At 42.2% G+C, this 110,877-nt stretch overlaps 2 protein-coding genes and 1 long non-coding RNA gene across 6 annotated transcripts in view; 2 read left to right on the top strand and 1 right to left on the bottom strand.

The window, feature by feature from the left end:
• Positions 1 to 7,273, bottom strand: part of sv2ba (synaptic vesicle glycoprotein 2Ba) — a 12,272-nt gene extending 4,999 nt beyond the window's left edge. The window contains exons 1-5 of the mRNA XM_076156003.1: positions 6,796 to 7,273; positions 3,158 to 3,338; positions 1,347 to 1,498; positions 671 to 804; positions 94 to 183 (exon numbers count right to left, since the gene is read on the bottom strand). Of these exons, the coding sequence (XP_076012118.1) occupies positions 94 to 183; positions 671 to 804; positions 1,347 to 1,498; positions 3,158 to 3,338; positions 6,796 to 7,273 (1,035 nt within the window). The remainder of the gene's footprint in view (positions 1 to 93; positions 184 to 670; positions 805 to 1,346; positions 1,499 to 3,157; positions 3,339 to 6,795) is intronic.
• Positions 7,274 to 19,895: 12,622 nt separating this feature from the next.
• akap13 (A-kinase anchoring protein 13) lies at positions 19,896 to 105,659 on the top strand. 4 transcript variants are annotated; one of them, XM_076155495.1, is made up of 39 exons: positions 24,327 to 24,456; positions 33,868 to 33,911; positions 38,869 to 39,022; positions 42,236 to 42,407; positions 43,054 to 43,217; positions 46,434 to 46,617; positions 48,079 to 48,262; positions 48,516 to 50,751; positions 52,249 to 52,334; positions 62,283 to 62,337; positions 69,489 to 69,634; positions 72,894 to 73,005; positions 73,099 to 73,273; positions 77,674 to 77,872; positions 78,269 to 78,371; positions 80,407 to 80,449; positions 80,748 to 80,856; positions 83,792 to 83,960; positions 85,564 to 85,631; positions 85,726 to 85,792; positions 86,388 to 86,538; positions 86,742 to 86,854; positions 87,107 to 87,253; positions 87,915 to 88,171; positions 88,368 to 88,493; positions 89,037 to 89,154; positions 89,354 to 89,602; positions 89,892 to 89,968; positions 91,020 to 91,201; positions 92,153 to 92,235; positions 92,354 to 92,542; positions 94,416 to 94,562; positions 95,634 to 95,707; positions 98,124 to 98,168; positions 99,261 to 99,311; positions 99,724 to 99,996; positions 100,714 to 100,893; positions 101,502 to 101,790; positions 102,818 to 105,659. In XM_076155495.1, the coding sequence occupies exons 2-39, from the start codon at positions 33,879 to 33,881 to the stop codon at positions 102,865 to 102,867; spliced, it is 7,260 nt and encodes a 2,419-aa protein (XP_076011610.1). In that variant the 5' UTR covers positions 24,327 to 24,456; positions 33,868 to 33,878; the 3' UTR covers positions 102,868 to 105,659. The 4 variants fall into 4 exon arrangements, with proteins under 4 accessions (XP_076011608.1, XP_076011610.1, XP_076011609.1 ...); XM_076155493.1 differs by lacking the exon at positions 24,327 to 24,456 and adding an exon at positions 19,896 to 20,116 and having other exon boundaries at positions 72,894 to 73,273; XM_076155494.1 differs by having other exon boundaries at positions 72,894 to 73,273; positions 77,674 to 77,851.
• On the top strand, positions 80,867 to 82,712 carry LOC143004533 (uncharacterized). The gene is made up of 2 exons (XR_012963973.1): positions 80,867 to 81,535; positions 81,634 to 82,712. It is a non-coding gene; the product is annotated as an uncharacterized LOC143004533 (long non-coding RNA).
• Positions 105,660 to 110,877: the final 5,218 nt, after the last annotated feature.

The following is a 110,877-nucleotide window of genomic DNA, read 5'->3' as shown; positions in this document are numbered from 1 at the left end:
GTCTGACACAGAACTCTAGTTATACGTTTCCATTCTGTTATGACTTTCTATCTGCTTTCTATACACTGAATAAACATATCAACACAAACTTACAGTGAAGACTCTCTCTGGCTCTCCTTTAGCCTTCCAGTTGGTATCATGAACCTGTCGCAGGACCATCCAGGCCTCATCGTGTCTGCCACTCTGAAACACACACACACACACTAACAGTAATCAGCGTCTTTTCTATATAATTTGTGAAATTCATTCAGTTTAGCGGTGATGAGAGACCGTCTTAATCATGGGTTTTACTCTCACAGTGCCAATTACACAGCCAGAGAAAGATACAGAAAATAAGAACGACAATCTCATATGGTCTTATCAGACAGGGGCCTGGTGAACTGTGTGTGACTATTTTGGGGTTGTGTGACATGAAAATACTGGTGTATCCCTGCTGTAACATACAAACACAATACCACATGTGGTTAAAGGTTTGACAACATCCTGGATGAGAAACACAAGTGGGCGGTGTTCTAGTGACGCCTTAGCAGCCCCTCGATATCTAACACAGCGGTGGGATGTTGCTGTGCTGCCTCATGACTCAACATTTTAGACAATTACAGCTTGATGCTCAACACAGTACACTGATAAGGACGCAAGATGTTTTGAGTTTTGTGAGTCTCCTTCTGACCTCCAGGAGGAAACGTGGGCTCTCCGGCATGAAGACCACTCCGACAAGGGCAGCCAGAGCCGGGAAGATACACACCAGGATGAAAAGTCTCCAGCTGTGGATCTGTAACTCTGTGCCGATGGCAAAGCCCCAGCCTGGAATGCGCAAAGCACACAAAACAAGTTAATATTTTAAATAACCTGTATTTCTAATGCATCTCTCAATCCCCTAATTAATGTGAGCTGTTTTTCCCGCATAACGCATTTCATTTAGTGCACCAACTTTGCTGCTCTTGAATGTGTCATTTGCACAGGCAGGGCCACGTGTTGAACCTCCTTAAAATTAGTTTTGAATCCTTAGAGTGCCGGGTTGTTTGCTTGGGTTTATTTTCCATGTAAATTATTCATATTTAAGATGTTAACTGCTGTGATAGTGTCTCAGTGTGAGTCATTTTAGCAAGCACAGAAAAGAGGAAAAATGCCAATCTAGTCATATCCTGCTGTTCATGTAGACTGAGAAGAAAAGACCTGCATGTTGAATAAGAAAATGTTCCTGCAGGGTGCCATTTAAACAAAAGCTTTGGAGTTCAACACCTGTGAAACACGGAGATTCTGTTTGTGCACACGAATGTTTTCATCCCTTTGCTTATTAACTTATGTTGCGTATTTAGCCTGTGTAAGCAGTGTGTGTGTGTTACCATAGTGAGGGATGATTCCCCAGGCGGTGAAGGAGGCGTACAGGCCTCCCAGCATCCAGAACATGCAGAGCCAGCTCAGATGTTCTCCACGTTTGTCTATCTGCAGGAACTCGGTGTAGTAGGTGTAAACTATCGGGATTGCCCCCCCGATCCTGGAGGAGAAGGACGGAGCGTCAATCACTAATACACATTTTAAAATGTTTCCTCCTTCAAAGAAGTTTCTGCTGTTCATCGTATGTGTACAGCGTAGGAGCTGTGACCTTTGACCTTTGACTTCTTTTAGTTGGTTGTGATATTAGTGATTTGGGAATCTAAGGCTGTAATTCTATTGATGCCACTTTACTGTAGTGTAGGTTGCAGCAAAGTGTTGTTCAAAGTTTGTCAAATATATATACATACTATTAACTGCCAGAAAATTTACCATGCCTGTTTTCTGGGTGATCTTTAATGATCTTAAGATGTCTAACAGGATGATCAGACAGGGTAAATGTGGTGAGGAAGCAGTTAAAAGGTGGAGATGATGATTTAGAATTTATTCATCTCATCTCTTTTATGTTCATCTCACGAGACTGAAAGTTCTAAAGCTGCAGCTGGCTGATGGGAAAGTTTTTGTCAGCTCTGCTGTTGGTCAGGGGGAAAGAACACCATTAGCACAGCATCACTGTTTCAAAGTTAATGCTCTGCCTATTAGTCAGTATTAAAGTTCTGAGACTGTCTAATGAAGAAATAGGAAAAGAAAAATAACATTCGGTAAATAAAACTATTAAAATAATTGGATTGGAAATGGATTTTGAGCAACTGTACTGATTTTCTCTTTCAGAATAATGATTTCTAACATGCACTCAAAGTCACAGCTGAGGGGAAAACTGTATACTTTTCACACCAAGGATATGTGCAAAGAGTATATCACCAACATAATGCTCAGGAAATATCACCTCAATACGCTCTGCCAGCAACTGAATCGAATTGAATTGAACTGTATTATCTTTTTGATATGATGCATAAATGTCCAAACTGTTCCGCGAGGTGTGAACTGGAGCACGCTTGCTTTCTTGTGTTTTGTGAAGATAATGATAATGAGCACTATTCATCTGCAGATGTTAGTATTTATGACTAACATGGGGCTCATTATCGCTGGTAATCAACAACAGCTGAATGTTTTATTTTGGCGACCTTGGATATTTCAGTTCTGCAAAAATCATAAATATTTTATGTCTGGGTGCGTTCAGTGCTCATCTTAGCCCCGAGTCATTATCAGATTACAGAAATACACAATAAAAGCTTTGCTGCAAGGTTCTGCCAAGGCAAAGTCCACCATCGGAGAAAATCAAACGACACACAACACTCAGTATTCATTGACTTCCAATATAACAAAACTGTAAATCGATTCCCTTAAATAAGAGATATATGTTTCTGTTTTGAACAATGCCTGACTCTGTGTGTTGATATGATGCAAATGCCAACAAGAACAGTAGGTGTCTTGAAATCCTTCTTCATGCATGTATTCAACAAATGTCCTGGAGACAGACAGGCTGGATCAAAGGAGACAGCATGTGCAGCTCCTCAAGTTTCTATTTAGGGGTAAATGCTTATTGATTTGTTTGTCTATGAGGTTATAAGTCAATGGAAACTGGATAATGGGGCCATAATGTGTTCATTTTTTGTGAGTAATAGTTTCAGGGTGTCACCTCTCTGATCTGTTTGTGCACACTAGATAAATAAACGATTCAATACACCAGGCTCCAGTTTGGCAGATGGGATCGTCATGTGACCGAGCAGAGACTGTAAAAGGAAATGGAAACACATCTCACCCAAAGCCGGAGCAGAACCTGAAGAAGAGGAAGAAGCCGTAGCCCTGCGCGAAGCAGGACAGGAAGGAAAAGACCACGTCGATGGCCAAGACGTAGATCAGACACTTCCTCCTCCCCATCTTATCACACAGACCCCCCCACACCAACGCGCCCACCATCATGGACACATACACCAGCAGACCTGCAAAACACACACACACACACCCTGAACACATGCAGAGGAGAAACGAGAGCAACAACGCTACTTTCCACAAGGGGGCTCCCTTTACCCTTCTCTGAACCAGGCACAATCTAATTTTGTCGTCATGCTGGGATCTAAAATTCTTTTAAATTTAGATCCCGATTTTTTTTCTAAGGCACATGAAAAAAAAGCACATCTTGTGTAATAACTGCAAAGAGAAAAAGGTCATAGTAATTATGAGGCATTTAAAGTACTTCACATTCATCATGCTCACCTCATTCTGCACAAGGCATTTGTTCAGTTTTTCATTGCCTTGTTCGCTTACAATTAAACAACATTCTTTCAATATTGTTCAGTGTATTTGCAGTCAAGTGGACATGTTTTCATAACTGAGTTATGTCAGATGTCAGATGATTCACAAGACCAGTGATGTATGGTAAATAAGGCACTTTGTTCCTGTTTTCTTGTCACTTCACTTCTTGTCACTTTCCTTGTTGTTGAACAATTCATGTATTCTGGTTTTACCCACATGCTCCTGGGGACAGAAGTCTATCCCAGCATGCATTAGGCAGCAGGCAGTGAAACTCCTATTAACACCTAAGGGGAGTTTAGAGTCTCGAGTCTGTCATTTGGCGTTGCTGTGAGGCTCCAAGGAAATAACACTGATACTAAACTACATTTGAGGAGTTGCCAGCTCTCCTTTGCTCTCAGTACTGGGACTCAAACCTAGAACCTATTTTACTGTGGTCTTCCTCTCTACGGTGTTGACTGAAGAAATGGCCAGCAGTTCTGGCTGGTCTACAGGGGTTCATACCTCCTTCCTGCTTTGTTTTTACTACACACAGCCCTAATTACAGCGGGACTAAGCAGCTTAGCAGCACGTGTAGCCATAGTGTGCACCTTCCCCCGTGGATTACTTCACTGTCCACATGCTCCAGCACTCCACACGCCACAAGCTGAATCGCCTGACCCATTCAACCAGCCAGTCATCCAGGCACCAGGAGACAACGCGTCAAGGCTGCTTCTGCTGGATACAGTAAATTTATGCCTCGAGAAATGTACATGCATCTGACTGCAGAAGAGTGTGTAGCAGAGTCGAGACAACAAGTCCCTGCTGAATCTCTGAAAGGGGGGAGAGAATTTATTTATGTCTTGCATTTTTAAATGGCACAGACTTTAGGGCCTTAACACTGCATTACCATTCAGGTACTCCACACCAAATGCTACTAAAAATCACAGCAAGCTTAGTCTGGAGGAACACTTAACCTTTGTAGATAATTAAAATACATCCCTCAGAGACTCGTTTATATGAGATATGAGTTAATATGAGAAATTACCATATAAGCAGAATTGTTTCTCACTATCAGAGTAGCCAAGTATATTTTAGAGACTGATAGCAATTGGGAGTGGAAGGTTTAAATTCTTCATCTGCAACTTTTATTCTATATGTGACATTTCAGCTTTTCACCACTTTAGACAAATATAAATGTGACCAATCTGGTGGGTAATGCGTTAAAGATGTTGCATTGGCCATCTATATGTGTAGCGTCTTTCTAATGTCCTGTTATGTACGTCTAGATACAGAGTGAAGCAGACTGGTGAGAAGTGAAAATTAATTTTCAATCAAGACGTAATTCTCCCTCTCTCTGCATGTTTTAAAAAGGCATATTACATTGTATTATCTTATTTTAATGTACAGTATTTTGTTGCAAAGCCTTAATGTGCAAATAAACATTGCTTCACTTCTACTCTACTTTGCTGCAACACTACTGTGCACAGTGAACAGAAACCAAACCAGTTTTAGGTACTGTCTCTTTAAGGCGGCTCTGATGGAAAGCCTGCTACGCTCTCATTGGTCTGCTGCATCAGGCCTGACCTGTCAAAGCCCCCCCCCCCCCCCGCACACACACACTATGAAACACAGAGGTAAGGACATTTTACACCCGTAGGTCATCAGTGATCAGTGTGTGGAGCAGGTGTGTAGGTGAAAAACTTTCAGGACAGCTCCAGATCTCGTTATCTTACTGGATGCATTTCTGTAGGCGATCAGTGCATGATCATACTACACACAGATTCGGGGACTTTTCATTGCTGTCCGGGAGGTGAAGTGTTTGACGTGCGTGGAACAGTAACAGCAGTCTGTTTGGGTTGAAAGAGAGCAAATTGGTACCAGGCATAAGCAGCGATGGCCACTGTGGATTAAAACGCTGTGAGCGACGCTTCTTGGCTAGCAATGTACCCCGGCATCATAATTTATGCATGACCTTTTTCGTTGCCATTTCCATTTCTTTGAAGTGTTACATTGGATGTACTTTTCAGTGCATATTTACTAGCTGTGTTTTCCCCTGAAATTTTGTTAAAACCACATGAGGACTGAGATTATACCTACCAAAACTTTCCCATCTGTGCATCCACTGCTCTGTCTCCTATAATCCCCATGTGTTTTGGGATAGATTCTATCATAGGTGAGCGAATCAGCCATTCCCCTTTTTTAACCAAACGCTTGGAAGTCTATCTGCTATCTACACCTAAGGTAAATATCAAACACATTTCTGCTTCTGTGTGTCTTTAGAGCAGGGCATGAGCATGAATCAAATGGGATCATTCTGCAGATCTGCCTCATATCTGCAGAATGATCCCATTTGATTCATGCTCTGCACATCTCGGCAAATGACCGGCGCTCCCTTCCTCCTCTTGCACAAACAGTGATTTAATTTACACCTGGCCCTTCTGCCGCTACCACTGGCTGTCAGAAGCCCGATGCGTATCTGACAGCCTGTGGTAGCAGGTAGGTACACCGGGCGCTGCAGGCCGCTGGGCTCTCTGGCGGCTGCAACATGCTCGGTATTAGCTGGAGAACACAAGCTCAATACAATCACCACCAGGTTCCTCATCAATCTCACGCAATGCTTCCTCCCGGGTGCCTGTTGTTAAAATGAAATGAACGATGTGCAATCTGCCGCACTGCCTGGCTGCATGTGAGGCCTGGAAATAAGGTGTGAAGGTGGAGAGGCACTTTATTTGCAGTTTAGCTTCGTCCATAGAAAAGTAAGGAACCGACAAATTCAAGCTGCTTCAAGCTTTACTTATGATGCAGGGAAAAGGACACTTGTTTGTAAACAATACTTAATATTTGAAGTCTATTTACATATCTGGTGTCTGATTTATTTATTTATTTTTCCATTTTCCAGGAAAGATCTAAGCTTGTTTCCTCTGTCCTGGTGGTTGGCAACAATTTCTGTTTAATGCTGAAGCTATGACTCGACACTAACAGCAAATGTTTGTAAGTAATGGGTTAAATGTAAATGAAAGTTGTTGAACGTTTGGGGAAAAATGTTTGATGGAATCCATGAACTCAATCCGAAACAATCATTTGAAACACCAAAATGTTTTGCGATGGACCCTCATATTATCCCATCACTGACTCCCCCCCTCCCACACACACACACACACTTACCCATCAGCCCCTTGTCAGCGTTGGATATGCACATGTCCTTCTCAGCGCTGGGTAGGACGAAACCCACCACATAGCTGTCCACGCCGTCAGCCATCAGAGTCAGGCCCAGCACAGCGAACAGCATCCACTGAAAGCGTCCGTGGCCGCAGTCCTCCATGATGGTCTCGTACTGCTCCGGCAGGTTCTCCTCTTCCTCTTCCTGCTGGGCAGCTTGCCGGGCTTTCCTCCTGGCCTCCAGCCTCGCCGCCCTCCTCGCCTCCTTGATCTCGTCGGGGTGGGGGACGCCCTGGTACTCCCCCTCGTACATTTGCTCATCCTCGTCCGCTCCCTCGGTGTCGTCGCTCGCAGCATCGTCTCCCTGCGGCGGGTAGTCCGTCTGGTAGGTGTACCCATCCTGACCTCCTCCCTCTTGGGTGGTGGTGTAGTCTCCTCCCACTGTCACTTGCTGGTTCACATTGTTTTGATAGGGGTCATCCATGGTTCCTGTCATCAGAAGAACAGGACTGATTCAGCACCGTACCCCGTGTTCTCTGACAAAGCTCAAGCCCTCAGCATTAATTGCGTAATATCTCACCAGGCTTTCTTGTCAGTGCTGCTGCAGTCTCCTGCACTCCAGGTTTTCACAGGAAACCACAGGTTATCGCTGGCTCTGCCCTCTTAGGTTTTCTCCTACTCGCGGCTCAACAGTCGCTCAGAAAGACTCTTATCCTTATCTTCCCTGATCTGCACAGAGCCGCATGCTGAACCTGTAACACCCAGCAGACACACATCACAACGTTCAGTGTAAAGCAGTGAAGAATGCATCTGTAGTACTGAGGCATTGCCACGCAACAGTCGCCCCTCTCGGGACCACTTGGGACCTGTCAAGTCATGTCCTGTTCATCAGTATAGAACACAATCATCATCACTGTGGTCACAAACCGCTACAAAACTGCCATGTGAGGTCCAATAAATAAAAATGAAAACGTGACCTTTGACCCGTAACCGAGCACAAACACAGGAAAACTGAATAAGACGTATGTGAGACGGATATACTGCACAGTTCTTTGTCCTAAAATACACTACCCAATTCTCTACTTTTTCCCTTGGCTTTGTGGTTTTATCAATTTATTGTTCTATTCTTACTCCCTGCAAAGCCTCTCAAGTTCTAAATAAATCCTCATTATTATTCTAGCCTCAAATGAAAAGTGCTCCAAGGCAGGAAAGCAACGCCGGCTCCCTGTGTCCCCAGTTGGCTGTCTGGTCTCCCACACAAACAGATCATCTCACTGTCTCTGGGCTCAGACGCTGTGATGGTATTTCAATGGTGGCGTCGATCTGCTGTGATAAGGACACGTGGGGATCTTTACTTTGATTGCGCAAACAAAAATAACCTTGATGGAAAACGTCCCCAGTCTGATGTCGTATTGTTGTGAGATACCTGTGATTTGTTTTACTGTCTGCATTTTAACACCTGCTTCCTGTATCGTTAAAATCACAAGATGGTGATGTAAGCGAGACCAAAGAAAACATGCATGAAAGCTTCATCTGTGTCACTATCTCAGCGGCCATTTCAAGGGTCCTGACCACTAGTTTGGGAACCACTTTTGTAGATGATGTCATTTCTGTGGTTCTGCAATTTTAATCACAACTACAGGAGATAATACAACCGCATTGAACTGAAAACCGTTAATAAGCGATTATTTCGGGGAAATTAAACCGAAATGAAGTAAATCCTCCTTACATCATACTCCTAGTTAGAGATTCTGAATTATTTGTAGTCCTCTAATAGTGTGAAATTAAATTTCCTTTGTTCTATTTGTCAATTCAGTGAAGTAAAAAGTGTAAAATTGTGTTGAATTAAATCTGTGGAAGTAATTGAATCAACTCTAATTGTTGGAAGAATTCTGCCTGCAGTTCAACCAGATGGATATTTCTAAGCATTACAAGGTTCTGGTTTGAATTTGTGATGAAGAGCCCTGTGATATAATCCAGATTAAAAATGCCTCAGATTATTGCTTCATCATGACTGTTGGAGAGGGATGGCAGTGATAGACGATGGAGTCTGGCGTTGAAGTGTTGAAAGTGCTGAAATATATTTGATGCTCTTTAATTAAATATGGCACCAGACACAGAGTGCTGACTAAGAGAAAGAGAGCGAGACACACACACACACACACACAGAGAGAGAGAGAGAGAGAGAGAGAGGGAGCAGGAGAGAGAGAGAGAGAGAGAGAGAGAGAGAGAGAGAGAGAGAGAATCATTATCCTGCTGCATCCTTATCACTCACACAGCTGGCACTTACATAACTGTTAACCTGCCTCTCTCTCCCGTCCTTTACCTTACTGATCTCTGTACTGTATGTGTATATGAATGTATTAACGTGACATACATACACACACACACACACACACACACACACACACACACACACACACACACACACACACACACACACACACACATCCCTGCAGTCACACACACACATTAATTCCTATGTCAAATCTACAGTTATATCTGCGCTGTGTTTGAATAGGTCACCGTCTGGCTTCCTCAGAGAGTGGCCCGGCGTTGAAAAGTCAAAGAGTTCCTTAGAATCATGAAAAATCGATGCAGGTCTGAAGTTTAACAGCAAACAGAGAGGTCAGGCTTTCATTTACAAAAAACAATTCCAATTTCATCTTTGACCTTTTGCCATTTGTTCATTTATTATTTTGACTGAGCCTGGCGCAGTCCCAGCCTGACACCTTCACTTCATCAGGAGCTTCTTCTTTCTGCGGAGTGTGAAGCAACAATGCTTTGAATGTTTGTGGACTGAGGTTATTGCTTTGATAAGTGCACATGCGGCGCAAGAGATGCACCAGCAGAGAAGCACTGCGGTCACAGGTTGAAGACTTTTTCATCAAATCCTGATTTTCATGTAATTCAGTCACATGGGAGCTCCCTGGTATATTTACTGTAATGCTGGTCTCACAGCAGCTCCAAGTGCTTTGCTCAAGGGCACCTAATCAGTTTTTTAAGAGTCGGGTGATATATTTTTCATTCATTTTTATTGCCAGGGTCTTAAACCTGCAAAATGTTGGCCCGAAGTCAAGTAAATGTAAGGATGCATGATATCATCCTCCATTGCTGTTTACCTCACATACACTTAAACGCGTTACACCCACACAGAAACTACGCTAACATGTTTTTGCTGGACATATTTTCGAATTATCTACATTATTATTATTTGCAAAACTGGTATTGGAACTCAAATCCCCGAGTTGGTTCCACTATTTTTCATGCTATTTCTGTATTTCTTGGATGTGACACTTTTCTCATCCCTCCGGGGTGACTTCATTACACCTGCACAGTTTGTGTTTCTTTCTTCTCCCTCTGCTTTTACTGCAGCTTTCATCTGTACAAATAAGCTTAACCTGAAATCCAACCCAGTGAGTTGATTTTAAAAAGAAACCCGGAGTGAAACTACAATACTTATTACTGTTTCATCACAACCTGACAAATGTGGTGTCTCATCATATTTGCTTGGGGAAATAATGCAATATTTGCACACCTATACACAGTTTGTGAGGGATGAAAACATTTGTATCTTACCTCACAAGTATATGTGATTGTTAATTGGTGTTTTAACACATTTCAAGAGTGTAATGGTCACAAACAAACTATACACAATCACATAAATGACAGTGTTTTGTGTTTTGTTTGTTTATTCCCAGTGATATGATCAAACTGATGTTAGGTTGAAATAAAAAAACACACAATGAAGTGAAGTGAAAATTGCTCACCTTCATATATATAGAGAGAGATAGAGAGAACAAATTCAATACATTTTGAATTCATTCCTCTAAGTTTGATCTGCCTCTCTACCTGCTTGCCACTCAAGGGTTTTATGTGCAAGGCACCAATTAGGTGTGGGGTTTGATTCTCATGTGTCACTTTGGATAAAACCAAACTGCATTTACAACAAAAGCTGCGTGTAATGAGTCAACAATCAGGACAAAGTAGTGAGTTCATGCTAATCTCAGTTTCTAGGCGACCTGTAGAGGTCAACGGGAGAATCCCTCATAATTTCCGCGGATGACCTGTCTGGCTACCCTGTCAAACATATTTATTGGCTATATGTCTGAGTAGAATATTGTTGTTGGCAGCATTGGTGCAGTAGTTTTTATTCTTGGCCTTGACAAATATATCACTGTTATATATTTCCATGGCAGTACTTTTAAAACACAGACCAGAGCAGATTCCTGATATGAGGGACAACACCGTCCTGCTGCTTACGAGACATTCAAACAAACGTCTTTCACATGTTGACTTATGTCTTTGGTTGACAAAATATGTGTTTTTATGCTGTTGTGTGATAGGTGTGCATATGCAGGATAACATTCTGAATTTTTCACTATAATGTCGACGAAAATTGGATTCTCCATACTCACTGTTTTCTTATGGTTTTTATTCCTGCCTGAAGTTGAATAATGTAAGCATGGAACAAGTTGTGCTTACATTTTTAAACACATGTTAATTGTTACTCATGCCCTCACAGATTTGCCCAACCAAAGCAACTACAACACAACCAGACAGCATACAATTCTAATAAAAGTTATCTTACCAGACTTTGCATGCCCTTAACGAGGAAACAGCTCCTGAACAAAACAAAATTTCACACTAAATTAAGAAAAAAAGCTAGAATCCTGGCAGTGTTTTCAAATGTCCACAGCCTACATGTCAGTTTATGCTGAGGCCGTGTTGCAGCCAAGGCTGAGGGATTAGGAGCCTACCGCACGACCCCCCCACCTCCCCCCCAGCCCATCTCCCTCCCACCGGGCTCATCCCCGCTGGAAACTCCCGGAACTGCCCCAACCCCCCCACCACCACCCACCCCCACTCTAGGACTCAATGGTTCAGTCCATCAGGCTTAAATAGCAACAGGCTCCACTGACATCGAGCGTAAACTGCGGAAGGCGATGCACTACAACAGTTTTTGTGATAATACAGAGGTCAGAGGCCAAGTAGTAGACATTCAGTGTTTTGCACTTCAATGAATTTTGCGGGCTTGTATCCCTGCCGATCAGTGCAGTGGCTGTTTTTACTGATTCACACATCGTCAGAGAGAGTAACCTGTGTAACTGCTCTCATGGCTGAGATGAAAAACTGTGTAAACAAGCCCACAAGTCTCTGAATGCCTCTGGTACTCTTCCTTATTGCTGAAAGTTTTTGCTTCATTAGAACTTGATCCTCTAGTGTCCAGGCTGAAGCAATACGATCATTTTGTGATTTACTCAGCATGCTCATCCCAGCAGAGGTCTGTGATGTAAATTTAGCGAGTGGCTGCCAAACATTACACCAGAACATCCCATAAGCGCAAGGGCTCATTCCTGGAACAGCTGTATGTCCTGTCAAAGTGAGACGCCGAACCGCTACCGTAACTGCTCATCCGTCGCGAATCCATCTGCATAAGCACATCAGCTAAATGGCTTAAACCTACAATGTTCCTCTTTCCCTGAAGCAAGAAGGAAGAGAGGGTGACTTCTTTCTGCGTTTGTGTGTGTGTGTGTGAGGGTGCAGTGGTGATTATGGATGTGTCTGAGTGGCACCTACTGCTGCAGATGGATAATCATAGTTCTCGAGTACCACATATCATTCCTCTAGTTTACATACACAAAATGGACAGGCTGCAAAAGACTGTTATTGTGGGACAGGCACCATAAAAACATTACGTCTTTACCACAGACAAGAGTCAGCCTTAGAGAAGGATTCCAATACAGAGCAATTAAAGTGATACAAGGCTTCTTCTAAAGACCATTAAGTATTAAATGTGTTGATGTCTTACTACACAGCAGGACTATTATCAGTGAGAATCATCAACTTCTTTGGTTCCGTGCGATTCCTCTGCAGAGTATCCGTGTCCTGTGTGAGAGATCAAAGGTCACTGGCTGCCTGAAGCTGATCGACACAAGCGACTTGCACATCCTCGCTGGCATTGCCCCTGCTGACATCGCCAGGGAAGTTGCCAGCTGAGGGGCGATGAGCAGTAAGGCCATCAATAATGATTTCTCATGTCCCACCTTCCAACAACATCTGGGGAAAAAAACAGACTTCAGCTGTGGAAGGGGAGGACCCAGCTCCAAGTGACATGGGAATCCTTCATTCCTGGTGCAGAGGCTACATGGGTGAGCACTCAACCGCCTGAGGAAAATCACAGAATGAACAAAAACAAGTTGGATCAGATGGGGCTTCAAGACTGCTCAACCACCTGTGAATGTGGAGAAAGAAACCACACCATGGAACACTGCTTGGCCTCTGGAGACCTTACAGAGTTCAGCGCCAAGGCCAAAATGTGTATCAAGAAATAGGAAATTGTCCTGTTATTTCTAAATGAATCACTTTGTCACCAGTTATACCTCACAGCCCGTTTAGAAATGGGTATTAGAAAGCTGCACCATGAATTCAGTGTGACAAGACTCAACAATTTTGAGGTGTTGTGCATGGTTATGTATAAAGATGTAGTGTGGGGTTATGAATCCACACATCAGGAATAATAAGGTGGGGATTCAGAGTATAGCACAAAAAGGTAGATTATATAAATCCTGAATAATTTCAATGAGAACCCATAAGGCTACCAATTTACCACCCCCGTCAGGAAACATGGTACAGCCTTCAATGGGACATCATTATGGAGAGTAGATGTCTTGCATACAGGCAAAGCTTCCTAATCCGAAGGCCAGATAATTCGAGTGCAAAGAGGATTAGCTCCACCCCGGTGGAGCCATTGGCTAAATTTAGCCCACATACTCTCTGTCTTCACCAGTCTCCATCTAACCCCTCCTACCAGGCCCGCCTATGACACCCTTCACCCATCCATCTAGTCAACCCAACCCCACCAATCACACACGCATGTCACGATTACGCAACCACATACATCGTCAGACCTCTCCACCCAAATAATCCAGAATCCAGACCGAGCGGTGCTGAGTGAAACCACTGACTGAGGTGATTTGTAGTGGTGCCGTCTAACTGTGATCATGTATGTGTGAATCATCCCGACAGGTAGTTTAAGTGTTTATGCCCAAATGCTTTTCTCCTTCATACGCAGTCTCTTGACCACAGTGGGATTACGGTTGACATTTCCTCTGCTCGGTCAGGAGGGGCGTGGACTGCAGAATCCCTCCAGTGGCCAGGAAGCTGCACAGCAAAGCCATCGCACGCACAAATCCAAGCAAATAACAGTTTCCAGGGGAGGATTCTGTGAAATGTGATGAAACGACTCTCTCTGGTCCTTTTCTACTGCAGAAAAGACCACAATTGCCCAAATGAATATAATATAATATAATAATATAGTCTATTCTTGCCTATGACCTTGACCCCTGAAATCCTCAATCTTAGTTGCCCATAATGTTGACAATCTTGTGAGTACGTTTAAATCCAAAACGGGTTGTGTTTACTTTGGTTGAGGATATAATCTTCTTTCTGTTATTCAAAGCGATCCTCAAAAGAAAATATGCAAAAGTAAGAGTGTGAAATGCAGCATGGCACATTTTCTTGCCTGTGACAGACATCTGCTGAGTTTTGATATTGCTTGGTGTGTGCTGGCAAAAGGCCCTTGGGGTTTTTGTATCTCATCCGGTTTCTTTTCTGTTTCCATTTTAAGTGCCTCATTTTCTGTTTGTGGCTGTAAAATAACTTAAGATAACAAGGTCGAGCAGGCAGAGCAGACAAGGCCCTGCTGATAATGCCACTGCTATATAGTTTGGTGCTATTTCACCTCTGCTGATTGGGCCTTAATGGACAAAACAGACCTCCAGCATCTTAGTGGTCGCAGGAAGTACAAGTACATGGTCTGTGCCTCCGTTCCAGTGATCCAGTGTGATTTCCTGGGTTTGCATCCATGCTGTTGTGTTGTGTATTAGTTTCTTCTAACAATTTAAGTTTGCCTGCTTCCATTTCATTGTAATTACATTTAGCCTCTATTATCTGATCCTAGTTTAAAGTAGGTAAATGTAGGTAATTGAATTTGTAGACTAAATGAGAATATATAGCTTATCATTAATATTTGGAGGTAATGAAACAGGAACTTTGTGTTTTTTCCTCCCGGTCTGGGTAGACAGTGTTATTACTTATGAGACTTATGTATTTAAAACCAGTAGATTGCCTTCTTTACAAGTTAGGCATTTCAGTGAGATGAAGCCTGAGATTATGTGTCAGCAACAACAAACAAAGTCCTCTGTTTATTCCCCTACCCTGCTCCTCCTGATTTACCTTTATGGAGACGCTGTGCCTCGATTCCTCTGTTTCCTCCTAATTAAAGAGGAGAGATCTGAGCGAGTTAATCTGCCGGGCTTTCGTGAATGGAGGCAGGATACAGAGCTGGCTGTGGTGGCGTGTGAGGTGGATGGGTGGGTGGCAACCAAATCAAATCCCTGCCATCTCATTGGAGATTTGTCCGAAGTCACATGACCTGTTCTCCTCTGGCATGCATACATGACTACATGTGTGGACACGCACATATGCATATAATTAAGACCTTCACTAACATGTAAACTATGTAACAGTGTCTATTACAAAGAGGTTGACAAATGCTGATCACTGTGGCTCACTATGAGAAAACTTCTACGGGATTTGATCATATTCCTTTTTGTTACTTTAAATTATTCCCTGTAGTACACATGTCCTCGGTCAGCAATGGGAAAACTGAGAGAGAGAGAGAGAGAGAGAGAGAGAGAGAGAGAGAGAGAGAGAGAGAGAGAGAGAGAGAGAGAGAGAGAGAGAGAGAAAGAGAGGGAGAGAGAGAGAGAGAGAGAGAGAGAGGGGGTGTGTGTGTGTGTGTGTGTGTATGTGAGGGGGTGGGGTGGCTGGTGTGAGAGTGATTTAGATTGTGGTGTGTTCAGACACTACAAGGACAGTAAATCCCCGCTGATGGGATCAACTGGACTTACTGACCTGCACGGCCACAAGCACTGCCTTCTAGTGGATACAACTGGGACTGGCGTTGGCTACAACCTTGGCCACACTGTGCTGCAGAACATTCATTGAAATGCATTGGAGTTCGGTTGAATTTTTCCTCAGAATTTCCACATGGTTTCAACAAGCTAGGGGGTAAAAGTCGGGATGAATCATGGACAGGTGTTAACATGATTAAATGACAACAATGTTGATCTAACAATGCCTCAGTGACTGGTTGTTATCTATGGTACTGTTTTAGTTAATGTTCCAGGATACCTACTTTAGTTGATGGGTGTAGCAAAGCATTTAATTATTTTTATTATTATTTTATTATTGATGTTGGGGTGGATGTGTCTGTGTGTGTGTGTGTCCTGTTTTCTCTTGCTACTTGTCTCATCATTTCAACATACAGAATCTTTGCTGCCTGTGGTTGGTTGCTGTAGATCACACATCCTTGCTTTATTCACTGTTATCTTCTTCTTCTTTGTTCTGTGTCTTATTCTATTTTCTCCCCTTCTGTATGTGTAAAAGAACCTCAAACATTGTCCCGTACCTGGATGCTCATTGTAATGCCAAATGCCTTCTTCAGTAAAAATATTCAAAACAAAAAAGGTTAATCACAATATGCAGTTTTAACAATCCTGGTTGTGCAGTCATGTCATGGTCTCTGGGTTTTGTTGTGAATTTAGCAGAAGGTCACACAGCAAGTGAGCAGGTCATTCTTGGCTGTTATAGGGCTCTTACTTGTGTCTACAGTATATAGTAGCGGGAGGATTTTGAGGTATTTTTCATGTATTTTTTACAAGCTACAGACTGAGAACAAGATAGGTACAATTGATTTTTGTGAAATGTCTCGGGAATTGTTGTCCCTGTTAAGTTGTTCCCATAGAAGTGGCAAAACTTCCGAAGAAGAACCTGACTGTCTCCTAAAATACAATGAATGTGTGCCTCATGCTTGCTGTATCCTATGTTATAAAGTGAGCCAAGATATAACGGGATGCTGCATATGAGTCTCCTAAGTGCGGTGTATTACATATTACATTGCATGATTGGTGGGTGCTGAAGTTTAAACTGTTTCAAAGAGTTTCCTCTTGCTGCTATTTCAAGTCATAAACATACAGTACATTGTAGATTTAATTGGAGAAAAGAAATAAGAACAAGAAACAAAACAAACAAATAAAAAATACCTCACATCCCCGACTGAGAAAATGTAATGAGTGAAAAAAAGAAGCTTTCCACTGAGGCGCTGTATATGCAGCACTCTAAAAGTACTTCAACCAAATGATATGCCTCTTGCTCCCCCCCCCACTCTCTCTTGCCCGCCCCCCTCCTCTAGCAGCTAGTGTGTTTTTTGTCTCTATCCAAGTGTTTACTCTGGCTGGGGGTTCAGTGCTATCTCTTCCAGCCACTTCCATCCAAGTCCTCAAACGTACAAACCCCCCTTTTTAAACAACACAATGGCAGCTATGTAGTTCTTTGTGCCATGCTTGTTTCCCTGTCGCGTCTATGTTCTGGCAGGCTGCAGACCACCGTGCTTTAACATTCCCTCCACGTCCCACCACTCCTCCAGCAGGCTGCAATAATGTGTCTAAGTGCAGCTCAGCATGGCAGTGAATGGAGACTCTTTTCAATACTACCTGACATTTATCTAACCCATGGCTGGTTATAGGCGAAGGAGAGACATAGACATAAAGCCTGACCTCAGACATTTCTGACAGAGCATCTGTTGGCCTCAGTTTCACGTACATTGATTACATATAGCACAGATAGTTCATTTTTAAAGTAATAGTTACAGTAAGTAGCTTTAGTTGCTATGGGATATAATGCAAATAAGCATGTTCCAAATAGAGCCAGAGGGTATGTACCTATATAATAATAAGAATAGCTATTATTATTCTCATCATCATCATCATCATCATCATCATTATGACCGTCATTCTGATTATTATTAGTTTTGTTTTGTTACAATCATTTGTGAGCGTAATAATTAATTTGTATTATTTTTGTAATTCTCTTCGTAGAAATTTCATTTCCTGTCCTTGTTATAAAACTTATCAAATGTTCAGTTTATTCCCCTCCAGGAATCTTTTAGGTTTGAACTTAAATCACTGTTCTCCCTATTGCAGCCTACGTCGCAACATTGCACAATAGAGGTTATTTATTGTTGTTTTGTCTTACTGACATTTATTTGGAAAGCCAGCAGACAGTAGTGTGATTCATCAGTAATGCTTTTGTCACAGTTATGATCCATCATAGTAGACGAGCTGTGCAGAGAGGAGTGAGATGGGCTCAAACTCAGGTTCTACATATCCAGCTGGGAAATGAGCACCCCACTAACACTGAGGGATGTCTAAAATGTCAGTTCGTTCTTATAGGTGAAAAGCCATTAATCTGGAATCCAATTCCAGATTAATGGCTACTCCAGACAGAATAACTTCTTTGCTTGTAAAAAAGTCAGAGTAGTTGGTATGTTTGGGGATGTAGCAGACATTAAGACTCCTGCTCTCTTTCATACGCAGTCCCCCTTTGCCCTGAGGGGGGGATTTGTTTGGTTTGGTTTTGGCCAACTAATGCTGAAGACTTATGCTTCTTTTCAGCTCCACCCTGCTTTACAGTCATGCTACATATTCACAGAAAGATGTGGAAATATATTGTAAATAGCACATCCTTTACAAACACACCGCGTTTTTGTACATTGTATATTGAAAATTCATTTGATAGATGCGGGCCATTGATGTGGTACACTGTAGAAATGTTGTCATCAGTGGAAAGGAATCCTTTCTGAATATAAAGAAACCATTTCAGTGTAATAGACATGAGTTTAGCTGTGAGGCAAGGCTGTACTTTGGCCTTCGTTGTCAATGTTTATAGGTCTGTACAGAGGCGTAGCGGTTAATAAAACAGAACATCCGCTATGACCTTTAACTGTTGACTGTACTGTGCTGTAAATCAAATAGTGCATAGAGAGTTTAGGCGCCATTACGTCAAATCTCCTGATTCTGCATACAGAATGAGTTTTTGGCAGTACAAATCATTGCAAAAATGCCTGTCTACCAGCAGAGGGCAGCTCAAACCACAAACGATTTCTCTTCCAACAGGTAATGATGCAGGTATTTCAGAAGTTTCATGTGCTGTGCCTATTATTCACTAAACGGAGGGTTTGTGCCTAACTGAATGTTGTATTTCTACACTCCCAGTAGCACCCAGTAGTGAATTTAATGGCCTTACTTGTAAAATAAATAAATACAATTAGTTTAAATAGTATTATTGTGGCTTACTAATTATCAAGAAATTCAGTATTCGAATAAGTTGTGGTTCTTAGATGATACAGAGTAGGGAGAGGATGATTTTCTAACTTGCAAATCTTGAACATACAACAAGTAAATTCAAAACTTCTAGGTGTATTTCTCCGGCAGAATTATATCAGTCAGTTGCACCAGCATGGGCAGCTACAGCTTTGACGTGTTGTCTTCAAAATAAAAGCAGGAAAAAGCCCGAACGGAACAGGCATCGGTGTGACACAGTGTGCTTGCCTGTGTGAAAAAGTTCTTAAACCTTTAAGTTAAACACTATCAACATGAAAAAATAACAATATTCACTCATGTGCATAAAGGGTCATTGTAGTCCTTCACACAATTCGATGGAGATGATAGATTTCTTTAATTCTACTGGTACTTTTTTGTGTTGTCAAATTTATGTGTTGCTTGAACTTTTAGCTAGCCACTCACAAACGGGTGGTCTATGCATATAACGATACTATCGAAGATTGGTGTACATGATGCATCAATGCACCAAAAGTAAAATACAACGTCAAAAGGTAAGTTTTACGCATTTCCTTAAATTTGACATGGATTTGTTCTTGTATCGTATCGACTGATTTCGGGCTCAAACTTCCTCATGTGGCGCCTGAAACGTTTGATTGTGGAAAACACTTTGCGGAAGTTGATACAAATCCGGTTAACTTGACTGCCCAACAGCACTTTTGTCTTTATTCATGATACTCAAACTTATTGTTCAGCATATTTTGTGTGAAGAAAATTAGGAACTTCGCTGAAGTTGGCAAAGGAGCGTCCCAACGTGTGAAAAGCCGCATACATTATTCTAAAACGGAAGTATTTAAAGGCCGAACCCAGAGGAAAGCCTGATGCAAATGGGGCTTATAATAGCCCTCCTGCTGGCTCCACCCACTGAGTTGTCCTGGGAAACAGTAACAACTGTAAGAAAAGTGAATTCCTCCTATTTCCAAACGGGATTGAACGGGAAAACCACAGCGACAATCACATATTTTAACCCGTGAACGTTTCAAAACAACATTTCGGCTCAGCTTGCAACAGTGAAAGTCCACTTATTAGGAGGATTATGCGTCCAAAAGCTTCTGCTTCACACTGAGCTCCATCTGCTAAAGGTAAGAGAAGTCATTTACATGCAGTCTGTTACAACTTTAAAGGCTCAACACCGATACACGCAGAGTATGTCGGCTTATTTCTGTGCGCCTGTTAAATATGATATCAAACAGGTGGTTTACGGTCGCCGTAAAGTGGTTCTTAACTTGTTGCCTGGTAGCCATGACATCCTCATTCACAGCCTACACTGCCTGTTTGAGAGCTGATCTGGACAAGTAACACAGCCAGGCCGTGGAAATGTTCCAAGGATACATCGCAGAAACAGTTTAACGTCTTCAATGTTCACACTGTAGGAAATGTAACTGATCACTACGTCACTGAAAACGCACCACAGACGCAGTAGTTCCATATAGGGATATTAAAGTGATTCAGTAAATACCAATGAGTATGATTAAGTCACTATAAAGTCACTGCTGAGCACCACTCCAAATAGGGTTATGACATGAATGGAAAACAAAGTAATCATGAAAAGAATGTAACAGTAATACATTTGTTTACTTAGTCATTCGTTCATTTGTATATAGTCATTGAAAGTTACATTTTTAGAAGTTTATATTGGAATATTTGTTCTTGGCATCACTATTGGTGCCAGTTTTGTATAAGTGATCTAAACATGAGGACATGTAGGTGTTGGGTTTCAATGCTGATATCACTTCCGTCACTATCTCTGCCCTCTGTTTCTAACCCATATGTTTCCTCTACCTCCTTTCTGATGTCATTAGAATGACCTCATCACCCTTTTCACCTCCATAACAATTTGGAAGTGACCTCACTCCATTTCCTAACAGTGGCACTCTGAAAATGTGTCACAGTAATCATTCAAATTATAAATAAGCATTTTAGTTTGTGTGTTCTAGCACTTTGGGTGAAAGAAAAGTGCTTAAGAAATGAGAATTTGTATTATTATTATTTTGATGGCTACCATTGTAGTCGTCATAATGTTGGAAGCCTTTCAAGGAAAAAAGAAGGAAGGAAGACATTTAATCATAGCAAAGTTGAACTATAACTATAGAAATGTAATCAAACATTTGCATACATATTAGAATCCTGCTCTTTGATCTGTCATTTGTTTGCTTTCCACGCCAGTGAGTACATGAGCACAGAGGGAGGCACGCATAAGCCTTAATAAACTGGAAATGGTGGTTACAGAAACAGCAGCAACAACATTAAAGGTGAAGGCGGAGCTCAGCGGATGTGAGAATTTACAACCAATTTCTTTTCTCAGACAATTCAACAGTTTTATTGTAACATCTAAAGTTATGTTATAACTGGGTCTACGTGTTGATATAGGTAACATTTGGATACCTCAGTGTGGCCCTTGCAGCTTAGACTAGACTTATGGGTTTTCACTCAGTATGTTTGCATGCACGCTATACTCCACTTATTGTTCGTAATGCAGTTAGGGTTAGGGTTGACATTGATGAAATCGTGGAATTGTGTTGTTTATCGAACATAGGGAACTTGTTGCTGAATCATCCTATGAGAGAAAGTAGGAGTTTATGCATCGTCAGAATGCTCGCGGCAATTGTAAGCCGATGGAGCGTTTACATGCTTGAGTTACAGGACTGTTACTTGAACTACACCACTGTTGATTCATGCCGATTTTTATCTTGCTTATTACCTTAATCGTAATAGATTCAAATGTACTGTTCTTGTAAACATACTGGCTTTCTTGGGTACATTTAACATTCCGATCATTCCGCTGCAGCTCCAGAGTTCCAAAAAACGAGTTTAACAGTAACTGCCGCTGAAGCTGTGTTTGAGGTCTTCGATCACAACCGATTTAAGCCACCACTTAACACACAGTATACAATCAATACAATTGTCCTCCCAAATGCAGTTTATGTACTAAAGGACCACACAATGCTTCCACTAAATAAAAGCCTATTAATCTTCTCCCTGTGTTGCTCCCAGCTAAGTTTAGGCCCACTTGTGAGACCGTCAAAAATATGTATTTAGCTCTAGTACAAGGGACAAATGAAAGAGAACTTGGCCTCACATTTAGAGCACTGTAAATTACCATGAGGATTCTTTTGGCTCCAAGCTTAACCCATCCAATTTATCATCTTCACAAACCCCCTAATTTAATGACGGTGGAGGATATGTGCGGTGTCAGCCTTGTAATTACCCTGTATTTACTATAGAATGGAAGCATTAGGGAGGAATCTTACAGGTACTGGTTCATGTTGTAGCATTGTCTCATGGATGATTTTCTATGCCTGGGAGGGCCGCTGCTAGATTCCCCAGCGATATTCACAACACAGCCTTGACTTAGCTTTTGTTACGACTGGAGTTGTTGGAATCCCTTCAGAAACCGCAGCCATACTCGCTGTTCCAAAACAGCACACATCAGTACAGGTTATCCAAACGTTGTGTGCCCGGAGCGGCGTTGCTTTTCTACAGGGGCTCATCGACTTTGCTTGTTCATTATTACTGTCTGTAATCCTACTGTGTGGTGCTCCAAATAGAAAAGCAACATCCAACATCTTTCTGCTTAAATGTGCTAAATTTAGTAGAACTGTTTTGCTCACCTGGAATGGGGTGGATAAAGAAACAATCCAGTACACTCAGTAGCCACTTTATTAGATTAGACACACCTGTACAATCCAATATAACAGCGACGGGGCAGAAGATTGGAAATACCTTCAATCCAGTGTAGTCATTTGTAACAGAACCATTAACTATGTCCAGGACGGTTACATGAGAATTGAATCAGCATCTGTCTGACACAAAGTCCACAAAAATGAGCCTCACGAAAGAAGAATGGGCAACAAGGGCATTATATTGGACTGTACAGGTGGTTCCTGAATGTATATCCCCTGGGTCCTGAATATTTGAACTGGCACACGCAGGGCTGATGGTGAAACCAAAAAAAGACCGACCATTTCAATACTTTAACAAAGAGTCTGATATAACAAAGCCTCTGACAAAATTTCGGAATGATGCAAGTGTCTGAAATAGAAATGAACTTTTCTCTAGTTATCCTCCAAGAAGTCCACACAAATCAATCTGGTTTTGGCAAATATTTTTGTATTTGAGTGGATTGTCAGAATGGATGAGGAACATGAAAGCTGAGGTGTTTACTATTGGCTCCCAGGAGATTTCGACTAGTGAGGCAATATGGGATTTTCAGCATGTATCACAGGATAGGACGTCAAAATGTCATCCGGCCTCATCAGCTCTACACACGCTGTATACAAAGGGCACGTAATGTCCTGAACCAAAGTGTATTTGCTTTATCAAAGTACGCTTGCCAGTGAGTTTGTGTTGTGCTTCAGGTACTAAACTCAAAAAAACTAAAGTATGTTACTGTTCTGTGTACCAGGGACGTGTCCGTAAGGGCCAGTGTGCGAAAATGAGCAGATACTGTCTGTCTTTAGAGTTATTAGCCTCCTCCAGACTGTTTTATTGACCTACAGCACGTCCAGGATGATCATTAGGAAGAGCTGGTTGCTGTCGGCGTTGTATTTAATATCTGATATGTGCTTGACAGGCTATTTGAGTACAAAGACTCTGATACAGAATGTGTTGGAATGGGCTCCGCCACAACCATACATTTGAAAATGTTGTTCCACATCAGTATTTATTAGCTGATCTGATGCTTTCTAATCCAACATTTTTGAAGTTGTGGAATGGGAGAAGGCGAGCTACCTTCACCACCTGTCAGCAGTCAGAATCGATGTTCACACAATATTTTTATCTGGCTTTTACTACCCTGTGCAAATTAAATTTCCTTCAGAATGTGCAAGTTTATTCTGATAAATGCGGTTACAGGAATTTTCAACGAAAAATGTAATTATGTCTTTTCATTCACAGTCTGGTATCATACACACCACTGTGACTGAAATTTCTCCCTGACCACAGCAAGAAAAGCTGCATAACCTCCACTTTTTTGCTTGTTTTTGATTAAAATTTAGTTTGGAATTTTAGGTCAGTACAGTTCACCAGACCCTGACTAGAAAAAGGTGTTGAACAAATATTATTCTGGCATTGCAGTCTGACTCATTTGTTTAAAGTCCTCACTATAAGTACACTCATGGGACAGTGTAGTGTTTACACCTGCACTTGATCCACACTGGAAGGTTGAAGCAGGAGACCAGAAAGCAGAGGAGAGAGTAGGTGGAGCCCGACACCTGACCTGTGGCCTCCAGGCTCCTCCTCTCCCCCTATGACATCAGGTCTCTGATCTGCCTACTGTATGTTTGCACAAAGCCATATTTAGCTCTCTTTAATCAGTATGGTGAGAGCTCTCATGCCTGCAACAGAGGATACCTGCACAATATAAACACACCTGCCGACTGATGGACTTAAAATGAATTTCATATCATCTAGGAGACCGTGGGTAAGCTTTCCCTTGATGTCCTAATATATGGCAAACTTGCTGTGTTGTTTGAGGTGGCGGTAACACTAAATGCATTATTGTGTAGGAATATGAACTGGTTAGAATTCCATCGGTTTGGAAGGTCTTGTTCCTTGTTTTTCTCTTCAGTGTTCCCCAGGGCAAAGTCTGACTGTGATGTACTCAGTGTGCCTGGCAACAGCTACTGCAGTGTTCATGCTTTATGCGTTTAACAACACGTGTGATTAAAGGACCTACTGTAAAATGAAGGTCTAATTGGGTTTTTTCCTGTTGGAAATGTCTTGTTTTATCTCTATACACACACACGCGTGTCACTACAGGTTGTTGCAGCCAATTACTGAGAGTGCATTAAACTGAAATACAATTATATTTATTCATATATTTTAATGACAGAAAGTAGCAGAAACCAAGTCTAGGTTTAGTGGCTTACTCTCTCTGTGGTTTCATGTGTAAAAACTAAATGATTAATGTCGTTTTATTGTTTTAGGGCATAGTGAAAATGGAAACAACCAGCCTGCGGTCCTAACAAAATTAAAAAGTTCCTCCAAATCCGCCTTAAGGAAGAAAAAGTCTGTTGCCATGCGTCGTGCTTGAATGCTACTCAGGGAGGGTCTTGACAAGAGATTCAGTGGGATTCGAAATAGCACCACAGCTACCTATGTTCCTCTAAAGTTGGTCTATGTTACAGTTTCCTGTCTACTTATCATTCTAGAATCTAGTCACATGGGTCTTGTTGTGCAGTTAAACTTGTGGTTGGTCGTGAGGGGAAGTGCTAAATGTGAGATTCAGGGACTTTCTGAGGAATCAAGAACAAGCCTTCAGATACACTTATCTATGTTGATTAACTTAACTTAACACTTAAATGCATCATCACAGTTTAAAGCAGTATTTACAATTCAACCAAAGTCTTAAGTCGATTCTTTTTCAAACTGCGAATTAGCATCAGTTAGTGCAAGATGTGGCTTGCATTTTGTGAAATATTAGTTTGCCGTCCATACATTATTTTGTGATGAGTATTTGGGGTTTGTCTGTTGCATGCATGAGGAATCAATGAGGGGGAAGTAAACAGCTGATAACAGGCCATTCAGAATCCAGAAAACACAGTGGTGAGACACTCCTTCCCTCAACTCTCTGCAGCCATTTTAACACACAGACACCTCATTTTACCCTTTTGAGATGATCTGTCTATTACAGCTCTGCAGCCTGCATACAGGGCTTTGGGAAGCAAATACTTCAACTGCACATGTTGCATTATTGCATGTTGACAGTTTCCAATTACAATGGGTTTCCTCAAATAAAGCCAGTGCGCTGTGCAGCCCTTAGGGTAGTTTAGCAGCGTGCATCACTCCCTCAGCGCCAGTGCTTATGTGTTAAAGCAACATGAGTGGTAGTGATTACTGCTGCGGGGGAATATTAATCTGATCAGGCCTGCTGCGAGGCTCAGGTTCATGTTGGTAAGGATTCTCTAGGCTAAACCTCTTACCTTTCCAACAGCCACTTTCTCCATGTCTTTGTTTCTGTCTTTTATTGGCTCTTCAGCTCCTATTTTTCTCTTATCTGTTATTTCACACACAGTGGTTGAATGAGTTTCCTACACAAGGTTGACAGTGGAGTGTTGTACTGATCGTTTTCAGATCTTACACCTTGTGTTTTGCTTCTGTGTTGGGAATAAAGAAGACAATGCTGAAATCCAGACCACTCGCATAGCTTTCACCCCCAAGAGCCTTGTCTGGAATAGAATCTCCCGGTGCAGCTGTACTCAAACTCAGATTTGTCCTTCTTGTTTTGCAATGATGTGTTACACACTTAAATGCATGTAGACCATGAAGTACATCCCTCTAGACTCTAGACTCTATTGCATAGAGGTTTCTATGCAATATTCAATTATGTAACTTATCAGCCCCAGACTATATTGTGTCTATATGATGGAGGCAGAACTCCATGGTTTTCCTTGTGTCGTAACAGAGGGAGGGGACGTCAGACCTGAGGAGGAACACTGATCAAGGCCCAGACCTTGATTACAGGCCAGCCCCCAGTGTGCCTCACAATAAGATAATGCTATCTGGGCCCACAGGTATTTGGTTTCAGTAGAGAGGGTAATAACTGTCACCAAACACTGAGGAGACCTTTCATCCCCCGGCCTCGCTTTGTCAGCCAGCGTTTGTGTGCAGTGTCTGCACAGAGACAGCTTTTGTGTAGCTGGGTGAGGTCGCATCACCACGATGGCCTCATATCTGTCCTAAGACACAATAGCCAGGTTTGATTAAATCAAACAGCCGTGACTATCTAAATGGTAGTCAACGTAGTGTGTCGAAGTTACTGTGGTGGCGTTGTTCGGGGGGGTGACGTAACTTTGACTAATTTAGCTCTTCCCTGCAAGAGCTGCGCTGATAGTGAACCGTAAAAAGAATCGCACGAGGGCACAGAACACAGATGACGTACTTTGCCCCCCTTTTAGGTTTTGTGCTATAGGTGTGTGTACTTGGGCTTTCTGTTGTAGTCGTAGGTCAGTAACTTATGGGTGACCATAGGAGAACGCACAGGAGGTTAAACAAACCTCTAAGTTAAACATCAAACCTCACAAGTACCACAGTGTGCTACACATGGTTTGATTGTGAATGTTGTGGATTCATTTCTTCCATAATTTGAGGTAGTTGGTTGGATTCATTTTCGTCAAGGTGTTTTGACTGATCAAGGATTGCTGTAGTTTGGATAAAGAACTTGTATGTCAATGATTTAATTCTGACATTACCATTTGAAGTTCAGTAGGATTTTCCCTTTTCTCTTTTCAGGTATTTCTGTTTCTTCATTATTTAAGATTTAACACCTCGCCAATGAGCCTTTACTTGGTATGTTGCAGTGCATTTTAGGTATGGAAGTTGCTTATGCCTTTTTGGTTATGCTGAACCTAGTTGTAATTGAATACATTTCCACTCTGGTACTTGTACTTTTACCTTTGTTAAGTATTTCAGTACTTCTCCCACTACAGCGTTTGTATAAGGGCTGAAGAAACCCGCCAAAGAGAGCGAGCACGAGTGACAGAACAAGTTATTTAGGGCAGGTTGTCCTCGTCTAGTTTATGGTTGTTGGGGGCTCCTGCAAAGGTGAGGCCAAAACAAGTCCTGCCTCTCCATGAGATTTAAGTCCCGTCTCTGTTGTCATTATGGAGCTCTAGTGTTGGATGACACCTCAGGTCTATATTCGGCTTCTGTGCCTCTTTACAGGTGTCACGGTGTCCTTGAAAGCAGCTCTATAGGTACAGCCAAGTACTAAAGGTTTCATTGAAGAAGCTGCCTCAGGTAACTGTTGTCCCCATAACACAAATTTACATTGACATTCTTCAGGTTAATTAATGTCCAATGGGAGGTTTGGACTAGAAGAGTTTCAGTTTGAAGCTTTGAAACACTACAACACTGATGCAAAGTTGTTGCATATAACCTACTTAATTTTTCAAGCCTTGAAAAATACATACAGCATACATAATGAGCTTAGGTACTCCAGATCCATGCAGGCTTATCAAACACTGCAAGGTTCTATGGTCTTGTTTTCCGCATTGTTGATCCCAGGACAGTTTCATTCTCCTTTTCAACTACACTTGAGTTGACATTCTGACCAGTACATTTTTTCTTTTGGTCTGTAAAGGACATAGAGTGAATAACTTCAGGCAGGCCTTCTGGTCAGGTATTGGGAAGATGTTAGTAATTAAAAGGAGGAGAAATGTATAACTTCCATGTTCCATGCTGATATGATTTAGGAACTAGTTCTCCACCAACCTACGGTCTGATAATATTCATTTAAATAACGGTCGGTAGAGCATGGTTGTGTTGCGGTTATTTCAAGCAATTTGGGGTTGTGCACAAAATCATAGTTGTCTTGAATAAAACTTAGGAAATGCTCCAATGTTCTACGAGTTTAAGATGAGGAGAGGATTACTGACAGACCAGATCCTGTTGATCGACCGCCTCCATTACCTCTGATGCACTCACTGTTCCTACAACCACTTGATGCACTTAGTGCAATTTACATCAGAACTAATGCCAAAACTTGCAAAAAAGGAGAGAAAAACTAAACAGAAAAAATGTGTTTATGTTTATTTCTACTTCTTTAATCTTTAATGTAGATTTTCCCATTTTGACAGATGTTTTTCTAGCACTGACTGTCAGTGTGTGTGTGCAGTGTGTGTGTGTGGCTTGTGAATCACAGCTTCTCATCTCTCCACTGGACAAAAACACCACAGAGTGAACCTTTCCATCCTGGTTCAGTACAAAGCAAACTCAAAGGGTGACGCTGCTAGTGTTTCAGCTAATGCTCTTATCCAGAGTGCCTAACAGCAAGCAAGCTGAAAGTGATTCAGTGTCTTCATCAGCAAACCATTACATGGCTTTTGATAGGATCAGGGCGGCTGTGGCACATAGTGAACCTATGACATTTCATTATGCACTCATTTACAGATTAATTAAGCATTTAGTCTGCAAAAAATCAGATTATCAGTGCACAAATGGATGCCTTTATATAAGAAGCAAATGTTCTGCTCTTTTCTTGCCAGTGTGTCAGCAATCTTAAACATGCAGTTACCATAGTTGTATCTGCATTAACATTTGTTAAAATATAAAATGTGAGGATTTATATATTTAGTCTGACAGCAGGCTGTATTGAGCATAGGTGTTCTTTTTCCCTAATAGCCCTGATCTAGTTTCTTTCTTAACTGTGTATGCGTTTATGTTGGATGTCACTTATTATATATTATTTCTGCCTCTTACCTTTGCATAATTAAAACAAATAGAAAAAAACAATTGATCATTTCTGACTTAAAAAGTACCCACATGAGCTCCCTGAGGCATTGTTTGTGTTCTTATTAATCCATTACAATAATATCATCATATTACACTATCTGCAATAGATCAGATTAGTATATAGAGTGTTTGGTAGTCATTTATCCAGCCTCCTTGTATCCAGGTTAGTCCCACTGGGAATAAAGATCTCTTTCCCCAAATGAGAGCCGGAGACAAAGTAACACAAAGAATCAGTTTCTTTTGTCTCCGATGACAAAAGCAACTGATTCACAGCGAAAGCGGCAAGAAATGTGTGTTTGATAATGTCTGGTATAGTATCAGCCTGTCTTGTGTGTAGTTGTGTTTGAGAAACCTTGGCTGATGTTCGCAAAGGGTGTCGTAGACAGTCCGATTAATGAGTTGTGAAGTTAATCCTGTTTATTCTTCCATTCAGTCTGTAGTCACATGGCTATTACAACCTGTTTTGATAGCCAGGGGACCTGAGGAAGCCATAACAGGTCCATTCACGACCATGACACTGTGTCACTATTCCTACCCCTGCATTGAGGAGCTTTTGTTTTGTGATTTATTGGTCCATTTGTAATGGCTGTGCACTTGAATGTGGCTGATGTCCTGCTTCTTTGCTGCTTTGCTGCCGCAGAGAAAGAATTTCTGTTTTAACAGCAGTTCAAAGGCAATTTCTGCAGTAATGGGGATTCTAAGGAGCTCAGTTGAAGGCTGGTTCCAGGACCTAGTGTTTTAGATGGAGTTAATGGGTTGTGTAATCTCTTAAAGCAGGTGTCGGGTGGCTGTAGGGGTGAGCTTAGTGGATGTTATTTCTCAAGGTTCTTCTGTTACAGAGCAGGAAAGTGAGTTTGGTTTGGATACAAGGTCTGAGTTGGATTAGATGGATGATAGGCCGGTTGATGTTTGAAGATAAGGGCACGTGTTGGAATGGTCTGACTGGAAAATATTGGTGGAAAGATAAGATGTCCAATATTTTCAGCTGTTTTGTTTTTATGTAATAAAGGATTGTCACTTACATGTAAATTGACCTACAAGCCTGGGGATTACCCTCAGTAACAGAAGGTCTTGTTGCAGTAAATTGCCTGGAACATGTTTACTACTACCAAAATCTTCCAGCCTTTTGTATACAAATGCAGAATGTTCTCTCTCCTGTTATCGTTGTTGTTGTTGCTTGCTTGCTCACACTGAATTGGTCTCAAACTGCAGTAAGAGATAACCTACATATGTGGTCACTTTACTGCCGAAGCCCAAGAGGCGTTATCTGAAGATATAAACCATCACACACCTTATACAAGCAGAAAGATAGCTGATAGCAAACTAGTCATTTGTTTTATAGCGTCTTTTGTTTAACATTATGTGATTTTCTTGTACTAAAAGCATTACACATATTCAGCATTTTCCCCAGATTTGTGCTCTTGGGAAAACAAAAAGGAAAACCTATTTTAGACCACAATGGGAACCTCACAGCTATAGTGAGTCCACTGACAATTGCACAGCCTACGACTTCCTTCTCAGGTGGGAGGAAGTGTATATTTTATGCTGTTTTAAGCTTACTTACCACCTAATCTTTCTGGGTCACACCCAAGAGGGAGTTTTGGAAGGATGTGGCAATACTACAAGGCTTCCCATCAATCACAATCAACCTATGGTGCAATCTTTACTTCCTGTGGCACTGCCTACAAAAACTGAATCAACTTCCTGTATGTGTGACATCTGTTCTTGGTTTGTCCTATTGGAGGAAAGATGGTGACAGAAGCCACATGGGCAGTAACAAGGGGACTAAGCAGTCAGCAATGTTGGAAATAACCTGGGTCAAAGGGCAAAACCGCCTTATATTTGACCTTTTTGTCTCTCAAAGAGCAAATGAAACACAAAACGCCCCCTGTGTAACTACTACAGCCATTAACCATTATGAATGAACTGATAATTTGAATAATAAATCAATTTGAATGAATGAGCAATAAACCACATCTGATTTGTCATTTATGATGTTGATCTCAGGTAGTAAAGCATTTCTTTGATCTGATTCTGATCTGATTTGGAGAAAGTGAATTTGCTCACCCCTTAGAGAAATGGAATGGTAAGTCCAGGGGCAAGCAGTGACGGATCAGCCACAGATTTAAAAAAAAAAAAAAAAAAAAAAGGCTCACTTATCTTGCCTTCACTACCAAAAAGTTGGGGCAACAACATTAAACCAACTTTAAGCGTTAAACAAGTGAGTTATGCTGTAATCCAAAACTGGAAATGAGACTGGCTAGAGATAAAACTTCTCTAATGATGTTGCATTTAGAACACGTCGACCATATGGCTGGTTGAGAGGTTAAGATGTACATTTTTGTATTTCACAAAGTGCCTCTCAGTGAGTTTAAAATGCTCCATAAATTTGCTTCCCCGCTGGTAACTAAGTACCTGAACTATTTTCCAAAATGTCAGTGTGTCTTTTATCATTTAAATGTGCGTGTGAGGAACTGTGTGAATGTGAGGCTGGGTAGAGCTGATAAAGAGTGAGGAGCTCAGCAAATCTTTCCTGGATAAATACAGATTCAAATGTTATCAACATGAGCAATACACCTGTTTCCGACTAACAAATATTTTCTTTTTTGTGAAATTGTGCGAGGTCACTCAGTGGTCAGTAAACTGCTGCGAAAGTGAAATGTCACAGGTTCAATACCTGCTTAACTTAGTGTGCATCAGGTAAACAACAAGGAACGTGCCATTGAGCAAAACATCCACATTAACCACACTGTGTTCCTTGACGTATGTTGGTATTAAACAGAACAAATAATATGTAACATCATCAAAAAGCCGTGAGCCAATTGGGGACGTTGTATGTGTGAAAGTGTTGCTCGTTCAAATCCCTACATGTTGTGAGGAAGCTGGTCTCTGGCCCACTGCACTTAAAGCAAGAGGATTAGACGCCAGAGTATTATTAGAGTCACTGATTATCCCCTTACCTGATCCGCCTAATTCTAACTCCAACCCCATTTATTTTGTAGAAAAGAGGCAAAACGTTTGGATTGGGCCAGAAAAAATAATTTGGCCCCGGCTGTTCTTCAGCATGCTGCAGAGTCCAGCATTGACTCTATTGGTCGTCTCTGCTGAACTCATTAGGTCCTGGCCTTTTGTCGCTGCCTCCCCCGCTGTGAGTTTCATGTGATTAATGCACTGCTGACCACTGAGGGCCAGCAGCAAGGACTTGTTTTAGTGCCAGAGAACAGCAAACAAAAGAAAATTGTCTCTCCAAATAGCTGAGGAGAATGCAGGCCCTCAAAGCTGACCGGTCTATTGACTTATTGATGAATGCAAGCCAGCCAATATCTCTTGAAGAAAGTGAAACAGCAACCTCCTCAAGTCCATAGCTGTAATACTGTTGTTTGGATGTAATAACAGGTCTCCTGCTTCTGACCTCTTGCTTAGATACTGGCTTTGAGGCTCCCAACCTAAACTGTGAGTGGGACTCAAATGTGAACAGTGGACATTCATATGAACCTGTGTGTTGAGGCAAAGTTTTGTCTTTTGGTCTTAGATTTGATAATTTAACTTCACGAAGAACCTATATCTTCAATTATTAGGGACTAGAAATCTATCAATATTTGTGTGTTTTCTATCGCTGCTGACATCTTTGAAAAACAAACCTAGATAAAAACCTGGCAGTTTTGCTTGGATTGTGTGTGAGTGTGTGTGTGTTTGTGTGTTTTTTCATAGTGATGCCCTGTTAACCTTCCACATAGTGTTGGGACAACCGCCAGGATCAAGGCATTGAATGAAAGCTTAGCTGTCACCTTGTCGCCATCAATGTTATGACCCTGCTAGACTCGGTGAACATCCATTTTGTGATAAAAGTGTTGTTGAGTTAAGTTTTCAGCCATGTGGAATCCAGAGTGAAATGTATGCTGAGTTTTACTGCAACTACAACACCTTAGAGGCGCAGACTGTTCACAGGGGAAAAGATGTCAGCGCACTGCCAAAATATAAATGTAGTATCTAAATTTGGTAGTTTTGGTTCCCATTATGAATTCACCTTGGGTATGTGAAACAAATTGTAAGAGATTAATCCCCACGGGACAAAACATGTCTTCCTTTATTTACTTCCTGTATTAAGTCTTTCAGTTTGACACACATTCAGTGTTGAGTTGTCACCTCATGTCAAAAAGCAGTGTGTGTGTGTGTGCATGCCATTTACCGTATATGCTCAGCCTTTGTCATGTGGTTCTCGCCTGACCTCTTCACTTTCGTCACACGTTCAGGTGGATTCTAAATTGTCTAAATTGTGCCATGGTGTCAATGTGTCTCATTTCTAAACCGATGTTTCCTTACTAAGACTGAGCATAAAGACGACATCAAATATCAAATCAAATGTCATGTACACATAGCTCAATGATTGATAATATTAGGGGAATTACTGCTGGTAATTTCCAAAGACATTTACATGCAAGGAAAGGAAGGAACTGGTAACGTGCATATGAGGGCCTTACTTGGTAATATTAAGTCCGGGAGCATAAACGGTTTGAGATATTATCTTGTGTCTTATATCACAGGATCATTTTGATTTGTTGTTAAGCTTATACTCTTTGCTTTGTTGTTCTCCTCACAGTGCCCAGGGACATGAAACTCAACCCACAGCAAGCTCCGTTGTATGTAAGTATCACTTTTCATACTAGATTAACAACATGAGGATGATGATGATGATGATTTCAGTAAGGGAGCATTTCATTTGGTCTACAAAAGTTTTCCATGATCACATTTTCAGTGTTTTCTCCCTCTGTTTGATTGAGATTTAACTGCTGAATGGATTTGTTGTTGGATACATGGGGAATTGTTCCAGTTTATTTATTAAATGGCTTTTCAAGAGAAGTGGTAGAAGTACCTTGTTAAATATGTTTTAGTGTGGTGCTCTTTCCCTTTAAACTGCTGTTCAGGTCAATTACATGTAAACTAGGTCACTGACATTGTTTGCTTGTAAGTTACTGCATTGCAGAGATATTTGTTGTTAACTTACCAGGTGTGTAGGTGTTTGAATTGACCCTTTAGTAACCTTCTGCTGAACACACTGAAACACCTAAAAATAATCTCCTCCTCATAAAGTTATATGTTTAGATGGATGCCTCAGAATGACATTTGTTGTGTGTTTTGGGAATCCGAAAGACACCTTTAGCTTTTATGTTGAGTTCATAACTTCTATTTTTGTGATGCTGAAGTTATAGCACAGGGTTCCATAAGGGTCCATCCAAAGCTCTCTGGACCTGGTACATGAAAGCCAAATATAGTCAGAATTCTGCCACAGTAAAAATTGAAAGTGTAGCCTATGAACTGTCAGTATTTGTTTGTCTTGGCGCGGCAAACGTGGAGCCAGTACTAAATGGTTTTGGGTGAACAGAGATGAGAAAAAACAGCAGTTAGCAACTCACTCAGTCCAGCACTCAGTGAAATTATGTAATTATTCCTAAAAGGACAAATCAATGAGTGAACATGTAATTATAGCAAAAATGTTGGTTGCAGGCTGTTCTTTAACCCATGAACTAAAATGTTTTTGTTATATATTTGATAGGCCGTGTTTGTGTGTGTGTGTGCGTTACCTTGTCTTTAGATATTTGTGAGAGATTGGTATCTGGTGGGTGGGTGGGCTGTCTCAGTCAGTTGCTAGCTGAATATCTCCAGAGGGTGGCACCCTGGTGGCATCTGAACCACCTTACCTGTCTGCTCTGAGTTTAGAGGCGTGACCTCTTTCATCTCAGCAGCTTTACAACCCACTCCCATGAACCAAATGCAGAGCTTCGTGTCATTATGCATAGTCCTCTTCATCGTCAGTATTTATGTCTAAGCAGTGATCCATCCCGTGACCTTAAAGTTTACCTTTGTTGACGATCACTGATTGATTCATCCTGTTGGTTGTGGACTTTGTGTCATGCAAAGAGTGCAGAAGGGTTTTTGTTTTGAGTGGATCCTAACTGAAAATTAGAAAAGCGCATTTTGTAATCTATGTCCTTTATACCGAATGTTTTTAATTCTGTGTTTGTGTGGGAAATATTTCTGTGTGTGTGTTTGTGTAAGGGGGGATGTTTTGTTTTGTGTGTGGTTGCTCTTGTTCCTTATCACTAGCACAAGAAGAGGGCACACAGGAAATCTGATAAGTCAGAGGTGGGGGGTGTGTGTGTGTTTGTGTGTTTGTGTGTGCGTGTGTGTGTGTGTGTCAGGCTAGCTCACACATTAACCAGACAAGACAGTCTTATCTGTGATTCACTCTTCAGTGGAAGCAGGCAGACAGACGGGCCTCATTAGACATGAGATTTTACACACTTATCACATCAGTTCACAGGGGGGGGGAACTCACCTGTGGGGCTTTGCTAACCAGCCTTTTATCACACTTTTAAAAATACACCTTTCAACCAAGCTGCTATCTGGAGACCCTTCGAATGAGGCTACCTGCAGAATAAGTTCGATTTTCTAGGTTGCTAGGCGGGACCAGTAGTAAGGAGGGCAAAGGTCACGACCTCCCTGTTTTTGCAATACTGACGTGACTATGGAACATCTCTTAAGAGGAAGTTGATGAATAATGAAATGAGAGCTAAGGAGGACGTTAGGGTTAGACAGACTTGCAAGAGCATTCAGAGAGGAGAAAGCAAATGGAGGGTGTGTTTTCAAGAAAGATTTATTTCAGTAAATGTCACTATGACTAAGTGCACGCCAGCCACACATTTCTGTGCAAAATGCAAGTATGATTATCAAACAACTATACATCAAAAGAAATATAAGAACCATTAAAGATGGATTTAGAGCAAATTGATGTTAAATATACAATATGTTCTCCTGTGATTAAGCCTTCCATTCAGTCAGTCATTGAAAGCACTATTATTCTGACATGGAGGGAACACAGTCGACATTCATTTATTCCATATTGTAGATCAGATGGAGTCGCCTACCCACTACCTTACATGGATAATAAAAGCAGGACTGCCATACATACATTCTGTAGGTACATGCACATCCCTCTGTAATGCATGTGGTTGTGTGTGTGATATGTAAGAGGGGGTGCAAGAAAAATTTCAATTGCATGTAATTTGCATGTGAATTACATGCAACATGATAAATAATCTTAATCTTAAACATGCATGTAAAGAGAGGGGGTTGAGCTCTTGGCCTCCAGCTGTTCTTTTGATGAAGCTGAGAAGGTGTGTGTTCCCTGTTGAAGCTGCTTGATTAGCAGGTCAATACCACAGCAGGTCACTTTGCTAAGTACTTGCCAGCAGAGATCAGCCATAAGATGGGGAGTCACTTCCATTTGTGCTGTATGCCACATGGCTTCTGAGCTGCTGTTTCAGTTCCCAGTGTGTGAGTGCGTGTGCGTGCGCGTGTGCGTGCGTGTGTGTGTGCGTGTGTGTGTGCGTGTGTGTGTGTGTGTGTGTGTCTGGAACCAAACAAGTGGTCAAACAGTTATTAAAAAATTCTAGTTTGATTTCAAATAATCCATTATCAAGTTCCATTGAGCTTTGTAACCATTGAGACAAAATTTGATGTCATGAGTTTGTACCCTTAGAAATTTGAATTCGATTTCTACTTAATTCATTCTTTGAAATCATTTGTTGCACATACTAGCGGCATGTTTTCTAAAGGTCAGTGTGTGCGGCATGTTATTTTGTTTTCTCCAGCAGAGAGCTCATGGCATAGACACAGAAATGAAAAACTACGCCTACGTTTGTCTCCAAGGAGAGCGACGATGACCTTCCTTCTCTTATAATTGGATGTAGTTAACAGTACCATGAGCTTCAATTGATTACAAGCTGGTGAATGAGAAGTATGGTCCTTCATGTACACACAGCTTTATTCTTTATTGAAGCTCTTATATTCAAATCAGTGTTTTTAGCGATAGTTCTGTATATTAATGTGGAACTAAATGGCTGCTCTGCTCCTTTCAGACATAATGAAGAGCCATTTAGAGGTGTTGTGTCAAAAACAGTATGTTAGTGTTGTGACTCAGATAATTTGCTCTCTCTAGTGGAGAGAAAATCACTTTTCTTTTGCTTTTGTCCATAGTGAGGATGTGGAACTTATTTCACCCTAATAACATTTTATTTTCACATGGAGTGCAAACTCACAAATCCATAGAGATACCATCCATTCAGTAGCACCAAACTCTAATTTCCAATCTGGCCTCATACGAGGAGATGGGATTTTAATGGAGAGAATGTCATGCCTGCTGGCTTCCACCCATCTACAACTCATTTATGCCAGTGCCTCTGCTCTGCTTGTTAAAGCTCAGACTGCTCTAGCATAGCAAACCTTGCATCCTCCATGCTGCATGTAGATGTACCCAGTCCCAGCTCTCAAAAGGTTACTGCAGGCTGTTTCCCTTCCTGCAGGCTCAAGCCTCTGTGGTTGCCTTTGAACACTTTTTATTCCCCCACATTACTCAGCAGCAGTGACTTGCCAAACAGGAACTTGATGAACCCAGGGCTGCTAGTTAGCCCTCCTGCTGTCAATTTGCTAATGTGCCTGCATGGAAACAAGGCCCTCAGGCTAGCACTTCATAAGAGGAGGAGGAAACACCTTTAACCCCGGCTGTTTAGCTCTACTTGACACCAGCCATGTCCTGCTCATATTGAACCAGGCTTCTAAAACGTCTGCAGAGAAAATGAATGTCCCATTATTCCTCCTTGGTGTCAATAGGCTGCAGTCCCCCAGTGGAAGGCAGCTGATGATGAACAATATTCTTTTTCTCCGCTCTTCCTACTCCTCTCTCTGTCCTCAGATGACACGACATCATTCCCCACAATGCTCGGTCACACCACAGCCAAATGTGAATCTGCAGACGGAGCAGGGTTGGGCTGTAACATATACACAGTGGTATTTTCACAACAGAATATTAGCACATTGGCCTAGACACCAAATGTGTGTTATTCCTCTCCCCACAATAGAACAATTGTGAAGCGTGTTAATGAATTGAAGGTCACTTGCTGGGGTGTCTGCACCGGTCAGGAACACGTGGTTGAGGCATCCGCGTTTTCGAAACGAGGACATGGACCTCAGCCATTGTTCCCTGAATAAGGGTTAAATACCTGGATTTCTGGAAAACAGCCAAGAGAGAAGCGCTGCTCTTACTCAGGCTGCCTTCTGATAATACATCCTCCCTAATGCTTTATTACTCCTCTGCTAGCCCTTCTGTAAAATATGCACTTTGCATTTTACAACATTGTTTCAGACCTACCAATCTTCTTTCCAGATATTCTCTTTCCGCTTTCGTTTATTTGTGACCCATTTCACTTCATGCCTGGCATTCGACACAATACGCCTCAGGTGACCACTTCTGATCAGGTTTCACTTCCTTGCTGACATTTGATTGTATCCTTGAGAAACTGGTTAACGGAAAGTTCTGCGCAGCCGTCACAGTTTCGGTCTTAATTGTTACAGGTGTTTGGTACAAGCAGGTCAACAATTTCGGCTTTAGGTTTATATATCTACAGTCATCTACGTTTTTGTACTTTTGCACAAGGTAAATGCGACGAAGTGATACGTTATGTGGGCTTCATTTTGAGCGTGACGTAAGCAAATTAAAGTTTGTGGTCTTTGTGTAACTTTTTCTCTCTGACTCTTTGCTTAGGGGAGGTGTATTATCACAGTGCAGCTCTGTGACGAGGAGCTGACTGAGGATGAGGAGGGCGTGGACTATTTCCTGCTGTTTGCTGGCAGCACACAGCGGCACCTGACCAGCACCCTAAGAAGCAGTCATGACACATTACAGGCTCTGTGTCCTGGTAAGCCACCCCACCCACAATCCCTTCCAGCTCCCCTGTCACTGCTAGTGGACCTGTGGGAAAGCAGCTCCACCTACAGTGCTTAAATGAAGCGAAATCTGTTTTAGATCTGTTCCCTTGTCGACCTATAGTCTTATTCCTTATTATACAGCAATTGCCTTCATCATCATCGTCATCATCATTATAATTGGAAAGCAAAAACGATGTTAGAATCCTTTATACTGGTTAATCTGCATTAATCCAGTAAGTATGATACCCTGGAATTAACTGGACATTAAGCAATGTCTGCCCTCAGAAGCAAATTGAAGTATTTAGGCTGTTTTGTTATTGAAAGATGCTTCCACTGAAGTGAACAGTAGAAAAGGTTTAACATACATGGCAACCAGCAATACATAAATCAAAAACCAGAAGGTACTGTATGTTGAAAATAGCGTGAATAAATATTAGTGAAAACCTTTTTTATCTGTGATTTGTAGGTGACTCCAAGGGAAAGACATCTTCATTCATATTCATTGTTTTTTGAGGGTCTTGTCTGGCAGACAGAAAAGAAGGAGGCAGAAAGTGTTATGTCTGCGATATCTCATTAAGAGCTCGGCTGAATTACAGTCGTCTGCTGAATAGGAGGGGGTGTCACTTCACCCTTCTAACAGATTAGCTCTGCTTCACTGCTCCCTCCATCAGGCCTGACAGAGCTCCAGAGCTCCGAAGGGACCTGGCTTGTGACCGACCACAAAGTCACTGGATTGAGTCCCCAGGTGGCCCAAGAAAGTCAGCGCAGAGATGCAGAATATTTTCTTCCAGTGGATTAAGGTGCCCTTGAGCAAAGCATTTGAGCCTCCATTACTCCAGTGGCGTATTGCAGTATTTAAATCTTACACTCGTTATGAAACGGCATACATCGATGTTGGAATAACAGAGACAAATTATTGTAATGGATTTACTCAAACATGTAAACTATCCAGTGAATTATGAATGAAGTAAGCAATCCTCTGATGCATTGCCTCACCCTGCATACTTTCCCTCATAAGCTAGTTAAACAACAAGTCATGGACTGTTTTTGCAATGCAATGATTGAATCTTATTAATTCTTACCACGCGCATCTTGACTTTTTGCCTTTTTTTACAGATAGAACTAGTTGCATACCATGCATGTAAATGTACTGATTCAAACACACAAACAGACTTTAGGGAAGGACATAAAATAAAGGGCAGACAGGTACCGTTAGACTTCAAGAAAAAGAAATTCTGCGCTTAAGTATCGCACCTAGGTTTAAACACATAGCCGGCGTTAGAATCCTTCTCCACATGCAGAGGGGGGCAGAGACGATTTCTGTCCAGGCAGCGGGGTGACTATGAGTCCTGCATCCAGAGTGTCCGGTTTGGTGAAGTAAATTGATGTAGTGAGGCAGTACGGCCCTTCAACGCCTTGTGAATTAAGAGCAGGGAGTTGTCAATACTGCGTGTTTGTACTGAGAAACAGTACTGAGCCTTAATTAGCTGCTGGTTGTGTTTTGATTTTGACAGGGTCTGCCATTTTATGGTGTTTATAGTCTTGCCTTTTTTGTTATGACACACCTGAAAAGTCATTAACATAAAGCTCCAATTAAATTAAGACTGAGATGCATTTTTAATTAGTTGTTGATTTGAACTATGTAATAGGTGTTAAAGAGAATAACTGCATAAGTTACCTGTATTGCAGCTAATTCTTCTGTTCCTATTATTGTATCTTTGTGATTGAAGCGACCAAAATATTTTGAGGTTGTTTGTACAGGATGATAGTTTGCAATTTTGGATGATGCCTCTGTGTTCTGTACCACTGCAAGAAAGCATTTGCTTGGCTTATTTTTGGGATAAAAGTCATAATAAACTCCAATGTTGCTATTCATTATAGTAACATCAACCATTCATGCTCTTTTATGATATGATTGCTTTAGCAGTTAGTGCAGCTGGACAATTAAGGAGGTATATGTTTAATGTGTGTATTCACAAACCACCCTCGCAGATTTTTTAAAGCCTGAATGTGGATGAAGACCATTGTCGAGGTCACACTTACTCTGTGTTTGCGTATTCAGTCTGTATTTGCAATGAACACCATGAAAAACATCATTAGGACTCTATTAAGTTTTACATCAAAGCACATTTATGCTTTGTGTGTCTGTGTCCTTTGTTTGTGTGCGTGTCCCCATGTGGGCGTGTGTGTGTGTGTCCGCATGAGTGTGCGTTTGTAATCTTGGTTGACAATTTGACCACAGAAAATGTTTTTACATATTGAAAGTGCAATATGGCTACAGAAGCCAAGGGAGGACGTCATCTCATTAATCATAATCATAACTCGAATTATGAAATGGCTTTGTGCCTTGTAACAGTAAATACATACATTATTGTGCCAAGAGGACATTTTATCAAGATTACAAAAACACGTTCTGTTAAAGCTTGAGAGAATAATCATGTCCCCTCTCAGCTTCCATAGAGGGCTAAATTCACTTGCCATTATCTAAAATGATCCATTTTGTGTCCTAACTCTCCTAACTGTTGCTGTTCTGCAGATGAATATTGTAAAACAACACAGTATTCAATGTTTTTCCTCAAGGCAAAGAACACTATCTTTGCACTGATAGGCTGCTAGATAGGTAACCCAGTGTGGCTAGCATGCTGTGTATTTACCGTATCAAACGTGCAGGCGTGTAGCAGCGTACAGTCTGCATCATGTCTCAGCCCCTTTGCCTCTTTTGAATACAACCAGCATGGAAAAACAATGTTGACGGTGTTCTTGAGCAGGGGGCCATCTGCTGCACACAGGCCCTTTTTCTTTGCAGACTTTTTTGACTTGTCATAGCGGCAAAAGCACAGGCGTAACTAATAACATTAATGATGGCACTGTTCCATTTAGGTGTGCCAGAAAGGCCTGGCAGGGAGCCAGCACGAACAATACAAGGACCTGACACCAGCACTTCCTAGTGAACTGCACCCATCATTAATGTTATTAGTTATACCTGTGCTTTTCCTGCTATGACTAATATCACCTGTGTCCATACTGCAAACTGTACAGTATGTCGTAACACCCTCAACGTCATTAAAAACATCACGCAAGTCCTCAGGCCCAGAGTGTGAATAGATTGTACATGTGTGCTATTTCAAAATTTTCATCTCATTTTTTCTCCTTCTTTCTCCCACTCCACTCCCACTCTCCCGTCCCTTGCTGTCTTCTTGCAGCCCATGACTGTTGTGAGGTGGTGTCGGTCACCTTGTGTTCAGTCAGCCGAGGTGTCCCAGAGGCCCCAGAGGACCTAAAGGCCTGCCTAGGTCATGTGGCCCCATTGGCCGAACAACGATTCTGCTTTGTTCAGGATTTGGCTTTTGACATGGCCCAGTTCCTGGTGAGCACCTTGTTAAGTTAATGGCACTTCTAAGCCAGCAGGGAAATGGCCACACAAATGGAAAAGGGGGTTAACATATTTTTACAGTCTAGTACTAAAATGAGCACAAGTGGATTGATGTTGCACTGTTAAGAGCGAGAGAGAGGAAGATTCGAAGAGAGAGAGCTAAATGAAGGGACAGGGACACACTGGCGTGCTACTTATGTGCACCTCTGCTCAGAAACCTGGTTAAATGGAAACAGCAACGTTGGGCTAGTAATTGTAGAACTAAGCCATGCAGTGCTCTTTGACAATGTCTCACAGTCCTTGGTATATAATTAAATACAATCTTTTTTGCCATCCCACACAAATTGGATATTGAATTGAACACAGTTTGCCAGAGGGAAAGATGAGATACACTCTTTATGTTGGCACTAGAATGTAATTCTTCTGGAAACATTTTTTACTTTTTTTGTAAATATTAAATCCCAGAATGAGTTGTTTTTGTCAACATAATGCATCTCAAATGTTAACTTAGTATTGGGAGAGGCCTTTGGATATCCTGTTTAATGTTTAATTCTTATCATTGTGTGTATGCACATAGATCCAGTAGACTGAACATCACTTCCCTCATTCATTTTGTCTTTTTTAATCACCCTGTACCCAGGTGAGCACAGCAGGCCGGGCTGACGGCCTCGACGGGGTGCTGTTGCTAGACGAGTGTCAGATACCTCTGCAAGAGTGTGAACGTCTGGATGAGAGCCTGGCGCTGGCATTGCAACATCTCATACTGCCTCCAGGATGGAGCTTACTGGGAAACCAACTCGACAACAGCACTGGTGAGGCCGGAAGGCACAGACCTACATAATTTTTAATTTAAATAAAAAAAATTGTCTAGCACCATAAAATGCCCCAAGAGGCACACTTGGTTACACTGATGCAAAAACATACTGACAAATAATTCAATGTCACATGCAATAGCTCTGACAATTTCACCATCATGTTAGGAAGTTTCAGAAGTTTTCTACTTTGTAACTCTTGCACCATTAGTATAGTGGATTATATCATTGTAAAATAACTCATACATTTCAATTATTAATCATATCCATTAAGAAGCATCCAGACAGTCAGACAGTTAATGCAACTGATGACATGAAGGCTTAAACTGTGATTATTGTCATGTAATTCCACACAATTAGTTACTTTTTCAAAGTAGATGCAGATCATAAGTTGGGGACTACTCGACCTTGATGGAGGAATGCGAGTGCCCTCTAGTTTGCTGAATGGGATGAACGCAGTAGCATCACCATACTGTACGAACCGTTATCAATCCCTGCTCGTCGTGTGAGCCACAGAGCGGGGCTGAGCTATATGTACATGACCCCTAACTGTACAACATTTGGTATTGTGAGGATTGGATGTCTGTGCAAGCAAACAAACATTTGTATTAAAAAAAATAAAGTGCCAATTTTCTCCACCCATTTACTCTGATGGCTTTAATCAGTTAAAGGCAGCCAAATGAGCTGATCCAGATGATAAACTCAGTGTGGTAATTGCTGCCTGTAAAGCAGCATAAACAAGACTTTTGGGAATAGTTACAGCACTGTGTCCGCTTCTGGCTACTGTTTAGATAATAGCTTGTGCTTTAACTTTGACTTTGAAATTAGACCAAACCAGCAGAGCCAGTAGCATTTCAAACAAGACTGAGAGAAAATAAGCCCGGAAAGTGGGTATTAGATAGTAGTCCAAGTCGTCACTCCTCAAATTGTTTAATTTATTAAACTTTTGTGGCCAGAAAAGAAAACTCATCAAATCCAATCCATTCCTGTAATGACCTGCCCTGCCGATTTAATCAGATTCATTTGCTACTGTTATGGAAAAAGCTCGGCCTTATGCCTGTGTAGTAGTGCACACACACATACACAAACGCACTCTTTGCACTGAAATCAGTTGTCATGTTGTTGATGTGGAAGGCGGCCTCTTGCTGTGGTGACTGATGTGTGCTCTAATAGGCTCTGCTTCACAATATGTCACCACTTCAATACAAGAAGCTTAACGGTGAACTGCAGGGAGGGAAGAGGAGTGCTCTCCATTTATCAGACCTGTCAGATGATGGATCGCAGGAGACTATAGGTGGAGGTGACGGTGGTTTATCTCAGTCATCCTTCACGCTGTGGACGCACAGCAGTCACTGATCTCACCAGGCCGAGCCATTTATTGTCGTCAGGGAAATTTAGTTTACCTGGCCTGCACGTAAGAACAGTGCATGTCATCGACAAAGGTGAACAACAGAAACATTATGTCTTAGTTCCAGTAGAATAATTTAAACAAAATTATGAACGGGCGTTATTGCATTGCATAAATACCTGCACAGTGAGGGGAAAACCAGCAGATTTCACAGTAGCTTGCGCCTACTGCAAGAGTGAGTATCTAGCATTGACCTCTGTATCACATTAACATATTTTATCTTGGTGATTCAATTTGCCATATTGATGCAACTTGCCCTTCTAGCCACCCTGCAAAAAATGTACATTTTTTTGTGATGCGAGCCAGTTCCCAGGAACCGCCATCAAACCCAGCAGTAAATCCTCCCCTGACACTATTTGGCATCTCACATTCCAGCCTGGCCCAGCTCGGCCAAGTGGAGCATTAAATTTGACCAATTAGTTTGAGGTTTGTCAGGCCGGGATGATTCAGAATAAGCCACAGTGGTGTGAAACCTTTCTGCAGCAGACTTGTGCATAACTGTAAATATGGCTCAGGGAGTTTCATAATAACAAAATTTAAAATAAAGTTTTTGTTCTGAGTTATAATTTGTTTTTCTTTTCAGTCCTTTCCAAATGATTTCTTCTGAGGTCTTTGGATTCTGATTAAAGCTTCGGCAGACATCATTTGAATGTAGATACGGTCTTAGAAGAGATCCCAGAGGGGCTGCAATGGTGTGGAGCATCTAATCTCCTGCTAACTGAAACACTGTCAAATTTCTCATCTTGCCCAAAATGTAAATTTAGAACAATTTGTGTGCAAGACATTGGCAGGAATTGTCCCTACAATAACTAGCAAATGGAACTAAAGAGTGAAATGTAAAAGAGCCGTGAGCTTGTGTTCAGTCCAGTGAAAGCCAGAATCACCAAAATTACAGCTTTGCTTTTTCTCACCCTTTTACTTTTTTGAATCAAAGAATGTTGTAGACCATCGAGTGATGTTCGATGTTTCTTTTTGCGTTTTTACACAGCGTCATGGAACATCTTGATGGGGTTAAGTGTGTTTTTTGTATCCAACAGTTCCCTGTCACTTGTCACTCTGAAACCAGTTTGGCACCTTTTCTCATGACGCCTTTCTGTCTCTTTTGCCTGTGGACCAGAAAGTAAAAGTCCTCTTTCTTTAACCCAGATATTAAGAGAAACAGAAATGTCCTTAGAATGTTATCATTTAATGTAGACTGAGATTTAATTACACAGATTGAAATTAATTAATTAATTAATTAATTTGAGTCTGTCATTGATGTCGAAGGGAGCTGCTCTAACAACCTGTGGCTTTCAAAGAAAGATGGAGGTGCTTGTGTGTGAATGTGTGTATCCATTAATTATTTATTTTAGGGTATGTAAGGGGGTGGTTTCAGTGTTTGATGGTGTCGTTAGGAGTTAGACTGATATATGGGTGGACCACAGACTTAATAACAGGGTCATTTGAAATTTGTCACCTGTGATGAAATGATGTAGTTTTTGGCCCTTTGCATTATTGTATTTTGGAAAGTGGAAGTATCGGCTTGCATTTTGGGATACGATTGTGTGAACTCGCAGACAGACTGTGGTTTCATTAGTCTGTTAAGGTGTAAAGGTCTGACGTATCCCCGCTCATTGTGGATCCTCTGCTGGCTTAATTAGCTTCCATTGTGAAGTTGCCAAGCTGCAGCGAGTGATGGTATGTTGGCCCCTGAACCAGAATCTGGCTGCCCACACTGCTGCACCATTCCCTCTTAAGTTTCTGTCTTTGTTTCTTTCTATCCTTCATTGCGGATGTCTTCACTTTCTCGCCCTCCATCTCTCCAACAGATCCAGATCCTCAGGAGACTTTGCTGCATTTCTCAGCACGCCGAGGGCTCATGCGTGTCACTCGATTTCTGCTGCTGCAGCCCCGAGCGAGAGAAGCCCTGCGATTGGCCAACAAAGAAGGCCACACCCCTTCCGCCGTTGCCGCTTTACGAGGACACCAGCACCTCTGCCAGCTGCTCATACAGTAAGTGTTACTCTTGAGTTGACAGTTGTTGTTTTTTTGTAAAACTCACACATTAATAAGTGAATTGATGTTAAAAAAAGATCATGACAATGAAGCTGGAGAAATGAGAATAAAAGATAATAAAACATGATAATGTAGTATTATGCTTATTTTCAGCTACGTCACACAGTTTAACATTGAGAGTAGCTCTGTGTTTGGGTGAACATTGCTCTTTTGCTTTTACAAATAGTCTCAAGACAGTACAAGAGAGGACAGAGCGGTTCAACCAGGTCTTTTATGGCTAAGTTGTTTGTCTGTTGTCTTCATGGAACAATAGAAGGGTCCAAAGTACATCACCACCAAAACCGCACTGCAGCCGAGCTTAGCACTTTTGGCTGTGGTCAGATAGTTGAGGGCAAATTGAAAAGTTGTGGGCTGCTAGTATTGTTCCACTGAAATCAGGAGAGCAGGGAAACTATTCCACAGCACAAAGGCTTCGGTTTGAGTACTATGTTTACAGCGGTGCTTCTATCTATGTGATAAGTCTGTGTGTCAGTGCTTTAAGTGTCAAGGCAAGGGAATTATGTGTAGGTCCCACAGATGTGAGGTATAATCCTAAAAGTGGCTTCTTTCAGAGTGAAAAGTGAGGTCAAATTCTTCTCATCCTTTTATAGTTGAACATTAAACTGAGAGGGAAAAAAATCTGCTTTGCAGTAAATGGAGTGAGACATGACTTTAAGTGGAAATGGACTTCTTTTATGTCTTAAGCACTACTTATCTGCTGCAAGATAGTTTTCACTTATCTCGGAATGAAGATGCTACAAGCTTAAAGACAACCTACCTTTTTAGAAAGCTCATGTTGTTGCAAGGCATGAAGTGAAGTTGCCTTTAAAACAGCTTGTTATGTGATGGTAATTGCATCTTGAAAAAGTGAAATCACTCACAGCTTAGCGGGTGACCTCAGCCACCGGGCCTCCGAGCTACAGCACTCCACCCAGGGTTACGCAAGCAGATCTGCCTGACTGGGAGGTATCTCCCCTTTACACCGCTGCTATCTTTATAAGCAAAACACTGCACATACTTTTACCTTCATTACTTACAGCCAAGGCAGGAGAGGTTTCCCGGGAAAGTTATCGACGTGGAACAGTTTGTAAGTGTTTATTGGGAACATTTTACTCACAGCTTCACAACAGCATGATTAGAACAAAATGCTACTTCATGGATTGCTCGATTGCTGACCAAACTGTTCAAATAGACCAACCTAATAGCCGGGGCATTCAGTGAATTGTTTGGGGTAATTCCCCACCCCATGGAGATGATGAAAACAACTCTCTTGAACATGAATTGTCGGAGAAAAAAATGGTGGGGATGTTGATGGGGTGACATCATTGTTAGAACCCTCTCTCGAAAGCAGTTTTATATTATGCTAGCCAATCACAGCTGTGAGTCTATGGAGTGATCTAAGTGTTTATTTTGTGGCAGGGCTGAGGTGGATACAGAGACGGACACCGTCCACCGCCTCTCCACAGACACCAGAGTAGTTTGCCACCGTCCCAGGCTGGACACACATACTTTGACTCTGTGCATCAACCCTGGCTGTGACCCCCCGACCCTCCAGAAAAGCGTGGAGCAGCTGAAACACTTGATATTTCATCTGAATGCCAAGGTGAGTCATGGCACCCTGCCCCTTCAGCATGCTATCTCTGCCACATCCAGGAGCACTGGAGCTGCTGAACATTGTTGGATTGTTTGTCTTTTCACTGCCCTCATTTCTCTAACCTTCAAGCTTAGTTTGTATAACCGGTGGAACACCTTATGCAATCACTGAGGTGCCGATTGATAAGAACTAGTGAGCAGCTAAATTGGTTTCGCTGAGTGAAGTACTAACATTTATCTCGTTCCTTCTCTCGATCCTGTAGGGAGTTTCTGTCCTGGAGCTGAAGTTTGAGTCTCTGCACACAGCTGCTGAATGTTGTGAGCGTGTCGAAACAGAGACAACGCGTCCAGAGCAACTGCAGCCGCCTAGTTTAGTATCGGAGTGCCTGGATAAAACTACGCAAGGGAGCCGGATAGAAAACTACCCAGCGGAGGACGGCAGCTGTAGTGTGGATGGTGGATATGGGGAGGCAGACGGAGGCTGGAGTTTGTCTCTGAGTACGCAGAACTCAGAGCTGTGCCCCCAGGAGCATGGCCTCAGCTCACCAGAGGGTAGGGTGTGTCTCTGTCCAAACACTGGGAGAAATTACTGCCAAACGGAAGAGGAGGGTAAGGAACAGCCTTTTGTCGCCACCCAGATTTTGACTGTGTGTGACAGGAGTGAAGAATCGCAGAGTAAGTTGGGAAAAGGGAGCCGCTCCGTGGGAATTCCACCTCCAGCAGCCTGTGGTAAACATGTCGAGGAAACTGATAGAGAAGAGGCTGTAAACCTGGAAGGACAAGAGGCCACAGAGGAAAAGGACAGATCCAAGGAGGAAGCAGGGGACAGCACTGGCAGGGGGAGGGAGGAAGAGAAGGAGGACGACTCAGTGTCCGGAGATACGACGGTGCTCATTGGAGACACAGCAGTTTCTGTTATGGGCCAGACTCAGTCGTCAGAGAGCTCGGAGGTATCAGACTCCATGTGCTCCCAGGAAGAGGAACATGTACAGGGGGAAGAGATGGAACACAACAAGGAGCTCTGGGATTTAAAGGAGGAGAAACCAGGGAATGAAGAGTTAACAGACCTTACATCAACCCCAGTGGACCTCCCCAACCCATCGCTGATAGACTGTGGTGACGTAATGCAGGAGGCAGTGTATGAATCTGCTGTTCCATGTCTCTTGATAGAGGGCCTCCATGAGGGGGAACCTCCACCAGACATAAACAGCCTGGAACAAAACCAGGAAACAGCTGGTAGGGATTATTCTACAGAGCAGCAGTGGGGCTTGGCTGATCATAGAAGTAATTTGGCTACAGAAACTGGATGCCATTCTGGGCAATATAGTGGAACAGCTAGCGGTAAAGTGCTTGATATCTTAGTGTCGACAGGTATAGATGAACCTCCTACAGTACCTGGATCCAGTTTACCTGTGAATGAACCTGGCATCCTTGAAGAAACGTCTGTTTCAAATACAGCTGATTTTCACACTGCCAGAGACTCCATGGACACTCCATGTACCGATCCAGACATTTGTCAGCCTTCACCTGAAGACCAAACCTCAAGGAATAGACATGCTAGTCTGGATTCATGGGCAGCCTCTCATAGCCCCTCCAGTGATGAAGATGACAGTTTCCGTTCAGTTGAAAGCTCCACAACAGAGATCTTCGACTCGACCCAGGAAGATGACAAACAACCGATGGAGAAAGAGGACTTAAATCAAAGCAAAATAGTGGAACAGGCTCCAGTGGAATTCGAGGCAGAAGAACAAAATGACATGAATCCTGATGGAGACAATGGACATTCTAAAAGCACAGATTCAGGGCTCCACTTGGAGCATGGCACTGACAGTGCAATGACAGTGACAGACTGCGGGCAGCCTGGCACTGAGCCTGGAACACAACTGCTACCCTGCCTCCATACAATGGAGCCATTGAGTCATGAAAGGACAGTACAGGAACTCTCCCGTGAACTTTCCAAAGAGGATCTGTCGTTAGGCCCAGCATACGGGGAACCTCCAGCAGTGAAGATCAGCGAAAGTCGGTGTGAAAGTGTTGAGGCCACCGGCACTGACCTGATTGTGGAGCATTCAGTGTCAGAGGTCACCGCTAGTGTCTCAGTAGAGAGCAAAGTAACTGTCCAAGCTGAGGAGGATGCTCAGCCCGAAGAGACCAGCAACGAATCGACAACAGAGGAGACTGTGGGGGTGGATGTGCATTTGGTGCAAGTGCAAGACGGTGAGGAGATGGCAGCAGATGAGCTGTCACCTGAAACCAATTCACATGTGGGTTTAAGGCTTTCAGAGATTCAGACAGATGTGGCTGACTTAAAATGCCTCACCCCGATTTTATCTACTGAGGATGTGAGTGTGCCGGGAGTTGAGTCAACTCTCTCTAAACATGGAGTGCCCAGTGAACCCCCTGCAGAGGAGATGCTTTCTCCAGTGGTGGTGATGGAAAAGGCAGTGATTCTTAATACAGTGGATGGACCTTCAGGAAACCACGCTGGGCCAGTGCAAGGTGGGAAAACACACAAAGTCCAGTGACAGTTTAGATTTATTCCATTATCTATGTCAGAGCTAATATGCGAAAATTACAGTCAATTTATCTGTGATGACTGACGGCAAAAGCTCTCTGTAGTTAAAGGCAGTGTAGCTCACTTAAATGTGCACAGAGACATATTTGGCTTCCAGACACGTTTTTGTGACATTCTGCTATGATATATTCCTGTTGTTAACAAGACTATTAATATAAAGGTGTGTTTTACTTTTCCCCTTTTGATAGATGAGGAGCAAACGTCCTTCTAACAAGGATTTAGTATTTTGTCGTATTACCAGACCTTTTTATCTAACAGAAGAGGTTATTTCAGAATGCTTTTCTTTTTGAGTTCGGAGGTGAGACTAATTGTTTCGCCACAGTGGTACAGTACACAGCCACTTCCTGCCATTTTATGTTTATGATACCTACGGGCATGTATAGGCTGACAGAACTTTCCTTTATATTCAGACGTGCTGTCTCTCTCTCTCTCACACACGCACAAACACACACACATTCATGTTCTTTATCAGCAGGCGTAGTCACATTACCAGTACATGTGACTAAGTCTCAGACACACAGCACAAAGAGGCTGGGTTTTCTTAAACAAACACCATAGACACGCACACACACAAGCCAGTTTATCTGTGAGGGGAGCAGGAAGTTAGACTTGCAGAGTTTGAAGCTGTCCGTGTGATGGTCTTTGTGCTGAAAGAGAACTTATAGCACTCCTCTGTTGACAATTTTCACTCATCAGGAATAATTGTACTGGACCCAAGTCCAATAATTAAAGGTCAAGTGCAAGGTTGATATTGTGCGTCACGTCGAGAGTAGAGCGTCATTATAGAGGAGGGGTTATATTTACAGCCTGATCGTAGCCTAGCAACAGGTAACCTTGTAAGACACTCAAAACCACCTCTCCTTCTCCAGATTTGGAAATTGTTATTACTTCAACAATGTTCAATCTATGATTCAATGGATGCAAAAATATCCTTTAGAAGCTGTTTTCAGAAATTGTACTTCCGTTTAAAAAGAAGCTTTTTCCAGCCACTTTATCACTCTTAACATGCTTTGTCAACGGGTCCACTTATATACGTCGAGCAAACTTTTATTTAATTAATCAGCCTCAGATTATTACACCACCATTATACTGTAGACATAGTTTAGTTAAGCGTTTGGTTTTATTATCCAGTAATATTGAGTTCTTTTTCAACTTAAACTTTTATTGTTCCTATGGGAAATTTGTCTTCCAGCAAAGTTTTAAATAGAAACTCATAACACATGAACAGATTAAATACCATATAGACAAACATTATTTCACTTGAGCAGTTTTTATTGTCTGTAAGGACCCAGGACTTGGATTTATAATGTTCCTTCTACTCACTAGAAGGCTCTGGTTCTTCTTTTTCAACCCTTGTTATTGATACTTGTGCATGGGAGATTATTGCTGTTAATGTGACTGTATTGTTTGTGTTTCTACAGATATGGATGCCATCGTGTCTCAAGACGCCGTCATTGGTGCACTGGAGGAAGCCAATGTTTCAGCAGAGGAAATAGGCTGTTCCACGGTAAGCACCATGGCTGTCAACCTCTGCTTAATTGTGCATGCAGGTTAGAACATCTAGTGTGAAGATTACTGCGATTCTGTAGTTCTGTTATCTGGGGGATTATTGAGACAATAATTGAATTTGAAAAACCAAGCCCCACACTTGCTAATGCTATAGTAAGCTTGTCGTTTGGAGAACATTTTTATCACTGAAAATTAAATTACGCAAAAACTTAAAACGTACAGAACAGAAGGAGGGATGTTCTTCCAAGCAGTGTGCTACCATGAGAGTCTCACAGTGGATACAAAGAAGGCTCTTTGCAGCTGTAAAACCTGTTTGGTACATGCAGCTGGAATTGTTTTTGTGCATTTGATTGTTAGAACCATAGAATGTCTAAGACCCGTCATATAAGAGAATCCTGCAGGAGGTCCCTACATATTTTCCTACAGCATCCAAAGCCTCCCCCAGCTCCTCTCCTGGGAGCCTCTCCTGTCATGTTATTCTGTTCCTCAGGCTGTTGATTCCCTGCAGTTCAGTCAGTCTTGGCTCAGCCCTTGGGCACATGGATGTGAACTAGATGAGACCTTACTTTCAAATATTGCTGACTGACAGATTCCTCAGCAGTTGTAGACTGGAGTGGCTTTGCTTATTCCTGGGTTGTGGTCTAAGTCAGCAGCTTGCTCTGAATGCCAGATGTTGGACTGCAGGACAGAGATAGTCTGCAGTATAGCAGGGGCACCAGCAGAGGGCGATGTAGCCTTGATGCCTTTCCTGGAGCTTTGCCTCTTGACCGCAGTTGGGAATTTAATGACCTGCTATTTGAACCTGGTGAAATGTCCCATAATTTGTATAATCACCAGGCTCATCGTGGTGTTTAACAAAAGTGCAACAGCGGTGGACGTGAAGATGGGACTGTTTTGGTATATTATCATGCTTTTGTATGAAGAGTAATAATACAATCATCTTACTGTGGTTGACATATTCATACAAATTCTTGTTAATCATTCATGTTATCAAAATATCTCACAATTATCATCTTAAACGACTTAATCACCACCAATAATGATCTCAAATCGGTGTTCATAGTACTGTAGAGGAAGGGAAACATAAACATTGACAGAAACAGTCAACTCCATTAATATTTTGTGTATTATATAAGACATTGTTTTATATTATTATTATTATTATGTATTTTACAGGAGGGGACTGGATAATAGAATCTAACAGTCAGCAGTGACAAGTAGATGCATGACATGACATACAAGGTTAATGATGTAATTAAGATAGCAAAGAGTGTGTCATGATGGGACGAAAGCCGTTTAGTGAGCAGATATGTGTATGACATCGTCTACAATTCACATTTTAGAATTACCGTAATGAGAAAGATTGTGTGGGGAAACTTTGACCCGTAAGTGCCACAGTGTGATTCGAACTCACTGGTCAGTAATTACGAGTAAGATAATGCCATTTTATAATGTCCAGAAATAATTTAGCAACCGTTTTATGGTGGAATTTAATGCTTGACTTTGCATTCAGTGATGAGTTACCGCCGGTTAGAGAATGAAATAATTGATGATGAATAAAAAAAGCAATAAGAAGGGAAAGGGACAAACCTGTGGTGCTTTTCAGCAGTTTCCACAGCTTGTTCTGTCATTCTCATCAGATCAGATCAGAGAGGAGTGCGTCTGTCCCTTTAAAGAGCTCGGTGTTGGAGGCTCTTGTGTATCCTTGGATACGGGACAAAGCTGTTTGGAGAGTTAATGGACTTAATTCTGAAATTCACGATCCCCCTCTGCTTTCAATTCAGTTCATTTGTTTTAGAATAACCGTATATATCCGAAGCAATATAAGCAGAAGAGCATAGAAAATGTGTTTTCAAAACTCACGACCGAACAGCAGTTTGTTCATGTTCACATGCCACGGTACATTTGGCTCGACAGATTAATTACGCTGCCTTTCTGATCTTGGAAACACCTGGTGTCCTGTGATGGTTCCACTGGGCAGGTTGGCAGAGTTTGTTTTGTAGCCAGGGATTGATTTGTTTGTGGTAACCGGGATTCACGCCATGAAGCTACCGGGCCAGCAGAACCAGGAGACAGAAGGTCAGGATTGGATTCCTATTTCAGGGACTGCCACGACTTTGCATCCATGTAAATATCATCCAGGTGGTTCCCAGTGAGAGTGTGCAGGCTGCCACTTGGTGAGGGTTGGGTAGTTGGTGAAGACTGATTGATGAAAGTAAAGAATTACATTTGTTTTAATCAATTAGTTGTTGCTGTAAAAAAGTAACAAATGTCATCCCCAATCCACAGGTTAACATCAGTTAGGCTCAAATAATATCATCATCTCTTCTGGGCCATTACATATCTTTGGAACTATTATTTTGGTATTCTAAATTGAAATAATAATGAATCATGTGAATGGACCACAAGACTCCACTTTAGGCAGAAACTCTTAGTAAGTAGTAAGAGTAATTTAGTCAGAAAATAAAATGTTGGAACAGGGTAGGAAATAACTTTTTAATGGTGCAGTTTTTGTCTTCCCATGACTGAACTTTGGGGGCATTTGAAACACGCTCAGGGGCAGTGTATGAAACGTAAAAATTAACATCTTAGCTGATCACAATAAGAAGTCATGAATCTAAACCAGAAAGATTACTGAGCCGTGCAGACCCAGGTCAAGCAGAACTGAAAGATCATAAACACACTGGGATGTTTGATTTCTCATTAAATAAAGGCTTTTCATGAAGTCGGAACAAAATAACTTCGCTGAGAGCCATAATAAGATTTAAAGAGTTAATTTTTTAGATGTTATTCCACAAGGAAATCTCACAGTTCCCTTTTTAATTTGAAGCGAGCCATTGATTCATTGAAATTAAATTAAATTGAGTTAATTCATAGCAGTTTATTACATTGCAGCCATTACATCACAGTACATATTTTGCTCTCTTATTAGACTCTTTAGGGGCAAAATTGTAAGATAAAGGGGATTTCGCCCTTTGACCCTGGTTATTCCCTCACTGTGTTGAAAAGCCTTCTACAGCATGAACAGCATCAGTCTGGTCTCAATTGAGGGAGTCACCATGTCTTTCAGTGGACCCCTCTCTCTTGAGCTCGGGTCCTCTACCACTAGGGGGCGTGACACCTCTTGAGAATCAATGCCGATGACAGAAATGGATGAACTAAAGGAACAATGTCAGACATTCACACACAACTCTTAGCTGGTTGATTCAGTGAGAGAGTGAAAGAGAGAGACTGTGAAGGCCTCTCAGAGAAAGAGAAGACAGAGAGATAGAGGAAGAGAGGGAAGGCAGGAGTTGGGCAGAGCCAGAAGTTGAGAGGCGGCAGAAGAAAATAAGGGGAGGGAAGAGGAGAAGGAGGGAGGGAGGGAAGAGAAGAAGGAGGGAGGGAGTAGAGGCAGAGTTTGGTAGAGGGCTGCTTCTGTGGCCAGATGTGAAGCTTAGCAGAAAGCTTCAACTCTCCTCACCAGTGCTCCTACCCCGGATTTTAACATTCTGCTCTGGATATTTTTGGAGAAAATGTATGAACGACACAAGCGGAGGTACAGTCTTTGTGCCAAGGGAGAGAGAGCTGTAGACGTGGTCTTGATAAAGGTAGGCCACCCATCAGGACTCTTCAAAGTTCTTCAGGTTGAAAGTACTTCAAGTAACAGTAGGTTTTGAAGAGATTGTTTTCCAAAACACAGTTGTTCAATGCTTCAAAACAGATGAAGCTGATGGCAAAAAAGCAGTGTTAGAAATGTAAAAACAGGACGGAGACTGAATGTAGACCATAACATGGAGGCCAAATACAATTAATAAGACATTCAAGTTCGATTTCAAACAGTTTAAGCTGTGCTGCCTGGACCTTCTGGAGAGCCTTGCAGGCAAAGAACTGATGGAAAGTTTGACCTTTTATTCCTAAAACTGTCCAGACTCCACTTGTTTCCACAAAAAAAAACATAATCATAAACGGATTGAATTTGCTACAGTAGTCTGCCTGCGACTTTGTGACGCATTTTTGCTGTGTTGCACTCTGGGAGATGATTGCATGGTTGTTGATGGTGGCCCTCCAGACGAAGAGCGATGATTATTTTGGGGTGGAGTGTGTGGCTTGCGGATGTTCGCTGCATAGGTATGCTGTATACAACAAATCCCTGCACTTAATCCATTTTCCCCGTGGAAGGATTATGTATGAAACCTAATGAAGCTGAGTCAGTTTAATTAGCAGTGATTAAACAATGTCACGTGGCAAGAAGGATGTTCCAGGGGTGTTGGGTCAGGATAGTGGAGGATATCATTGAAAACCTCTCTGCCTGACACAATGAGGAGCTGAGTGAGAATCTAAAGCCACTTGATGTTCTTTTCACACTGCTCATACTCACATATAAGACTTATAGTATAGTTATAGTATATTGAGCCAATTTACGTTTTTGCTTCACTCCACTTCGTACAACTAAATGCTGTCTGCTTTCTCTTTTTATCCATTTTGTTCTCGGCCCTGCTGATCATTGTGAAATGTAACACCGAGCCACGTTTCTACACCGGCTTTTCATTTAGTTCATTAGGGGACCGCTTGATACAGTGCGTACCCTGGGCTGCTTGCATAGTAAATGTTAAGTAAACTATACTTTTGATTAACCACAGCAAAGGTTATCCAGGCCTGACATGATTTGGGATTATCACGTCACATTAACATGTTGTCTTTGTGTTATGTACATCATGCTGTTTGCTTTTAGTTGTGACAATCCATAAAGCACACATACGGACTTGGAGGTCCTGGGAAGAACATATCTGTGAGGTGGATCAGTCTGACCTATGTAACATCTCGTGTGTCCAGTGTCACTTTCTAAAGTGGCTCCTGATGTCATCCCCACTTTTCACTGAGAGGTGAAATAGCATGGCTCTGTCTGTGTGTGTGAAAGAGGGAGAGGGAGAGGGAGAGAGAAATGACTGTGTGGGAAAAAGCAGCGCCGCTAACGGTTTCCTCTGGCCTGATGGAAACAGGCATTTGGCCAAATGACTTCATTCCAGCCAGCTTTTCACGTCCCTGCATCTCTCCTGGCCTAGAGTCTCAAAACACATCATCACTTCACTTACCGAGTACAGTAACTGTACAAGAATTACGGCTCAATACTAATATGACATTTCATCTAACACTCACAGGACTGCACTTATATATATATATAGAAGTCTGCGTCACACTTCTTAACAGGAAATAACACATTTGTTTCTTCTTTTCTCTATGATCATATATGATGAGAAGGATATTATTTCCCTCTATAAATAAGATTTAGTGATTGCTTTACACCTTACAGTTTGCGGTGTTGGCAATGTTGCGCCTGAAGCTTTTTGTGCTGTGGATCCCACAAGAAATGATTCTGCATAAGTGAATATATCAGTGGTTTCAGATAGCCTAGACATTCGTTAGTAGTCTCTACCGCTTACAGTCATACAGTCACGGTTGTGTACATGACCTCTGACTTCTTAATGGGGGAACTCTTAAAGTCCGATCAAATCCTGTGCATGAGTCAGATTGTTGTCTTTCAGATTCCGTGCTCACCCCCATCCTGTGTAAGTAGTCGATAACAGAGAAAATCTATTTGCCTTTATTTGGCCCTACAAGCCAGGCGACAACCCTCACAGTTGAACCCATGCACACTATTTGGCACTTACTCAGCCATGGCATCTTTCACTGCTCACAAAACCTCTCAGGCTGTCCGGCTGCTTTGAAACAAGGCAGCGGCGGTGTGTGTTTGTGTGTGTGCGTGTGTGTGTGTATGTGCTCTTGTCCCGCAGCACTGGCCTGCCTTTTTTATTTTTAAAGCAGATGTGTTTTTATTGGGTACACTTTAGATTCCCCTGACGTTACAAATATGCAGGGGGCAGCTCTGATCTGGACTGCCAGCACTCAGGGCGGGGATCAGTCCCTTGCTGACAAAGACCAACTGGTTTTCACGCCTGCTCACTTGCTTGAATTAATCAAGATAAGATAAGATAGAACTTTATTTATCCAGAGGGAAGTTGTTGTCAACTCACTGATTCAATAACCTGCTGACTGACCTTCACCCCAGGCTTCTTCCTTGTATTGGACTAAACTTACTGTACTCGTCACCCGGGCTCATTATTTTTATATTGCTTTACAAACTGAAATTCTTTTGAGTCTTTTGAGTTTAAAATGTAGGAAAATTCTATGAATATTTAAACCATACTAAAACTAAACAGTGCATGAGTAACATTTGCATCACACATCTCACATTATTGGCAGCTCTTTTGCTTATTACCAGAAGCTTCCAGTGAGCTGCTGTTACTGCTTGTTGACCTTCCTCGGTATAAACTGCAGCGAGTGGAGTCTTTGCACTGCAGTAAACACAACTATTTCTCAGATATGTAAGGACACTATATGAAGATTCCATTTCAAACAAGTACTTACACATACCTCAGCACATCACTCATACTGTATATTTTGTTTTATATCGCCTCTTCTATGGCGCATCATTCATATCCACTGTCTATCAGAGAAAAAGTTTTTAAGCGTGCGATGACCTTTGATCCTTTGACCCTTTCCTATTAGATGATCACCAAATGATCATCCACTTCAAGATTATCATGCTGGTGAACTCCATGGACATTTTTCTTCTGGATGAAAGAGTGTCAGATTAAAAGCTCTAAGATGAATGCACTGTAGGTTGCATGAGTGTGGTGGAGGGCAGAGAAGTTCAAATGTCCTTTCAAAAAGCTATGAATCAGTCTTGAAGTTAGAGAAAAAAGGGATGAAATCCAAAATGAGCAATATCGGGGCCATCAGGGGCCTGCAAGAGGAGGGGAGGGAGGGAGAGAGAAGGGGCTAGGATAAAGTTTGGAGGCGCCATTCTTCAGGCGTACGCTCTCATTCATCCTTTCATTTAGTTCAGTTAGTACAAATTGTATTAAAACCAGGCACCACAAGTATCTGCTTCACATCCCATAATTCTCCGGGTGTGGCGTCCCTCTAGCAGAGCATAGCGCCAAACAGAGCCAAAGCACACTGAAAGAGTTCTGGTAGGCTTATGTCGGATAAACAGTCCATTACCTCTCTGAATGCTCGTGTTTCCTCTGCTTTGGAAGTGAGGCAAATTGAAGCTCTACTGTCAGTGCCCCTTTTTGTCTAAGGTCAAGTGTGTTGCCTTTATAATTTGTCACTGGTATGCGTGTGTGCATGCGTGTGTGTGCTGGCGCCCTCTGTGACCAGCTAATCTTTCCTCGTCAGCGTGTTTGTTCTCTCTCAGAGGGCTCTGTTTGATATCTGAACACAGCTGTGAGAGAAGTTTGCGTGTGTCTCTGCATGTGCAGCGTGAGTGAGCGTTTGAGTGTTCACATGAAGGTCTGTGTGTGTGTGTGTGTGTGTGTGTGTGTGTGTGTCTGTGTGTGTGTGTGTGTGTGTGTGTGTGTGTGTGTGTGTGTGTTTGCATCTTTTCTTAACTAGATTAAACAAATGTTTGTAATGTGTCTTCATGGACGCAACACTGCTGACTGACGTAGGTGTGTGTGCCCACAGTGTCACTGTGTTTTTTAGTCGTGTGAAAGCGCATCACGTTGGTTACTTAGACACACACACACACACACACACACACACACACACCCAGACAACTCTCAGGCCTGCACAACACAGCTCAGTGTTTCTCCCGACAGCCTTGTCAATAGAGTGCTCTGTGTCAGTGGAGGGTTAATTGCTTGAAAACTGTGCTCAGGCCTCTCACCCAACCAGCCACAAAGCATTCTGGGAGGTTTGACCTTGCCAATTGGGACTCACTCATCTTCCTCTGCCTCCTATCTTTGATTTTTATTTTTTGGCCACCTCCTCTGTTTTATTTTTGTGTTTCTTTTCGTCTCTGTTCTCCATTTTCTCAACGCATGTATTGTGCTCAGCGTTTGGTTTCGCTGTTTCCTCTCTTTAGCAGCTTTAGCAGCTTTGCTTCCTATTCTCACTTATGTACAGTTCACTTAGAGGTTTGTAAAGTTTCATGCAAATGTCTGAGAACCTCCTGAGTGTCACTGTAACAAGGTTGTTAGGATGGCCTTTAGCGCTCGGACTTCAAACAGGAGGATTTGAGGCAGAGGTTAGGTGACAACTAACCTGGTGTTTATTATCACCAACAATGAAAAACTAAAATACAGGTAACCAAACGTTTTCTTATTAACTATTCATTCAGGGCATGTTTGACCAACTCCAGCTTAGCGGGAGCTGCAACACGTCCAATAAACATATTGTCCCGTGTGTGTATGTGTGTACCTTAAACCAGACTTGTATTAATTCTACTCCACATGCAAGGAATGAAGCTGACCTTCATTACAAAGGTGCATTGTGTTAATGAAGCAGAACACTGTATAATCCAGTTTAATCTGTGTAATGGCTATAAGTGCATCATATCAATATCCCCTGATCTGGTCTGGTGACCTGTGATGAACTGACTTCTTATTAGACTCTACAACGTTAACAGTTTTGTTTGTTTTTCAATTGCCCTTCATTCCCCTTCAACATTCTGCTCCTCTTCTTCTGTTGTCAGATGAAAGGCTGTTGTGGCCTTTAGATCAATGATCTGTGCTGTCTGGAAGTTTCTTTGGACAAGTCTCAGACTGTTGAGCTCAAATCTTACTGATCTGATCCAGACTTTATCTAAGGAGGGGATTAAATAGGGAGGACTGTGGATGAAAGGAGGAACCAAGATAGATGGGACACATGGAAGGGAGGCGAGGAAGTCCTCACCTGAAGGGAAGAGCAAGGCTGACTTGGCCCTTTTCCACCGCCACAGCACCAACACTTTTCTTTCTTCTCTAGCACTTAAAACAGGACATTTAGTTACTCTTACATTTTCATTTTCAATCCTTGATCAATGTGTGGGAGGAAATCAACAGGACCCACAGGGGCAGGACAACTGCACTGTTTATGGCTGATTGCAGAAGCATTTGTTGCGACACACAGGTGAGAAGACACCCACCATCTTCTTTAGCAAGTCTTGAAACCTTGTGATTGCTGTTGTGCCTAAATGAAAAAAAGCAGGAGTGGTTTTGCTTGTCAGGTTGAGGGGAATCTTGTGTCTGACCAATCAGCTGTGTGGTGCTGTGAGCTCCACCCATCAGAGAGTGCAGGTCTGGTACTGAATTGAGTCCAGTTTGGTGTGGTTTCCTGACTTCCTGAAAAGGTTCCTGCCGAGAAAAGGCCCTCATGAGCTCCACTGCAGCTTAGTTCTCAAACAACACTTCCCCCTTTCATGTTCCCAGTTTCTTGCTTTTGTAATCAGTAGTCATGGTCTGTTAATCTTTTTTAGTTTCTCACATGTATGAGTATCATCACTCTGGCCATCTGTTAGATCTACATTCAGAGCTGTCAGTCAACTCCACATACACAGCTATGGCCAAACTGTTGAAACCTTTGTGTTGCTTGTGTGAGCGTGTGTGTGTGTGTGGGGGGGCTTGCCTGTGGCTTTTGTAGCTAAAACCAGATCTCTCGCTCACTCTCTAACACACACACACACACACACACACACACACACACACACACACACACACACACACACACACACACACACACACACTCACACACAGCTGTTGTATAGACATTCAGAACACAGAGGAAGCAGAGCCCCAGCGCTGAGTGTTTACAGCCAACCACAGATCTCTGACAGACTGTGTGTATCTCTGCATGAGCTTGAGAGTGTCAGTGTGACTCTGAGATCTGAAGGCTGAAAGCAGACTGAAGCTACAGTAGATCTTTGCAAACGTTTGCCTTCAGAGATGGAGCCACATTGTAGCTGTGAAATCAGATTGGTACTCTGACCACTGCAGCTGAGAAGGTCAGAGCGACGCCTCCCATGCTGTGTTCAGAGCAACGCTTCCTATCTGCAACATGGGTCCGCATCACGATGTCGCTCAGGGTGACAAATCACATGTACTAGCTGAGACTGATTCAGTGTCTTCCTGTTTCTCTGCAGATCCATCGTGACAAGGACGTGTCGTTCCACCAACCCGGCAACACTCTGCACACAGGTAAGATTTGTCTTTTATTATCCCTGTTGATCCAAACTTGTTGGATCTAAATAGGCGGCGTGGGTCAGAGGGGATCAGCCTGGTCTGGGGGGTTAAACTTCAGAAGTAGTTAGACAAACTTTTGTTTATGTCTCCTCCACCTCACTCTTGAAGATTTCACTCACACTATCAGTCACATGTTCTATTCTTATGGTTTGCATAGAGCTTTTTATATGTATTTATGGTTTATGAAATCCATACTCCACTGCACAAGATTGATTTTCCTTTAGGGATGAATGTGTTAATGTTTGCTCTGAAATCTGGAAGATGTTAAATCTTTTGTCGTATGGGGCCAATCTGGATGAAGTAATGGGATAATGGCATTTGGGTTGGTGAATTTCCAGAGCGTCTGGTTGAAAGGATTGCATTTTGAAGGTTTGCTGACACTTGAATCAGAGTTTTCTCTTATTGGATTTAATAATGAAAAAGTGGCGTAGGAGCGTCTGTCTGCCAATTTTTTAATTTTCAATCCAAAAGAGGAACTTGGGACCGTGAGATATAATTGAAATGGTCTGATACCATCAAGATTTTGAACAAAACGATTTTGCAGCCATATGTTTTTAGTGAAGCCTCTGATCGTCAGTACATGTCAATTTGTATTTAATATCTCGGAAAGTGCAACTATCACCCTTCATTTTTATTTTTGTCCTAGAAGACATTATCCGCATATAACATGGCACGGGCTATTCAAATGCTTAAATGTAGATACTGTGCTTTTCTTTTTAAAAATGTGGCTGCAAAAGTTGTCACCCACATTATTTTATTCTCTTCAGTGTTTGGTGTACTGTTGCTATGGCAGCAATGAATAAATGCCTTAGTATTTATAGAAGTTAAGGACTTAAGTCGAAAAATGCTGATGTTTTGTGCAACAGTGATGTATATCTACTATATCTATATATGTCTACACCTGATTAATAGACACAGCGAGAAGATGGCAGAGAGGATTCTTTGACCTCCGTGAGAGGAGTCGGTCTGCAGAGAGAGAGAGAGAGAGAGAGAGCAGCCTCAATAAAAAGATCAACAGATCAATAAGCTGGGTCGGACTGAGAGCAAACTGACTTCTGTCTGTGGTGGAAAAGTGATGAAACGACAGTCTGCCACAAGGCAAAGGAGAGAGAAAACCAGAAGGGATGATGATATGCAATACAGAGAGGAGGAAAGGAATTAAAATTAGGGAAATAGGGAAGGGAAAGACAGAATGATGCAGATATAAGATGGAGCAAAAGAAGCGGAGGGCCGGAGTTCCTCTGCAGCAGAGCGAGTTAGCATTACTTTGAAGAGGGAAGGCTCTCTCTTTCTTTCTTTCTCCTCTCTCTCTCCCTCTCCCTCTCTCTCTCTCTCTCCAAATGAAGTTGGTAGTGATCAAATGCAGTGACACGAAACGATCAGAGCATCTGTAGCATCTGAAGTGTGATGTATATCAAGCAGATATGATTTGATTGCTCCAAAGTAGACACGACTTAGCAGCCACAGTGATCGCTGAGTTCTCTGTCAGGCAAAGAGGAGTGCTCACAGCTCAGCTTCAAGTCCTGTGGCACTTTGATAAATGGAAACATCCAGACACACATCTCTGATCCATAATATCTCTTACACTACCACCAGCTGGGGTCCACTGTGGTTTTACTTTGGAGGGGGTTAGCTGGTTGCTCCTAACAAAATGAATGACAACATTTAAGACACACAGCCACACAAGAATTTTGAATTTCGTTTAGTAGATTTACATGCATTCAATACTCTTTGAGTATTTGTCCTAACAGAAATATACAAGGATGCAATGACCAGGTTTTAGTTGTTCATGTCTAGTGCATGACTTGCTGCGTCACATCATGTGAGGAAATGCGTGTACAGAATGCCTTATCTGTTAGAAGACAATCGATTTGCAATAGCAGAGTAAGTCTATTACACAAACGCTGACGTCAGTCCGACATACTGAGTGTCAAAACTCAGTGTAGACAGGTGAAACTGACCTGCATAACTAACATCAGCATCAAGTGCCTCCTCTGTTTATGGGCTGTCAGTCTGTGTTTAATCCAGTCTGTGTGCTCAATCCCCGTTTGGTTTGTGTGTTTTCGGTCTTATTTTAGTGTGATGTGAAAAGTAAAGCATTTTATATGCGACAGCTTAGGCAATGGAGACGTCACACAGGAACATGTTGTTGAGGGAGTGAAGTTTTGTGCAAAACCACAGTGGGGTGACTTGTGGTTCTGGTTTGCTGTGTAAAGAGTGATAGATTGAATTCAATTGGTGTGAATTGCTCTTCGTATAGATGCCTCGCTGGTTGTGGTTTCTCAGTTTACCCGTGTTCGCTGATTCAGAGACAAGCAAGTTGTTGCTTGTTGTCCAGAGTCATGTTGCTGCATTACACTGGTGTCCATAATGTCACATGATGACACGGTTATCATGGGACAAACAAGTCTTGTGTGCTATGCAGCTCAGTTCATTTCAGGAACCTTTGTTTACACGGCAGGAGACACACTGGGCGTGCCTTGGGTTCAAAGCAAAACAGAGTATGGAACACAAAGAAACAGAAGTAAATACGATATTTACATGAATCAAAGTGAAAGTTTCAATTACAGTTTGGCGAAATGCATTCACTTCGAAAGGTGTATGAGGGGCCGATCACACAGCAAGCAGAGTAGAAGAAAACTGGAGGCTATATGTCAGAAGTTTTTGTTCTTTGCTTTATAATTGGATCAATGGAAATGTGGGTTTTCTTCTGGGATTTTACTGCACACCGCACTCGCAGGCAACTTACTTACTTCTTCACAAACCAGAGTGAAGCAACCTCCAACTGTGTGTTTTTAATAAATTTCTCACCTTGTTTGGTTCAGCTTGCTTGCATGTATGGAGCATGGTTTGGTCCTATTTACAAGACTCATTTTAAGGAAGCAATTTTAGCTGCAAAAATTTAAGCTATACCTTCAATTAAATGAGATATGGAAGAGAAAGAAAGACATATAAATATAGTGTTATCACACAGTATGCAGAGAGCATGATAATTGAAATTATGGACATATTGAAATACACTCAATGCTGGCTAATCTCCATAATAATAAAATGTGCCAGACAGTGCACAGGGGAAATTGTATGCATATTGCCTGGATATGATGTTGCCAATTATTCCTTATACTAAATGTATTTTCATACTGGGTGATACATTTTGATCATATTTATCAAGTGTGCAATTTCCATGTTCAATTTTATTTATCTAATTTCACATGTTCTCTCACAATTTTGTGCAGAATGGACTCAAAGTTTGATTTGGCAGAGCATTACTATGGCAACTGTACTACATTCCTGCCTCATTGTGATAGTAGTATCAGTATAACTTGATTGAAATAGGCATACAATTATATATTCGTGTTATATTCAAGTAACAAACCAAGATTATGGGATTGTCAATTGAATTATTCAAGAGTACTAATGTTGTAATCAGAGCTAGCTGCCTTCTATTGAGTGTGTCCATGTATATGTGTAGTATAGTGGTTAGTATAGTGAGCCTGTAGATGTTCTGTCCGTTTCACTGTAAGAAGTTGAAAGACAGAAAACAGATAAGTGCGCAGTAATCCTAAAAACAAATGAATATAAATCACAGTTTGACTGCAGATTGAATGAAATTAAATACATAAAAGCATGAAAATCCAGTTACAGCAGTGTTTTATTCCCTTTATCTATTGCATTAGTGCGCTGTTGCCTTTGACCTGCTGCTTGTTTGCAGTGTTGGTGATCCAGATCTGTTGTAGAATTAAGGTTTATTCTGCCTTTGACTCCATTGAAAGTCTCTGCAAGATGGTCGGATGAAAGAATAAAATGTGTTTCATGTATAAATAAAATCTACAGGTGTGGGCTCATCCCCATTCAGCTAATAACCTTCACCACCCACTGACTAAGCAGACCTTTACACCTGTTCTCTTTGCTGTTTCTATCTCTCTCTCTCTCTCTCTGTATGTATGTGTGTGTGTGGGGGTGTGTGTGTGCGGGTCTGTTTGAGTTTCAAAGAGAGAGCAGAGACAGCTGTCAAAGCTCGCGGTCCCCTGATAGTTTTGGTGGACAGGTGTGAGGGGGAGGAGTCTCAGTGAACTCCCATCAGTTTGTTACTTGGCTGACAGTTTGCACTTACTCCCCATTCATGGTGGGCCAGGGACCCTGGAAATATGTGGGACAAAAATCAGAGTGAGAAGGTTAAAAGTCAATATATTTAGGTCAACAGCCAAGCCACCTTGGTCAAGGTCAAGCTGTGCCGGGGGACAAAGGTTAGTGTGAGTTGTTATATGTTTCAGTGTCACTTTGTCCGCCACAATGTTGTTGAAAGAGAGCGAGCGAGAGAGAGAGAGACGACGCTGATCATGCTCTGCAACTAAATACAATACCGTTTTCGAGTGTTGTGCAATTATGGCAACATTAATCTTTTTAATTGGGGCTCAACTACTTAAGGACACAGATCAAATGAGATAATAATTGCCAAAGCTGTTTCACTATTCACTATTATTATGGCTATTTCAAGCCATTTAGATAGAGGGTTCTGATATTGTACTGTAGTACCAGCTCTCAAATCTGTCCAAAGCAGATTATAGATTCTACGGGTGTTCAGTACAGATATGCCAACAGCTTATTGACTGATTAGACCATCCTCATGGGTTAAGGACATGGTAATTAATGAAACCTGTTGCTCAACATTTGAATCGGAAAGCTGCAGAATCATGGCTACTCAGTTGATAAAGAGCTACAAGAGATTTTTATCGTATGTTTTGTGTCGTGTGTGTGTGTTGTATTGACGTGAAGTTGTTGTTGAGGCAAATCCAGACCCTTGATCCATCCTGGCGTCTTTAGCTTAGCAGTATTTTAGTCAGTCACTCAGTTCTTAATGCTTGAGAGTTTGGAAGATTGTGTGTGTGTCTGTGTGTGTGTGTGCTTGTGTGTGCATGTGTGACCAGTAGTTCCCAGACACCTGTGATTCCATCCTCCATTTACTCGCTAGTTATTGTAGTGCAGCATGCTACGCTACTACGTAATGATGGGTCTGACCTGTTCCACTGTAGCCTTTTCCTTCCCCCTCCCCCCAAATGGCCTTAAAGTGAAGCAGTATTTTCCGTCCATGTAGCTACAAACCTGATAAATCCCTGTCTGCCCCATGCTGTAGCCAGAGATCCGCTGCTTTTGTTGTAAGCTTGTATTCTGAAACACCTTCATGTTTTATGGATGGTCTCAGCTGCAATCAATGTGCGCGCAGACACACACACACACAGACACACAGACACACACATACAAAGCAGACTTCCTCCTAATCACATGATTGTAGGTACGAAAAATGTTCCTATGGGATAAAGATTGACATCCGTTTTTTGGACAGAAATAGACATCAGAAATGATGCAAAATGGCAAACTTGGTGGATGATCTCATCCAGTTGTTCTTGGCCGCTGGCTAAAATAACCCCGACTGTACTCTGTACAATCTTCCCCTTTTAGCTTGGCCTGGGATAATAACTGTACATGCCCTTACATGTAGAATAGCTTGTAGCAATGCAGGATGCAGTGTTGCAAGGAGACTTGGGGTGGATTACTTGTCCCTTAGTGAGGAATCTTGGAAAAGCACTTCTTAAATGATGGGTGTAAACCCCAAAGTGGCTCATTGTGGGTTGCAATTGGTTGCCATTAAATATCTTGTGTGGTTTGGAGCAACGGGACACTGAAGTACGACTGTGGGTTTGCAGCCTTAGGTTTCCTGCAGGAATTCTGATATACAGTGGCTTTTTCATGACACTAAATGTGATATTGTTGGCTATGATTCATATAAGATTGTTGTCCTGCTCAAGGACACTGGGGTAAAATGCTTTAGGTATAGGATGACATCTGTAATGACGACTGATCAGCCCACTGATAACTGAACCAAAGGCTTCTTTTGACATATTAGCTAAAAGAAAGTCATGCAGAAAGTCTCTGTAAACATTATTACTCAGGCTGAGTAATGCTATGAGACACAGCTACAGTATTGCAGAACTATGTCACATTCAATTCCATTTACTGTTTTTAATCTTTGTTTATCTGACCTCTCAACATAGGTTCTCCCTTCAGGCCCTTAAAAACACACACAAAAAGTAGTTCCTGCTGTTTGCTGTTGCAGTTGAACACAGACACGTCTAACAGGACTGAATGTGGACATGAGAGAAAAGAAATGCAATGCTTTGGAAACGGTTATTGGTGCGATAAAAAACATATAAGACATAAGACAACAAGACCACAAGACCACAAGACAACAACTATGCAAAGATAGTTGAACATCCTCTGCTGGGCCTTTTTGGTGAGGGAGCTGATGTTGAGCTCCCACTTGAGGTCCTGGGAGATGATAGATCCCAGGAATCGAAAAGACTTCACAATGTCTACTGGGGAGTCACACAGAATGATGGGGGCGGGGGGGGGCTTCAGTCGGAAATGCACGACCATCTCCTTTGTTTGTAGAGCATTAAGCTCCAGCTTGTTCTGCCTGCACCAATTCACCAGATGGTCAATCTCCCGCCTGTAGGCGGACTTGTCCCCATCAGAGATGAGTATAATGAGGGTGGTGTCGTCCGCGAACTTCAGTCTCATGGGGGATGAGGATGTCATGCGGGCAGCATCATCATGGGGGATGATGATGTCATGTGGGATGATGATGTCATCATGGCTGTAGGTGTCAAGGGGGATGGTGACAGGGCTGGCAGCTTGACCATCAAAGCGACAGTAAAACTCATTCAGCCTGTTGGCAAGGCACAGATCATTTAGAGACTGAGTGGGCTTAGGCTTGTAGTTGGTGATTTCTCTGAGACCCTTCCACACAGATGCAGTGTCACTAGCTGCGAGCTGCTGCTTCAGTTTCTCAGAGTACAGTTTCTTAGCATCTCTCACCGCCTTGCTAAATCTGTACTTAGCCTTTTTAGCAGTAGCACTACAATTAAAAGACAGCAATAGTAGTAGTCTAGACATGTAAGTAGTAAATGTTTCTGTAAATGATGTCAAACTTTCTTGTGGTATCTTCATGTTTTCTAATAGCTCATATTCTATTACTTCAATTAACATTATTCCCATATCCTCTGTTTTAAACCTGCCATATTTCATTGTTTTTGTGTGCATTTCAGGAACCCCTCTGCCTCCAGCGTTGTCTAGTTTGCCAGACAGCACCCATAGTGACACTGCTCGTCACCCCACAGCTCACACACACTCTGGCAGTGACACAGAAAGCTTCCTCAGTGCTGAGCCAGGATATGGCGGCGTCAACGGAAAGGTAGGACCTGATGCTTGTGGGTTTTTTGCTCTGTAACTGGTGTTGAAAGTGGTCCACTCCACTTCAGACAACGTGGATGTTTGCTGGTTAGATTCTCTTTACCAACTGGGGAAATCTGAATCAGAAATGTAGGAATGTTTGTTTGTTAACATGTCTGTGATGCTCTGGGAGACAGAAGTTTTTGGTTTTGCTTATTTGCTCCTAGGTGCATCTATGTGTTTCTGTACTAATGTAAACCAGGTAAAACCAAATACAACTCGACCAGTCTAGAAGCACACCAATATTAGTATGTACGTATGTCTATTTGTAGATATACAAAAATGTATATATATTATTCTTAAGTTTTCTATTTGAGTTGTGTTTACAGCTGTATGTTTATGTCTCATATACCAGTGCGTTAACCTGCACCTTAGCATAGTGGTATAAAAGGAAGTGTACGTCTTTTGTCAATACATTGTTTTTTCTGCTCACTTAATGTCGGCACTATAACAAGCTTGCAAAATCATCCATCATCCACATGAATTAGCAGTTTTTGTCTGCCAGAGCTTTGTTTGCTTATTAGCCATCAGTAACCTAAGGCAAAGCTACAGAGCCGAGCATCTACTCAGCATGTTTTTAAGCCTGCAGCACAGCGCTGCTGGTCAGGGAAGTGGAAGCAGTGGCCTCCGCTTTGCTGCTTTTGAAAGTCTATTTGAAGCAAGGCAACCTTTGGTTAAAGTTGAAATACTTGTTTTTCGCAGTTGCTGGTGTGTTGAGCTCTTGAAACGTCCACATGGTAATGTGAACCCTGTGTACTCTTTTGTCATAAACAATGAGGGCAGAGCACAATTTTGGGAGTTCACAGTGGCCAGGGTCAGATCCACAGTTCTTTTGACAGGGACACACAAATGTGCAATGGAGTCTGCAGCAGGTCATACCAACAGTTGTACCAACAGGATGAACTGATCAGTGAAGTCAACCACTGGATGAGAATGAGGCCTGCAGTCTGTTAGGCCTCCGTAGCATATTTATCCAGATCTGCACCAGATCACACATTATTGGGAGATCACCCTGGGGTTTGTATGCCTAATTGTTTTCCTCAGATCCCTTCACAGATCTTTAAAAAATATACTGTATTTTTCAACATTTTGGATGTCTGGCAGTTTTAAAGTAAGTGAAAAAGAAATCCTGGATCTCAATCCAGATCTGGATCACCGCTAAAATTTAATAGGTTCTTCCATCGACCGGGCTCAACCTGTTCAGCAAGATTCATGTAAATGGGCTCATAATGTTTCGAGCAAATCTGCTGACAAACAAACTGCCGAAAAAACCAACAAGCACGGATGGAAATCTGAATTCCTACGTGGAGGTAACATTATAAAGTGACTTCAAATGCTCACTTATCATGGTGGCTCATGATAAGCACACCATCTAAATACCTGAAACATCAAAAGAAGTTTACAACTCAGCTGTTTCCTTCTCCTGGGGCCAATGTTAAAGTTACACAGTCACACATACACAACCACACACACACACACACACACACACACACACACACACACACACACACACACACACACACACACAGCAATCACACTCTCCTCTGAATGTATACACACATAAATACATGTGCACTTTCTCTCCCAGAGGAAGTCCTGCCTACAGCATAAAGCCGATCTTTCATTCCCAGCTCTCCAACAGAGGCGGCTCTATGCTCTGCTCCCACTGCATCTGGCTGCACAATAGGCCCAGTTAAACCTCACACCTACAAATTAGCTGTAAACGGACGATCCGAGACCTGCATGTGTGCGTGCAGGAGCTCCTTTCCCACCAGCCGCATTTGCCAAATACTATTTATTGTGTTTGGTCTTATTCAGCGCTTATCTTGCTCAGCAGTCACACGGGTGAGGTTGACTCCAGCACTTCTGGACAATCATGGGAACCATTTTGAAATAAGTTTAGTGTACTTCACTAGGGATAAGGGCTTATGTAAAATCGAAGTTATGACTTAATACTGAAAGTTATGTTTCACTTACTTTTCAATTGAAAAAATGAGGTAAAAAAGTGTAGAAGGTTTTTGTAATAACATTTCTGGGTATGACCAAATTATACTCTCTCAAAATTAAGCTCTGTTGTAACCTAGGATTTACCAGCGCCGTACACAGGACTATATTGTAATTATAGCTATAGAGTTAAACTATATAGTAGTTAAGCTATATACTGTGGTAGTTTAGAAAGGGTTTTTTACGTGAATGATGATTTTTGTCCACTTGCTTGATATGATTGGTATAATGTAGATCATTGTTGTCTTCTGTGCCATTCACAGTGAAGCATAACGACATGCTCTGACACACACACACACACACACACACACACACACACACACACACACACACACACACACACTGTTAATATATGGTTCATGAGAATCAGATTCATATTATTCATCAAATATAATCAATGTACAGCAGCGTTTCACTTCAGAGATGCACATGTTGTTAATGGACACGTGTATGAGACCGTCCGATCACATCATCAAACACATAATATCAAACCCTTTCTGGGGAAAAAAAGGTTGTTTTCATGTGTGTAGACACACTGACAATGAAAAAAACAAAGTGACCCTCGCTCATTATCTTGAAGCCATTTGGTCTCCATTATGCCATTCCTGTGGGTTAAGTAGCTCTGTCAGCATTCTCTTAATTCGTCTCATGCTTCAGTGAAAAAATAGAAAAAAAAGAGATGGTGTGATCAGAATGACAAGTTAGCACCAACCTGACGTTGGCGATAGTCTTGTTAATTAACCATTATTTGGACTCTTCTCTTCTCTTCTCTTCTCTTCTCTTCTCTTCTCTTCTCTTCTCTTCTCTTCTCTTCTCTTCTCTTCTCTTCTCTTCTAGTACAATTGTTCAGATTGGTTGGTTTATTATGACTTACCTGTGACTGTAGCTGGAATGACAAATTGCATTTTCCTGTGACTAATGTGTTTATTATGTAATTTGATAAAATAATTATATTATACTGTATATAATAATTGAATTATATTATTGGCACTGCTTCATTAACTGAGACGTGAAAATAAACACTCCTATATTCTCGGACACCTAATCTTTGAAATAATGAATTAGTCAATGTCTCATCATGCTCTGGCAGTGCTGTTGGGTCCAGTAATTCTTATAAGTATGCATCAGCATTTTTAACTCAATTCATATTGGTGTTTTCTTTTATTAAGTCAGAAGCAAGCACTGCATGAAGCTATGTAATTTCTATATATCTGCAGAACGATGAAGCGGTGACGGGAGGAGACAGCACCAGCGAGGTTTCTGTCTCCTGTTCCTCCACAGACGACGCCACCAGTGTTGGTCCATCCGACAGTTCTGAGGGCAGCCAGGGTCTGCGCTGCAGCTGGGGCCCAGAGGAGGGCATACAGACTGGGACTACAATCACTGCAGGACCGGGCAGTGCCAGCAGCGGTGGCGGTGGAGAAGCAGGAGCAGGAGCAGGAGCAAGAGAAGCGGAAGAAGAGGCCAAAGACAGAGTGACAGAGGTGCCTCGACGGCCTTGCCTCCGGCATAGTGTTCGCTCCCTGTCTCCACTTCGCCGGCACAGCTGGGAACCGAGAAAGAACAACGGAGCAGACGCAGAAATGAACCAGAGGAGGTGAGATGTGAAAGAGATTACATTCATTCAATTTAGGAAGTTGCTACATTGCATCTCACTAAGGCTTTCTGATGGAAAATCACAGTAAAGTTCTGCTGCACATGAAGTTGGATAGATACACTGTGGCCCGTCTTCTGCAATCATCCGCTGCAACATTCATAACAATTTCATTTATTTATTCCATTGGACCAATGAATGTGAGATAGGATCCCACTCTTGCTCACATTAGCTGATGGTGTTAGTCAGACCTGATGTCTGCAGATGTCGGTCGATTAGAACTTGTTGACGCACGCTCCCTCTGTGCCATGTTGAGTGTTTCCTCCTCCTGCTGCGAGCAGCTGTGTTGTCATTTGTCTAGTGTGGGTAGGAGGCTGCCAGCATTGACACACACCCACCCACCCACACACACACGTACGAGATGTGTACACACAAACGCATGACATTGAATTGCACACATAGGCATGCACTGAAGAATTACCAGCCATGAAGAACAACAAATGCAATTTAGTACTAGAGTGAAAACAGAAAAAACAAGTGCCTGGGGCATTTATCAGCTGCTGTGTTTATGGTATTTTGTTTATGACGTTATCTTTTCATAAAACTCTTAGATTCAAGGTGGCCAAGGAGAGCTATTACTACCACATTCTCATCCGTTGTCTTTGTTTACCACAGACCTAAAGGCAGGAAGAAGGGTCATTTTCTGATGAGATTCTTTAAACTGATAAACATGAGGCACCCAGGGCACAACAGCAACACAGAACATGATCTATACAAAGCAATTACAATGTGTATAATGTCTCCTCCTCTCTGTACTACTGGAAAATGGATTCTCAGGTGCCTTTTGATGTTGTAGCATAATTTCTTGAGTTTTATCTTCGTATGTAAAATATAAGTTATGTCCACCTATTGTATTTTTCAAGAACGTATTTAATCTCATTTCAAAATACATTAAGGTGGAAACACCTAACCTCTTTATGACTTTATCAGCATATTGACACAATATCTGAACATACTGTGTTTGATTATGGTTTTCTAGAGATATATTTGTAATGATTACATATACATAAGCATATTTCCAAATATTCACACTTCACAAGTTTTGTTTTCCTCACCCTGCATACTCACACTTTGATTATATCTACAATATAAGACTTACTCACATTTTTATCTCACAGACAGGTAAACAAAGTGTAGTGTGCATGTTATCATAGTGACTTCTGTAAAGTCAAACTTCACTCTCTGGTGTCAGACGTTTCCGCTTTTACCCAACTAGATGTAACAACAGTAGTATGTGCTGATATTTACACACAAATATCCAAACTACCGCATCATTATGTACCATCATTTGTCCTGCCATTCTCATTGGTGTAGTCCTACCGCTTCATATCCCAGCGGTCTGTCTCATTGTGTGCCACTTATTGTCTCAGTTTCATCCATCACCTTCCGTTTTCTCCTCCGTCGTGGGTATGAAGTTGACCTTTCAGCAGAGACAGTATAATAATATAATAATATAATAAATCATATCAATTTATGGAAGATGGATTGACTTGCTGCAATGTGCTCCATTTCTGCAAAGAACTGTTTTGGAAAATTTCACTCTTCTTACCCGTAGGACTGCGCGATAAATACTTTGATAATAGGATGGTTAAGACAGCCACAAGCAAAGAGAATTTTGTACTGTTTACTGGTTGGTAAGTCAGACTTTTTGGTTTTGTGTAGTGTTGCATACAGATGAGATGAAATCGAAAGAAAGAAGTTGTTTTTGTCTAAAAAGTTGTGTTTGCGTGTGTCAGACCTCAGGGGGTTCCGAATTACAATGGCATCATATTTGTTGCAGTGGAGCTGAGGATGTTGTGTTCTATCCTGTATATCCCTCAGACAGCTGTTGAGGTGAGGCAGCAAAGCATCTGATGAAGCCACACCTGCGTGTCATTGGTATAGAAATGAGATTTTGTTTCCCTTGGACACTCATTAGGATTAGGATTGGGATCTTTGTAGGACTGTTGTGTCTTGGATTCTTGACAAGTTTTTCTCTTTTGATTAATTTAACTACCCTGTGTTGATGCCGAATGTTTTGTTGGTTTTTCTGCAATAGATCATCGATCAGTTTGATTTCGTAAGGCTCTGTCTCTTTCATGATATATATCTTGTTTAAGAGGTGAGTCAGTAAGTGATGAGTGAGCATTCTGGAAATGGGAAACTGCTATTAAAACCTTGCCATTTCTACCTGGTAATAATGTCTGAGACTAGAAACTTGCAACTAGTTACGGCGTCACTGACATGCGACTTTAGGGAATGTCATGATTTAATTGATGTTTTTTCCCCTTGCCATGTGTGTAGGCCTTTCAATGGACCCCTATGGAAAAGCCTTGAAAAGCTTCTCTACATTAAGTTTGATTGATTCAAATATTTGTACCGTTTCCTAAAGGGTTTTAGAAAGGGTTTAAAGGTGTTCAAAGGGGCATTACTATATACACTCTTTGAGCAATAGCACAGGGTTGTACAGAGGTCCATTGAAAGGCCTACAGATCTGGTAAGTGAACAGCAAATGCCTCTAGAATGCTGCAACTTGCAAAGAAAACATTAGTGACCCAGTCTGGACGTCAATCACCTGAAAATCATCAAATTTGATGGTGGTCGTCTGATGGAAGACATGGCAAACAAGACGCAAACATGTGAGCAAACATGATAATATAAACAGTGATTTTGTCATAGCCGTCATCCAGATGGTGTCAATTATGTGGATTTGTCTCGTCACCCTCATGGGCTTTGGAGTGAATGAGTCAGTCTGTGAAGGGTCTCTGTCATCCATGTCATGGTATCCAAGGATAGTTAATATTAGGCAACTGGACTTGTTAGTAGAAGCTTGATGTTGGACCTTGTTGGTGAGATCAGTGACCTCCTTCAAACCTTCACTGAGCAGGTGTGACTTCAGGTCCTGGAGTAAGTCGTCTGCTTTCTTGTTCAATGCATCAATTGTTAAGTGAACCTCTCTCACTCTTTCTTTCAGTAGTTGGTTTTTGCCTTCTTTAGAATCAGTCAAGCCTTTACTAGCAAATCCAGTTGCCTAAGATTCACTTTCCTTGGAGTCAGTGGTAGAGTTACTCATGGCTTTTGATGGCCATTGAGGCGACACCTGACACTTACCTGCTTCCCATGTAAATGAAAGGAGCTGCTACAGTGATTTGTTAGATCCAAAACATGTCGTCACGTGACTCCTATGTTTGAAACTCCACCCCTACCCTCGTCTAAGTATTACTATTCTTTACTGTCCGTCTTTTCATCCTCCAAATCTCCACCATGCCCCTTCAATCTCTTTTCTGCCCCCTGCCACCCTGCCAGTATGAGCTGATGTCCCCCACAATCACGTCCTGGCATTGTTATTTGTTCCCTCAGGTAGAGAGTGCAATGTTTTTCTCCTTGCTAAGTTCACAGGCAGGCATCCGCTTTGAATAAGGCATCATCATTTACATGCTCCATGGTTTGCATTTGTTGTTTTTGTAAGGGAATGCGCCTGTGTCATGTGAGTATTGCCCTTCCGCAGTTGCTCACAGCAGCTACGGGTGTCCAGGACTTTTCTCTCTGCGTAGCCAAATATGTTGTAGAAGTGACAGGCAGCTTTTCTCAGGCATTAATATGACAGATATAGTCATCCACGTCCACAGCCCAGAGGATAGGTGAGTGCTGCTTTATGCTGGTCACTGATGATCACCGCGCCGTTATTCTCTTGGTTCAGTTTAGGTTAGTGATCTTTGAAAGTGTTGGACTGATGATTTGGTGGATAATGGAATGCCATGACAAAGCCAAAGGCTGCAGATAAGAGAGATTTACTGCAGGAACTTTAAGTATCAGTGAGTCTGTCCTAAAGCCATACAGCTGCAGCCACACAGCATAGCTCACTCTGAAATGTAGCCGTAGTTTTCTTCTCCATAATCATTGTATTGGATTTTTCAAGGCCTCTTATTTTCAGTCATAGATCGATGTAATTGGGTTTGTAAATCAAGGCGGCACAGCTCTCTATGCTTATGCTGATGCTGATGTTGGGAGTCATTTGCTGCTGCTCTGGCTGTAAATCTGTTGCAGGACCAAGTGATAACTCAGATGGCTAAACACTGTGGAAGACCAGCTGTGTGTGTTTGTGTGTGTGTTTGAGTATGTGTGTTTGAGTATGTGTGTTTGAGTATGTGTGTTTGAGTATGTGTGTTTGAGTATGTGTGTTTGAGTATGTTTGTTCATGTGTTCCTCTTATAGCAACAGTCACTGTGCATATCCAGAAGGGCATAATGAAGGCTACAGAGAGAGATTTAAAATGCCTGTCTTTGTGCGAGTGTGTATGTCTCTGTGAACATTTCTGTCAGTCTTCCCTCCTGACAGACACTGCCTTCTGTTTGTCCATACAGCTACAGCCTGGAGGGGCTCAGTGGGGTCGAGGAGGAGCTGGGGTGCCCCACCTCCCAGGGAGGGTCGCACATCCTTGCGGCCCCCAGGCTGCCCCCAGAGGGCGAGGAAAGGGGCTCCTTGGTCTCCCTTACAGAGGAGCAGGAGGAGGTTGGGGAGCGTGGTGGACTGGAGGACCAGGTCAGCTATGATACATATCAAGTATGTCCTTAAGGTCTCATCCTCATGCTGTGCATCCAAATCCTCACCCAACTGCACTTGAGCGAAAAACAGATTTGTAAAGGTCATGGATAGACAAGAATTATTAACATTCAGGGGAATTTTCGAGACTTGCCAGTTTAGGTATGAGTAAAGGTTTAATAAACATCATTTTCTTCTGGCAGCAGCTTCACTCCACTGTCTTTGACTTCTAAACAAACTGAACACAAGCTGTCAAATCATTTGTGTAATTTCCATTTGTTGGATTCTGGTTTTCTATTTATCAGTTGCTGAGATTTTGTTCTGCGCTATTTCCATCTGCGTCAGTGTCTTATGTTGAAATGCTAAGTATGTTGTTAACTGCTGGTGTGTGACTCTGGCATGTGTCTGCTACTCTAGAAATCAAGGCGGTATCGTCCTCTGCGACACAGCTGTCCTCCCTTGACCCTCCCACTCACCAAGTCGGTATCCATGCTGGCCATCAGCCAGAGAGACATCGATGGTGAGTGACAAGTCCTGATAATGGACGTTCATCTCTTATCACATTATTAAGCTTCTTTAACCTCTATGTGGTCTAATATCCATCGATAGATATATGCCCTCTTATCCTGCATTAATGCTGGTTATTAGAAATACAGTAGTAAAGTGTTATATGTTTTATTTAAACACTAAGGTTCCTCCTTGAACTCACTACTTCTCCCCCTGCATCCTCACTATTATTCAAACATTCAGTTTTATGTAACATGTATTCAGTCCCTGCTGTGGTTCTTTCTTCCCTGCACCCCCAGCGATGGGACGCCTACAACACAAGAGGCGAATAGCCTTCTCTTTCAATCTTTTCCCCATCCTCACCAATTCTAAGTTTCAGTTCATTTATGGTGACTCTTCATCAAGTGGTGATGAAGATGACTTCAGTAAGTACTGCAGCAGCGATAGTGTAGTGTCTACACTGTAGAGATTAGAGTCTAGAATCTGGTTTTGCTCTGCAAGGTACCTGAACTCAGAGTCCATGGCATCATTGACCACTCACCATACTGTACACAATAACTTCGTCCACATGAAAATAATACAGTTCCCATGGTTACGGTTTACTTAGTGTCTAATGCAGTGCAGCCAGGAAACTCAGTGTTCTGATGAAGGGGAACAATCAGACTTATCGATTCATGAACTAGATGTCTCACTTTATATATATTTGTGTACATAGCCGTCAAAAGTATGTGAATGTCACTGATGCCTTGCAGTAAAGGGATATATACCTGATTCAGCAGTAGCAAACCATTCATGAACTTCTGCAAATGAGTGACTAGAATTCCTTTTTAGTGTGACTGTGACTAGAAAAAGCTAAAAGCTGAGTGGACAGTGTTGAAGCATTCACCTCAACCCTTTATCTCCTGTAGATAGCAGGCTGTGTGCTGACAAACAGACAAACATCCCGTGCGTATGAGCTGCAGACGCCGGTCCGTCCCCAAATATAAACACAAGCCTGTCGTCTGTAATCAAAGACGCTAGAGTTATTCCTTCCCCGTTCTTGTCTGTGCGATAGCTGCATATATGCTTTCTCTGTCTCTTTTGCTTTGCTGCCATCCACACAGGCAGGACAAAACTTTGCCCTCATTATCCTGTTTCGAGTTTGACTTTTGTGATGCAGAGTAGGAAGGTCACACTTTGCATATTTCTGAATACTTGCTATAAATTTAAAAAGGAAGCAGGTTTTTTCCCTGGAATCCTGCATGTAAATGCTCAACAGAGGCCAAATGATTACCTATTTGGAATTCAGTGCATGTAATGTATCTCTTGTGTCTTCTCATACACAATTATCGACTTTTGAAAAAGCTGATATTGTATGATTACAGAGTTAAAATTCAACTAGGAGACAACTAATGGCTCATGTGATTTTCTGCACAAGAACTGCATGGTACATGGAGTCGTTGCTGGAGTTACCAGCTTTGATCACTTGAGATGTTTGAGTGAGTCAGAGATGGAAAACAAGAGCAAGTGAAACCTGATGGGATCTGGACACTCGAGATTGCCTAATCATCAATCTATCAATTATGCCTGCTATATAACCACCAAGAAACCCTTTAGAATGTGTGTATTGAGACCATAAGGTCTTAAGCTTTGGCTTCAGCTTGTGGCCATTTGATCAACGGCAATCATTTTCTTAAAGATTTCACACATTCCCACTGAGAGCCTGTTACTTTGCTCCTCGCAGCTCCACTGGAGTCACTAAAGGTCAAACACTGCTCATCAGCATTAAAGATAATTGTCGAAGCAGAGGAGAGCGCGGCTCATTCAGTTGCTCTGCCCTGGTTCTCGTGGCAAAGAGTGGACTTATGTCAGTTAGGTCATTAACTTGCGGCAGGATGTCCAAGTGGACAGCTCATCGCCCACGCCAAGGTTCTCAGCACCCAAAGTATTGCAAAGAAAGGGAAATTTTCCCTGGAGTGATAAAGATAGTAAATAGGACAAAAAAATCACCAGAGAACTGATGCTGAAGTTTTGTTCTGCTGCTTACTTCCTCTGTTGTTTCGTTTCAGGCATGAGGTCATTTTCCAGTGCCTCTGGATCTCTAGCATACAGGTCAGTACTACTGGATCTGCTGCTGTACTCCATGGTGTGATTCATATGAACGCTGCATACTTAACGAAAAGGATTCCTGACCCAAATATTACCCGAAAAATTGTTCTTTAATGCTGTACTGCAACAAGGCCCTTTGTGGTGCTATTGACATATTTTGAGAGATTCTCTGGTGGAAACATGAAACCCTTGTTGGTTTTTTTGGTTGCACTGTGAAATATTTCATCATGTCTGAGGTAGCAGCATATTTTTATTTATGTTATTTTAAAGGTGTGCGTGTGTGTGTGTGTGTGTGTTCCAGCATATCAGAGGAAGAGCCTGGCCCTCTGCGGAGTGATACTGAGGGAAAGAACGTAACGAAAGTCAGCCGCACCTTCAGCTACCTCAAGAACAAGATGTACAAGAAGAGGGTGAGGGAACGTGGAGTTTTGTATTTCTCTTCAATGAATTAGTGGTGAAAGAATTCAGCTAAGTAGAAAAATGAACTTAACAACCTTTCTGTATTCATTTTTATTTTTTTAATGTTTTAGATTTGATTAAAAGTGGAAATAATAAGTGTCCTTCCTGCAGAAATGAGATGCATGTTGTCAAGCATTGAAAGAATTTTTGCTGAAACATCCCTCTTCAAACATCCATATTCTGTTATTTAGTTATATCTGTTGTCCAAGGTCAGGATTATACCGCGCCTGCCTGTGTGTATGCATGATCTCTGCAACCTGGCCACATGTATCCTGTGTTCATCTTAAGCGATTATTGTGCACTCGAACAGGCAAGTAACAACACGCCTACAAAAGCTGTGGGGGCAGTTAAGTCGCAGCAGCAGCAGCCCTGCAACAACTGAAAACTCTAAACACAAAGTGCGGAAAGTTTTGTTATGAAGCTGATTATTATTATGGTGGTGTTTGCTTATAAAGACACCACGAATCATCTTCATTTTTTCATCCACTGCTGCTGTAAATCCACTGTCTGAAATCTCAGGAAAACTCCAAAATCATTTTTTGCGGCGTTCTGATGGTGCCTAGAGATGGCGCTGTAACCCTCACATTTCCTATTCAGGACACAATGTAATGATTGATTTCAAGTGTTCAAGTTTCATCCGCAACACCACTTAACAGGTGGTCCCAGAAAGACACAAACAGCTGTTTGTAATGTTTATGCTGATGTTTTTTTAATCATACCACACGCAGTTTCAGTCACCAAAAGTATTTGCTGCATCATCCAAAACAGTTTGACAGCACCGACATTACTGCAGAGGAGATAAATAGATCTGAGTACTAATTACTCATTACAATGTGCCTGCGGCCACCACACAGATAGAGACACTGCACCCCACAGGATGACAGAACTTCCGGCTGGTTTTCAGCTTCACTCTGCTACTGAACAGCTCCACCTCAGTTGTGTGAATACCTGACATCTTCAGCTCGTTTCTTAAGGGGTTTGGTTTTGGAAGCAACAACAGTCTGGTGTTTAGTCTGTCGCCACACAAAACTGAGGAAACATCTTTCAAAAGTCTTGTGCCTGTCTCAAATTGAAGTGCGACTAAGTGATTCCATCCAATGCAAAACCTACAATACAGCTGTCAACATTTAGATCAGCATTTTGTGGTGATACATGTTCCTGTTGGGAAATTGCAATGCTTTGTTACTATTTAAAGTTCCGTGTATTTACTGTAACTGCACTAAGCCCCATGGAGAAAGACACTGAGAGGTTAACAGGAAGCGAAACAGGAAGTCAGTGCTGGCTGAGGTTCATGTATTTCCTCTTGAACCTCTGTCAGGGCTTTACTTTTGGCTGTGCTTTCTAAAGTGACAGAATTTTCAACTGTCACTCAAATGTGAAAGAAAAATATAGAAAAAAATCCACCACAATCTCGGAGTCTCCAAGACAACTGACAAAGCACAAATGTGATTGGGTGCATTTCTGATGCAATAGTCCCTTATCAGCATCACTGGATGTATTAATAGTTGACAAATGTATACAGTAAAATACAAAATGGCCACCTCAGGGACAAACTTGTACTAGACATAGACATACTAATCACTACAGCAGAGTAAGAAAGTCTAATTGGTGTAGTTTTGTCATACTGAATGTACCAGACCTGGGGGTCATTGCTGAAATAGCACGCCACTTACTTCCTCATTGCAGTTTCCCTGATGAAGCCTCAGTGCTGGTAGTTACAGCAACTCAGCCACTCAGCCAGTGATGTTGTACAGGAGAATTATAGGGAGCCACGGCCTCTCACTGAGATGGAAAGGCTGGCTAGAGGTAGGCAAACAACGCTTCTGGTCTTCGGTTCAAATGGTGGTGAAAGACATTTCCATTATACCGTGCTAAAAGTGACTATTGTTCCCTTTAGTGTTGTTTACAGCTGTCAGTGGTGAAGTCATTGCCTTATCCATTTCATTGTGCTGCTGTTTTATTTAAATCTCCGAATTAGAATGTCAAATTGATTATTTCTCCCCAGCTTCTGTTACTCTGACCTCTGAATACAAAGAGGTTTTCTGACAATTTTCTGTTTTCTTTCACCACAAAGTTGTGTTGTGTTTCCCCTCAAGAGTCTTAATAGCCAGGAGGATACTTGTGCTGTGCAAGGATACTTTATTTAGCTGGCAGTTTTTCGAAGTTTGAGATTGTGTTTCGACACTGGTAAAGCAGCTGTTGTTGCAGGAAGTGAGCATGTACGTATACTAATTGTTGTAATGGCTGTAAAATATGCAGGCTTGCTGTGGTCCAGTCAGCTTCATGGCATCCCGAAGCGACTGAATAAAATGAGCCTTAGTGTTCTGGAGCTTTGTGGTCCCCTCAAACCAAGAGGCCCAGGGCCAGCCATTAAAAACAAGCTGGAAACTCCATTTTCCCATTTCCTCTGGGTTTGGGTGGAGACTCTGTGATGTAAATCCAGCAGAATAAGAGCTCTATTCTTCTCAGCATCATTTTTTGTATGGAATTGTGATGCAGCACAGTGTAGAGATGGACAACAGCGTGTGATGACCTCCCTCTTCTTGTGCAGAGGCATTAGAAAGATGTGGCGCATTATGAAAAGGTCAGCGATTTGATTCTGAGTTTGTCAGTCGTCGTGCTTCTTGCCGTCATGTCTCTCAGCAGGGTTATAAGGATCTACATTTTCTATTAGCGCCACCACATCCACCACGGACCCCCTTTAGAGACGTGATTGTTGACTGTATAAGCAAAAAAAAATCCATCTGGGAGTCTAGCCCAAATCTGTAGTCGTCAGTACAAGCGTTCCATTAACATTTCCATCATGTGACTCAACATCCACTGTCAAAAATCCGGATTCATATGGGTTTTTATGGGTTTAATGCCTGTTACTGTCATCCCGTGCAGGAAAAAGAACGGGAGAAAAAGGAGAAAGACAAAGAGAGCAAGGAGAAAGACAAGAGGACAGTGAACGGTCATCTGTTCACAGCAGTCAGCTCAGGCCAGGCAGCCCAGTGCTCCCAGTGCTTCCAGTGCAACAAGGCTTTCAGCACCAAGGAGGCCTTCTACTGTACAAGTAAGCACCTTTTTTTGCCTTTGTTTTCTGTCTGGCTGTCTTTCTTCCTTGGTTCTAATATTCTTTTATGTGTCATTTTATTTCTGATGCACCTGCACAGAAAATCAAGAGTAAAGCAGCTAAAATGAGTCGGAGCCTTTTGGCCGTACATGATACATTATTAAGGATTTTGTTTTAGTAATCAAACGTAACCAGTCTTTGTGTTTCTTTCATGACCGTAATGAAATAATCATGACTGCCTTAACATGATCAAAGACCGCAGGCAGGAAATTTAGAAAATTAATAACTCATATTATGTCGTTTTCTAGTGTGATTTTATGTTTTAAGTATTAAAAGACCTGCCAATCTACATTCCATTTTTCACTCCCGTGTTGAACCAGTGTAATCTGTGAGAAGTAGTAAATTCTCCTGAATGGCTGCTGATAATGTAACCCAGTCAGACTTTTAAGCACACAACAAAGCAGCCCTGCGTTGTCTTCCACTGAAGCGGCTGCAGTGCTGAAGAGGATGTAGTTTCTTGCACAAGACTTGGCGGACCCCCCCCCACCCCCCAAAAAAGGAGAAACCATCCCTGCAACAGATCGCAGCCATCCCTCTCAATGATCACAATCTGTTCCAGCTTCAGTCCGACAAAACAGATCTGGTTGTGTTCAGTTCAGTCTGTTTTGGATTGTTGGAGCCGCTGACACTTCTGGGGGTGTATTCAGGGGGGGTTGTGCTCACAGATGTCTGGCTGGTTTCCATTTAGTAGACAAATACAGTGATCCTTTGTCTGAGATGAACTGGAATTAGTGTGACATCCACAGAATACAGTAAAATAGCTAATAAAACAAGTTATGAGCTTGTTCTGAGTTTTTTTGCAGCTCATTCTAAGACATACTGGGTTTATCTAAATCACTTTTTAGGTCTCATAGCAAACTAAACTCCTCACACAGACAGTGATGATGCCTTGATGTCAGCTTATTGCCCAACATGATGATGTAACACCAAAGAGAGGAAGTGTGTTGTAGCATGGAAGGCTGTGGGTTTCAGTTATGAAACACATGTCTGGTTGAGCCACCTTTTTCTATTGGCAACATTCATGTGTAAAACTTTTGTGGTAATTATGAAATATAAACATGATCTCGTTAGATTTGCAGAGCACTGATGATGACCTAGACTTTGATGTCACTAGAGAAGGTTGTTTGTGTTACTGGCAGTTGTGACGGTACAGCATATTCTGAAATGTAACGCTGCTCCTATTAAGTAAATTAAACTATAACTGTGAGTCCCCGGGTGGACTGACTGATGACTTCTTTTCCCAAATGGTGTTTTGGGAATGTTTATATAATTGAAAAATTCCCATGCATATTCAGTGGGGGGGGGGGGGTGTTGGTGTGTGTGGTTCATTGCTTTTTTTTCTACTCCCCGTATTACTCCTTGATTGCATCACATGCTCTCTCCGGTCTGGTTTTCATTAGTGGGCTGGTGGAGTTTCCTGGCCGGCTATGAAACCCCGTCAGAGTTTCTCTCCCCCACCCTCAACACCTCACCACCGCTCTCATAGTGTTCACTGAGCTTTCTGTTCTGCTTTTTTTTTCTCCTTTCTTTTTTTCCTCCCCAGACTGTAATGCTTCCGTCCACAAGGGCTGTAGGGACAGTCTGCCAGTCTGTGCCAAGGTGAAGATGAAGGTAAAAGTTCCCTCAGAATTACTCCACCGCTGCCCTGAAGCATATATCGATTTGAACTGTCCCTTTATGCTTATGCTTGTGTTTCTGTTGATAGTTGCCGAAACAGCAGTTTGCTATACCAGACTTAAGCTCCATGCCTGCAGTCACAATGAGAAACAAATGTGAGTGTCAAACTAAACTTTTAAACTTCACACCTGATCTTCAATAAAGGCTGTTAGTCAGACTGATATAAATACAACCGTAGTTTTCTTAGTACCTTAGTTTACTCATTGGAAATGCACGGATGATAATAGTCACTGATTACACTTATGGAAGCACCATCAGGGTTCACACACACACACACACACACACACACACCGTACTGCAATGTGAAAGGTAGAATTGTTTTGATCACTGTGTCAGAGGATTGAATCATCTCAGTAGAATAGCAAATTTTCTCTGGATATTGAAATAGAAGACAGAATAGAGATTTTCTTCTATAAAGAATATGAATTTTTTCGACACAGACATATTGGAATCTTGTGCTTTAACATAATATCACAATAACACGGGTGGGTAGCAACAGAACTGAGACAGAATGAGTGAGAAGTATTCATGTTATCCAGAAGTTAGAGAGTATTAGATTTTATTGCAGTAGTGACGGTAATATATATCCCTGATAGAAGTCATGCATTGATGTATTATACTGTATCTTTCTGGCTATAATGTGGATAACAGTTATAAATAACAGAATGACTGTCCGTGTTGTAATTGAAGCTGGTGTGACAAGGGAGCGCCCCTGGTCAGCCATCTTGACCCCCGATGAGCATTCTTCATTGGGGGTGCCACCATCACGGAGACACACCAACATTATGACTTTCCACGGCAACAACCTATCCAAGAGTCTCTCCATAAGCAACATCGCTGGGTGAGTGTGTCTCTGTGTGCGAACCACCACTGTGGTACCAGCAGTCTAAAAACATATGACGTATTAGATGGTTTCGTAATGATAATAATAATGAAAGGACACTGCAGACATTTTTATATTGAGTTATACATATATAACATTGGAAAAGTGCTGATTTTGACAGTAGTTCACATTTCTTCTATTATTAATATCTCTCTATCCAGTCCGGTGTTTGATGAGATGCCCATTAAAGGCCTGAGGTATCTCTCTCAGTCTACTGACTCGCTCAACAGAACCAACCAGGTCACCGAGTCCATGGAATCGCTCACTGATGAAGGTCAACACACACACACACACACACACACACACACACACACACACTGTATATTAATGTTTTACTTCAAGTATAGTATTATACCCATGTTAATCTAGTGCTAGTATCTCAGCATTATGGTAATACAACACCAATGTGAGCTATGAAATTCATGAACTGTAGGCCTTTGGAATTGTGTGTTCACCAAGGCTCTGTATTAGATATGACTGTAACATGAAGGTCAGAGTTCATGGTTGGGCTGTGGTGTTGGTGCAGGCACAGAGATGATGGACGGCCAGCTGATGGGGGAGTTTGAGGCAGAGGCGAAGGACATGGAAGCAGACTCGTGGAGCTTCGTTGTGGACCAGCAGTACATGCAGCAGCTGGACAAAGAGCTGGTGAAGAGACAGGACGTCATCTACGGTACAGATCTGATCACAACACATACACCCACTGCACTGAACATGATCAAACGGATATATACAGTATGTGATTGATCTAAACATTTCTTGGGAAGTTATTTCAGTGGCACTTTTTGCAAATCCTCATTTTCTTCCTCAGATTACTGTGGTCTTACTTCCTAGCATTAAAAGTGTCCATGAGTGCACTGGACTTAAGTGTAATAGATAGAAGAGTAAAGGCCCACCCGGACTCTTAAAATGTTTGACTCCTTTCCTCTGGCAAGAATGGCCTTGGTCAGGAAGTTCACCAAAAACCTAGTGGCCCATTAAATGGACCTGCAGAATGTCTTTCGGAAACCTACTGAATACCAACCACCTCCCCTGCGCTCCATCAATCAAGCTGTAATGGTAGACTGGCTAGATGGAAAGCAGCTCTGCATAAATGATAACTTGCCATGAATTTGCCAGATGGCACCCAAATGTCTCTAAAAGCATGAGGGAGCTTTCGTTGTATTTGTTTTTTATTTGCATTTGACATTTGTTACAATTTGTAGAGATGCCCTGCCTTTCTTTATCTGATACTGATATAAAGTAATGTCTGTAACACAAAAAATATGGGCCATTTACTTTACAAACCAAGCTGTGTATTACCTCATTCATTCACTCCTTTGTCTTCCTTGCAGAATTGATGCAGACAGAGCTACATCATATCCGCACGCTACGAATCATGTCTGAAGTTTATAGCAAAGGCCTGCAGAAGGAGGTGCAGCTGGAGCTACAGACAGTGGAGAAGTTGTTTCCTGCTCTGGACGAGCTCCTGGAGTTTCATACCCAGCACCTCCTCCGCCTCCTGGAGAGGAAAAGGGAGAGCCAGCAAGAGGGAAGAAGCTTAGAGGGAGGATTCATCATCAACAGGATAGGAGACATATTGGTCAGCCAGGTCAGTGAGCAGAGCTATTGGTCCTCAAACCAGGTGATGAATTGAATCGTACCTCTGTTATCCCTATTGAAAAAACAATTTGATTTCTCAGTAGGATGGCAGGTCACTGGTTTTCATGGAATTATGCTCAAGCAGAAAGTTGGCAGTATGATAGTATTATGCTTAATGCTAAGAATCCTTTTCTGTCCTCGTCCAGTTCTCAGGTTGTAATGCTGAAAGTATGAGGAGGGTGTACGGCAGGTTCTGCAGCCGCCACAACGAAGCCGTCAACTTCTACAAGGAGCTCATGACCAAAGACAAGCGCTTCAAAGCTTTCATCAAGGTCAGACTGGCATCCTTCTCATGTGTCCTGTTCTTATCTTGTAACTGTTCTGCAGTAGTGGTCGTCAATGCAAAAGGCCCACTGTTTGCGTTTGACCTACATGTTTGGTGCTGAAAATAAGTTTTCTTTAAAGTTGCATAGTATCACATAAGAATTTTTCATTTCTTAACCCAGTTGCCAGATATTTCTTCTCCCCTGTGATGCCTCAAAATATTTCTCCCAAAGTATTTCTCTGCACTGAATTATGTACATGGAAGGAGCGCTAAACTAATCTAGTAGATGGTTTATTTTATACCGTTTTATTTTCTGTGTTCACTACTTAAATCAGTACATGTCTTGAAGTATGTGTTTTTCTTTAGATGATCTTGGAAGATTTAGTATTTTGCATGATGTCACTGTGATACATGTAGTCACAGCAAACACATTATGAGTTTGTTGTTTTGAAGCAAATACATTTAAGTTCACCATTGATTTTTGAACTTTTTGGCCAACTTTACAATCCAGATACATTTTGCTGAAGTGGCTTTTTGCTTATTCTTTCAGAAAAAAATGAGCAGCAGCATTGTGCGCAGGCTTGGCATCCCAGAATGCATCTTGCTGGTGACCCAGAGGATAACAAAGTACCCTGTGCTGATTCAGAGAATGCTGCAGCACACTAAAGGTTCGCTTAACATTGACCCCAACTGGAGAAAATGGAAACTGGTCATAAAAGATATTAGCATACCACACTAACTCTAACACTAATTCATCCTATGAGGTTTATGTGAAGAGGTTTACTAGATTTACTGTTTAATGTACTACACTGTCCACTGAAATGCATCCATCAAGTGCAATCCTCATCCCTCTCGTCCCGTACACAGAGGGCGAGGAAGACTTCGAGGACCTGGCGGAGGCGGTGCGGCTTGTGAAGGAGGTGATCGCGGCAGTGGACGCCAAGGTGAACGAGCACGAGAAGAAACAGCGGTTGAAGGACCTTCACGGTCGCACAGACAGCAAGTCCATAATGACTATGAAGAACGGCCATATCTTCGCCAGGGAGGATCTGCTAAGGAGGAGGCTGATCCATGACGGAGCGCTGCAGCTCAAGAACAGCCAAGGAAGACTGAAGGGTGAGGAGATGCTTCATGATCTAATGCATGTGTCATGGAAAACGCATTTTTCACAATTTGGACATTTGAAGCAGCGAGTCCACTTGTGGTTGGTGATAGTATCTGGTTTCTCCCCAGATCAGATTCCTCAGCAGGAGGTGCTACAGAAACACCATATTTTTGCTCTAGTGATAATATACCCATTCATACATCTGGGGTCCTAATTCATAACAGTGTGTTGTATATTATCACTTTCTTAACTCTTAAGAGTCAAACCTCCAACTTCTTTTCCTCTGTTTTTTTCCTCCAGACGTCCACGCTCTGCTCCTGTCAGATGTCTTTGTCTTCCTCCAAGAGAAAGACCAGAAATATGTCTTCGCCATGCTGGTAGGATGCTTTCATCATGCTTTCAATTATCACTCTCCTCTCTTCTCTCTTTCCGCTGCTTGCTTCACCCAGCTAGTAATAAAAAACGTATGAGCGCATCCCGGGAAGTTGTCGTCATACTTTCCTATCCCACTGTTGCTGTCAGCATTAGCGTTCCTCGTAGCTTCTTAACGATGTGTAATATTGTTTGGCCTGTAGTTTGCGAGCTACACCTACTAAACCTGATCTGGGCCTTGATCATCTCACCCAACTGTGACAAATCACAAAGCTTTCCAGTTGTTTTTCATTGTTTGCAGGGATTGTAGATTTTATGGTGTAGTGCGCGCACACACACACACACACACACACACACAGAGACACACACACGAAGTGTAAGGGAAATGGAAACACAGCCAGGTCTGTGGGATAATGATCACATCCATCATGAAAAAAAGCCTTGGTGTGTCTGAGTTGACACTGTTGAACAACATGGGTAGAAAACACTTTCATTCAGTAGATCAACAACATTACATGCAGGCAGTTGCGAGGAGGTCAGAGGTCGTAGCACATACACAGCAGAGGAGTATTAATTTATGTGATGCTAGAATGATCAAGGATGATAGAGAAACATCTAGGAAAGGAAAACATGAGGTTGCATGAACCACATGGAACACAAACGAAGCATTAAGTGATGTTGGTGCACTTATATGAGCCTGACAGCGTCTGCAGAGCTGTTTGCTGCGGGTTTAACAGGCAGCTGACGCCCACTTGGATAATAACATTAAACCTAATTGTCATGTCTCCCTCCCTCTGCCTGCCTTTCCTCGCCCTCCTTTTATCGCCTTCCTCCAACGGCTGCCTGGCTGTCCTTTTCCTTCCTCCTTTCTTTGCTTCCCTTCTCTCATCTTCCTCTCTCCATCTGCTTCATTCCACCCTTCTCACGCCCTTCCCATCATCTTGCCTCCTCCCCTTTCCTCCTCGGCCCTCCCATAATTGTCTCTTTTTCCTTTTTTGTTTGTCCCTTGCCTTTCATTTCCCTTCCATCATCAACCCCTCCTCCCTCTCCCTGTAGGACCAGCGCTCCACAGTCATCTCCCTCCAAAAGCTGATCGTCAGGGAGGTTGCCAACGAAGAGCGCGGCCTCTTCCTCATCACTGCGGGCATCGAGAAGCCAGAGATGGTGGAGGTCCTGGCCAGCTCGAAGGACGAACGCAACACCTGGATGCAACTCATCCAGGAAGTCATGCACTCCATGTAAGCTGGACTATTGTATTTTTTCCTAATTTTATCATGATTCTATTTTTATGCATTTATTCATTTGGATTTGGTAACAGTTGGAAGGTTAGTTTGCTAATCCTCAGATTTCAGCGAGAACGCAAATTCTCTCGCATGGGCTGTAAGCATTTTGACCCGTCCATAATCCACATTTCCAACTATTGATCGGAAATTACAGTTTTGTACATACAGTGTATATATATTTCATATGTATACTCATTTATACATATATTTCATGTGGAACACCGACCCCTAACCTCCATTGCAGGCTTTGCCCTCAGGGTGCTTCACATCCAGCGCTGGCGTCTAACAGCGCCTGTGTATTTCCCTTGTAACGCGGTAATTAGACCCAACCCAGCTATCTAGATAGCAATAAGCTTTGACAGAGCAGGCCTGCTGTCAGGAGGATTAGCACTTCCCTACCTGGGGATGGGATGTATCCAGGGGCAGTCTAATGCTGGATTGGCTTCAAGGGCAGTTCACAGAGGATTATTCTACTGCAGCTCAGCAGGAAGAAGAGAGATTTAGCACCCCCCCCCCCTCCCTGTCTATAGCTCCTATTAAAATACAAGAGATTGGAGTAGTAGTTTATTGGCAGGCCTGGAAAAGATGCAAAGATGGTTTCTATGGATGCTCAAGTGTCTTTTGTTCATGAAACTTGCACACCTGTGTTTGCTCTGTTGTCACTGCTGTCCTCAGAGATCACAGGTTTTACTCCATGTTTAGTGTCAGCAGTGAATGTTGTACATTGTGTGTGTGTGTGTGTGTGTGTGTGTGTGTGTGTGTGTGTGTGTGTGTGTGTGTGTGTGTGTGTGTGTGTGTGTTAGATGATGATGGATGTGTCTGGTTTAAGATGAATGTAGATATATATACATTCTAATTCAAGGCTGTAGGTAACGGTACACTGCATTTGTTTGTTTGTTTGGACAGGGAGAAAGATGAGGATGAAGGGATTCCCAGCGAGACGGAGGAAGATAAGAGACAACTGGAAACTAAAGCCAGGGAAATGAGAGGTGAGGGGTTTATATTATAAGTGTATTGAAACTATAGCAGCCTGTTTCCTGTTTATGTCCTTTAGTGTTTTCTTTTCCTCAAATTCTTCTCCTCTGTGTTCTTGTCTCAACGGCACAGATCTGTTAAAACAGAAGGATGCAGAGATCCTTTCTCTGCTGGAGGAGAAGGTGCGACTGTTCAGGGGGATGTGGGACGGTGTGAACCCAGCTGAGGAGGCCTGCCGCCAGATTGAGCCTTTCTTCAGGTCAGCCTGTAGCCTGGAGCCGCACAGGGGGGCATCCATCATGAAGGATGCCCTGCAGGAAGGTAAGGAAAGATTTGGACAAAAAAGTGGATTTTTTTAAAGAGAGGCACAGCCGGAGAACAATCAGCCTCCATCCAAATGTTTGATAGCAAATCAGTATATTCGTATGGAAGTGTTGCTTTCTACTAGCACAGAAAGCAGTTATGAGCTTTCTTCAGCCAAAAGTTTTTTTTACGATTTGGTTTTGGGCCTGCATGTGTAATTGCTGTGTTTGGACTACATGACCACTACCCTTCCATTCCAAATACAAAGGAAATGCCCATTGGAAGGGTTGAGTAGTAGGACCAAGAGTGGGCCAACGGAACAGGGCGTAAAGAGCATGAAGTGCTTTTCCTCGAAGACCTGCACATTTTGTTCTAGATACACTTTTATATTTGGGAAATCCTTTTGCATGATAAGGACTCTTTGATTTGGAGACATTCAGAAAATGAAATGTATCATTTTCGATGTATTGTTGAAAATGGAGTGGGCAACAGATGGAGAGAGAGATGGGTGTGTGTGTATTTGTGAGGAGGGTAATTCAGACAGTATTGATGAGATGTTACTGGAGACAGGAGGGATTGTAGGAATTGGCTCCAACTCTGCTTTGGTGCTTTGGCAGCGTTGTCTATGGATTGTCCATTGTCCATGGAAAACAAAATAAAGTCTGAAAAATGAAACTACGCTACCAAAATGTATATTTTACAAGTAGCTGAAGCCTGTATTAACTATTTGTCAGTGTTCTTTATGTTACTATTTGTTTTTATTGAAGCAAACATTTTACATGATAGTGCGCATACAGTTACAGGACTTTTTAGAGATAATTTTTTATACAGAAGAGGGGGAAAAGGGAGAAAGAAAGAGGGTTGTATTATTATTGTTGTTGTTGTATAACTTTTTCTGTAGACCCTAAGGTAAAATAGGCAATATGAGGTACAAGTAGATTGAAATTGAGACTGCAGGAAGCCTTTGTCAGTATTCTTAACCAAATTGGTTTAAAGAGTTTAAGCTTTGTATTCTTAGATTGTAAAATAAGATGAATTAACGTGCACAAACAAAGGGATGTGTCGCAAACCAAATCATGTCACTCCAGCAGCACACATAACTGGGACATATCTCTATTTGTGTTGTTTGAAAGTATGCTTTATGATTGTTGACTGGAAAAAGATGTGGACATATAGCATATTATTAACTATTTAGAGTCAAATATAAACATGTGATAATATGTTGTGGTCTGAGCTCTAGTAGGAAAGACACAACCTTTATTATATCATTTATTTTGGAAACTAGGAAAGTTGCTTATTCTATTTTGTTGTTTTCCACCTCTTTCTTCTGAAGCCTTAGGCAGTACTTGTCTGCCTTTGATATGGGACTTGGCTGCAGTAATGTCATTTCTCCTGCTGAGGACATTGTGTTGTGCTGCAAGTTCACATCCAGCGGCAATGTTTTTGTTTCTCTTTTTTCCGGTGGAAAGGTCACAGCTCTAAACTGTATATGTGGCTCTCGATGTGTGTCTGACCTGACTTTAGGTGTTATAGATAGTTAAACTTTTACTAAAAGAGCTCTGTGGTTGAAGCAGATTGTCAGTAGTTGCTTAGCAACGGTAGCCAAGACCAGGTCGAAAGCAGAGGTGCCTGGTAAGACTCATGAGTGCAGGGCTGAACTATAACACAGTTAGCCTGGCTAATTCACTTACTGACCTGCACATTGTGTGTGTGTGTGTGTGTGTGTGTGTGTGTGTGTGTGTGTGTGTGTGTGTGTGTGTGTGTGTGTGTGTGTGTGTGTGTGTGTGGTGCGTGTGTGTGTGTGTGTGTGTGTGTGTGTGTGTGTGTGTGTGTGTGGTGCGTGTGCGTGTGCGTCTGTGCGTGTGCGCGTGTGTGTGTGTGTGTGTGATAGTGGAGACGTTACAGGTTTTGGTGAACAGCAGCCTGGGCGGGGCCATGGCGAGCGTCCAGGAGGGAGGAGGTACAGGCCCGGTGTGTTTGCCTCGCCGGGCAGAGACCTTTGGGGGCTTTGACAGCCACCAGATGCACTGCAACAAGAGTGAGTCTGCTGCTCTGCCATGGAAGCTTAGTGTTTCATTTTTTATTGTTCCGTCCATCCTAATGGTTAGCTGGAGCACATGTTTGACACCCATGACCTGAGCAACATTTGAGCCATCCAAAGTCAAGCTTCGCCACTTGATAGCAAAATCAAAACTCCTGCTTATGAGCTACTTTTAACTAACTAGGACTAATACAAATAAAATGTATACCTCCCTGTCACAGCCAGTATGTCACAGCTACAGTAAATATATGAACCATCCATGTGGATGTGTCCTTATACACAAAAGCTTCACCTTCCCATGTGGATAAGAGAATTTACTCAATGGCTGAACTGTACAAGCAGCAGGAGCTCTCCAAACACTGCTGCAAGCCTAGCCTGACATGAAAACAAAAAATATTTCACCTTGCACTGACTGAGTTTAGCACTTCAAACAGAATTTCAGTGGTCTTACAACAAACAGCAGGAGCCACACTGCAGCGCTTCCCCATAATGCATTTGTTTGGTGCTATTAGATAAAACAATGGAGACTGGCACTTGGACAGCACAGGCGGTGCCTCCGCAGGGAGACGCTGGCCCAGGGCAACGCCGCTCCACGGATGCTTGCAAACTCGCCCCAATGCTCTTTTCGACAGCAGATCATAAAACATTGAGACGCCCAGATCAGTGGCAGCACTCGCATAACCGATGTGAAGAATTGTTCCCAGCAGAATGCCCCCGTTTATTTTTGCTCCTTGTCGAATATAAACATTACATTCATTTTGACAAACAGGAAGTCGGTCATTATAAATACGAACATTGTAGAGCAACAGGCATATCGTGCATTCATCAGATGGAATAAACTGGAGCACCGTGCAGACGCCTCCTCCCATAAACATAAACTCTGCTGAACAGCTCATCGTTGTCGCCCTGCCCGTGACTTTAAATGTCTCTTTAGATCTTGTAAAGCGAGAGTACAGCATGGTTACAGGTTACCGTGGCCCTATTCTCATATCTCATATATATGCAGCGGGTACATTGTTTCTGTCGTCTTCATCTTCCTCCCCTGTGTTTTTTCCCCTTTATGTGCAGATGGAGACAAAGATGAGAGCGATGATGTGGCGGGAGATCTGCGCAGGACAGAGTCGGACAGCGTGCTGAAGAAGGTTTGAATTCCACTATCCAATTATTGTTTTACCTCTGAATCCGCAACGCCCCCGCGAGAAGCTGAGGCCATGTGTGTGTGCGGCCGTGTGTGTGTGTGTGTGCGCGGCCGTGTGTGTGTGTGTGTGTGTGTGTGTGTGGGATGTTTGGTGGGTTTGTCCTTCAACATTAACAATACAATTAAGATGAATTTAGCTGCCTTTGGCTTCCACCAGTGAATTAGCCTTTTGACTCTTCCTGCCAGGAGCTGTTGTTAATGGCAACCATCAGTTGTGTAAGAATTCAATAGTGGATGAAAATGAATATGCCGCCTTTGGGTGTTGTTATCGCAGTCTGGCATTGAATGCGACTCTCTGTGTAGGCTTTGCTCATATATTTATCCTTGGAATACGTCCATCTGTGTCCAGTGGTTGGAATTTAGAGAAGTATGTCTTAAACGTGATATTAGAATGAAGCCAGCACGTCATTAAATAAGGAAATATTCTGGTCGGTGTTTACATTCCACCGCAGTGTCCCCGTGCTGCACTGGGACACTCGGACCACGCCATGGTCCATCTGATTCCCGCATACAGGCAGAAACTCAAACTGTGTAAACCTGTTGTGAGGACATATAAGAAGTGGACCAGTGAGGCTCTGGAGAACCTTCAGGCGTGCTTGGACTGTACTGACTGGGACTTTTTCAGTTCTGACACCGACAGTCTGGATGAGTACACAGAGGCTGTGATGTCATACATGAGATCTGTGAGAACAGCTGTGTACCGGCGAGCACCAGGGTGTGCTTTAACAATGACAAACCCTGGTCCACGGTGAAACTCATGCAGCTACGGCCGCAGAAGGAGCAGGCATTTAGGAGCGGGGACAGAGACGGGTTCAAAGAGGCTAAGTACAGATTTAGCAAGGCGGTGAGAGATGCTAAGAAACTGTACCCTGAGAAGCTGAAGCAGCAGTTTGCGGCTCATGACACTGCATCTGTGTGGAGGTCTCAGAGAAATCACCAACTACTGTACAAGCCTAAACCCACTCAGTCTTTAAATGATCTGTGCCTTGCAAACAGGCTGAATGAGTTTTACTGTCGCTTTGATGGTCAAGCTGCCAGCCCTGACACCATCCCCCATCACACCTACAGCCATCACCAGCCCTCTGTCCCTCCCAGCTCCCCCTCCACACAAATGGCCTTCACAGAGGTCCCCTCCTCCCCCACCTCATCAACGGCCTTTTCACTTCTAGAGAGGGACGTTAACAGGCTGTTCAGGAGACAGAACCCCCGCAAAGCTGCCGGTCCGGACTCTGTCTCCCCCTCCACACTGAAGCACTGCGCTGATCAGCTTTCTCCGGTGTTCACCGACATCTTTAACACCTCACTGGAGACATGCCACGTACAAGCCTGCCTCAAAGCATCAATTATCATCCCCATCCCCAAGAAGCCATGGACCACAGGAGTTAACAACTACAGACCCATCGCTCTGACCTCTGTAGTCATGAAGTCCTTCGGGCGCCTGGTGTTGTCCCACCTGAAATCCCTCACGGACCCCCTCCTGGACCCCCTGCAGTTCACCTACAGAGCCAACAGCTGCAGCTGAAGAAGTTCAGCCTGCCAAAGACAATGATGGTGCACTTCTACTCTGCCATCATTGAGTCCATCCTCACCTCCTCCATCATCATCATACGCTGCGCAGAGAAGGTGATCGGCTGCAATCTGCCGTCCCTCCAGGAGCTGTACGCGGGCAGGCAAGATTATGGCCGACCCCTCCCACCCTGGACACAATCTGTTCGTAACCCTCCCCTCTGGCAGGAGGCTGAGGTCCATCAGGACCAAAACCTCACGCCACAAATACAGCTTCTTCCCTTCCGCAGTAGGCCTCATCAACAAGGCCAATTGTTCTGATTGTATGGTCTTCCACTGACCATACAATCAGAACAATTGGTACTTGCACATTTGTACCTTTTAACTTGCATGTTTAATTTATTTTAATTTATTTGATTTTGTGTGTTTTAATTAAATTGTTAGTAGTAGTATATGTTGATCCCACCAACAACCAGAACAGATTCCTTGTAAGTGAAAACTTACTTGGTGATAAAGCTCTTCTGATTCTGATTCTGATTCTGAAATAGCTGAAACCAGAGGAGTGTTTGATTTTGCTTAACCTTTCGTGTTTAGCATGGAGTCAAAGAGTGTGTGACTGTGTGCAGAGGATTATTCAAACATTCTCTCTGATATTAACATTGGTACATTCTATACTTTTGTATTTTTGCACCACCGCACTGCTTGTATGCATTTAACAATCATACAGTACAATTGCAGAATTATAGGACGCTCACAGCTGCAGCTATAATCACAGTCACTTATACAATATGCACACGATCACATGTACGCAGAGACACTGTGCTTAGTCTGTGTGTGTGTGTGTGTGTGTGCAGGGAGGAAACGCCAACCTGCTGCTGCTGCTGAAGAGGAACAGCGAGGTAAGACTTCCTGCCTCTAACTCAATCTGAGCTGCTATTTACATGGACACATCATCATCATCATCAACATCACTTGCACAGAATTTTCACAGAATAAACATAGATCAAATTAGAAATGATCATTTCCGGCGCTCTTTCTTGCTCATTTTGTGTGTCATCATCTTTTTGACCTTGTATACAGTAGTTCAAGACATTCCAGGATGCATTTATGTGTGAATGGAATCGCAGGCTTCCAATCTCCTCCTGAGCTGCATTCATGTTGCAGACCTCGGTGTCCATTCAGAATTTTTTTTGCTACGATTCCAGACAGGTGTTAGGTTAAAGGGTGGTAGTTGTAATGGAGCTGTTCCCTGTTGAGTCTTTCATGATAGACATTGTCTTGCCTTTTACCAGTTGATAGCAGCTGGTTGATCTGCAGGTGCACTGGCGCCGTGTTGTGATGTTCAGATGTTGTGAGAGATGAGATGTTGTGTAGCTTCCTCTCGGCTATTTTGAAGCGTTGTATTATGAGATGTTGTTGTGTTGAGTGGTGTGTGTCTTCCTCACAACCATCATGGCTCTCACATGCGGCGCTCATAGCCGCACACGTTGGGCTTGCTGTCATAGTAGAAATCCCATCAATTGCGGGTTTTCAGCTCTGTTACCACTGTGCTATTTCAGCCCATATTGACTCACTCTGCTTGATGTCACACTTTCCGCAGTCATATTGTCCTCCCTTGCAATTCCGACTGAGCATTAAGTGTAAACCGTGCCCTTGTAAACACACAGTAAATCACATCAGTGCTGCAAATTTAAATCTACAATATATATCTTTCTGTCGACTTTGCATAAATGCTGGTATTCTAACTGAGCAATTCATATCAGCTCAAGTCCACCACCTGCATCTATTTCAAAAGTCATCATATGCATACAAAGAACATTTAAGCACAACTATTCTCCAGAGTTTTGTTATTACACTGTTACTACTGCTACCTGAACCAAAAAGCCAAGGGAGCTTTACACTGCCTGTGTTCTTTTTCCCATAAAAGCAGACACACAGCAACATGTCATGTAAGACGCTCACTGGTCTCTGTTTGGTCTTTTGTCCGACAGGAGGTCCTCCACAGCGTCTCCCATCTCCACCTGCTGCTCAGCACTCTGCAGGTACGATAGCTTCCATACATCACATCCTATCAGGCTGCTCTGATGGCAAACGCCTCTGAGCTGAGCTGTGGTTGGTATCTTAGTGTTTTATTTTACTCTGTGACACAAATCAGGCACCTGCAGGAGCTTAAGGGTATATTAAAACACATTTTAATGATTGGTGTCAACAGTATGTGTTCATATACAAATGTCAGTAACACTTTTTGAGTTTTAACTGATACAGACGTATTGCCTTCCCTAACATGTCTATTCTAAGTTATGTCTATTCCTATAGTTTCACACCTTGAATCCAAATTTGCAAAACAACAAAATGAGATACTTTCAGGTCCCATAGATAAGAAACCAACACACAATTCTGGCATTGTTGTCTCTGATCTCTCTGCTCTGTGGCTCTCGTTCTGGACATGCTTAGGCGGTGGTAGTTCAGCAGGACAGCTTCATAGAGGACCAGCGCCTGGCCCTGAGTGAGCGCTCCTCATCCTGCTCCTCCTTGTCTCGGCCTTCCTCACGGCCCAGCTCGCTGATCGAACAGGAGAAGCAGCGCAGCCTGGAGAAGCAGAGGCAGGAACTGGCAACCCTGCAGAGACAGCAGGCAGCTCATGCTGAGGAGAAGAGGAGGAAGGAGAAGGAATGGGAGGTGAAGGAACATCATTTGACAGAACGGGAGGTGCAAGTGAATGTACAGGTAAGATTGCATGTTTGTTGTTTACTTACAATTGTTGACTTGTAATACCATGGCGATTGAAACCTTTCTCATGAGTATCTTTTGGGGATTGATGTTGTGCTGTACATGTATCTATAATTTGAAATATACAACCTTGGGAAACACACGCAGAGCCGCCCTGCTGTGCTTTAGAGTGACGGCAGGTATGATTGCAGAATCTGATAATTGTGCTTAATTACAGTGGGGAGATGATGTAATCAAGCGATCAGTTAATCATTTTGACATTAATCTTGGCAGAACATTTATTTTTATATATTAGTCAGAGATGGAAAGTAGAACATTTACGATTTCCACCACAAACCTGCAAATGTGTCGGTGTGGACAATGTGTCGCTTTAATATACCTTTAGTTCTTCCCTAAGGGTCCTTGAAAAAGAAACCTCTTTTACAAGTTGAGTTACCAACAAGTAAATAACGGCGACAAAAATAAAACATTTTCAAAATCAAATTCAATGCAATGAGAAAGTAGTACACAAGTAAAGTTCCCAGGAGACAGAGCAGCAGCGGTACCTGCTGCATAAACAGGCCCAGCACTGAAGGCAATGATTGGCTTAGAGAATGATTTTGTGCTTATGACAATTATCAAAGCATGAATGATGGATGGATGCACCCAGTTTCATAAGGCATTAACATTTAAATAACAAGTGATGATCAAGCTAGTCCATTAACTTACCAACAGGAGGAGGTGATATGCAAGGAGCACAAGAGGTTGGGGCTGGAGAGGCTGGAGCTGCAGAACAGGAAGGAGGAGTATCAGAAAGACCTGGAGAGGCTGCGAGACGCACAGAGGAAGCTGGAGAGAGACAAGGAGGCCATGCAGAAACAGCTGGAGAGAATGGAGGAGCTGCGTGTGGCCGAGGTTAGAAACAGGGGAGATCTTTCCTCTCTTGCCTCTTTAGTTACAGGAGAACAGCGGATTTTCAGCAGGGATGTGCAAGCTTTAACCTGGATTCTCTTGAAAACAAATCAAATTGATATCTTTGCCATACAATAAAGCTTGCAATGTTGGACGATAATCCAACCAAGAGGCTTATGGTATGGTAGTGAGTCTGTTCGTAACATAATGACTTTGAGTCAGAAATCAACCGGCGGATAGCACCACCATGTGGCCATTAGTGCTTTGAACTCCTGACCTGTGAGGCGTTGAATGGATGACCACATTGTTGTCCATCTTAACAAGATATTTCAGAGATCATTCAGAATGTCAGTCAGAATGTGTAGTTGTCATTTTTCAGGTGCATATACAGTAGCGAGGGAAGATGAGCATTCCAGCTAAATCTGAAACCATTTGGCCTGTAGGTGGTGTTACAGTAACCATGAGCCATCTGCCATGGTCATCTGATTCTGTTGAGGAATATACATATTAAATATATTATAATTATTTTCTTAAATTTGCAGTCTTGACTTTTACCTCGTAAGCATTTTATTCTTGACTCACCATCCCCCTGCACCTCTCCTCCCTTCCAGAGGACTCCCTCAACTACATCAGATGATTCCCCGTTCGCCGGCAGCTCCCACTCCCTGGAGCTGGACCCGTTGGAGCTCACCTCCTCCCTGCCGAGGCTCCAGAGCCAGAGGCCCAGGCCCAAAGGGAAAAGCCTCAACCCATTCACTTCATCCTCCACTAACCCAAACCTCAAGAGTAGCGAATCCTACAACCAGATCCCAAAAAGCCTGCTGCAGCTGTCGAGGAAGAGCAAAGAGGTGAAGGAGAAGAAGAAGAAGAAGGCCAAAGGGGGCAGCGCCCAGACACCGGGTGAGAATGATATAATGATGATGATGTGATGAACGAAGTTTGACTGGTGTTTCTTATAACTGTGCAGGTGCAATTGTAATTATTTTCCTCTATTTCTAATATTAGTAGATGGATACATTTCCACACAGCAAACCATATCTACATGAATCAGTGTATGAGCATAAATCACCTTTGCGGCCATATGCAAAAACATCTGTGAGTCAAGTTGGAGAGCAGAGCAGTGAAAGTGTGAGAAATTTGTCATAATTGTCATAAATCAGTATTAACGCCACAGCAGACACTGAGATGATCACGCCGTGCTCTCATATCTTATGTGAGACTGCCTGCACATTTCCTATTGCCAAAAACCTTGAGTTGATCTGCTATTTCTCACAGAAGTCAGAGGTGTCTTTACGCCGGTGATGAAGTGTAAAGATATTTAGCTGCGTCAGTTCTCATCATCCACTATCTTAATCTTCTTTATCCGGAATGTGCCACAATCCACTTTGCTGTGTCACCGCTTTCTCACAGCGCGGCCTCTCCACTGGGTCCTAGTGCCGGTGGCTTTTCAAAGGCAAAATTAGTTGTTGTAAGTTTCCATTTGAAACGGATCTGGTGGCACTTTAGTCTTTGCATACATGTTAAACTAAGATTTACTCTGATTTAGGCAATCACTTACTTACTTAATCAATACACTTTTCATATGTAATTGAATTCTATGTGAATCAACATTGTTGGTCTGACTTAGATTAAGCCAGTAAATCATTTTACTCAAGCATGTCAGTCACCTGTCCTACTCCCCTTCCATACACACATCTTATTAATGCTGTCCATGTGTGTCTTACTTGTATTGTTTTGGCTTTAATCACAGTAGAGACCAAACTTATGCAAATACATGTATTGAGTCTCCCTGCAAGAATATGTTAAATACTAACAAGGAATCTAGAAATACCTTGAAACATTATGGACAGAAACTAAAATGAAAGTATGGCTGTAATATACGTAAGCAGTTTGGAGGTAACGTGCTGCTCTTCATCTCTCCTTCCAGAATCCCAGCACCTCCCAGAGCCTTTAGATGGGGAGATCTTCTTCTGCTGAGACATGTACTGAGGAATGTACTGCCAAGCTCTCCACTGCCCTTCAAGTCACAATGGAAAGATGGTTTCCACATTCAGTTAGTCGACTCTTGGTGTTATAATGTAGAAATACCAGTGCCTGTACTTCCGTGAATAGAGCATAGTGGTAGCGGTTCTGTTATGCAGGTATGCATACATAACAACTGGGAGCACGGTATAGTGGTGTGTGATATCTCTACCAACATTTTTCCTTTTCCAAAGACACCATGGTTACATGGCAGTAGGTACAATTTCTTCATTTCGAAGAAGCAGGAATTTGTAGCTCTTGTCAGGTTGGAAGAGCTGTCATGATGGATTGCCTCACAAACTTTATTCTGGATCAGTCTGCCTCCAGCCTGTTTCACTGAGGGATAAGTTAAAGACAGAAAGCAAGGCCCCAGCAAATTACCATTTTTGTTTGACATAAACTCTATGTCTCTCATAGACACACACACACACACACACACACACTTGCACACACACACACACACACACACACTCACACTCACACGCACACACATGCATGCACGCACGCACGCACTCACGCACACACCCAAATGCCACATAGACTGATGTGAATGTCAACAAGCTCCTTGTGGTACTGGAAACTCCTGACTGCACATTGACAAAAAGAAGACTGAAGGACTATCTGACTTATGAGCGGAATAAATTTGTCCGATCAACATTTCTTAGTAAAACACAAAGTTTGTTTGCGTTCCATTCCAAACTGCTCCTGTAAATGTCAGCTTTTTGAAACTCTTGCCTAACATTTATCGCTCTCGGATGTGATTACCTCCACCAGTTTCATCATCGTTTTGTGAGCCCAATGAAATAGGTTGGTGATATCTCCACTCATCTACTATAATGACGTTCATGCCATCAGTCATGTTGGTTGGTGAGGTTTTAATTTGTTTGAGTTACGGATATCTCATTTTGGAATGAAACGCTTCAGATCTCCAGACAGTAATGAAGGGGTTTAGACATACTGTATCTCCCTGTCTTTAATGGCTCAATTCAGATCCTTTAGTGTGTTTTAGGGTCTTGGATGAATATTACCTTGATCCTTGCTTTATCTGCCTGTAGGTGGGCTTTTATGCGCTCTTCATCTATCATCTGAGCGGCGCCGAGCAGGGCTTTCCTTCTAATTCTAATTGCATGTAACTCTGCAGGTAGCTTACTAATGTTTTCTGTCTGTTAAGGGTTGAGAGAAAACTTGAACATACATTAACAAAAACCACAACATGAGATTTTGCGTCCCTGTTTGAATGTTTGATGATAAGATTCGATCATTTCAAAATTAATCAACAATGTTTTTCAAATTTGGTTAGCACTTTGGTTGTTACATGTTGGTCGTGTTGGTTATAGGTGTCATATCAATCAAAGAGACGTTGATTTTCTGTGGGAACACTTTTCAATCAAAGGGCACTGATGTTCGTTAGAAGCAACAACCAGCCAAAGCGAGAATCTTCGGAATGTGTTGAATTACCTTTAAAAAGAAAAAGATGCTGCGGTTCTATTTTGTTAGTGTTTAGAAATGAAAAGGTCTGGTAGCTTTGAGGGGATGTTTGGAGGAAGACCTGCCTTTGATTTTCAGGCCTGCTTTAGGCCTGGCTGCCTGCTGGACAGGTAGGAATTCAAAGCAGAGGATGTTCAGAGACCCTTTTCCCATTCACGCCAACAATGAATTACAGAGGGCATCGTCGCCCAACAGCCTCTTTTGTCCGGCGTGTGTTAGACCTCCTTGAAGTGCTGTTTGTTCACTTACTGTGTGTGTTGAAGCTTTTGACTTCATGTCTGGGCTGGTTTATAATAGCGTGTCTAAGAGGCTTGCAGTACCAGCCAATTAGCTGCTTCATGTCTTTTGTTTATGGCTTTGGTGTAATCCTGTCAAAGGCACGCAAAAGAATAGGCCGTTTCCTTTAGCTAGAGGTGCTGTTTTGACCACCAGGGGGCGATGCACCTATGACCAAATTGCGGGTAGTTCCCTCACACAACTGCACCAATCTTACAAACTTCTTTTTGTTTTTATATATTTTACAATGCTTGCTGTGGCAGATTAACATATTTTTCTCAGCAGGTCATTGCCACTCAGAGATAATGTGATGAGCACGAACCCTCGCAATCTCTCTGTGTGTGGAAGTGACATTTCCCCCTGTGGCATTTGTAATTGACTGCAAAAACAAATAAGTTGTCAGAGACTGTATCTGCTTATTCAGAGAAAGCAGCCGGCAGCAGCTTTAATATGGAAAAGGTCTAACGGATCAGGGGAGCCATCGGGCAGAACCACAAAGAATAGGGACAATCAGCAGATGTGTGAAAATGGACTCGGTCTTCTGTGATGATAGGCCTGTCCCAGAGACGAGTGTGTCCATCAGTTGAACATCGCGTAGCCTTAAATCTAATGATAACATGCACTAGAGTAGAACCCAGCAGCTTCTCAGGAGAGAGAGGGAGAGAGAAAGAGAGAGAAGAGAAGAGAGAAAAGCTTTTATACCTGCTTTGAAACGAAGGAAATGTTTGTACTAAAGAAATGGTACAGAATTGTTTTCATTCTGAACAATGTAAAAAAAACAAAAAACAAAAAAAATGCAAAGACAAATGTAAATATGATTTATGTATAAAAACAAACGAGTGTAAAAAGTAATTATTTGTTTCATTTCTGATTTATTGCATCATTTTGTAAGAATGTTTTATTTATGTTTTATTCCCAACCTTTGGGCACAATGTCAAGTCATATTTCTCTCATAATTAAAAAAAATGATTATGGATACATTGCATGTTGTTTGGTCTTTTGTCAGCCGTCTTGGATCCAGTAAGTTGAACCCGTCGGTCATATAGTTTAGGTCTTTACTCTCATAATTTACTCACCTGCTTTCCTGGTTAGACACGAGGGCTAATGTGTTTCTCTATGTTTCACAAGTTTGTGCTTTGATACCGTGGTGTTCCTCTCAGCACCATTATGATGTTTTTCTACTCTTAAACCCTCACAGTTTAAAGCCATTTCAGACAAGGACACTTAATGAAGACTGGTTAAAACATCCATCAAGCTAGCGAGATACCCTGAGTTTAAACTGACACAACAAATGCTGGCTCTTGTGGCGCATTAGCCTCAAATTAGCATCACAATCAGTATTGATATCACCAAGCAAGTCAGAGAAGACTTATTACAAATTATTTTTATGAAAAATATTAGAAAGATAACGCAAACATCAATCTTTATTCTCAATTGAAGGGATGCTAATATTATCTGGTAAGTCTGTAATGCTAGTGTTAGTTAGTGAGGCACAACAACCTGTATGTTTTATTTTGTACACAGTTTTTAGAGGCATGTTTCGTTATGGAGTTAGACAAAGATGCCCCAGCATGTCGCTCTGTTAACAAGGTTAACACTTATTATTGGGATGATAATTGTCTGCCGAACGAAAAAGATGTTTAAAACAGAGTTTTAAAGGTTTAAAAATAGCCCCTTAACTTACAGTAAGAACATGTAAACCTTTGAGCACATCAAACCTTGCTGGTGTTTCTGAGGCAGCTAAATTGCCCACGCTGAATTCCATACAGTAGCTGGTTTGATTTGCTATTTGCTGCCAAGGGAAAAGCTGTCAATTGTCTTTGAGGATTGACAGCGGCGCAGGCAGACAGCAGCGTTCTGCCTTCATGATAAATAAAGAGCCAACTGTTTTAATCTCTCCACGCTCTCTGCACTGCAGACAGCAGACTGGCGGCTCAACCCTGCAGTGTTTTTGCCTCTGAAGATTCATGCCTTTTTCTCAACCATGTGATGTTATCAATCGATATCTATCCATCTGAATTCTCACCTATCTATCTATCCATCTATCCATCTATCTATATATCCATCTACTCTATCTTGGTAAGTGTTTTCAGCGTTATCGTTATTTAATGAATTTGTTGGTGGGATGAAATGGCAGAAAGCTGGACAGCCTTATCATGGTCGTCATGGTGACAGTGATGCTAAGGTACACAAGGAGTTTCAAAATAGTAAGAGGTGAACTAGGAGAGACAGCGAGGAATCATGACTATCATTTTTCTAAATTCTGTTTGATTCTCTGAAGGCAGAGGAGGCAGCTGTCCACACGCAGGCAAAGCTTCACTAATATGTCGTGGTTTCAAACAGGATGGCGGTGCTCCATGAATAATGAATGGAACACCAATTTAGAAATCCACAGGGTGCATTCTTAGATTTCCCATTCATTCTGTTTTCTATTTACTAACCTCATATTAGTATTAATTATGTCAAGTTGATTTCACTTTGACAATTTGGTTCCATTTTGCAAAAACACATCAGTCCACTTGTGTGAGTGAAAGCCCCAGCACAATCATTTTAATTTGAAATTCCCTATACTTGGTGCTGTGAGTGTATATACTGTATATATATCCTTATTTGCAAGATACTAAAGCTTAACTGACACACCAGCTGACAGACTGCTCTCCCCTGTTAAAGCTCTCATATAGCCACAAGTCCTAGATTCTCTGGAACATCTCAACATTTTGTCTATTTTGCGACTTTATTCTTGAAATATTACGACTTTATTCTCAATAGTCATAGGACAGTATAACAGTAGTGGCTGCTTCTGTGTATGATTGAGCAGGATGAAGCGGTCATGACCATTTTCTAATATGGGACTTTAAATGGCTGATCACTGTATCAAAACACATTGTTTATCCCGGTGCAACATCTGGTTTTTGGTTAGGTGGCTCCAAGCCCTGCATGACCCTGAATAGGAAAAATAATAGCTGATTGAATAATTACAGCTGAGTGGTCTCCCTTGCCTCACTCATCCCTTCCTTTACAGTAAAGTTGAAGGAAAAAAGGAACAGAAGTTGGGGGATCAGCAGCAGAGCTCATATAACTGTGGCAGTCTACACAGCTGCAATGAACTGGAATACATTCTCCCAGCGGATATTTACAGAATGCTGAGTTGATATTATTCCAGTCCTCCCGGAGGCTTGAAGGAAATCACGTCTGCGAGCAGTGTGTGTACCACGGCGGGGAGAATGGTTATGGCTGCAGCGGGGTTGGAGGGTGTGGAGAGATGATGCCAAGTCCTCCATCTTGCTCAGAGATGTGAGGATGATTTAGGAGGCCTGTCTTTGCCAGGGTGTCGGGAGAGGGAGTGGGGCCGAGCAATCCTATTACTCCTCAATGACCCTGCCTTAATACACACACACACACACACACACACACACACACACACAAACACGCACACACATATTCCCAAATGCCTAAATGCTACAAGACTCATGCGGTCTTCAGGAGCCCACTAATAGACTTAAAGATAGTACTGTTCCCAAACACCAGAAGGCCAACTGCACACACACATTTACTAATAATCTCCACACTTATTACAGGGCTTGTGTGTGTGTGTGTGTGTGTGTGTGTGTGTGTGTGTGTGTGTGTGTGTGTGTGTGTTTGTGCAGGCAGCCTTGGTCCGGTATCATTTCACCAGTTCCTCTGAAGCCACATATTACAGATGTCCTTGAGTTAGAAGTTCTAAGACGTATAAAGACAGGTTTTAAATATTTTTGTGGAAGTGATTAAATAGTAATTATTTGAGTATCTGCATTAGTTTGGCACATTTTAAAAAGATGATTTTGCCAAAGTGCTGCACAAACTGGGTCAAATGTATTTAAAAGATTAAAAAGAAAACTGTAAAACGTTATAAATCTGCAGATATATAAAAGGCAGACTGTCATAAACATACAAACATAAATATACATTTAAAAAAGTCCAAGTTGCAGACCCTCAACAGCTATTTTGATTTTGTAAATAACATCCACTCACGGTTAAATTAATTGTAACTGAAATTTATTCAGTTGCAACTGCTGCAGGCTTCCAAAGGATGCAGATTGCTTCATAATTGTGTGTGAAGAGGTGATATAATTTATACAGACAAACTTTACACCCATTAACATACAGTATATGGCCCTCCAGCAACAAATAATGCTGTGGTCACACTGGGTTGCTCCCAGTATCAGTCTGAACCCAGTTAGATTCCAATTAAACACAAAAAAAGCCATGATGAAACATCCTAAAGGAAACTGCAGTGACTTTTCCTGTTGGTCCAAAATATGAGGCTGTGTGAATCTAGATGAGTGTTATTGTCACATCGCCCTCCTCCTCCTCCTCCTCCTCCTCCTCCTCCTCCTCCTCTCCCTCCCCCTCCTCCTCCTCATATTTCTGCCACTTTCTAAGTCAGCCATGCAGATATAAACAGACAAGAAAGCCAAAACTGTGCTTAATGTAACAGTAAAGAGGCTTTGGCAAACTGCGGCACTCTTTGGGATCATCAACACCCGAGACATTTAGCACACATGAACACAATCACACACACTCCCTCCCTCACATCAAACATCAGCCCTCATACAAACACATACTTGTAGATGCACAATCTTAACCTGTGAGCTCCTGTTTGCAGTTACCGGGGTAACACACGGCCAGCCTCTCTCATTTAAAGCAGCTCTTGATGTTGCATAGCGAGCTGCGAGCTGCGTGTCACTTCCTCTCCTGACAGGTTCACAAGAGCGAGGACGCAGGAAGAGCCAAATGTTTTATACAGGCGCATGTACTTAGATTAAATGTGGTTTGAAACGCTTGAAGGCGACATGCCACTGTTATAGATTTATTTCATCATTTTAATTCTGTTATGCAAAGTTTAAAAAGAAAGGAGGCTGATTAAAGGCATTTCTCATTTTATGGTGGTATCATTTTGGTATCAAGAATCATCAAATGTCACTGGTTTTGAATTGACTTGAATTGAATTGTGGCGTTGTGACATCCAGTTTGCATTTTTAAATTAGCTCTATTATTGGATTTTTGTTTGATTCATTCACAAAATTTTGGAATTAATATTGGTATTTAGTCTGATTCTGCCATCTATCCTTGAAACACATTCAAACCGCGGACGCAGAGTCAGGAAGTGACCCAGTGTGGCGCACACAGTCAGACAAAGTGGGTTACACAACTACCATGGGTTATTCATGAGGTGTCGTCCATGTATTGCATTACGTCCATATGGACATCGCTTTCTTTGGCTGCCAAGACAAACGCGCTCCTAGAGTTAACAAATGTACAAATCTTTAGCATTCCCAAAGCGGTGTCGCTTTTAGTAATTAGTGCAACATCTTATACATTCACAGCTACAACTCACAGCTCCCAGTGCCAGAGCTGGACTAAGAAGTTGGCTCATTCTGCCATTAAATTGAGCTAACAAGGTCCGCTGGGACCAAACCGGCACAAAAATTGATGTCAGTTTAGAATAGTTAAGGAGCACTGATAATGCTTGCAGGAATATACCAGAGACTGCGTGCTCTTCTTCTCCCACAGTGGAGCTGAAAGGAGCCGGACTCGATGGACACATGAGCTTCTCTCCTGGACAGCCAAAAAGAAAATGCCACTTAATGGACTTGTGCCCTAAACTCATAACCATTTCATCTGCTAATGGATTCTCTTTGAGTTATGCAATTTATTCCACAAGGAGATGTTTAACTGGTGCAACTTCCTGTCTTGATAATTATGCATGCTGAGCATTGGATTTAACAGGATGAGTTAAGGACTGATTAGCCTCTAGTTTTTATCGGTGTAACTGTAATATAGTCAGGCATATTGCGTATTTCCCTGTGCGTGTCAGCCTGTCTTACATTCACTCTGTTGCAAATCAAAAATTTGCACAAGATAACGCTTACATCAGAGTTTTGATCTCTGGAAGATCCTTGAAGCCTGAATCCTCCGGGGATATGGACTTGCATTTCTCCGAAACTTCCCTGAACTCACTGCTATATTAAACCCATCCACCATGCAAAGCTTATCACATAGAAGACGCGTGTATTTAAACTATCCAAAAAATGTAAAAAGCTTTAAAAATACGTCTCTTGAAATAAGCATACAAATGTTTACAATCTGTCCTATTGACAGTCAACACAGACAGATTTCCATGTTCTTTTCATTTAGATGTCTTTTTAAAAACCTTTTGTC

This window comes from Genypterus blacodes, unplaced genomic scaffold (genome assembly GCF_046128005.1).
Source record: "Genypterus blacodes isolate CSIRO-AG114 ecotype Tasmania unplaced genomic scaffold, CSIRO-AGI_Gbla_v1 ptg000067l_1, whole genome shotgun sequence".
NCBI lineage: Eukaryota > Metazoa > Chordata > Actinopteri > Ophidiiformes > Ophidiidae > Genypterus > Genypterus blacodes.
This window is presented reverse-complemented; position numbering and strand designations above follow the sequence as displayed.

Coding starts and splice junctions, on each gene's coding strand:
- akap13 (XM_076155493.1), top strand. CDS start 33,879: ATGAAACTCAACCCACAGCAAGCTCCGTTGTAT. Junction 50,752..52,248: donor CCACGCTGGGCCAGTGCAAG/GTGGGAAAACAC, acceptor GTGTTTCTACAG/ATATGGATGCCATCGTGTCT. Junction 86,855..87,106: donor GGAATCGCTCACTGATGAAG/GTCAACACACAC, acceptor GTGTTGGTGCAG/GCACAGAGATGATGGACGGC.